At 42.0% G+C, this 126,092-nt stretch overlaps 2 protein-coding genes across 16 annotated transcripts; one reads left to right on the forward strand and one right to left on the reverse strand.

The window, feature by feature from the left end:
• Positions 1-552: 552 nt before the first annotated feature.
• GCNT1 (glucosaminyl (N-acetyl) transferase 1) lies at positions 553-111,786 on the reverse strand. Of its 15 annotated transcripts, none has more exons than XM_063636980.1 (6): positions 111,263-111,370; positions 75,096-75,550; positions 20,207-20,327; positions 11,021-11,127; positions 6,845-6,990; positions 553-5,719 (listed from the first exon to the last, which is right to left on the reverse strand). In XM_063636980.1, exon 6 carries the CDS (start codon positions 5,574-5,576, stop codon positions 4,290-4,292), a length of 1,287 nt encoding a protein of 428 aa, XP_063493050.1. In that variant the 5' UTR covers positions 5,577-5,719; positions 6,845-6,990; positions 11,021-11,127; positions 20,207-20,327; positions 75,096-75,550; positions 111,263-111,370; the 3' UTR covers positions 553-4,289. The 15 variants fall into 15 exon arrangements, with proteins under 15 accessions (XP_063493050.1, XP_063493053.1, XP_063493052.1 ...); XM_063636983.1 differs by lacking the exons at positions 20,207-20,327; positions 75,096-75,550; positions 111,263-111,370 and adding exons at positions 46,611-46,771; positions 57,384-57,501; positions 58,241-58,388; XM_063636982.1 differs by lacking the exon at positions 11,021-11,127 and having other exon boundaries at positions 111,263-111,786.
• Positions 111,138-120,154, forward strand: RFK (riboflavin kinase). The gene is made up of 4 exons (XM_055272223.2): positions 111,138-111,593; positions 113,137-113,288; positions 117,027-117,129; positions 118,156-120,154. Exons 1-4 carry the CDS (start codon positions 111,491-111,493, stop codon positions 118,284-118,286), a joined length of 489 nt encoding a protein of 162 aa, XP_055128198.1. The 5' UTR covers positions 111,138-111,490; the 3' UTR covers positions 118,287-120,154.
• The last annotated feature ends 5,938 nt before the right edge of the window (positions 120,155-126,092 follow it).

Genomic DNA, 126,092 nt, shown 5'->3' on the forward strand with positions numbered 1-126,092 from the left:
AAGCAGGCTTATAAAGGATATGTAAAGCTCTCAAGCTTTAGAGAAAAATCTGAAATTCATGAATTTTGCCACTTTCTAGAATGTTTCATCAAATTTAGGGCTAAAGAGCACCCCGAAGTGTTTAATAGATCCGGTGTGACAATATCTGGAGAAGGCACTCAATATTGGGGGCATGGGGTCCCTTTTCCCTCAGCTGTGCCCATCACATTCAAACCAACAGCAGGTGATAGCTCCTATTAACATTTGCTACTAACTGGAAAACTGTTCTTTCTTCAGTAGACACAGTTGAAGTGTCTAATGTCCTAGAATGCAATACTGGCCATTCAATTGCATACTTCTAAAGCCTCCCAGTAATCTTTTTGCATACTCTGTGTTAGTTTGTTTTTGACATACTCTTTCCCCCTCTGACATTTGTGCCTTGAGGATGAATCTTATTTTTAATCACTACTTGCACACACTCATTTGTTACAAAGTACATCAACTACCAAATTTTAATGTTCGAGTGCTGGTTGCTAACAGAAAAAGGAATAAAAAATTTGTGCAGACAAGGCCTTGGTTTCTGAATGGATGATTTTAATGGTGATATGAACTGATTCTAACTGCATTCCGTCGCACCCTCATTCAAAAGAGTAAAACTTACAATGACCATGTTTATCATAAACAGTATTGCATTTATTTTAAACTGACGGTCCCCAACTTACTTAAAAATCATAAGAGGCTTAACGGTTTTTCAACTTTACAACAGTGCACAAGTGATATGCATTCAGTAGAAATTATACTTTGAGTACCCATACAATCATTGTTTTTCACTTTCAGAACAGTATTCAGTATATAACATGAGCTATTCAACACTTCATTATAAAATAGGCTTTGTGTTAAATGGTTTTGCCCAACTGCAGGCTAAATGTTCTGAGAACATTTAAGGTAGGATAGGCTAAGTTATGATTTCAGGTAAGAGATATTAAATGCATTTTCAATATGATATTTTCAAATTATAATGGGTTTACTGGGACCTACCCACATCATAAGTTGAGGAGCATCTGTATTTAATATGAGAAATTATTTTTTTCTCAACAACTGAAAAGTTCCGATTCAATCGACCCTACAGAGGAAACGAACTGAAACATGGCCTCTTCCTACCCAAATCACTACAAGAGAAAATCTACTTATGTTATTTAAGTGAACTGTACTTAATAAATGACATAAATATATGTTTAGAAACAACAACGCTCCATTTTCAAGGCTGAGTGGCTGTTTACTGAGATCCGGGAAGAGCCTCAGTAACTGCCTGTAAAATAAAGAACAATTTTTATTAACTCTTGTCCTTAGTAAGAAAGATGTAAATCTTGATGCAATACTCATTAACTAGAATCCTTCCATCACAAAATTTTTGTTCACATGTTTAAGGACTGTTTGTGTTTTTGGAGATACAAGTTTCACTCTGTCACCCAGGTGGGATCTCAGCTCACTGCAACCTCTGCCTCCTGGGCTCAAGAGATTCTCCTGCCTCAGCCTCCCAGGTAACTGGGATTACAGGTGCAAGCCTGGCTAATTTTTTTTTCTATTTTCAGTAGAGATGGGGTTTCATCATGTTGGCTAGGCTGGTCTTGAAATCCTGAAGATTACAGGTGTGAGCCACTGCGCCTGGCCATGTTTGACTTCTAATTTGTGAATGCGATTTCTCAGATTTCTCTATAAAACACCTTCATTGACAGTATAAAAATTAGTGTTTAATAATTACTATAAAGTAATTTAAATAATTTCTATATTTCTCACAAATCAGTTGGGTTTTGCTTCTCCTGCATGTATCATAGGTTTCCTTTTCAAACCATTGTTTTGATTCTTTAAATTTCTTGTCACAGCATCATAAATTTCATTTGCTGTAAATTGTCCTTAAAAGTCGAAAAGATACTTTGAGCCCCAATGAATGGATCATATATAATCTATGCCGCAGGCATTAGGGATAGTGTTTGAACACTTTTTAACAAGTGCCATTTTAGAAAGATGAGATATCACAGCTACATAGAAGATGGTAGGTTTACAGTTTTAATGTGGAGCTTGGGGAAATAGACTCTAAAATCCTATTTTTACATTTATGATGAAGAAAAAAATCCCTCAAAACCTGCCAATTTAAATATAAATCAGATGCAGTCACACATAATAAATGTGCTAAGATAAATAACTTTGTATATTTGTAAGTTTTAAAAATTTGAATTTCCAATTTTGCCAAGTTCAAAAATACATAAAACTTAAAGCAAATAGGGCACAATGTTAACACCAGGTGAGGGTTACATGGTGTTCACTCTAGTACTGTTTTACTTTTGCTGTTGATTTGCAATTTTTCAAACTAAAAGATGAAAAAATGTTTATAAGACAAAGTCTATGTCACTGAGTATCACTAGTTTTAGAGTTAAAAGGTGCCCTGTCTTATAGGTAAAAACTTTCTGCTAAGAGAAGCATGGGAGAAATATTTGACATGCATTAAAGGAAAAAACTGGTTTAGAAGCCAATAAAGAGAGAACACACTGCATGTACCGCCCTCATCATCTCTTGAGTTTTCAAAACAAACATTTTCCTCTTGCTCCAACAGACTCCCATGCTAATCATGCAAAAACACAGCAATCCACCAACTTCCACATTTACAAATGATGATAAAAGTTTAAAAACATATCTCTCAATAAGATGAAAATGTTTTCTGACTTTGACGAATAAAAAAGGTTTTCTCAGTTGAATGCCTTAAAACTGTCTAATACTCTGAATTTCTCATGTACTATTTAATTTGGCTATGTTTTAAAAATACAGCACATGATTTTAATTCTTGTTTAAAGTCTAATGCTAAATGACAAAGCCTCACAGTTCCTGATAGCTTGTTTGCTGAAACAGTATCAACACGGCAAAATTACAAGAATTTCTTTTTAAGATTTGAATGTACTTTGGGATGTGAGACAGCATTATAGTAACCCCAAATTATCTGTCTTATGGTGAAAATGGAGAGAGTAAAAATCGTATGCTGTGAATGGTACCAAAAACAAAAAAAAATCTGTCCCAAACCTAAAGTTCCCTTCCCAGGCCTTCCAACAGGCCATGTGGAATGACTGCACACTTCTTTCCTCCTCATGTAAGGATGAGAAAGGAGGAAACTTACAACCCAGGGGCAGGTAACGGGAAGACCCAAGAACAGGGCCAAGTCCTTTCAAATGAATATACAGGTGACATTAGGATAAAACAATCCTGGGAGGTTGGACACAAGTGGATTCAATGAGCGACAGCCTTAATTTTGGGGACGGTGTCAGTGCTGGTTTGTAAACTCATCATAGGCATCAGAAATTGTTTAAATACGTTCCTTTTCTCCCCCGTCCCACTCCCCAGCCCCTCAAACCTATATCATCCTTTCTGTCTTAGTTTTCTGCACTAATTACTGGCAGTCAGATCGCAGAGACAATAATTTAGGGTCCAGTGAAAGTAAATTTTTACACAGCTTGATAGCAGTCTGGGGAGACTAACGAAAGGAAGATAGAGGCAAATCTCTAGAAAAATTGAGTGTTTCTCTTGGTAGAAGCTATAATTTTTTTAAAAAAGAAGATGTCTTAACCTTGCTAATAACCTAAGATGATTTGTAGAAATTAACTAAACTAGAAATTGTCATTTTTTGGTTTTTGAAAATGTGTGCATTGTTTCAAGCAAAAATAACACAAAAACAATGTTAAACCAAGCCCATTTTAAGCTCCCTGAGATGACATACAGAGACACACTACACAGTACAGTATTAGAGCAGAATATAAATTATTTACAAAAATCATTTAGAGTAAAATCAAATTTCTATTTCAACAAATATAATATCAGATTAATTGTATCTTTGATTATTTGTTGCTGTAAGTTTATTCATACCAGAAAAATGGTCACATTTAAAATTCTCAAAATAGTTTCGGCACAGGTCACATCTTCTCATTTTGCTAAGTCCCTGAGCACTTTGAACAGGCTGACTTTATGCATCGGCTTCTTCCCCAGCCACCCTGGTCCCCTTTCCACAATGCCTTGCTACCTGCCCTGGCCTCAAGGCTACCTTTACTCCTCCCACTATTAACTCTAGATGAACATTTAATGCTATCACCTTTCTAGCTAACTGTGCTCTGCAGAAACCATGCAGCTTCTCTGACAAGAAGATCTAGAGTCCCTGCCCCAAAGAGGACCTCATACCATCTTTCCGACGCTTACTGACAAGGAAGGGGAAACAGATAAGGGTACGTTTTGTGTATCCTTCTTCTTATTCATAAAATTGCCTGTAATGGTCAGTGTTTTAATGTCTCCAAAGCTTTGTGTCTCAAATGCTCATCCAAACACTGGATGGCAAAGAGGTCAACATCCACGTCAAACTTATTGGCAAACAAATGGTGTTTGCGCAGCATCCAGTTCAAGTCACCAGCTCCGAAAATGCACACTGAGCGCACATGGACTCCATCGCAGGGTGGGTAGGGAGCACCCTTGGAAACATCACCCTCAAAGTACTGCCACTTGACAAACCTGGCAACTGCTTGCATGTCAGACAAATCATACTTATGGCTGGCAGAGAGTGAGCCCGGGACTTCAGGAATCCTTTGGATGGTGGCCCAGAGATACTCATCAGGGCTGTATGTGTCTTGCGCCCACTCCATAAACTTTTGGATTTTTTCATTCTGTAGTACGTACCCCACATACTCCCTACTGACCACGAAGTAGGCACTGCCAGAAAAAAGAGGTGTTTCAAGCGGAGGAAGCATTTTGACAGTCCCTGTGTTTGTCAGCTTTCCATTAACGACCTCATACCGCTTTTTCCACCTTTCTTCTTTATGGGATGGCATCCTCTCCGTTTCCAGGTTGTTTTCTCCCATTAACAACTTGAGCTTCCTGACAATTTCTAGGTTGGTTTTAATAGGAAAATCCATACCACAAAGATTTATCAAGTACTTCCAGTTTGCATTCATTGCATAGAGGTCCTTCATGCAGTTGAGGTCAGCCTGAACGCGGCTCCACGATGCATAAACCACACTCTCCAATCGGCTGGCCACAAAGACATTACTAAAACAGGAAGCGATGCCCATCACTGCAGCTAAATAGGAATCCTCGGATTTTGTGTCCACGTGAATGCAATAGAAATTCTGAGGCATATAGATGGCCCTCAGCAGCCTGTCAAGCATTTCAATCTTGTGATGAACCACTATAGAATATGCTATTGGAAACTCCGCCTCTTCTTTACTAAGGGGTTCTACAATATATTTGCGTCTGTTGATGAAAGAAGTACAGTCACTGGTCATGTTTATATAGTCATCAGGTGTCCACCGAGGGCGCTTTTTAAATTTCACTGTTAGGATCTCAAGCTTTACCTTTTGGATTTCATTTACATCACCCTGTAAAACTTTGGTGCAATTAATATCACTACTAGGATTCTCCCCAGCAAGCTCCAAGTGTCTGACACTTACAAATTCCGGCTTTTGATGAATCCTTAAAATGGAGAAGGTGATTAGGGATAAAACAAGAACCACAAAGTAGTATTTAGTGGGATAAGAAAAAAGTCTCCTTCGCAGCAACGTCCTCAGCATTTCAAACAATAATCAGGGATTTCCTTTGTGAAGGGCAGTCTTCTATGCTCCAAGCACCAATGATTTTCCCTCCGTTGTGGCCTTGAAGGTTGTCAGTTTGCATTTATTAGAGCTGCAACAGCATCTTGAAATGAAGAGCAGCACTGAAATAAAAGAAGCAATTATAAATATATCTATATATAGAGAGAGAGAGAGAGAAAGAGAGAGAGAGAGAGATAGTCTTTCACAATAAATCTTCTCAGGCTCAAAAACTGTCCTCTTTGCTATGAGGTTAGGTTTAAAACAAAAAACAAAGTGACTGAATCAGAGGATAAGTGGTAGTAGTACAGGAAGCCCACAGTCTCTAGTATTTATACCACAGATTGAAAAAGAAAACAAAAGAAAAAACAAACCCCAAATCCCAGTACATGGATGCACTAGAATATCTAACAACAAGCATTTTACCTCTTTGGTATGTTGAGGTGCAAAACCATAGTTGGAGGCCTAGGCAATAATGATTGAACAGTCTATAGTTGATGAGTTTCTGACACTGTGCCAGAATTAGCACCCCTTGTCTTGAAATCGTTAGTAATTTAAGTTCCTCCTGACATCTTTTAATGTCCATTAGCTGGTGTCAGCAGCCCTAAAAGAGATCAGACCCATTCTGCTTTTTGCTGATTTAGGATTTGGGGCATTCTTAGCGAGAAGTTTGGAAATGGTTGTGACTTCAAATTGGATTGAAAAGCCTCAGATGAAACCAAGCCCAGTTTGGGACTGTGTTGGGTTGGTCCCACAATGAGTTTAGTTCCATGCCAGACACTACAAGAAAACAAAATATTCATAATCCAAAAGAGAGATACAGCTTGCATTTTCTGTATTAGTTATAACAGACAGTAATAACTAAGTCTTGCAGAAAACAATAGTGTATACAAATTGTAATTTATGACAGACCTTCATCTACATTCAAATTCCAGGAACACAACCCACTTTTACTATATAAAATGCTTACAAACATTAAATAGCTTTGTTTTCAAAAATCAATTTTATAACTTGGCACTTGGTTCTACGCTGATAAGCACTGCTGTTCTAAAAAAAGAAAGTCAAATACTATCAATTTGACTGTTATAAATCTGTTCATAACAAGATTTCTAGAGATTTGACACTAGTTTTTAATGCCAGAAACTTAACTACTAGGAAATGAGTTGTGAATAGTAATAATACAAATAAAAATGAATAACTGACCATCATTAATATAAAATAATATTAAGAAAAGTATTTAGACTTTTTACCATTTAAGAGTAAGGAAAGTCTGAATCACTTAGCGCTGATTCCAGGTGACATCCTGCCCCATTCTGAGCACTTCACATGCTGTCAGGTGTATTAAATGTCCGGGCATCCAGCGATAATGATGTGTTGCATGAGGCTTTAAGGAAATCTTTGAAATTAAAAAACAATGTGAGAAGGGATATACGGACACACAGTATTCACACACTCAGAAAATATGTTGGTGAACTAATCCTACATATGGGTGGTTAACTTTTCTCTTTTAAAATTTCCTTCTCTCTAGTCTTACTTATTTTTCTAATTCTATGTTTGTGGATTGCTAAAAATTTGAAAACATCCTGAAATTTAGGTTAAGTTCTTTGAAGGAAAACTCAGCAGCATTTCCCTTAATGTATACCAAGGAACAGTTTAACGGTCCAGTATGATTAGAAAATCCAACATATCCTTTCCCCCACTGTGAAGATTCCCAATGCTCACTGGCAAATTAATGACAATCCTAAAGCTGAATTTGTTGCTTATCTCATTTTCTTCTAACAATCTTGATCACCACCCCACTCCACACCTCTATTAGAAAGTGACCACAGGGAGCTTCTGTAACAAAACATAAAAATTTCAACCACTAAAATATCAAAACACTACAAATAATATGCCTTTAAGTAATTCCTGCCCCTTACTGGTTCAAGGCACATAAGGAAATCTCTATGGAATCATTAGCAGACCACTAACTAACTGAGAGAGACTTGAGTGGGTCTCAAATAACAAAGAATATAAACTTTAGACAACTGGTCCAGGAAAGCCACTAAACAAATAACAAAAACAACAAACCCTGGTCAGGGTGGGGGTAGAGGTCTTATTTCCATGGTTGACACATTATAAACTATCCAGTTTCAACAACAAAAAAAAATTACAAGGCATGCAAAGAAACACAAAAGTCTGGTCCACATACAGGGGGTGGAACAAAAAAAGCAGTCAATAAAAATGTCCCCAAGGAAGCCCAGGCATTGGATTTAATAAATACTTGAAATCAGCTCTTATAAATATGTTCAAAGAACTAAATAACTGAAAGAAAGCATGAGAATGGTATCTAACCAAATTGAAAAAATTTCAATAAAGAAATAGAATGTACAACACAAAGAGTGAACCCTTAATAATAATGTATATAACAAGTTTGGGGAGGTAGAAAATTAGTTGAAAAAAATGTATCGATAATTAATAATAATGTATAAATACTGGCTTAATTGTAAAAAATGTACCACACAAATGTAAGATATTAATAACAGCAGAAACAGTGAGGGAGTAAATGGAAACTCTCTGTACTTTCTGTGTAATTTTTCTGTAAACATAAAACTGCTCTAAAAATAGTCTATTAATAATGAAACAAAAATTAATCTGCACATCCAAGAAGTTCAATGAGCTCCAAAGAGGATAAACTCAGATATCCTTACCTAGACATTTCATAATCAAACTATTGAAAGACAAGGACAAAGGATTTTGAAAATGGTAAAGAAAAGTGATTATACAACAAATCCTGAAAATGATTAACAACTTCAAATAAACAACAATGGAGACCAGAAGGCAGTGAGTGACATGTTCAATGTGCAGAAAGAAAGATTGTTGGCTAGGTGTGGTGGCTCATGCCTGTAATCCCAGCACTTTGGGAAGCTGAGGCAGGTGGATCACTTGAGGTCAGGAGTTTGAGATCAGCCTGGCCAACATTGTGAAACCCCATCTCTACTAAAAATACAAAATTTAGCCGGGCGTAGTGGTGCATGCCTGTAATCCCAGCTACTCAAGAGGCAGAGGCAGGAGAATCGCTTGAACTTGGGTGGTGGAAATTGCAGTGAGCCAGGATCATGCCACTGCACTTCAGCCTGGGCAATAGAGCAAGACTCCGTCTCAAAAAAAAAGGATTGTCAACCAAAAATTCTATAATGAGCAAAATCATTCAAAAACAATGAGAAACTAGGATACTCCCAGATAAATGAAAAAAAAAAAAATTATCACTAGCAGCCTTACCCTACAAGAAATACTAAATGAAGATATTCAGGCAGAAATGAAAAGATTCTGGACAGCAACTCAAATCCACATGAAAAAATAGAAAGCAGCAGTAAAGGTATATATATATATACACAAATTTATAGTATGAATGTAATTTTCTTTGTAACTCTCTTCCCATCTAATTTAAAAGACAGCTACATTAATTTATGATGATAAAACTGTGTTGACAGGCTGATAACATGTGTGTGTGTATATATATATAGATATACTTTTTTCTTTTTCTTTTTCTTTTTTTTTTTTTGAGATGAAATTTTGCTCTTATTGCCCACGCTGGAGTGCAGTGGTGCGATCTTGGCTCACTGCAACCTCTGGCTCCCGGGTTCAAGCAATTCTCCTGCTTCAGCCTCCCGAGTAGCTGGGATTACAGGCACCCGCCACCACACCTGGCTAATTTCTGTATTTTTAGTAGAGACGGGGTTTCATGATGCCGGCCAGGCCGGTCTGGAACTCCTGACCTCAAGTGATCTGCCTGCCTTGGCCTCCTAAAGTGCTGGGATTACAGGGGTGAGCCACTGTGCCTGGCCCTAATGTATTTTTTATCTCATTGAATGGATAAATTGGAACCATCATAAATTGCTGGTAGAAATGTAAATGCTTGGTGAAGCTGCTTTAGAATGTTTGGTAGGTCCACAGAAAATTAAAACTAGAGTTACCATATGACCCACCTGTTCCACTATTAGGTATATACCCAAGAGAAATGAAAACACATATTCATGCAAAAACTTGTACACAAATGTTCATGATGGCATTATTAATAGCTAAAATAGTGAAAGCAAGCCAAATGACAGTGAACTGAAGAATGGATAAACAAAATGTGGTATATCCATAAAATGGGATATTATATGGGTATAATAAGATATGAAGGTCTCACACAAGCTCCATACAATGTAGATAAAGAACCTAGAAAACATTAGTCTAGCAGTCATTTATTATATAATTCTGTTTATATTAAATGTCCAGAAAAAGCAAATCCATATAGACAAAAAGTAGATGAGTGTCTGCCAGGGACTGGGGACATGGGGGAATGGCAATGACTGCTGGTAGGTACAAAGGTTTCCTTTGAAAGTTCTCTAAGTAGATAGTGGAGATTGATGTTAGAACTTTGTGAACATATTGTTTACTTTAAAAGGGTAAACATTATGGTATGTGAATATTCAATAAAGCTATTATTAGAATAATAACAATAAAGTTCACCAAAGTAAACAGATTTTAAGTTACAAATTGTGACACCACTGAGTCTCGGGTTTTTTTGTTTGTTTGTTTTAAACAGGAGAAGTAGAATTATCTTAAACAGGATTTTACGGAATGTGGGTACATGAAAGGGTCACCTCAAAATCCAAATAGAAAATACAAAGTTCAAAACCAAACACTTGGATCTCACCTCAAAAAAGGCATAGGTCTTTACCACTGTCGTCTACATCCTAAACGGCCAACATGCTTTGAAAAATGCATTCTACAACGTAAAATCACTAGTTTTGGGTTTTAACAAGATGGGTAAGTGTCTATAAAGGAGGTAAATATGTGAGAAAACAGTAAGTGTCTATAAAGGAGGTAAATATGTGAGAAAGCATTATTTTGTCAATAATGCTTTTGATTTTGTCTATTTATCATCAGGTTGAATCAGAAGTCAAATCATTAGAAGGAATTGTAACTAACCAACCTAATTTCAAAACTTAGAACGTTTTCTTAAGTAAAACTTGGCTAAGAATCAGAAGGGTGAAAGGAAAATGAGATTTCATAGCCAAAGAGATTTCCAAGAAGAAGAGAAGTGTAAAGGGAAGTAAAAATGTGCACATGCTATACTATTTTAATGCAACTTTACCAAAAATTACTTAGTTTAAGCACACCCACACAAGGAATAAATAACAAAATAATTAAATAACAAAAATGTGGCCATGGGTAGTTAATACTGCTCAGCCCAATGTTCCTTCACCTTTGTATTTCACTCAGGAAGTATACTCACTGAAGAATATCTGTGAGATTTGCCAGTGAGGACAACTACAGAAGAGTAAGAAACATTCTAAATGACAAAAGCTCATGAATTCTGAGAAAGCAAGAAAAATGCAAGTCCCAAACCACACTAAGCCTCACTCGCCCAAGGCCTACATAATCCAACAACTGACCTGGGGCATGTCCTGAAGAAGGTCCCTCACTGGACACTGGTCCTTTCCTGGAAGAGAAGACTTCCTTGTGGACACCACTCTATATAATTTTAAGTAGAACACATAACCTAAGAAGAAACGAGAAATGAAATAATTCCACCCTGAGTTGGAACAGAGGAAAGCCAGTACGTGAAAGCAATGGTTCTTGGTACGTGACTTTTAAGACCAAGAAATACAAGAACACTAAATTCTAAGAATACTGAAAATAAATACTTATCTTTTATACAGTCAGTAAGAAGGAAAGCTAGTCAAGGAAGGGAACAAGAAGATAGGTATCAGGTGCCCCTAAGGTGACGATATGGTCACTAGAAGTGTTCCAACATAAAGAGAGTCAGCACCGCCAGATAGAAAGGGTGCCGCTGAGTGCTTAATGGAGTGGGAAGACGGACAAAATGACCTCAGGGAAAGGGAGACAGGAGGCAGCAATCAAACTGGAAAAGCAGATGGACAAGAGGAAACTGAAAAAGCAGACACACAAATCCCAGACTGACAGGCGGGAAAGACCAGCTCTATTTACACTGCAGGATCTTCAAAGGGTGCAGGAACTGGTGCTGGTTGCACAGATCCCTCTGAAGGGGGGCTGCAGAGAATGATGGAGGAGTGGTGTTGCTTTGTTTTTTGTTTTGTTTAAAGTATCCACTAGTAGCTGTTTACAAAGCAGCTGGGCTTCTACCTCAAACTTGGCAAAGACTCACCCAAGATGTAGTCTCTGCAGAGGCTCTCCCTTCCAGGGCACACCAGGCCTAATGGAAAGCAGTTCCCATCCAGAAAACAGTGGGACCCAGGCACAGTGAATAGCCTTCTCCATTTCCAGCTTGCTTATCCCTATTAGTTCCCAGAACTTTGAATGGCAGCCCACGGCAGGAGTTTTTTTACTGGGGTATCCAACCATGCCAAGGGAAATAAGGCTTAAATATCTTGCTTAAACTGGGAGTTTCCCAAACAGTCAAATAAAACAGACTGTACAGGGAGAGGAAAACTACTACTAACATCCTCAGGATATAGAAAACTACCACTAACATCCTCAGGATATAAAGTTAAAAATATGTTAAAAAAATATTAATGAGGCACAATATATTTTCTGAAGACAGCCAGGCCAACATTTTCACCCAACATTTTCTTCTGCTATATGACCTTGCCACTCCCCAACCAAGAAATAGTCAAATTCCCTCCCTCTTGAATTTGAGCGGCCTTATTGAGAGGTGAAGCCAGCAGGACTTCCTGGGTCGAGGATTGTAAATGCACCAATCAGTGCTCAGTGTCAAGCTAGAGGATTGTAAATGCACCAATCAGGATTCTGTAAAAATGGACCAATCAGCACTGTGTAAAATGGACCAATCAGCATTCTGTAAAATGGACCGATTAGCAGGACATAGGCAGGGCCAAATAAGGGAACAAAAGCTGGCCACCCAAGCTAGCAGTGGCAACCTGCTCTGGTCCCCTTCCATGCTGTGGAAGCTTTGTTCTTTCGCTCTTCACAATAAATCTTGCTGTTGCTCACTCTTTGGGTCCGCACCACCTTTAAGAGCTGTAACACTCACCACGAAGGTCCGTGGCTTCATTCATGAAGTCAGTGAGACCACAAACTCACTGGAAAGAAGAAACTCCAGACACATCTGAAGGAACAAACTCTGGACACACCATCTTTAAGAGCTGTAACACTCACTGAGAAGGTCTGTGGCTTTATTCTTGGTCAGCGAGACCAAGAATCCACCTGAAGGGACCATCACCAAGCAGTGAGTACCATCAGACCCCTTTTGCTTGCTATTCTGTCCTATTTTTCCTTAGAATTCGGGGGCTAAATACCAGGCACCCGTCGGCCAGTTAAAAGCGACTAGTGCAGTTGCCGGACTAAAGATACGGGTGTCAAGTTTTCTGGGAAAGGGCTACCTAACAACTCCCGACTCTTCAGAGTTGGGAGCGTTGGTTTGCCTGGAAACAGCTTCTGCTTTTCCTGTACTTCCAGGCTGAGCCCAGGGTCAACAGAGAGGGAAGCCATTCAGCTCCGGGGTCCCGACAGAAAGTTGGTTGGCCCTGTAGCCATGAGCGGAACTCTCCAAGTCACATCACCCAAGTGAGACTTGCCCATCTATCCTGACCCTTGCCTCCTGGGTCCTAACGCCTGTCAGACAAACTTCTTCTCGCCTCTCTTTTCCGAGGCTAGTCCCTCTTATAAAAACCATTCCCTGTCTCTGGTGCTTTTCTAGTTTCTCCTATAAGAATGATTTCTAGTATAAACTTCAGGACTCTGTTCCCTTCTTTAGGCACCCGGGCTCACCAATCAGAAAGAAATAATGTTCGCCAAAAGCCCCATGTGGGGGGTGGGGAGGGGAGACTATCTGGAATTTTAGGATCCCTCCTCAGACTAGCAGGCCTAACAAAAGCTACCCTTAAGCTAGGATATGGGGAGCCTCAGAAATTATATCCTTCCTATTCATATGATGAGAAGTGAGAACAAAAGGTGTCACTCTTCCAACCCTGGAGATCCCTTCCCTCCCTCAGGGTATGGCCCTCCACTTCATTTTGGGGGCATAACATCTTTATGGGACAGGGGTAAGGTCCCAATACTAACAGGAGAATGCTTAGGACTCTAACAGGTTTCCAAGAATGTGTTGGTAAGGGTCACTAAATCCGATTTTTCTCGGTCCTCTTTGTGGTCTAGGAGAACAGGCAAGGGTGCAGGTTTTCGAGAATGTGTTGGTAAGGGCCACTAAATCTGACCTTCCTCGGTCCTCCTTGCAGTCTAGCAGGAAAACTAGTGTTTCTGCTGCTGCGTCAGTGAGCGCAACTATTCCGACCAGCAGGGTCCGGGGACTGTTGTGGGTTCTTGGCAGGGGGCAGGGAACAAACCAAAACCGCAGGTGTTTTTTTCTTTCAGATGGGAAACACTCAGGCATCAACAGGCTCACCCTTGAAATGCATCCTAAGCCACTGGGACAATCTGACCTACAAACCATGAAAAAGAAGTGGCTTATTTTTTTCTGCACCATGGCCTGGCCCCAATATTCTCTCTCTGATGGGGAAAAATGGCCACCTGAGGGAAGTATAAATTACAATACTATCCTGCAGCTTGACCTTTTCTGTAAGAGGGAAGGCAAATGGAGTGAAATACCTTATGTCCAAGCTTTCTTTTCATTGAAGGAGAATCCACAACTATGCAAAGCTTGCAATTTACATCCCACAGGACGACCTCTCAGCTTATCTCCATATCCTAGCCTCCCTATAGCCTCCCTTCCTATTAATGATGAGCCTCCTCTAATCTCCCCTGCCCAGAAGGAAACAAGCAAAGAAATCTCCAAAGGACCACAAAAACCCCCGGGCTATCGGTTATGCCCCCTTCAAGCTGTAGAGGGAGGGGAATTTGGCCCAACTCGGGTACATGTCCCCTTCTCCCTCTCTGATTTAAACCAGATCAAGGCAGGAGACCTGGGGAAGTTTTCAGATGATCCTGACAGGTATATAGATGTCCTACATGGTCCAGGGCAAACCTTTGATCTCACTTGGAGAGATGTCATGCTATTGTTAGATCAAACCCTGGCCATTAATGAAAAGAATGCAGCTTTAGCTGCAGCCTGAGAGTTTGGAGACAGCTGGTATCTTAGTCAAGTAAATGATAGAATGACAGATGAAGAAAGGGACAAATTCCCTACTGGTCAGCAAGATGTCCCCAATATGGATCCCCACTGGGACCTCAACTCAGATCATGGGGACTGGAGTTGTAAACATCTGCTGACCTGTGTTCTAGATGGATTAAGGAGAATTAGGAAAAAGCCCATGAATTATTCAGTGATGTCCATCATAACTCAGGGAAAGGAAGAAAATCCTTCTGCCTCAAGCAGCTACGGGAGGCCTTAAGAAAATATACTTCCCTGTCACCCAACTCCCTCGAGGATCAATTGATCCTAAAAGCTAAGTTTATTACCCAATCAGCTGCAGACATCAGGAGAAAGCTCCAAAAGCGAGTCGTGGGCCCTGAATAAAACCTGAGGCATTATTAAACCTGGCAACCTCAGTGTTCTATAATAGGGACCAAGAGGAACAGACCCAAAAGGAAAAGTGAGATCCGAGAAAGGCTGCAGCCTTAGTCATGGCCCTTCAGACAAACAAACCTTGGTGGTTCAGAGAGGACAGAAAATGGAACAGGCCAGTTACCCGGTAGGGCTTGTTATGAGTGTAGTTTGCAAGGATACTTTAAAAAAGATTGTCCAATGAGAAACAAGCTGCCCCCTGGCCCATGTCCACTATGCCGAGGAAATCACTGGAAGGTGCAAAGCTTCTCTGGGCCAGAAGACCCCAACCGGATAATCCAACAAAATGACTGAGGGTGCCCGGGGCAAGCATCAGCTCATGTCATCACCCTCACTGAGCCCCGCGTACATTTAATCACTGAGGGCCAGGAAATTGACTTCCTCCTGGACACTGGTGTGGCTTTCTCAGTGTTAATCTCCTGTCCCGGACAGCTGTCCTCAAGGTCCATTACCATCTGAGGAATCCTGGGACAGCCTGTAACCAGGTATTTCTCCCACCTCCTCAGTTGTAATTGGGAGACTTTGCTCTTTCCACATGCCTTTCTTGTTATGCCTGAAAGTCCCATACCTTTATTAGGGAGGGACATATTATCCATAGCTGGAGCTATTATCTACATGAATATGGGGAACAAGTTACCCATTTGTTGTCCCCTGCTTGAGGAGGGAATCAATCCTGAAGTCTGGGTATTGGAAGGAACAAACTCAAGCTCCAGCCTTAAGCCTTCCCACAGGACAAAATTTCTTTTTATACATCACAGAGAGAGCAGGAATAGCTCTTGGGGTCCTTACTCAGACTCATGGGACAACCCCACAACCAGTGGCATACCTAAGTAAGGAAATTGATATAGTAGCAAAAGGCTGGCCTCACTGTTTACGGATAGTTGCGGCAGCAGCCGTCTTAGTGTCAGAGGCTATCAAAATAATACAAGGAAAGGATCTCACTGTCTGGACTACTCATGATATAAATGGCATACTAGGTGCCAAAGGAAGTTTATGGCTATCAGACAACTGCCTGCTTAGATACCAGGCACTACTCCTTGAGGGACTGGTGCTTCAAATACACACGTGTGCAGCCCTCAACCCTGCCACTTTTCTCCCAGAGGATGGGGAACCAGTCGAGCATGACTGACAACAAATTACAGCCCAGACTTACGCTGCCTGAGATGATCTCTTAGAAGTCCCCTTAGCTAATCTTGACCTTAACCTATATATCGATGGATGTTCATTTGTGGAGAAAGGGATATGAAGGGCAGGTTATGCCACAGTTAGTGATGTAACAGTACTTGAAAGTAAGCCTCTTCCCCCAGGGACCAGCAACCAGTTAGCAGAACCAGTGGCACTTACCCGAGCCTTAGAACTGGGAAAGGGAAAAACAACAAATGTGTATACAGATAGCAAGTATGCTTATCTAATCCTACATGCCCATGCTGCAATATGGAAAGAAAGGGAGTTGCTAACCTCTGGGGGAACACCCATTAAACACCACAAGGAAATCATGGAGTTATTGCACGCAGTGCAAAAACCCAGAGGTGGCAGTCTTACACTGCCGAAGCCATCAAAAAGGGGAAGGAGAGGACAACAGCAGCATAAGCAGCTGGCAGAGGCAGGGAAAGACCAGCAGTAAGGAAAGAGACAAAGAGAAAGTCAGAGAGAGAGACAGGAAGAAACAGAGACAAAGAGGGAGTCAGAGAGAGAAAGAGAGAGACAGAAAGTCAAAGAGAGAGGAAGAGACAGACAAAGAGGGAGTCGGAAAGAGAGAAAGAGACAAAAAGAAGTCAAAGAGAAAGAAAGAGAGATGGAAGTAGTAAAGAAAAAACAGTGTAATCTATTCCTTTAAAAGCCAGGGTAAATTAAAAACCTATAATTGATAATTGAAGATCTTCTCTGTAACCCTATAACACTCCAATACCACCTTGTTGTCAGTATAAACAAGGGTGTAGCCCAAAAGCACTGAGGACACTGACAACTCACAGCCTTCCAGTCAAAAATCCTTAACCCAGCAGGTTTCCTTACAGGGGATCCAAATCTTAACTAATTATCATACAAAGGTTTGACCAGACCTAGGAGGAACTCCCTTCAGGACAGGAGGATAGATCGTTCCTCCCAGGTGATTAAGGAAAAAAGACACAATGGGTATTCAGTAAGTGATAAGGAAACTCTTGCAGAAGCAGAGTTAGGAAAATTGCCTAATAATTGGTCTGCTCAAATGAGTGAGTTCTTTTCACTCAGCCAAACCTTAAAGTACTTACAGAATCAGAAAGGAGCCATCTATACCAATTCTAAGTTAATATGGACTGAACAAGGTTTTATTAATAGCAAAGAAAAATTAAAATCCCAAACTTACAAGATTTTCAACAAAAGTAAAGTTTGCTAAACGTTAACAGTGTAACATGTATTATCCTAACTTCTAATCTTATGGAAATCAGACCTTGTCAGTACCCCTCAAAGCTCAAGTCTGTCAGCGCAGGGCCATACAATACCCCTACTTACAGGGTTAGAGATGGTCACTGCTACAGGAACCACAATATCAGGTTTATCTACTTCATTACTACTACACACTCTCAAGGAATTTCTCAGATAGTTTGCAAGAAATAAAAAATTTATCCAGTAAGGACAGTAACTACAATTCCAAATAGACTCTTTGGCAGCAGTGACTCTCCAAAACCGCTGAGGCCTAGACCTCCTCATTGCTGAGAAAGGAGGACTTTGCACTTTCTTAGGGAAAGAGTGTTGCTTTTACACTAACCAGTCAGGGATAGTACGAGATGCTCCCCGGCATTTACAGGAAAAGGCTTTTGAAATCAGACAATGCCTTTCAAACTCTTATACCAACCTCTGGAGTTGGGGAACATGACTTCTCCTCTTTCTAGGTCCCATGACAGCCATCTTGCTATTACTCGCCTTCGGGCCTTGTATTTTTAACCTCCTTGTCAAATTTGTTTCCTCTAGGGTTGAGGCCATCAAGCTACAGATGGTCTTACAAATGGAACCCCAAATGAGCTCAACTAACAACTTCTACTGAGGACCCCTGGACTGACCCGCTGGCCCTTTGACTGGCCTAAAGAGTTCCCCTCTGGAGGACACTACAACTGCAGGGCCCCTTCTTCACTCGTATCTGGCAGGAATTAGCTACAGTGGTCATCGCCCAATTCCCAATAGCAGTTGGGGTGTCCTGTTTAGAGGGGGGATTGAGAGATGAAGCCAGCTGGACTTCCTGGGTCAAGTGGGGACTTGGAGAACTTTTCTGTCTAGCTAGAGGATTGTAAAAACACCAATCAGCGCTCTGTCTAGCTAGAGTATTGTAAATGCACCAATCAGCATTCTGTAAAAATGGACCAATCAGCACTGTGTAAAATGGACCAATCAGGATTCTGTAAAATGGACCAATCAGCAGGACATGGGTGGGTCCAAATAAAGGAATAAAAGCTGGACACCTGAGCCACCAGTGGCAACCCGCTCGGGTCTCCTTCCACGCTGTGGAAACTTTGTTCTTTTGCTCTTCACAATAAATCTTGCTGCTGCTCACTCTTTGGGTCCGCACCACCTTTAAGAGCTATTAACATTCACTGCAAAGGTCTGCAGCTTCATTCTTGAAGTCAGCGAGACCAAGAACCCTCCAGAAGGAACCAACTTCAGACATGTTATGATTATGGTTTGACCAATAGAGTTTAGCAGAAGAAATACTATGTCACCATCAAGGCAAGGTCATGTAAAACCATGCAGCTTCCACCCAGTTGTCTTGAAAAATGTGCTCTCTAGAGAGAAGCTCCCTTTTAGAACCAGCTTCCATGCTGTAAGAAGCCACATGGAGAGACCAGATATAGGTACCCTAGTCAACTGTTCCAGCTGAGCCCTGTTTTCAAGTCATCCCAGCCCAGATGTAAGACATGTGAGTGAAGAAGCCATCAGATGACTACAGCCCCTAGTCACTCCAGTCTTCACTGAATTCTTGACCAACAGAATGTGTGAGCAAAAAAATACAATGATATTGTTGTATCCTACTACATTTGAAGTGGTTTGCCTCACAGCAATAGATGACTAGAACAAACAGGAAACCACATAAACAGAACAATTAGCAAATAAAAAGAGCCCTTGAAAATTATTAACATGATAGCAAAAATGAAAAACTCGGCCAGGTGTGGTGGCTCAAGCTGGGCACAGTGGCTCAAGCCTGTAATCCCAGAACTCTGGGAGGACAAGGCGGACAGATCACCTAAGGCAGGAGTTTGGGACCAGCGTGGCCAACATGATGAAATCCTGTTTCTACTAAAAGTACAAAAATTAACTGGGTATGGTGGTGTGTACCTGTAATCCCAGCTACCTGGGAGGCTGAGACAGGACAATCGCTTGAACCCAGGAGGAGGAGGTTGTAGTGAGCTGAGATTGTGCCATTGCACTCCACCCTGAGCAACAGAACAAGACTCCAGCTCAAAAAATAGAGAAACTCAATAGAAGGGTTGGAAGATAAACTGAGAAACACTCTCAGGGAGTTAAGCAAATAGACAAACTGAGGGATGAGAAAATAAGACAAAACGTACAGTAATTTAGAGAACTAGATCAGGAGACCTACCATATGAATAACAAGAGCTCCAGAAAAAGAAAAGAGGAAGGAAGTCGTCAACTAAATAATTCAAGAGTATTTCCCAAAATGAAAGAATGGTTTCTACATTGCAAAATCTCCTAGGGTATCAGCACAGTGGATGACAGTAGACCCACACCAAGATGTATTCATTAATCATGCAATGTCAGAACAATGGGAGGAAGAATACTGCCTATACTTTCAGGGGAGTGGGGAAACTAAGCCACACAAAATGGATTCAGAAGCAAAGTATCTTCACCCTTCACAAAAACCACCCACAGAAACCAGGAGACAATGGAGCAATGCCTTAAAAGTGCTAAAGAAAACAATCCCAGCTGAGAGTTCTTATAATCAGATGAACTAATCAAAGCAAGGGTAAGGCTGGGTGCAGTGGCTAATGCCTGTAAATCCCAGCATTTTGGGAGGCCGAGGCGGGTGGATTACTTGAGGTCAGGAGTTCAAGACCAGCCTGGCCAAGATGGTGAAACCCCATTTCTACTAAAAATACAAAAAGAATTAGCCGAGCATGATGGCACACACCTGTAATCCCAGTACTTGGGAAGCTGAGGCAGGAGAATCACTTGAACCTGGGAGGCAGAGGTTGCAATGAGCCAAGATTGTGCCACTGTACTCCAGCCTAAGGGACACAGCGAGACTCCATCTCAAAAAAAAAAAAAAAAAAAAAAGTAAGGGTAAATAAACACATATTAAGACAGGCAAGGTATCAAAATATTAACTTTTATGTACCTTTCCTTAGAAAGCTACTGGAGAATGAGTTATATTCAATAATTATTAGCCAGGTGCCATGGCTCATGCCTCTGATCCTAGCACTTTGGGAGATGGAGGCAGGTGGATCGCCTGAGCCCAGGAATTCAAGACCAGCCTAGGCAACATGGAGAGACCCTGTCTCTACAAAAAATATGAAATTATCTGCGTGTGGTGGTGTGCACCTGTAGTCCCAGCTACTCAGGGGGCTGAGGTGGGAGAATCACCTGAGCCCAGGAGGTCAAGGCTGCAGTAAGCCATGATCGCACCACTGCACTCCAGCCTAGGCAACAGGAGTGAGACCCTGTCTCAAATATATGTATGCATTATTAACGAAGAAAGGGGAGGACATAAGAATCAGAAAGGAGATCCAACCAAAGAAGAAAGAAAAGGGAAGATATCTAAAAGCATCTAGGCCATATAACAAGCCAACAGACAACCACAGCAGACTGAAACCGGTCAGAAGGCCCTGGGAGAGACATCTTCAAGAAGACAAAACTGGCTGGGCATGGTGGCTCATGCCTACATATGCATGTAAACATAGGCACACATCTATGCATAAACAAACCGCTGATGGATAAACCTGGGTCTCCAACCTATGGCCCTTCGGCAGCAGGAAGCATAGTCTAAGTTCAGTTGGCTTCTAGTCCCAGTGAATACTTATCAATTTCACTGACTCTCCAAGGACTACTGTTCTGTGTCCCAGAGGCTGCTGTAACTGGAGTAAAATACCAACTACTGTGTTTGATGTCAAAGCCATGCCAGTATCTCGGAGGACTGTGACCCAAGTGAGGGAGCCCAAACGCCACCCAAGGTAGGTCAAGGGAAGGAGCAAGAAACAGGTAAGATCACAAGGCAAAGACCTTGCCATTCAGGGTGGAGTTCTTTCTGGCCAGTTGTACTTTCATAGCCTCATCTCATCTCAGGGTATTTGGTCTCTGTCTCCACCACAACCTTGCCCTGCTTGGAGGGTAGTCTCTGATACCTGTCTGTGACTGCCTGCAGTGAGCTGCTTAGCTCCTCTGTGGTCTCACACTGAACAAACTGCTGAGACCCTAACTGTGGCTGGCCATAAGGAACCAGCCAAGTTCTTCTGCTAAAAATTTAGATCTAGTTTTTTTTTAATTTTATTTTTATTTTTAGTAGAGATGAGGGTCTCACCACTGTGGCCAGGCTGGTCTCGAACTCCTGACCTCAAGTGATCCACCCACCTCTGCCTCCCAAAGTGCTAGGATTGTAGGCATGAGCCACTGCACCCAGCCCTATTCTTTCTTCTCTTTTGACTGCCAGAGAAGAGTTCTGTTTCTAGTTCCCCACACTTGCAGGGACTGAAGATATCTAAAAGCGTACTCTGTTTAAGACAAAATGATAATAAGCAATTTTTCAAAAAACGCTAAGTCCCTCAAACACAAAGAATATAACTGAAGTAGTAGCATCAAAAATTTGAAAGTTAGAGGTAGTGATTGATAACTGACTTGGAGATCTCAGAAAGCTGAATCCTAAAGCAGGCTATGGGGAAAGCTGAGACCATGCAATTTACAGTCCACCTTCTGCTGAAAGGTAGACTAAAATAGAGCAATGCTTTCCAAATTCTGCAGGAAAACTATTTTCAACTTGGAATTCTAAATAACCAGCCAATCTATTGGTCAAATGTGATGTAACAGAAAGGCATTTTTATACCAGCAAAGTCACATGCACCTTTCTCAGCAGGTTACTATGAGAAGTATGCCGCTAAAAGATGAAATTCACCAGCAACTGTAAGAGCATTAACAACATCACTAACCTGGAGTGCTTAATATGCTCTGAAACTCTTCTAAATGGCTTACCCATATTAACACAGAATCTTCAGGAGAATGCTACATAGAAAGTATTATTTTCCAGATGAGGAAACTGAGGCATAAAGAGGTTAAATAGCTCTTCCAACGTCACATGGCTAGTAAGCAGAAGAGCTAGGCTTCAAACCCACATAATCTGGCCCCCAAGTTTGTGCTCTACTACCCATTAAGAAAAAGACAAGATCTGACCGGGCACAGTGGCTCACGCCTATAATCCCAGCACTTTGGGAGGCCGAGGCAGGCAGATCACTTGAAGTCTGGAGTTCAGGCCAGCCTGGCCAACATGGAGAAACCTCATCTCTACTGAAAATACAAAAATTAACCGGATGTGGTGGCGCGCACCTGTAATCCCAGCTACTTGGGAGGCTGAGGCAGGAGAATCACTTGAACCTGGGAGGCAGAGGTTGCAGTGAGTGAGATTGAGCCACTGCACTTCAGCCTGGGTGACAGCAGAGTGAGACTTTGTCTCAAAAAAAAAAGGAAGAGACAGGATCCAGTAATCAAGGGACCCAATATAAATGAGAGGCAACAGAAATCCTAGGATTACAAAGAGAGATCCCAAGATGATGATTGTGTGGGAGTACTAGGAAGAAACCAGTCCTTAATTAAAGCAAGTAAATAGCTCCAGAAAATACTCGAGATGAAACCGAGAACGCCTGCTGTAAATTAATGGATTTAGAAGAGATTTTGATAACTAAGGTAGAGTTCAGAATTAAATAAGTAAAATGCAGGCCAGGTGCAGTAGCTCACACCTGTAATCCCAGCACTTTGGGAGGCCGAGGCAAGCTGATCACTTGAGGTCAGGAGTTCAAGACCAGGCTGGCCAACACGGCAAAACTCTGTCTCTACTAAAAACACAAAAAATTAGCCGGGTGTGGTGGCACGTGCCTATAATCCCAGGTGCTTGGGAAGCTAAGACAGGATAATCACTTGAACCTGGGAGGTGGAGGTTGCAGTGAGCCGAGATAGCACCACTGCACTCCAGCCTGGGTGATGGAGTGAGACTCCATCTCCAAAAAACATAAAAGTACATATAAACAAACAATATGAAAAAATGCCATTAAGTGAGTACAAGTGAGTAAAATATGCCAACAAGTACGTACAATAAAAGAAATCATGGTTGGGCGCGGTGGCTCACGCCAGTAATCCCAGCACTTTGGGAGGCCAAGGTGGGCGGATCATGAGGTCAGGAGTTTGAGACCAGCCTGGCCAACATGGTGAAACCCCGTCTTTACTAAAAATACAAAAATTAGCCAGGTATGGTGGCACGTGCCTGTAGTCCCAGCTACTCAGGAGGCTGAGGCAGGAGAATCACTTAAATCTGGGAGGTGGAGGTTGCAGTGAGCCAAAATGGTGCCACTGCACTCCAGCCTGGGTAACAGAGTGAGACTCCATCTCACAAAAAAAAAAAAAAAAAAAAAAAAGCAATCATGGTATGCTATGCTCAGTTTATACATAGTTATAGCAATATAAACATTGAGTTGTGGTCAAACAAAAAACATGACAATATACAGAGGGTCTCAAAACTATTTTCATAATAATACTAGGCCATTCTGCACCCTTTTCATTCCCTCTATGTTATATACAACACAGTTTTCCAGGGTCTACATGATGTGTTTGTTTTCAACAGAATAAGTGCGGAAGTATCAGAATTCAGGTATTTTCTATTAAGTCAAACAGTAAAAGAGATGTGCAAAAATAGAAAAACACTGTTATTCTTCTAATTTTTCTGAAAACATTTTCACAAGAAATTACTTATGTTAAAATAAAGGGCTTATCATTGTTATTTTCACAGAAATAATACTGAAGTTTTTTGCTTTCTCTTTTTTTTTTTTAAGACAGGGTCTCACTCCGTCACCCAGTCTGTAGTACAGTGTCATGATCTTGGCTCACTGCAGCCTCAAACTCCTGGGTTCAGGTGATCCTTCCACCTTAGCCTCTCAAGTAGCTGCAACCACAGGTGCACCCAGCTGTTTTTTTTTTTTTGTAGAGATAGGGTCACACTGTGATGCCCAAGCTGGACTCAAACTTGGTCTTAAATTCCTGGCCTCAAGAAATCCTCCTGCCTTGGTGTCCCAAAGTGCTAGGATTATAGTCATGAACCAGCATGTCCAGCCTCAGTTTTACTTTCTGATAGAATATATACCAATAGATACAACCCACATAAACAAAAGCTCTTTGTGATCCTCAGTGATTTTTTTAGAGTATAAATAGTGCTGAAATAAAAACGTTTTCAGGCCAGGCATGGTAGCACACACTTATGATCCCAGCTACTCGAAGGTTGAGGCGGGAAGAACACTTGAGCCCAGGAGTTCCAGATCAGCCCGGAACAACCTGAATCAACATAGCAAGACCCCAACTTATATTTAAAAATACACACACATGACAAAAAGTTTTTCAGAATCGTTGACTTTGGGGATGAGAGACAGCCAGGAAATAAGTGCAAGTGTGGTGGAGGGTTTTGGTTGAAAGGGAATTAAACCCTCCTTAATGGTCAGGTGTGGTGGCTTGTGCCTGTTATACTAGCACTTTGGGAGGCCAAGGTTGGAGGATCGCTTGAGCCCAAGAGTTTGAGACTAGCCTAAGTAAAATGGTGAGATACCATCTCCACAAAAACAAGAAAAATTTAAAGATTAGCTGGGTGTGGTGGTGCATGCCTGTAGACCCAGCTACTCAGGAGGCTGAGATGGGAGGATCACTTGAGCCCAGGAGTTCGAGGCTGCAGTGAGCTATGATTGCACCACTGCACTCTAGACTGGGTGACAGAGAAAGACCCTGTCTCTATTAAAAAAAAACAAAAACAAAAAAACCCCTCCTTAATAGTAGAAAGAACTTAAAGCTGAATAATTTAGAAACCATATAAACATTATTATTTAGAGATATAAAAATATACACCTAAAGAAATCTGTAAAAAGTTGAAAATGGTTAACTTCAGGGCTATGCAGTAGATAATGTTAGCCAGTAGTCACATGCAACTACTGAGCACTTGAAATGAGGCTAGTCTCAACAAATAATTTTTTTAATTTTAATTATTTACATTTTAAAACTTGAAGCAGTATAAAATATCTTTCCCTTAAACACATTACTGTTTTGGTAGGACTATATTTCACTTTAATGACCACATCATGTAAGATACTATTATTACATTGTGATACAAATATTAGACACATGTATCATTTCAATATTTCACTAATAACTTTTTTATATTGTTTACATATTAACATTATAAAATTTTGATATACTAAAGATAATAAACTGTTAATTTGGCTGGATGCAGTGGCTCACACCTATAATCCCAGCACCTTGGGAAGCTAAGGCAGGAGGATCACTTGAGTCCAGGAGTTCGAGACCAGCCTGGGCAACACAGTGAGACTCCCATCTCTACCAAAAAAAAAAAAAAAAAATTAGCCCGGTGTGGTGGCACATGCCTGTAGTTTCAGCTACCCAGGAGGCTGAGGTGGGAGGATCACCTGAACCCAGGAGATCGAGGCTGCAAGGAGCCACGATCACACCACTGCACTCCAGCCTGGGTAAGAGAGCAAGACACTGTCTCAAAAGGAAAAAAAAAAACATTTTACTGGTACTTTTTTTTGTTTTTGAGACAGAGTCTCCCTCTGTCGCCCAGGCTAGAGTGCAGTGGCGCAATCTTGGCTCACTGCAAGCTCCGCCTCCCGGGTTCACGCCATTCTCCTGCCTCAGCCTCCCGAGTAGCTGGGACTACAGGCGCCCGCCACCACACCTAATTTTTTTTTTTTTTTGTATTTTTAGTAGAGAGGGGGTTTCACCATGTTAGCCAGGATGGTCTCAATCTCCTGACCTCGTGATCCGCCCGCCTTGGCCTCCCAAAGTGCTGGGATTACAGGCATGAGCCACCACGCCCAGCCCTGATTCTTTTTTTTAATGCTGCTATTAGAAAATTTTATTTCTCACATTATATTTCTAATGGACAACGGAGTTTTAGGGAGTAGGAAATTTGGGGGGCCATTGGGAGAAGCATGCTGTTTTTCGTAAGTACAACTCTTTGTTGGGAGGCAATTCGCCATGGGTGCCTTGCATTTCTATACATCTTGCAAGTGAGGCACTGTCTTTTTGTTCCAGATAATTTTTTCAAGGCTATTTTTATAGCAAACAGCCTAGAAAGACAGATGGTGTTTCCCTCCCTAGCAAAGGGCAAACCTTCTTACTGACAATATAATAAAGACAATGTTACCTGGGGCAAAGCACAGCATGCTTACTGCCCACTATAAAAGATTTGGCTTCTCTAAGCTCAGGGTTTCTTTCCCATAATGCAACCTACTGTTTGTAGTTATCGCTTGGCCCTCTTCATACTGCCCTATGGGAATTAAAGCTCTAGCAACCTATAAGAAAAATGCTGATCTTCTGCTACTGCTTAATATAAGTCATAAATGGCACTTCACCTCTGGTCCAGGAGTCTGTGTCTTTTGCCAGGATCCATGAAAATTGCTAACAGGCTTGTTAACTTTCAAGTAGGGTAAAATCTCAGACCCTTCATAGTTCTTGACACACTTGTGGAAATATCTTCTTTTTTAAATCACGTGCATTTATAACTGATTAAAATAAGAACTACATTTTTAAAAAGCCCTACAGGTAGTGATAAAATTAAGACCTATAGAGATGGCTAATCAGTTTTTATATATAACTGATACAAATCAATATTCTAAAGCAGGGGTGTCCAATCTTTTGGATTCCCTGGGCCTTATTCCCTGGAAAAAGAAGAAGTATTTTTGGCCACACATAAAATTCACTAACACTAACAATAGCTGATTAGCTTAAAAAAAAAATCACAAAAAAAATCTCATGTTTTAAGAAAGTTTACAAATGTATATCAGGCAGAATTCAAAGCCATCCCGGGCTGTGAGTTGGACAAGCTTATCCTAAAGTCTTGATTAAGCAGAATGGGTACAGGAATTTCCTTTTCTCCATTCCTATTTTCTTTTTACAATTCCACTCACCATTTAATCCCATACATATATATGTATTTATTTATTTTGAGACGGAGTCTTGCTCTGTCGCCCAGGCTGGAGTGCAGTCACACAATCTCGGCTTACTGCAACCTCAGCCTCCTGAGTAGCTGGGATTACAGGCACACGCCACCAATCTGGCAAAGTTTTGTATTTTTAGTAGAGACGGGGTTTCACCATGTTGGCCAGGCTGGTTTCGAACTCCTGGCCTCAAGCAATCCTCCCACTTTGGCCTCCCAAAGTGCTGGGATTACAAGTGTGAGACACCACGCCCAGCCTTTTTTTTTTTTTTCTGAGTAATCCTATATTAAAACATATTTTATAATTATATAAAAATTTTAAAATACATAATGAAATTTGATGTCTTCTTTCTAATTTTAAGTTAGATGAAATTAAATAAAATTAGGTTTCATCTGTGTAGTTTACATACAGAAGAAAAAGTATCAGTTCTCCATGCCTGAATTAATGACATGAAAAGTTCTATAGAATTCTTTTCTTGTAATCATTATACTACTTTGAGACAAAATGTCATTTAAACAACCCTTGCATTTCACTCATTAATGAAAATAGTATTTATTAGCACGTTAACAGAAGAAAAAGCATCCTCTCTTTCCCCATGCTCTCTCTCCCAAAGGCACACCAGGGACACACCAGCTGACAGCCTGGGGGAAGAACTGCCACCTACCCTTTCTGCCTATTGACTTTGCAGGAAAGATGAAACACACCCTCAGTCTATGCCACAAAGTGGAAAACTGTAAATTCGTCAAGAGAAAAGGAAAGGATCCAAAAAGGCTTCCTCAATTACAATTGACCTGAATCTTGAAAATGGGTAAGATTTAGATATTAGAAAATAGGAGAGAAATGCATTTCCGACTTCTTTGGCTTGCTCAGTTAGGGGAAACCTGAAGCAAAGGAAGCCTGCGAGAAGAGGAGATTGTGATATGCAATGAAAAGCAGTTTTAAAAACAAGAGGAAGGTGAGTAAGAGATAACAGCTGTTTGCCACTTAGGTTCCGAAACCACAAGGATGTCCTTCCCCACTCTATTATGACACGAAATCTGTTTCTCAATACGATGAGCCACGATGACTAAATTTGTAAGCACGTCTGTGCAAACAAGGGCAAGTTTCAGTAAAGAAATGAAAAGAATAATGATAAACAGGGTCACTTTCAGTCATACACGCAAACAAAATGATTTAAATGATCTCACAGAAATGAGCCCACCTGAGAAGTAGGTTGCAGAAAAGTTCTGCAAAGGAGGAGCCACAGCAGTGTGGCTCCAGGGCCAGCTCTACCCTCCCCTGCGACGATCCCTCTTGTGTATAATGAGGTTTGCCTGGTAATTGTGGAAAGGCTAAAACTGTCCCCCAAAAGTAAGGAAATGGGGAAGAAACAAGACATTCTGTAAATTTTTTTTGTGAACAGTAAGTACACATACACACATACACACACACACACACACACACACACACACACGCACATGAGACTAAAGGCCAAAACTGTTCTCATCTGATCTCTCTTTAAACACAAAATGCGCTGGGCAAAATGGCTCACACTTGTAATCCTAACGTTTTGGGAGGCCGAGGTGCTGCAGATCACTTCAGCTCAGGAGTTTGAGACCAGACTAGGCAACATGGTGAAACCCCATCTCTACCAAAAATACAAAAATTAGCCAGGCATGGTGCACACCTGTGGTCCCAGCTACTTGGGAGTCTGAGGTGGAAGGATCACTGGAGCCTGGGAAGTCGAGGCTGCAGTGAGCTGTGATTGCACCACTGCACCCCAGGATGGGTGACAGAGCGAGAGGCTGTCTCAAAAAAATAAAAATAAACACAAAATGATATCTTGAAAGGATGAAAGAACACCCAATAACTGGCCTGGGCTAATCCTTTCCCCAAGAACCTGCAGACGATACATTAATGGAAACAAAAAAGAAAAGAAGGGGAAGGATGAAATGAGGGCACCAGCAGGGCAGACCTGATACACAAGAATGATCCTGCTGCGGGCTCCTCCTTCCCAGGCCCATCTCTTTTCTCCATGATGTTTGGCCACCATAGCGGGGCTCATGGCAAATCAGCAGGGCTTGCAGATTCTAGCTGCAGTTCAGTACCAAAGCAAGAATGAAAGTAAGAAAATGTAGCGATTCAAAAAGGATTCTACAATCATGCGCTCTCAAGACATTAATATTTGTGTTTTCAACAGCAAAAAAGTCACACTAATACCTCTGCTGTTAGTTGCAGTACTTTCTCAATACCAATATCGTTCCAACTTCTCTTTAAATTTAAAATGTATTGCTAGAGTAATCCAGCATATAAACAGAACCAATGACAAAAACCACATGATTATCTCAATAGATGCAGAAAAAGCCTTTGACAAAATTCAACAGCCCTTCATGCTAAAAAACTCTCAATAAATTAGGTATTAATGGGACGTATCTGAAAATAATAAGAGCTATTTATGACAAACCCACAGCCAATATCATACTGAATGGGCAAAAACTGGAAGCATTCCCTTTGAAAACGGGCACAAGACAGGGATGCCCTCTCTCACCACTCTTATTCAACATAGTGTTGGAAGTTCTGGCCAGGGCAATCAGGCAGGAGAAAGAAATAAAGGGTATTCAATTAGGAAAAGAGGAAGTCAAACTGTCCCTGTTTGCAGATGACATGATTGTATATCTAGAAAACCCCACTGTCTCAGCCCAAAATCTCCTTAAGCTGATAAGCAACTTCAGCAAAGTCTCAGGATACAAAACCAAGTGCAAAAATCATAAGCATTCCTATATACCAATAACAGACAGACAGGCAAATCATGAGTGAACTCCCATTCACAATTGCTTCAAAGAGAATAAAATACCTAGGAATCCAACTTACAAGGGATGTGAAGGGCCTCTTCAAGGAGAACAACAAACCACTGCTCAACGAAATAAAAGAGGATACAAACAAATGGAAGAACATTCCATGCTCATGGATAGGAAGAATCAATATCGTGAAAATGGCCATACTGCCCAAGGTAATTTATAGATTCAATGCCATCCCCATCAAGCTACCAATGACTTTTTTTTCACAGAATTGGAAAAAACTACTTTAAAGTTCATATGGAACCAAAAAAGAGCCTGCATTGCCAAGTCAATCCTAAGCCAAAAGAACAAAGCTGGAGGCATCACGCTATCTGACTTCAAACTATACTACAAGGCTACAGTAACCAAAACAGCATGGTACTGGTACCAAAACAGAGATATAAACCAATGGAACAGAACAGAGTCCTCAGAAATACTACTACACATCTACAACTATCTTGTCTTTGACAAACCTGACAAAAACAAGAAATGGGGAAAGGATTCCCTATTTAACAAATGGTGCTGGGAAAACTGGCTAGCCATATGTAGAAAGCTGAAACTGGATCCCTTCCTTACACCCTATACAAAAATTAATTCAAGATGGATTAAAGACTTAAATGTTAGACCTAAAACCATAAAAACCCTAGAAGAAAACCTAGGCAATACCATTCAGGACATAGGCATGGGCAAGGACTTCATGTCTAAAACACCAAAAGCAATGGCAACAAAAGCCAAAATTGACAAATGGGATCTAATTAAACTCAAGAGCTTCTGCACAGCAAAAGAAACTACCATCAGAGTGAACAGGCAACCTACAGAATGGGAGAAAATTTTTGCAACCTACTCATCTGACAAAGGGCTAATATCCAGAATCTAACTCAAACAAATTTACAAGAAAAAAACAAACAACCCCATCAACAAGTGGGCAAAGGATATGAACAGACACTTCTCAAAAGAAGACATTTATGCAGCCAACAGACACATGAAAAAATGCTCATCATCACTGGCCATCAAGAGAAATGCAAATCGAAACCACAATGAGATACCATCTCACACCAGTTAGAATGGTGATCATTAAAAAGTCAGGAAACAACAGGTGCTGGAGAGGATGTGGAGAAATAGGAACACTTTTACACTGTTGGTGGGACTATAAACTGGTTCAACCACTGTGGAAGACAGTGTGGCAATTCCTCAGGGATCTAGAACTAGAAATACCATTTGACCCAGCCATCTCATTACTGGGTATATACCCAAAGGATTATAAATCATGCTACTATAAAGACACATGCACACGTATGTCTACTGTGGCACTATTCACAATAGCAAAGACTTGGAACCAATACAAATGTTCAACAATGATAGACTGGATTAAGAAATGTGGCACAAATACACCATGGAATACTATGTAGCCATAAAAAAGGATGAGTTCATGCCCTTTGTAGGGACATGGATGAAACTGGAAACCATCATTCTCAGCAAACTATTGCAAGGACAAAAAAACTAAACATTGCATGTTCTCACTCATAGGTGAGAACTGAACAATGAGAACACTTGGACCCAGGAATGGTGACATCACACACCATGGCCTGTTGTGGGGTGGGGGGAAGGGGGATGGATAGCATTAGGAGATATACCTAATGTAAATGACGAGTTAATGGGTGCAGCACACCAACATGGCACATGTCTATATATGTAATAAACCTGCACGTTGTGCACATGTACCCTAGAACTTAAAGTACAATAAAAATAAATAAAAAAATAAAATGTATTGCTAGAAATACATATATGGTTTTACCCATACAAATTTCATTAATTCCCTTGAAAGCCAAAGGAATGTCCGTGATTGCATTGTATCTAAATGAAGACTATCCTAATGGTTAAGAAAAGCATGTGATAAGATGTGGTATATCCATAAAACGGATCAGTATTTGGTCTTAAAAAGTAAAGAAATTCTGGCTTAGGGTACAACATGAATGAATCCTGGAGGCATTATGCTAACTCAAATAAGTCAGACACAATAGAACAGATATGCTATTGTGCCCGAAATTTATTCCTTCTGGCGGGTTCTGGGTCTCACTGACCAAGAATGAAGCCACGGACCCTCACGGTGAGTGTTACAGCTCTTAAAGATGGTGTGTCTGGAGTTTGTTCCTTCAGACGTTCATACGTGTGCTGAGTTTCCTCCTTCTGGTGGGTTCGTGGTCTCCCTGACCTCAGGAATGAAGCTGCAGACCTTTGCATTGAGTGTTACAGCTCTTAAAGATGGCACGGCAGGAGTTCTTTGTTCCTCTCAGTGGCTTTGTTGTCTCGCTGACTTCATGAATGAAGCCGCAGACCCTCTCAGCGCATAAAGATAGTGCGGACCCAAAGAGTGACCAACAGCAAGATTTATTGTGAAGAGCAAAAGAACCAAGCTTCCACTGTGTGGAAGGGTACCTGAGTGGGTTGCTGCTACTGGCTGGGAGGGCCAGCTTTTATTCCTTTATTTGTCCCCACCCACATCCTGCTGATTGGTCCATTTTACAGAGTACTGATTGGTCCATTTTACAGAGCATTGACTGGTCCCTTTTACAGAGTGCTGATTGGTCCATTTTAGAGTGCTGATTGGTCCATTTTACAAAGTGCTGATTGGTGCGTTTTTACAGAGTGTTGATTGGTGCGTTTACAATCTTTGAGCTAGACACAGAGTGCTGATTGGTGCATTTACAACCCTTTAACTAGACACAAAAGTTCTCCAAGTCCCCACCCAACCCAGAAGCCCAGCTGGCTTCACCTCTCACTATGATTCCACTTACAGAGGTACCCAGAGTAGTCAAATGCACAAAGGTAGAAAGTAGCATGGTGGTTTCCAGGGCTGGGGAGAGGGAAGAATGGGGAGCTACTATTTTCATGAGTAGAGTTTCTGTTTGGGATAATGAAAAGTTCTAGGAATGGATAGTGTGAGATGGTTGCACAACAGTGCGAATATGCATAATGCACTGAATTTCCTCAGATTTAACCTCGGGAGTTTTCAGCCTCTTTGTTATGATTTTAAAGGATGCAGCTGGCTTACTACGTGACTAGATGCACCTTCAGAGCAGGTAAGTGAGTGAGATGAAGAATGTTACATGGAAAAGGCTTTTTTTTTTTTTTTTTTTTTTGGAGACAGAGTCTCAGTCTGTCACCCAGGCTAAAGTGCAGTGGCGTTATCTAGGCTCACTGCAACCTCCGCCTCCCAGGTTCAAGCAATTCTCTTGCCTCAGCCTCCTGAGTAGCTGGGACTATAGGCACGCACCACCATGCCTAGCTAGTTTTTGTATTTTTAATAGAGACGGGGTTTCACCATGTTGGCCAGGCTGGTCTCAAACTCCTGACCTCGTGATCCGCCCGCCTTGGCCTCCCAAAGTGCTGGGATTACAGGCGTGAGCCACCGCTCCCGGCCCCAGAAGAGGCTTTTTTTTTTTTTTTTTTTTTTGAGACAGAGTCTTGCTCTTTCGCCCAGGCCAGAGTGCAGTGGCGCGATCTCGGCTCACTGCAAGCTCCGCCTCCCGGGTTCACGCCATTCTCCTGCCTCGGCCTACCGAGTAGCTGGGACTACAGGCGCCCGCCACTGCGCCCAGCTAATTTTTTGTATTTTTAGTAGAGACGGGGTTTCACCGTGTTAGCCAGGATGGTCTCAATCTCCTGACCTCATGATCCGCCTGCCTCAGCCTCCCAAAGTGCTGGGATTACAGGCGTGAGCCACCCTGCCCGGCCCTAGAAGAGGCTTTTAAAAATTAATTTAAGAGGCTGGGCGCAGTGGCTCATGCCTGTAATCCCAGCACTTTGGAAGGCCAAGGCGGGCAGATCACATGAGGCAAGGATTTTGAGACCAGCCCGGCCAACATGGCGAAACCCCGTCTCTACTAAAAATACAAAAATTAGCCAGGCGTGGTGGTGCACACCTGCAATCTCAGCTACTCGGGATGCTGAGGCATGAGACTCGCTTGAGCCTGGGAGGCAGAGGTTTCAGTGAGCCAAGATTACACCACTACACTGCAGCCTGGTGACAGAGTAAGACTCTGTCTCAATAAATAAATAAATAAATAAATAAATAAATAAATAAAATTAATTTAAGAGAAGACAGTGAAGAAAAATATATTAGAATATAAGTAGGTATGACCTCAGGTTGTCTGAAAAATAACCTGAGTTTAGTGTCATGAAAGTTTAGAGATAAAAGAACAAAGGTTGTCCAACTTTCTCCAAAAGGCCAGTGTGTTTCCGACGGCCTGTGCACCTTTGCTGTTACCCAATTTGCTTAAAGTATAAGTAAAACAGAAGTGTGAAGTCAAACAGAAGTGAAGACATAGCCTGTGTTACTTCCTAAATGCATGGTTTCCACAAGTTGCTTAACCTCTCTGAGCCTTAGTTTCCTCATCTGAAAAATGGAGATATCGTAATGACTCCTCTCATTTGTTCAGTGATGATTAAGTAACCTGTAAAGTACCAAGCACAGTGACTGGTACACACAGCAGATGCTCAATAAACAGGAATTATCGTCCTCTCTCACTTCAGCACTGAATCCCACATCACTCTGTCTCTGTGAAGCTATCCGTGTGGGTGCTTTGGAGAGCTCTTAGTGGCCTCGGTCGAGTCTTCTTAGGCTTGTCTCCCACCCCTTTACCCACACTACTTACTCTTTAGGTCTATTCAATTAGCACGAACTCAAAAAATAAAAATAAAAAACATCAAATGTCCAAATATTACAAAATCCACTTCCTTTCTCCTAAAAAATGTAGGGCAGCATCTTGAATGCTTTGTGTTAAGTGTGCCTTATAGCTCATAGTCTTTTCCAGAGAAGGAAATGAAAGTGCAGTACTTACAGGTTCTAAATTATTGTCTGGGAGCCTAACATGATTTTAGATACTCTAGAATGTGTATCGAAAAAGAAACCCAGGCCCAGCGCGGTGGCTCACGCCTGTAATCCCAGCATTTTGTGAGGCTGAGGCAGAAGCATCACCTGAGGTCAGGAGCTGGAGACTAGCCTGGCCAACATGGCGAAACCTCGTCTCTACTAAAAAGACAAAAATTAGCCAGGCATGGTGGCTCGTACCTGTAGTCCTAGCTACATGGGAGGCTGAGGCGGAAGAATCGCTTGAACCTGAGAGGCAGAGGTTGCAGTGAGCAAAGATCACGCCATTGCACTCCAGCCTGGGAGGCAGAGCAAGACTCTGTCTCAAAACAAACAAACAAAGCCATAAAAAAAAACCCCAGAAAACAACCTGTCTCAAACTGTACTGGTTGGTACTTCCATCCCGTCTTGGGGATTGACCTTAACCTTTCTGGACGTTGGTCTCCTTACCTGCACAAAGGAGCAACTGGATTAATTTAGGGGGTCCCCAATTCCTAAGTGATAAAGCACTTTGCTGTTCCTTAGCAGATGTGTGATGTGGGGGAGGGGGGCACTGTAAGGCAAAATACTAATATGTACTGTATTTCCCCGAGTCTGAGAACATTTTTTCCCTTATACTGACATTTTTTGAAATTGATACCCACTGACACCAAGTATGTTCATTACTGTGGTGGTGGTGGTTTTTTTTTTTTTAAACTTCCTTTAGAGATGATTATCGAATGGATGGTGCTTTTACAAAGTTATCTCAGAATTTAGGAAACTGTTAATATTAATAATAAGCAAATACTTTGCCAAGCATTTTACATACCTTTTCTTACTTAATTCTCACAACCACCCTGTAAGTAGCTATTTTTATTCTCACTTACCAGGTAAAGAAACCCAGGCTTTCACTGCTCTGAATATGGTTATTTACTCCAGTTTACCAGGATTAAGAGGTGAGACAAGGGCTCAGCCCAGGGCTGACTCCCCAGGGAACAAAGAGAACAAAGCATAATCTTTCTGGCCAAGAACAACACTGGGTCCAGTTATTAACAGCTTCTAATTACACCTTGCCCTGCCTCCTAACCTTTCAAGGAGCTCTGGAATCTCCCAAATCTTCCTGCGGATATGAATGTTACAAATTCTCTTTTTGAAGGCTTCAGTGCTAAGACACATCAGAGCAACCTCTTCAACCCTCAGGGACTGATTTGTGATCTAAGCTGTGAATGTGCCCTTTAAACAGCTTCATAAACCTAAGTGGCAATCTTTATTCTCCATTTCCACATCATCTAAATTATATTTTGGTATAATTATTGAATTTGAAATTAGTACTAAAGCCAAGAACGAAGTAATTCTCATTGTAACGACATGAAAAGAGGTATGTGAGATGATGTATTCAAAGATGAGCTGCACCTCAATATGTTCAGAGAAAGCTGGGCATGGTGGCGGGCCCCTGTAATCCCAGCTACTCAAGAGGCTGAGGCAGGAGAATCGCTTGAACCGAGATCATGCCACTGCACTCCAGCCTAGGCAACAGAGCCAGACTCCATCTCAAAACAAACAAATGAAAAAAACCAGCCTCCAGGTAAATATATTATAAACACGCACTGGAAAAACTGTGAGAAGCACACACCCAAAATTATTCAGTGAGGATCTTCTTTTTTGAAGAGGGGATGTTTATTCAAACACTTCTGAAATGTTTGCATTTTTTATGTTCACTTCAGTAATTTTCTTTTTTTTTTTTTTTGTGGAAAAGAAAGATAAATATAATGAAGAAATTTAAAAAATTCCCATATAACAAATTATATTCCCATCCAATATTTTCTTTTTATGCAAGCAAATATATATTTAAATAGTTATAGTAGTCTATACAATTTTATCTTCTGTATAAACTGTTTTTTTGTTTTATTTATTTATTTATTTATTTATTATTATTATACTTTAGGTTTTAGGGTACATGTGCACAATGTGCAGGTTTGTTACATATGTATCCATATGCCATGTTGCTTTGCTGCGCCCATTAACTCGTCATTTAGCATTAGGTATATCTCCTAATGCTGTCCCTCCCCCTCCCCCCACCCCACAACAGTCCCCGGAGTGTGATGTTCCCCTTCCTGTGTCCATGACTTCTCATTGTTCAATTCTCAACTATGAGGGAGAACATGCGGTGTTTGGTTTTTTGTCCTTGCGATAGTTTACTGAGAATGATGTTTTCCAGTTTCATCCATGTCCCTACAAAGGATATGAACTCATCATTTTTTATGGCTGCATAGTATTCCATGGTGTATATATGCCACATTTTCTTAATCCAGTCTATCGTTGTTGGACATTTGGGTTGGTTCCAATTCTTTGCTATTGTGAATAGTGCCGCAATAAACATACATGTGCATGTGTCTTTATAGCAGCATGACTTATAGTCCTTTGGGTATATACCGAGTAATGGGATGGCTGGGTCAAATGGTATTTCTAGTTCTAGATCCCAGAGGAATCGCCACACTGACTTCCACAATGGTTGAACTAGTTTACAGTCCCACCAACAGTGTAAAAGTGTTCCTATTTCTCCACATCCTCTCCAGCACCTGTTGTTTCCTGACTTTTGAATGATGGCCATTCTAACTGGTGTGAGATGGTATCTCATTGTGGCTTTGATTTGCATTTCTCTGATGGCCAGTGATGATGAGCATTTTTTCATGTGTTTTTTGGCTGCATAAATGTCTCCTTTTGAGAAGTGTCTGTTCATGTCCTTCGCTCAGTTTTTGATGGAGTTGTTTTTTTCTTGTAATTTTGTTTGAGTTCATTGTAGATTCTGGATATTAGCCCCTTGTCAGATGAGTAGGTTGCAAAAATTTTCTCCCATTCTGTAGGTTGCCTGTTCACTCTGATGGTAGTTTCTTTTGCTGTGCAGAAGCTCTTGAGTTTAATTAGATCCCATTTGTCAATTTTGGCTTTTGTTGCCATTGCTTTTGGTGTTTTAGACATGAAGTCCTTGCCCATGCCTATGTCCTGAATGGTATTGCCTAGGTTTTCTTGTAGGATTTTAATGGCTTTAGGTCTAACATTTAAGTCTTTAATCCATCTTGAATTAATTTTTGTATAAGGTGTAAGGAAGGGATCCAGTTTCAGCTTTCTACATATGGCTAGCCAGTTTTCCCAGCACCATTTATTAAATAGGGAATCCTTTCCCCATTTCTTGTTTTTGTCAGGTTTGTCAAAGATCAGATAGTTGTAGATATGCGGCATCATTTCTGAGGGCTCTGTTCTGTTCCATTGATCAATGTCTCTGTTGTGGTACCAGTACCATGCTGTTTTGGTTACTGTAGCCTTGTAGTATAGTTTGAAGTCAGATAGCGTGATGCCTCCAGCTTTGTTCTTTTGGCTTAGGATTGACTTGGTGATGCGGGCTCTTTATTGGTTCCATATGAACTTTAAAGTAGTTTTTTCCAATTCTGTGAAGAAAGTCATTGGTAGCTTGATGGGGATGGCATTGAATCTGTAAATTACCTTGGGCAGTATGGCCATTTTCACGATATTGATTCTTCCAACCCATGAGCATGGAATGTTCTTCCATTTGTTTGTATCCTCTTTTATTTCATTGAGCAGTGGTTTGTAGTTCTCCTTGAAGAGGTCCTTCACATCCCTTGTAAGTTTGGATTCCTAGGTATTTTATTCTCTTTGAAGCAATTGTGAATGGAAGTTCACTCATGATTTGGCTCTCTGTTTGTCTGTGATTGGTGTACAAGAATGCTTGTGATTTTTGTACATTGATTTTATATCCTGAGACTTTGCTGTAGTTGCTAATCAGCTTAAGGAGATTTTGGGCTGAGATGATGGGGTTTTCTAGATATACAATCATGTCATCTGCAAACAGGGACAATTTGACTTCCTCTTTTCCTAATTGAATACCCTTTATTTCCTTCTCCTACCTGATTGCTCTGGCCAGAACTTCCAGCACTATGTTGAATAGGAGTGGTGAGAGAGGGCATCCCTGTCTTGTGCCAGTTTTCAAAGGGAATGCTTCCAGGTTTTGCCCATTCAGTATGATATTGGCTGTGGGTTTGTCATAGACAGCTCTTATTATTTTGAGATACGTCCCATCAATACCTAATTTATTGAGAGTTTTTAGCATGAAGGGTTGTTGAATTTTGTCAAAGGCCTTTTCTGCATCTATTGAGATAATCATGTGGTTTTTGTCTTTGGTTCCGTTTATATGCTGGATTACATGTATTGATTTGCATATGTTGAACCAGCCTTGCATCCCAGGGATGAAGCCCACTTGATCATGGTGTATAAGCTTTTTGATGTGCTGCTGGATTTGATTTGCCAGTATTTTATTGAGGATTTTTGCATCAATGTTCATCAAGGATATTGGTCTGAAATTCTCTTTTTTGGTTATGTCTCTGCCAGGCTTTGGTATCAGGATGATGCTGGCTTCATAAAATGTGTTAGGGAGGATTCCCTCTTTTTCTATCGATTGGAATAGTTTCAGAAGGAATGGTACCAGTTCCTCCTTGTACCTCTGGTAGAATTCGGCTGTGAATCCATCAGGTCCTGGACTCTTTTTGGTTGGTAAGCTATTGATTATTGCCACAATTTCAGAACCTGTTATTGGTCTATTCAGAGATTCAACTTCTTCCTGGTTTAGTCTTGGGAGGGTGTATTTGTCGAGGAATTTATCCATTTCTTCTAGATTTTCTAGTTTATTTGCATAGAGGTGTTTGTAGTATTCTCTGATGGTAGATTGTATTTCTGTGGGATCCGTGGTGATATCCTCTTTTTCATTTTTTATTGCATCTATTTGATTCTTCTCTTTTTTCTTCTTTATTAATCTTGCTAGCGGTCTATCAATTTTGTTGATCTTTTCAAAAAACCAGCTCCTGGATTCATTAATTTTTTGAAGGGTTTTTTGTGTCTCTATTTCCTTCAGTTCTGCTCTGATTTTAGTTATTTCTAGCCTTCTGCTAGCTTTTGAATGTGTTTGCTCTTGCTTTTCTAGTTCTTTTAATTGTGATGTTAGGGTGTCAATTTTGGATCTTTCCTGCTTTCTCTTGTGGGCATTTAGTGCTATAAATTTCCCTCTACACACTGCTTTGAATGTGTCCCAGAGATTCTGGTATGTTGTGTCTTTGTTCTCGTTGGTTTCAAAGAACATCTTTATTTCTGCCTTCATTTCATTATGTACCCAATAGTCATTCAGGAGCAGGTTGTTCAGTTTCCATGTAGTTGAGCAGTTTTGAGTGAGTTTCTGAATCCTGAGTTCTAGTTTGATTGCACTGTGGTCTGAGAGACAGTTTGTTATAATTTCTGTTCTTTTACATTTGCTGAGGAGAGCTTTACTTCCAACTATATGGTCAATTTTGGAAAGGTGTGGTGTGGTCCTCAAAAAAATGTATATTCTGTTGATTTGGGGTGGAGAGTTCTGTAGATGTCTATTAGGTCCACTTTATGTAGAGCTGAGTTCAATTCCTGGATATCCTTGTTAACTTTCTGTCTCGTTGATCTGTCTAATGCTGACAGTGGGGTGTTAAAATCTCCCATTATTATTGTGTGGGAGTTTAAGTCCCTTTGTAGGTCACTAAGGACTTGCTTTATGAATCTGGGTGTTCCTGTGTTGGGTGCATATATATTTAGGATAGTTAGCTCTTCTTGTTGAATTGATCCCTTTACCATTATGTAATGGCCTTCTTTGTCTCTTTTGATCTTTGTTGGTTTAAAGTCTATTTTATCAGAGACTAGGATTGCAACCCCTGCCTTTTTTTGTTTTCCATTTGCTTGATAGATCTTCCTCCATCCCTTTATTTTGAGTCTATGTGTGTCTCTGCACGTGAGATGAGTTTCCTGAATACAGCACACTGATGGGTCCTGACTCCTTATCCAGTTTGCCAGTCTGTGTCTTTTAATTGGAGCATTTAGCCCATTTACATTTAAAGTTAATATTGTTATGTGTGGATCTGATCCTGTCATTATGATGTTAGTTGGTTATTTTGCTCGTTAGTTGATGCAGTTTCTTCCTAGCTTCGATGATCTTTACAATTTGGCATGTTTTTGCAGGGGCAGATACCGTTTGTTCCTTTCCATGTTTAGTGCTTCCTTCAGGAGCTCTTTTAGGGCAGGCCTGATGGTGACAAAATCACTCAGCGTTTGCTTGTCTGTGAAGTATTTTATTTCTCCTTCACTTATGAAGCTTAGTTTGGCTGGATATGAAATTCTGGGTTGAAGGTTCTTTTCTTTAAGAATGTTGAATATCGGCCCCCACTCTCTTCTGGCTTGTAGAGTTTCTGACGAGAGATCAGCTCTTAGTCTGATGGGCTTCCCTTTGTGGGTAACCCGACCTTTCTCTCTGGCTGCCCTTAACATTTTTTCCTTCATTTCAACTTTGGTGAATCTGACAATTATGTGTCTTGGAGTTGCTCTTCTCGAGGAGTATCTTTGTGGCATTCTCTGTATTTCCTGAATCTGAATGTTGGCCTGCCTTGCTAGATTGGTGAAGTTCTCTTGGATAATATCTTGCAGAGTGTTTTCCAACTTGGTTCCATTCTCCCCGTCATTTTCAGGTACACCAATCAGACGTAGGTTTGGTCTTTTCACATAGTCCAAAATTTCTTGGAGGCTTTGTTCATTTCTTTTTATTCTTTTTTCTCTAAACTTCCCTTCTCACTTCATTTCATTCATTTCATCTTCCATCAGCGATACCCTTTCTTCCAGTTGATCGCATCTGCTACCGAGGCTTCTGCAATCTTCGCGTAGTTCTTGATACTTGGCTTTCAGCTCCATCAGCTCCTTTACGCCCTTCTCTCCATTGGTTATTCTAGTTATCCATTCTTCTAATTTTTTTTCGAAGTTTTTAACTTCTTTGCTATTGTTTTGAATTTCCTCCCGTAGCTCGGAGTAGTTTGATCGTCTGAAGCCTTCTTCTCTCAACTCGTCAAAGTCATCCTCCATCCAGCTTTGTTCCATTGCTGGTGAGGAACTGCGTTCCTTTGGAGGAGGAGAGGTGCTCTGCTTTTTAGAGTTTCCAGTTTTTCTGCTCTGTTTTTTCCCCCATCTTTGTGGTTTTATCTACTTTTGGTCTTTGATGATGGTGATGTACAGATGGGTTTTTGGTGTGGATGTCCTTTCTGTTTGTTAGTTTTCCTTCTACCAGACAGGACCCTCAGCTGCAGGTCTGTTGGAGTTTACTAGAGGTCCACTCCAGACCCTGTTTGGCTGGGTGTCAGCAGCGGTGGCTGCAGAACAGTGTATTTTCATGAGACCACAAATTCAGCTGATAGTTCCTCTGGAAGTTTTGTCTCTGAGGAGTACCCGGCCGAGTGAGGTGTCAGTCTGTCCCTACTGGGGGGTGCCTCCCAGTTAGGCTGCTCGGGGGTGAGGGACCCACTTTAGGAGGCAGTCTGTCCGTTCTCAGATCTCCAGCTGCGTGCTGGGAGAACCACTACTCTCTTCAAAGCTGTCAGTCAGACAGGGACATTTAAGTCTGCAGAGATTCCTGCTGAATTTTTGTTTGTCTGTGCCCTGCCCCCAGAGGTGGAGCCTATAGAGGCAGGCAGGCCTCCTTGAGCTGTGGTGGGCTCCACCCAGTTCGAGCTTCCTGGCTGCTTTGTTTACCTAAGCGAGCCTCGGCAATGGCGGGCGCCCCTCCCCCAGCCTCGCTGGGGCCTTGCTGTTTGATCTCAGACTGCTGTGCTAGCAATCAGCGAGACTCCGTGGGCATAGGACCCTCTGAGCCAGGTGCGGGACACAATCTCCTAGTGTGCCATTTTCCAGGCCCGTTGGAAAAGCGCAGTATTAGGGTGGGACTGACCCAATTTTCCAGGTGCCTTCTGTTACCCCTTTCTTTGACTAGGAAAGGGAACTCCCTGACCCCTTGCGCTTCCCGAGTGAGGCAATGCCTCGCCCTGCTTTGGCTCGCGCACAGTGCGCTTCACCGACTGTCCTGCACCCACTGTTTGGCACTCCCTAGTGAGATGAAACCGGTACCTCAAACAGAAATGCAGAAATCACCCGTCTTCTGTGTCGCTCAGGCTGGGAGCTGGAGACCGGAGCTGTTCCTATTCGGCCATCTTCGCATGCTCCCTATCTTCTGTATCTTCAGTAATTTTCTTTAAAAATTGCCAACTGGGATAAAATGGTGACAGTTCTCCAAAATAAGCTCCAATTAAATATATTTGCAGAGCATATAATTTTCCAAAAACAAAAATCCATTGACAATCTCACTTCACTTACACATCCTCTGCGTTCACGTTCCATGTTCTTTTCTGGTACTTAAGTTTGCACAATACACTTATATTTTTGCTTAGATGTAAAAGCAGCAGGGATTTCATTTTCTATTCTTTTTTGATTTACTGGCTATCAAAGTATCTTCATTTGTTTTTGTCACAATTAGTTCATCTTATGGTTGGATATTAAAGGTATTTCCAAATTAAACTGTTATAAATATGAACTATGAATAGCTTCGTATATCATAGCTTTTGTTTTCACTTTGCTTTTAAAGGATTTCCTTGGAATTCCCAGGAGTAAGGATTTTAGGTCACTACTTGTAAGTTTCTATGCCTCTTCTCTGCCTTCCAAATAAACGATACTTATACTGTCCCCAGTAACATCTGGATATCATTTGCTCTACATTTACTATACATTTTAATTATATATAATGTTAAATGACTGTATATGAATATACTGTATAATTATTTTTGCCGATATTGCAACTGTAAAATGGTACATCATCAAGGTTTCATTTTGTGATTTCTTTGATTACTAGTGGCTGAATCTTTTCTTTTCTTTCTTTTTCTGAGACAGGGTATCGCTCTATTACCCAGGCTAGAGTGCAGTGGCGTAACCAAAGCTTACTACAGCCTCTACTTCCCAGGTTCAAAGCGATCCTTCTACGTCAGCCTCCTGGGTAGCTAGGAGTACAGGCAGATGCCACCATGCCTGGCTAATTTTTATATTTTTTGTAGAGGCAAGCTCTTGCACTGTTGCCCAGGCTGGTCTTGAACTCCTGGGCTCAAGTGATCCACCTGGGCCTCCTAAAGTGCTGGGATGATAGGTGTGAGTCACTGTGCCCAGTCCTGAATATTTTCTCTTGGGTTTGTTTACATCTGAGACACAGAAGAGTACAGTGGCAATGATTTCAGCTCTCCAGCCGGACTGCCCCAGCAGGAGACCTGGGAGTCATCATTCCCCAACCCAAACTTCAGCAAATTCTTAGCCTCTCCTAGCTTCGGCGTTTTCATTGTTTTTTAAAAAAACCAATTAACTTTAAACAATTTCATTGGGGAAATGATCATATATACCTTAGAGTTTTTATAAAGAGTAAGTGAGCTAACTTGTAACACGTATATACTGTATTTGACAAATAATGAGCCCTTAATGTATTATTATTATTTTCCCTTTTTTCCCTGAGCTCATGTCTAAGGGTAACTTTTTCAGACTTCAAAAATAAAAATCCATATTTCAAGTTTACTAACAAATACTTCAATATACTCAACTCAATTCCATACTGAGAATCTATTATACAAAATAGATTCCTAGGCTCTGGGGAGAAAAATACAAACATAAATAATACATACTCCCTGCTCTCCAGGAATTCACATAGTGGTTATTTGCTGAGGTTTCTGGGGGAAATTATAGGCTTGGTCAATATAGTTAGAAACTATTTTTAGAACAACGCATCCATTGTAGAGCTGAAAGAAACTTTAGGAAGCATCTAGTGTTGCTGGAAACAGCAGCTCTGGGAGCAATTACTAGGTCTTCAGGATAGAGATGGAGTCTGTGGTCCCATAAATTACAAGAAACAAAGACATAAAGACAGACAAGTGTGGCATGGCACAGTGGCTCACACCTGTAATCCCAGCACTTTAGGAGGCCGAGGTGGGCAAATCATCTGAGGTCAGGAATTCTATACCACCCTGGCCAACGTGGTGAAACCCCGTCTCTACTAAAAACACAAAAATTAGCCAGCCATGGTGGCAGGCACCTGTAATCGTAGCTACTCCGGAAGGAAGCAGGGGAATTACTTGAATCCCGGAGGTGGAAGTTGCAGTGAGCTGAGATCACGCCATTGCACTCCAGCCTGGGCGACAGAGCGAGATTCCATCACAAAAAAAAAAAAAAAGAAAAGAAAGGAAAAGAAAAAAGAAGAGAAAAGAAAAGAAAGACAAGATTCTCTGTTGCTGGTTTGGCTCCTTATTTCTTAGCCCTTAAGACAGTCATGTCTACTGTAAATATTTAAAGACAGAGACGTGGTATTCAGCATTTCTCAAACTTACATGACAAAGAAAACTTATAAGAGCATATTGTAAGTTCATAACAAAAAAGTCCATCTTGCCCCAAGTTGCACCCTCCTCTGTAACTCAAGAAAAAGCTGAAGTCCTGGGGCATAAGGGTCAAGATCTAGTGGAAAGCTGCCTTTAACCAGAGTGTGCAGCTTCACCCTTGTGGGTATGTGTTCTTTCACACTCTACTGCATTCCCTTCACTCAATTCTACTTTTTTGGGAGGGAGGGCCACCCACAGAACCCCAAAAGAGACATCTGACATTTCTTTGTGGTGTCAGTCACACATTCTCTTTTCTCATTTCCTTTTTTTCTTTGAGACAAAGTCTTGCTCTGTTGCCCAGGCTGAAGTACAGAGGTGCGATCTTGACTCACTGCATCCTCTGTCTCCCAGGTTTGAGTTCAAGTGATTCTCCCACTTCAGCCTCCTGAGTAGCTGGGATTACAGGTGAGCGCCACCACACCCGGCTATTTTTTTAAATTTATTTTTAGCAGGGACGAGGTTTCATCATGTTGGCCAGGCTGGTCTCGAACTCCTGACCTCAAGTGATCCACCAGCCTCAGCCTGCCAAAGTGCTGGCATTACAGGCTGAGCCACTGTGCCCAGCCCCTAGTCCATTTTTAAAAAATATTTACGGGAGGTTGATGTGGGAGAACCAGTTGAGCTGACTGGGGAGAGACAGCCGTGAGCCGTGATCGTGCCACTGCACTCCAGCTTGGGCAACAAAGCGAGACTGGTCTCAAAAAAAAAAAAATTTACATCTTATTTTGACCCAAAATAATATTACTGAGCATGACCAATCTACCTCATAATGCTGACTTCTGACATGCTGCAAAATCACATCTACCATCAAAAACTGGTGTCTTTCCTAATGGGAGAATACAGCACAGAGGACATGCCTCGAAATGGTCAGAAGTGTCTTTGGAAAACACTTACGTTAAAGGTACTAATTTCCACTTATACATGTTTTTTTAAATCCCGTATTTTTATAGCCATGCCTCTTATTTTCAGGGAACTCATAAGTTTTCTGACACAAGTAATCAACAACAAAATTGGTGAGCTATTTCTGACTTGAAAAACACTTCCGCATAGCAGTGAGACATACATGTACGGGTTTTTATCTATACCCTGGGGTTTGTGGAAGTTAAGCGCCCCAGGCAGGAGCACATTCCTGGGATGGCCACACTCCAGCAGCAGATATAGCATGTGCTTCAGGATTTTTAATTGCAAACAGGAGGTTTTGTTAATTAGCATAAGTAGAGTGAGAACCAGATCCTCCTAGGTGAATGCAAGGACTGTGTTGGTTAGCATAACAGATATGAGAAACGTGTAGAGACAATGGATGAGATCGGGGGCTGCACCTATATGAAAGGATTAGGGATATTTCAGAAGCAACTTCTGCATTTACATGAAGAGGACAAACAAGCCTGGCTGGCCCCAAAGTCTGGGATGGTGTCCTAAGCGCATTCCTGGATCCAGCTGCTGATTTCAGGAAATTCTTGATCACCTGACCCCCGCTGAATCTTGCACTAACCAGAAGACTTCTGCAAACGGCACATTAAGTGGCTTCTTAAAAAAAAAAAAAAGAAAAAAAATTTAATTCTTAATTGACAAATAATAATTGTGTATATTTATGGGGTATAATGTGATGTTTTGATATATGTGTACATTATGGAATGATAAAATGTAGACATTTCAAGAGAAACAAGACATGTATGCAATGTATTTATCACTCTTTGGTTTGACCACTTTTTTTTTTTTTTTTTTGAGACAGGGTCTCGCTCTGTCACCCAGGCTTGAATGTAGTGGCCCAATCACGGTTCACCACAGCCTCGACTCCTAGGCTCAAGCAATCCTTCCACCTCAGCCTCCTGAGTAGCTGGGACTACAGATGCACACCACCACACCCAGCTAATGTCTGTATTTTTATGTAGAGATGGTGTTTTACCATATTGCCCAGGCTGGTCTCAAACTCCTGGGCTCAAGCGATCTGCCTGCCTCGGCCTCCCAAAGTGCTGAAATTACAGGCATGAGCTACCACACCCAGCCTAAGCACTTATTTTTAATCTAGCAGTAATTTTCTTTTCCACTGGATAAACTGGAGGGGTATATCATGAGAAAGAGGCTGTTTTAAAGTTCACCAGCAAGCAAGTTCTCAGACTGCCTTATTTATAAATAAATATATTATATATTTTATTTACATTATATACATGGCATATCTATACAGTTATGTTTACACTTGACTTAGAGTCAAAGTCATATACACACACACACAGGACTTTGACTCAAAGTTTTTAATGACAAGCACGCAAAATTTCTTAGCGTAGACCCTAAGAGTACCCTTAATGTAAGTATGTTTATTTAAAAATTGTATGTATATACTACTGTTACCAGGGGGTCCTTGCTCCCAGAGCTCCCAAGATGGTGGTGGGCTGCTTCCAAAATGGTGGCAAGCCTCGTGTTCACTGACCTGGGGTTCTTGGCCTCACGGATTCCAAGGAGTGGAATCTTGGGCCATGCGGTGAGTGTTATTCTCTATTAGAAGCCATGGGTCACGGAAGAGAACTGTGGAACCCAGTGACTAATGTTCAGCTTGATTAGGATGAACCCGGGCACTTAGCCATGCAGGAACAATGGCAAGCCTTTAGCCCGATCGGGAGTGGCAACGGGCACCTCGCTGGATCAGGAGCACAGCAGACACCCTGCCAGATCTGGAGGGATGGAAGTCAATGGCGGGTCTGCGACAGTGGCAAACAACAATGGTGGACAATGAGTGAAAACTCAGCTCAAGCCGTAACAAACACAGACCAGAAGAGAGTGCAGTTGCAAGATTTAATAGAGTGGAAACAGAGCTCCCATACAAAGGGAGGGGACCCGAAGAGGGTAGCCGTTGCTGGCTGGATGCCTGGGTTTATATCCTGATCACTGGCCCTCCCACTGTGCTCTCAGGCGATAGATGATTGGCTATGTCTTTACCTCCTGTTTTTGCCTAATTAGCATTTTAGTGAGCTCTCTGTACTACCTGATTGGTCGGGTGTGAGCTAAGTTGCAAGCCCTGTGTTTAAAGGTGGACGCGGTCACCTTCCCAGCTAGGCTTAGGGATTCTTAGTGGGCCTAGGAAATCCAGCTAGTCCTGTCTCTCACTACTGTCCTAATAAATTACATGTATCATAATACAAAAACTTGGAGGATGCAATAAAACCTATTACTTCAATTGTAGTGCACTCTTGGCTCTGCTACCTAAATCTTGACACTTAGTTTCCTCTATCCACCAATCACATAGTTTTTTGGCGAAATTCGCCCGGTGGGTTTTAATCAATTGTAAAGACTAATCAAAATAGTCTGCAGGTGCCCCATAAAGTTAACAAATGGATTAAAAACTCATTGATATTTTTCAATTAAAGTAGTTAGACAATTCTGTTTCCTAGTTTTTAATTTTTTTTCCTTTGAGAGCTTTGATAACTCACAAATGTACAATATTTTTTGGCAATATGTTCACATTACAATGAAAACATCTCCACAGAGCCACTTCCCAAATGCCCCTTGGTAGCAGAAATTTCTTTTGAAAAGTAATTCACTGTAAGAACCTCACATTTACCTTGGATTTTTCCCTTCTCCCCAAAATATCTGACTACTGATAGGCATAGCAAAATTGTAAAGAGGCAACACATTTGAAACCCCATCTTTCTGCTAAAGAGAGATGCAGACACCTGTAAACTGAACCACTCTTACGTATCTGGCAACAAAAGAACTAGGAATGCTCTGATGGATGCAAAGGACGGTCCTGCTCCCTCCCCAGGGCATGGCAAAGGATGACAAAGCTTCTACAGACTAAAGCAGTGATTCTTTCTCATGCCATGACATATATACCAAAAGGTAACCATTGAACATCAGCTTCAGCTCTCTTGGCTTAAGGGAGAGGGCTGAGAGAAATGCAGTATCTCAGTACACGTATCACCTGCTCAGGGACAAGTCTAGGTTGAGAGATGCTCTAATTTAAAGCCTTTGTGTTTCTAAAGTTAAACAACTCGATGAAACCCTATAGCTCCTAACTTGCAACATCTCACAGTATGCTTGATGGCCAGGTGAGCAGGGCTCCAGCTAGGCAAGGAATCCCTGCCTCCTCATCCACCTTAGAAACCACATTCACCGTACAAGACACAGGACTGAAGGAGGGTCCATGCACGGTGACTCACGCCCGTAATCCCAGCACTTCGGGAGGCCCAGGCAGGCGGATCACCTGAGGTAAGGAGTTCGAGACCAGCCTGGTCAACATGGTGAGACCCTGTCTCTACTAATTAGCCAGGCATGGTGGCATGCACCTGTAATCCCAGTTACTCAGGAGGCTGAGGCAGGACAATCGCTTGAACCTGGGAGGTGGAGGTTGCAGTGACCTCAGATTGTGCCACTGCACTCCAGCCTGGGTGACAGAGCAAGACTGCCTAAAAAAACAAAAAAAACAGAAAAAAACGCACAACACTGAAGGAGGGACCACTGGCACTCTTGACCTCAAATGCTTATAAAACTATAAACAGAAGTTCTTACACTTCCTTTCAACACCCCCAAAGGACTGTCCTTTGCTTCCTGCTTTGGATAACAATATGATCTCAACCTCATTTTCTGTCCTACACAATTGGTCTCAGCCTTATTTTCTGTCCCACACAACTGACAAATGCAGTAAACTCCAGGCAGCAGGGGCTGGAGCTCAACACAGAGGAGTAGCTTTAACTGGACTCAGGGCCACTCAACAGGCAAGCAGCTCTCAATCTGGTTTGTACACTGGAAGCACCAGGGAGCTTTCAAAAAGGACCAATAACTGAGTCCCCCTACCAGAGATTTGATGGAATTGGTATAGAGTTTGACCTGGGTGTCAGATTTTTTTTTAAAGCTCCACAGGTGTTACTAATGCATAGCCAACACTGAGAACCATGACGTGGGACATGAACCTGCATGATGTGGAAGGGGCTTGAAAAGGTCCTTCCTCTCCAGGACTGTCACCCCTAGTGGCTTTGATGCCCATCAAAAGATCAGCTGAGGCTCGGCGCGGTGGCTCACGCCTGTAATCCCAGCACTTTGGGAGGCCAAGGCGGGTGGATCACGAGGTCAGGAGATCGAGACCATCCGGGCTAACACGGTGAAAACGCCATCTCTACTAAAAATACAAAAAATTAGCTGGGCGCAGTGGCGGGCACCTGTAGTCCCAGCTACTTGGGAGGCTGAGGCAGGAGAATCGCTTGAACCTGGGAGGCAGAGGTTGCAGTGAGCAGAGATCGTGCCACTGCACTCCAGCCTGGGCAACAGAGCAAGACTCCATCTCAAAGAAAAAAAAAAAGATCAGCTGAGCATTTACTGCCTTTAGTTAACAAGCGTGTAAGGCCAAAGGTAGGAAGCAATTTGTAGAAAAAGTGGTGCGAGGCTATTTCAGGTGTACAGGGCCAAGCTTCAAGGCAATCATCATTCATAATACTTTCCAGGGAGCCAAACAAAAGCTTGGCACTAGAAAATGCTTACTAAATGCTGGTTGAAGAAATATCTGACTGCACACACAGACATACCCCAAACTCAGCCAATGGTTTTGCCACTTTCTTCAGAAAAAGTCCTCACGATTCCGGTCCCAAAATCTAAAGCATCTTTATCCATCTTCTGCCTCCCTCCTTCCACCAAAGACCAATTTCTGCACTATGTTCTCACTCTCTGAAAACTGGTCCTATCATTTATTTCACCCTCCTGCATCTTTAGGCTCTTCCTCTCTACCAGAAAATTCCCAGTAGCGGCCAGACACAGTGTCTCATGCCTATAATCCCACACTTTGGGAAGCCAAGGTAGGCAGATTGCTTCAGCTCAGGAATTTGAGACCAGCCTGGACAACAGAGATGGTGAGACCCGTCTCTAGAAAAAGAATACAAAAATTAGCCAGGCGTAGTGCTGTACACCCTTGGTGCTACTTGAAGGCTGAGGTGGGAGGATGGCATGAGCCCCAGCGGGTGGAGGTTGCAGTGAGCTAAGATTGTGCCACTGCACTCCAGCCTGGGCAATGGAGAGAGATCCTGTCAAAAACAAAACAAACAAACAAAATCCCAGTAGCATTAGAGCATGTTTAAATTTCTCCCATTTCAATCTGAAACAAAACAAAACATCATAGACCCCTCATTTCCTCCCTGCCCTGCATGAATATCACACTTCTCAGTACCCTTAACAGGCCTCTCTTCCTCTACCAAATACAGTGATCAAACTCTATGGGTCCAGCCCTTTTCTTTTCTCATTCTACACCCTCTTTGGATGAGTGCTTTTTATGCAGTAATACTTATATGCAACAGCTCCCAAACATGTATCTCCACCCCGGATCTCTTCCAGGAGTAGCAACTGTCTACTCCTCATCTTTACTTGGATGTCTCACAAACAAAACACACATCCAAAAAGGCATTATCTTCCCTCCCACACCTCGTGCCAACCTGCTCCTCCTCCTGTGTTCTCAATTACCATAATGGTTCCACCATCCCACCCTACTCAGTTGTTTATGCCAGAAACTTTTGAAACATCTTTGCTACCTCCATCAACCATATCCAAATAATCACCACCTTCTTGCTGATTTTAACTACAAACCCAATCTCACTCAATCTCAATCCTTACCTGTCATTAAGCTTTATCCAGTGCTGCTACACCACCCCTGGGTGACTGCAAAAGCACTGTTTGTTCACATCCACCCTCCTCCTCCCCAGGGTGGCCACATGATTGTACAGGCTGTGCCTGCGCAACAAGTCTGGCTCAGGGGGCTGAAGCCTTTTGACCTGGCCTAGCTGGGACACAGTGGTGCATTTTTTCTAATTGGTCCACACAGAATAGAAGCCTTTTTTGGGTTTGCACAAAGACACCGTACATGCCAGCAGGACCTACCTCTCTAAATTATTCTCTACACAGCAACAGCGATCATTTTACAAACTCAAATTAGGCCAGGCGCGGTGGCTCACACCTGTAATCCTAGGACTTTGGGAGGCCAAGGTGAGAGGATCACTTGAGGTCAGGAGTTCAAGACCATCCTGGCCAATATGCTGAAACCCTGTCTCTACTAAAAATACAAAAATTATCTGGGTGTGGTGACGCGCATCTAATTCCAGCTACTTGGGGCAGAGGTTGCAGTGAGCCGAGATTGCACCATTGCACTCCAGTCTGGGTGACAGAGCAAGACTCCGTCTAAAAAAAAAAACTCAAATCAGAGTCAGGCACAGCAGTGCCTATGCAGTCGCAGCTACAAGGGAGGCTGAGGCAGGAGGATCACTTGAGCCCAGGAGTTTGATGGCAGTGTGCTATGATTGCTCCTGTGAATAGCCACTGCACTCCAGCCCAAGCAACATAGCAAGACTGTCTCAAAAACAAAAAAATCTCATTGGAAACTGGAGAAAATGAACTGGAGGAATGTGGGCAACACTACTGCCTGCCCTAACAAGGAAAATTGAGAGGATATTTCACCATATCAGGGATCTTCCTAAGAACATTTCTGAGAAGAATGTAGGAATTGCTACCTGGCCCAGTATCTGCCTTTGAGAAAATGTGAGAGAGATGAACTAAAGAAGTATATTCAATTTTTAGGTAGAATTTAGAGAAAACATAAAGGACTCGGGACTTGCTGGGTTCAAAATAAAACTACTTCTAGTCAGATATGGTAGCCCATGCCTATAGTCTCAACTACTTGAGAGGCTGAAGTGGGAGGATCACTTGAGCCTAGGAGTTCAACTGAAGTGTGCTATGATCTCACCTGTGAATAGCCACTGCACTTCATCCTGGACAACAAAGTGAGACACTGTCTTCAACAAACAAAACAACCTCAAATCAAAAACCCTTTAGTGGTCAGGGGTGGTGGCTTACACCTGTAATTCCCAGCACTCTGGGAGGCCAACGTGGGCAGATCGCTTGAACCCAGGAGTTTGAGACCAGCCTGGGCAACATGGCAAAACCCCATCTCCACTAAAAATACAAAAATTACCCAGGCATGGTGGCGTGTGCCTGTAGTCCCAGCTACTCAGGAGGCTGAGGTGGGAGGATCACCTGAGCCTGGGAGGTGGAGGTTGCAGTGAGCCAAGATGGTGCCACTGCATTCCAACCTGGGCAACAGAGTGAGACCCTGTCTGGAACAAACAAACAAAAAGTGGGTTTCCACTATGCTGACATTAAAGTCCAAAATCCTAAAAATGACCCAAGACATATTTTACTCTTGATCTCAGCTCTTTCAGCCTGTAAGTTTATCCCCTAATGTACTGCACTAACTCCTACTAATCTTTTGGCCTTTTTTTTAATTATTATTTTTACAAAAAAAAAAAAAAAGAGAGATGGGAGTCTCGCTATGTTGACCTGGCTGGTCTCAAAGTCCTGGCCTCAAGCGATTCTCCCATCTTAGCCTCCCAAAGTGCTAGGATTACAGGTGTGAGCCACTGTACCTGCCCCCAGGCCTTATTTTAAATATCATTTTTTAAGCAGGACTTCCCTGAACAGTCCCTCTCCCCTAAACCAGGTTAGGTCTCAAGGTCACATGCTCCCCTAACACCCTGTGCTTTCCTAAGTACCACTTAGGATTGTGATAGCCTGAGCCGGTGTGACTATGCGTTTGGCTCATAAGCTCATAAGTTCATAAAGGCAGGGACCCTCCATCTTGTTCACAGCTGTGGCCCTGGAGCGAGCAATGCCGGGCATCTAACAGATGCTCAGTAAATAGTTGTTCAATGAATGCCTGAATAAATAGGTTGCTCCAGTACCCATGACTCTAATGAACAAAAATTTGGCTACCTCTTTACCAAAGGAAAAATCAATCATAGGAGGATTTCTTAGTAACATTATTGCATTGATGACCAAATACATGCAGACTCCTCACTGGAAACAGAAGAACAATAAAGGAAGCAAAAACTCCAGGTGCCTAGTGGCAGCAGTAACATTTCACGGTTTAGATTTGCATTTGTGACCACAACCTTACTCTTAGCTATGAATAAAGAGTTTCACCAGGGCCAGCTCATGGGTGGGCAACCAACGCAGTCACACTGGGCCCTGTGCTTGGCTTAATGTTCTGTGGTCACCATGCTCAAATTCTTAATTTTTTTTAACAAGGGGCCCCACAAATTACGTAGCCAGTCCTGAGTTTTACAAATTAGTTTGATTTCTGGAAGGGAACAGTGGATAGCTAATCCCCAGCTAAGGAGCCATCCTCCATAATCAAGGCTGTTTTCAACCTCCCTGAGCACATGTTAAGTCCTAATAAAGAGGGCTACATTTCCAGGACATGTTTTCTTCTGATATAAATTATATCATACATTATGTAGCGCTCCCTTTGAGAAAGTTGAGATTTTTCAGATTACAGAAATACACAGCAGTCTTCGTTTTATTGCTGTTAGCTAAAAAGAGGTTTATTTTTCTTAAAACTAAATTCTACTTAAAACTACCGTAGAATTCCTTTTTCATTTCCAACTTTTTAAACTTTATGAAATTTAACAAATGCACTGAACACTTGAAATTTCTTTGGAGACAGAAACTGGCAGGACATGCTTCTCAGAATAGGAAAAAGAAAAAAAAAGAAAAGAAACTGGCAGGACACATTGGCCATTCACAAAGAACACTGGTTTAGTTATCTTTATGATAAAGGTGTTTCAAAGCGTCAGATGTTTAAATTTACAAATAGCTTCTCTAGTTGTGAAGAGTTTGAAGTTAATTGTTAAGCTTATAAATGTTTAGGCCATCTCAGAAACGTTTAGACCATCTTAAATATAGGTTCATTTTGTTCCTCAACCAAAGATGACTTTGTTCTCTGGGGAACATTTGCCTATGTCTGGAGACATTTGGGGTCGTTTAACTGCAGGGAGGGTGCACTAGCATTTAGTAGGTAGAGGCCAGAGATGCTGCTAAACATCCTGCAATGCACAGGACAGTCCCCACAACAAAATTTAACTGGCCAAAAATGTCAAAAGTGCCACAATTGAGAAAGGCTGGTCTAAACATACATGGCATTTGCCTCAAATAGGAAACGTGATAGCACTAAGCCACAAATCCAGTGACAAAGCCAAGAATACAGACAGTCTCCGCAAGAAACACATACGGTTATATGAACAGTCATTTGGGAACTCCCTTTTTAAGACAGGGAGTTAGACATTTGACATACTGACCTGGAACCATGAATACATTTCTCATTAGAATAAATAAAAATAGTGACAAGAGTCCTTGGTTGGCTCTATTAAAAAAAAAATACAGTATAGCTGAAATACCACACACTTCATAGAAAACAGAATTTGACAGTCAGAAGAGATCATTTCCAGTAGTAATTTCTGTTTTCTACCACTTCACTTCATGAAAAATGTACAATATCTACATCACAGTTCAGAATTTTCCATTCATCAGAGAATATAATCACCGTGTACATTAGCAGTTTTTAAGGCAGAGCTTTGCAAACAGATGATGCACGAAACAAATTTGATTTTATTCTTTGTGGGATTTTTGTTTTGAGATGGAGCTTCACTCTGTTGTCCAGGCTTGAGTGCAGTGGCATGATCCCTGCTCATCCCAACCTCCGCCTCCCGGGTTCAAGCAATTATCCTGCCTCAGCCTCCTGAGTAGCTAGGATTACAGGTGCCCACCACCACACCTGGCTAATTTTTGAACATTTTTGTAGAGATGGGGTTTTGCCATGTTGGTCAGGCTGGTCCTGAACTCCTGACATAAGTGATCCACCTGCCTCGGCCTCTCAAAATGTTGGGATTATAGGTGTGAGCCACCATGCCCAGGCTCTTTGTTTTTGTTTTTTTTTTGAGACAGGCTCTTTGCTCTGTCACCCAGGCTGGAGTGCAGTGGTCAATCTTGGCTCAGTGCAACCTCTGCCTCCCGGGTTCAAGCAATTCTCTGTCTCAGCCTCCCAAGTAGCTGGGATTAGAGGCACCCGGCCACCACGCCCAGCTAATTTTTGAATTTTTAGTAGAGACACCATCTTGACCAGGCTGGTCTTGAACTCCTGATCTGGTGATCCACCCGCCTCGGCCTCCCAAAGTGCCGGGATTACAGGTGTGAGCCACTGCACCCGGCCCTCTTTGTGTTCTAAAAAGGAAAAAATATGAGCCAATATTTAAAATCAGGCTTTACATTTTTTATTTTTAAGTAAAAGTTCTCAGGTATTCGTGGAAAAAAAAAAAAAAAAAAAGCTGCCTACACTGTATGGCTGCATGGGAATTCCTGCATGGATACTGGGTGGAAACGGCCAATATCCACCCAGACTTAGCAGGTTCCTCTGCAGTCACCTGGGCCCAACCAAGCACTCTCGTGCATTACCTGTTTAGTCCATGTGGATAAAGTGGATTTTGTGATCCCAGTTTTAGGGAAAAACGTTTTTCTTACTGTTAAGCAATTCAATTACAAATGGAAAAGGAGTAACTCCTTAAAAAGTGAGTGGAAGCATTGCTATCATTAATCAAGAATGAACTATAATTAATGAAGGACAGAATCTAGTACAAACTTGGGGCCAAGGCTAAGGAGGTCCTTTACAGGGCAAAGTTGAAGGACGGGCAGAGGAGGTGGCAGTGACCGTCAAACCCTCATGAAATGGAAAAAATATCAACCTCTCGGCCAGTAAAACTTTTTAAAAGTAAATTCATAGTTTGGTATATTGTGTTTAAAAATAAAGGAGTTTGCCATTTCTAAGAAATCAGTTTCCCAAAACTACCATTTTAAGGGCCTGAAAAAAATTCCTTTAAGAAAAAGCAGGTATCTACACAGTCTGAGTTTTACTCCCTGCTAGAGCTGAAATCTGTTACCAAAGCCTCCAGCAGGGGGGCCTGCCTGGAATTGCCTAAGCTCCTAGCAGGTAATTTACACTGATCTTTAAAAACTATTAACCCCTCCTCCTCCCCTCTGTAAAACAAACCGGCCTTTCAGAACAGCTCTGGAAGGGGGGCAGAATGCCAGACGAAGAGACAACTTCCAGACCACGTCTCTCACCTCCCACCCATCAAATTCAGCCCACAAAAAGCTGTGGCCGCATTCTCATCTCAAGGCACCATGGCTTTCTTTGAACACCATATATCTTCCCAATTGGCCTCTTGCCCCATTATGTGTAAAAAAACGACTCTCTTTTCTGCAGAAAGAAGTAACAAGGCAAAGGGTGTACAGGGCAACGTTTATATGCATCTACAGCATGCCAGGTGCCTACAGAACCTACCTCGGCCTAGGCGGCCCGTGCCCTAGCCGGGATCTGCAGGCGCCCTCATCCACGTTGGGAGACGGGAAGAGGAGAGGGAGGCGTGACAGGCGAGGGTGCCTGTGCTGCGCAGAAAGCGCTGCCAGGAGAAAAGAAGCAGTGAGCAAGGGCTTCTTCCATTTCAAAAACCTAATAACCAAAACTTGGAGGAATCTGCCTGAGATACTTAAAAAAAAGAAGAAAGAGAAACCTAGGAGGGGGTAAAATGCTTTTACGACGAATCACTTGTTTTCGTAATAGACCCTGCGCGCGAGTTTCCTAGACTGCCGCGAGAAGAAGGAAAGCGAGGGAGCAGGAAAGGAGAGGCTTCGGAGCCCCTAAACTAACGTCTCTTTTCTTATTAGTAATAGTTTGCTCCAGGGTGAGTCATTTACCTCTTTATCAGTAAAGTAGGGGTGAAAATGCATCTTAGCCGGGCTGGGGTTAGGATTCAATGAAGTTAAATGAAGTTAAGCCCCTGGCATCCAAGGGATGGCAGCGAGTCTGTTCGTTTCCTGCCTATCCACGCCCGCAGCCAACCCCTCCGACGTCTAAGCTACACGGACCAGGGGCAAGAGGCCAGAAAGTGACTTTCAGGGGACACGGGGCACCGGCGTCCCAGCCCCACTGAGCGGACGGAAAATGAAGGTGGAAGGAAGAGGCGCCGCTCCATCCCGGTCCCGGGTGCACCCCGGTTCTGCTTCCTCCTCCGCGGGGGAGCCCAGCCCGCCCGGGGTCACGGGGCACTGGCTGAGAGCCGGCTCCCTCCCACCCATCCTTCTCAGCCTTCCCCCGCCGCCGGGCGGCCGAGCCGGGGAGCACGAGGGAGAACCTGTTACCTGGAGTGGGCGTCTGGCCCCGGAGTCTCAGGAGGATGCCCAGCCGCTCCTGCTCCACCAAGCTCCCGCCCCGCGCCGCGCTCTAGGCGCTCCGGAGCTGCGCCTGCAGCCCTCGCACCAGCGGGGCCTGCCCCGGGGCCGCCCCCAGAGGCCCCGCCTTTCTAGGCCCCGCCCACCACGTCCCCGCCTCGCCCACCTGCGCGAGCGCGGGGCTTGGAGACTTGTTGCAGACTCGCGGTTCCCGCCTACAGGGGAGGGCGCCCTCTGGGCACTGACGTGGTCTGGGAGTAGCGCTGCGATCCTAGTGCTTCCTCGCTCCTCTTCCTCACTGTGCCCTGATTCTTAGAGGTGTGTGTGTGTGCGGCGTCTTTTTAAACATTTTATGCTTCCCTTCCTCGAAAGCAGGAAACTCGAGAATTGCTGCCTTTTCTGATTTTAAACATGAAAATATGTTATAGAACAACAATAAAATTAAATTCCAAGGTTCTTGATATGTAAAGTTTAGAGATAACCATGCAGGTGTTTTTTTCTTTCCCCTAACGAACCTTGCTTCCTAAATTTAGCATTTAAGAACTCATTACATTCATGTGTATTTCCACATAAAACTTAAGAACAAATTAAACTGTGGAACAATCCACAGTGCTGTGGAAAGTAGGAAAAAACCTTCCCCGCCTTTATAGCACAGATCTTTGTGTCAGTTATAAAAGTTGACACAGTTATCTTTGTAACAAGAGGAATATTGTGTCTGTGTCTTCTTTCGTTGGATTTTTAGCTCCTAGAAAACAGAACGAGGTCTTATTTGTTTCCATGTTGTTTAAAAAAAATTCTGGCCAGGCGCAGTGGCTCACGCCTGTAATCCCAGCACTTTGGGAGGCCGAGGCGGACGGATCACGAGGTCAGGAGATCGAGACCATCCTGGCTAACATGGTGAAACCGCGTCTCTACTAAATATACAAAAAATTAGCCGGGCTTGGTGGCGGGCGCCTGTAGTCCCAGCTACTCGGGAGACTGAGGCAGGAGAATGGCGTGAAACCAGGAGGCGGAGCTTGCAGTGAGCCGAGATCGCGTCACTGCACTCCAGCCTGGGCAACAGGGCGAGACTCTATCTCAAAAAAAAAAAAAAATTCTAACTCGGAGGCCATTAGACTGTGATATGTTTGATACTTGCCTGATTTGTCAACAAAAATTAACATAAGATGATGGTGTAGAGGAAGAAAGACTTCCCCTCTACTCTCTGAGGCTTGGATAACTAAGTCTATGAAATAAATTGACCGCAGGTAGATTAACAAGAGAAAAAGTACACAGATTTCGTGTAGGGGGTATCACAGAAAAGAAAAATTAATATTCCCTCTGCCTCCCCCAACAAAAACTGAGATTTTAGGAGCTTGTGTACCCTCTTCATTGGAGAGGGACAATTTAGGGGAGAGGAAATGATTTTGGGAAAAACTCCTGAACTCCTTCAATGGCTAGCTTTGTTTAATATTTCATGAAATTTTTCATGAGCAATTCAAGCATAATTGTTAAGAGCAAGTGGATTAGGTAAATGTAAATGGAATAAAAGTTTATAAATAAACTTTTAAAAATATGTTTTATAAAATTTGTCTATTTAAAAATAGTTTTAAAAATCTTTTTTGATGACTTGAAATTTCGAACATATTAAATTAAGTAATAGATATTCATTAAATGTCTGAGTCATTTGTAAGTTAAAATACTGACATATTAATTGCTAAACATAAGTTTAAAGTGTAGCCGGGGCCGGGCACAGTGGCTCATGCCTGTAATTCCAGCACTTTGGGAGGCCGAGGTGGGTGGATCACCTGAAGTCAGGAGTTTGAGACCAGCCTGGCCAACATACCAAAACCCCATCTCTACTAAAAATACAAAAATTAGCCAGCTGCAGTGGCGTTGTGCCTGTAGTCCCAGCTACTCGGGAGGCTGAGGCATGAGAATTGCTTGAACCCGGGAGGTGGAGGTTGCAGTGAGCCGAGATTGTGCCACTGCACTCTGGCCTGGGTGACAAAGCAAGGCTCCATCTCAAAAATAAATAAATTAATTAATTAAAAATAAAGTATAGCTGGCTGTTTGCAATGGCTCACGCTTGTAATTCCAACACTTTAGGAAGCTGAGGTGCAAGTATCACTTGAGCCTAGGAGTTTGAGATCAGCCTAGGCAGCATAGCCAGACCTCACCTCTACAAAATAAAAATAGATAAATTAGCCAGGGGTGGTGGCCAAGCAATAGATTTATGAATTAACTTTTGGAATATATCTTGTTTGTCAGTTGGATACTGCCTATATACCATAAGTGTAATCCATTTTGTGTGTGTGTGTGTGACAGGGTCTCACTCTGTTACTCAGGCTGGAGCACAGTGGCGCAATCACAGCTCACTGCAGCCTCAACTCACCCCTGCTCAGGTGATTCTTCCACCTCAACCTCCCAAGTAGCTGGGACTACAGGTGTGTGCCACCATGCCCAGTAATTTTTTGGTATTTTTTGTAGAGACAGGGTTTCACCATGGTGCTCAGGCTGGTTTCGAACTCCCACGCTCAAGCAATCCACCCACCTCATTCTCCCAAAATGCTGGGATTACAGGTGTGAGCCACCTTGCCCAGCCCACTTATTTTTAATGCCTGCAATGACATACACCCATAAATCTATACAAGTAGTTTAGAAGGTATTTCTGGAATGCTTAAGGGTGTATCAGTCAGGGCCCAGTCAGAAAACAGAAATCACAGCAATTATTTTTACAGAGAATTTAAGGTCATGAAGATGGCAAGGCAAAAACATTGTAGTAACAGAGAGGGAGTAACTGCAGGAAGCAGCTGCCATGCACAGAGCTGGGGAGAGGGGAAGTGTTGGAGTTATCAGAACCTAAGAGCCAGGAGAGGGCCCCTGGTTGGCTGGGAGTCAGACCTCAAGGGAGGGGGTGGTACCCAGCTGGTGTTTTATCTCTGAAGGTAAACACTGAGGCTGGATGGGAGAGGGTGGATTAAAACAAACAAACAAATCTAAGAAACTGGAACCAGCTGCTGCTGCAGCCAGGTTGAAGAGCCATTGCTTGGTAACACGGACAGGAACAGTAAGCAGCTATAAAGTAGCAAGTCCCTCTCCTCAAACACCCCTTATAAGCAAAACCTTATAGGAAATGTGATTTGCTAAGTCCCAGTCCTGGCTCACAAAGCAGAGGATAGAAGCTTGAGTTTGAACTCTAAGACATACTTCAATAAGCAGCACAAGGAGCAAACTCATGATCACAAATACCCAACTCTTCTAATATTATAGATGTGGGAGAGTGTCTGATAAACACAGCTGTCATAGTAATGATTAATACAATAGCAATATATTCTTAAAATGTCATAATAAAACTATAGTTACAAGTACAATCAAATAATGGGAGAGAGGCCGGGCATGGTGGCTCATGCCTGTAATCCCAGCACTTAGGGAGGCCGAGGTGGGCAGATCACTTGAGGTAAGGAGTTCAAGACTAGCCTGGCCAACGTGGCGAAACCCCGTCTCTACTAAAAATATAAAAATTAGCTGGGTGCGGTGGCACACGCCTGTAATCCTAGCTACTGGGGAGGCTGAGGCACGAGAATCGGTTGAATCCGGGAGGCAGAGGTTCCAGTGAGCCAAGATCATGCCAGTGCACTCCAGCCTGGGTGACAGAGCAAGATTCCATCTCAAAAATAAATAAATAAGAATAAATTAAAAAAAATAAGGGGATGGTGTTGCTTGACCTATACTTTGTGTTACTAGAGAACAGTGAAGATCCTCTCCCGGCTGTATTTTCGGAGAAACCACTAACTACACAGAACCACCTTTCCCCAGATGACTTAGGTAAGCATCATGGATAACATCCTTTCACACCTACGACAAGGCCATAGACATGCCCTCCACATTTCCATTCTCATTAATGGTTAGCTGAACCATTTGCCCCTACTGATCAATCTGGGCAAACACCTTACTTGATCAAACTTCAGTCAGGCTTTTCTCCTTCCATCAGGTCTTTGCCCTTTAATCTAGTCTCAGCCTAAACCAGCATTGGAACTTGGAATAAGCCCCTTAACATCCTGTATTAGTCTGCTTTCACATTGCTATAAAGACATTTCTGAGACTGGATAATTTATAAAGAAAAGAGGTTTAAAGCCTGGGTGCGGTGGCTCATGCCTGTAATCTCAGCACTCTGGGAGGCCAAGGTGGGCGGATCACAAGGTTAGGAGTTCGAGACCAGCCTGACCAACATGGTGAAACTCTGTCTCTACTAAAAATACAAAAATCAGCTGGGCGTGGTGGTGCACACCTGTAATCCCAGCTACTCAGGAGGCTGAGGCAGGAGAGTCGCTTGAACCCAGGAGGTGGAGGTTGCAGTGAGCTGAGATCATGCCACTGCACTCCAGCCTGGCGACAGAGTGAGACTCTGTCTAACCAAAAAAAAAAAAAAAAAAGAAAAGAAAAGAGGTTTAATTGACTCACAGTTTTGCATGGCTGGGGGGCCTCAGGAAAGTTATAATCATGGCAGAAGGGGAAGACGCACATCTTACTTGGCGGCAGGTGAGAGAGAGCAAGCAAGAGCAGGGAAAACAGCCTTATAAGACCATCAGATCTCCTGAGAACTCACTCACTATCACAAAAACAACACGGGAGAAACTGCCCCCACGATCCAATCACCTCCACCGAGCCCCTTCCTCGCCACGTGGGGATTATGGGGATTACAATTCAAGATGAGATTTGGGTGGGGTTTAGGTGGGAACACAGCCAAACCATATCACATCCCCTCCCAAGAAGCCCCTTCCCAGCTGACCACAAAGAAACTCTGTCCTGATCAATTGCCTGATCGGGCCACCTGCTCATCCCACTCCCTGATACTGGTCCTTTTTTTTTTTTCTTTTCTGAGACAGAGTTTTGCTCTTGTTGCCCAGGCTGGAGTGCAATGGTGGTGCAATCTCAGCTCACTGCAACCTCTGCCTCCTGGGTTCAAGTGATTCTTCTGCCTCAGCCTCGCAAGTAGCTGGGATTACAGGCATGTGCCAACCATGCCCAGCTAATTTTGTATTTTTAGACGAGTTTTCACCATGTTGGTCAGGCTGGTCTCAAACTCCTGACCTCAGGTGATCCTCCCACCTCCGCCTCTCAGAATGCTGGGATTACAGGCGTTAGCCACCGCACCCAGCCGATACTGGTTCTTTTTAACATTGTTTACTACTCCCAATAAAAGAAAAGCCCTTTTCTGCCTGACCTTTCAAAAGCTTGCAGATCTTATGGTTGAAGCATTCTATTAGAATGCCGTCCCTCCCCTATTGCGACATTCTCTTTGTCTATTGCATTAATCCTTCTAAATAAAGTCTCTCCTTACCTAGATCTGGATTTGGTTTTTATTTGACAGTTCTCTTTGCTGTGATCCAGCTCAAGACTGGAACTCACCTAGGGACCTCCTCCAGCCCCACCCAGGTAAAGGTGCCATGTTCAGGACTTGAGGACTCTTGGGTGAGTTCAAGTCTTGAACCAGTGCTCTGGCCATCTTGTCTGTTGAACAGTAAGAGGTTACTTTGGTTGTTTTAGGCAAAGAGATGCTTTGGCCCTCCTGTGAGACTTCTGTGTTTTCTCAGCTCCTCAACCTGGGGATTGTTCAAGGGAATTAATCAAGTGGGACTTTTTCTTGGCTCCTTTAAAGATTTTTTTCTTTGGGATGACTATCCACGAATGCCATGGGTAACTCTCACTCTATCAGATGCCCTCCTCTTCCCCCACTGAGTACATGCTATTATGGCACTAATTCAGTTTAATAGCCTCAAAAATGGCACAATTTACTAAAGGTAACCTAGAACCTCAAAGGCCTCTTTGGGAAACATGAGCTCTCCTTAAACCAGCTCATCTAAGACTTCTCCCTTCCCATCATCCTCATCCTTCCTTTTTACCACTTTAAACCTTCTCTTTTGTTGCCTTGAATTATTTAATCTGTCTACCTCCTTCACCCCTCTACCCATTCCTACAGACTTTTTCCTACCCACTCCAGCTCCTCAACTCATGGTTACTCAAGATTTAGACCTCCCTTCTTTTCTGACCACCTTCTCTTCACACCACTGGTGAAGCAGGGATCTCCTGCACTAAACAGGAGATGGCTGAACAGATGACACCCAGTACTGGACAGATGAGATTGGCTATAGTTTTTTCAGTTACATACTCACAGCCTAAGGGGTTATTGCATGCCAGGCAGAGCCACATGGGAATTGCATTTGAAAGCAGACTGAAGCAGCAGGGGCTGTGTGAGGCAGGCTTTGTAGTAATGGCACCACAGTGAGGTAACCTTTTATTCCATGGGAGGATGTAATTGGCTTGTTCAAATAGTTCTGTGGGCTGGCAGGGAGGTAAAGCTCCTTAGATTGAAGATTAAGTAGGGTACAGCTGGTCTGGCTGAAGGGGAAACTAGCTGGGTAGGGAGCCCTTCCCACTTCGGGGGTGATATGGTTTCGATCAGTGTCCCTGCCCAAATCTCATATCAAATTGTAGTCCCCAGTGTTGGAAGTGGGGCCTGATGGAGTGTGATTGAACCATGGAGGTGGTTTCTAATGGTTTAGCACCATCCCCTTGGTGCTGTCTTGTCATGGAGTTCTCATGAGATCTGGTTGTTTAAAAGTATGTGGCACCTCCTCCCTGCCTCTCCTCCCCCTGCTCCGGCCATGTAAGACGTACCGGCTTCCCCTTCAACTTGCATCATGATTGTAAGTTTCCTGAGGCCCCCCCAAGCCATGCTTTCTGTACAGCATACAGAACTGTGAGCCAATTAAACCTCTTTTCTTTTAAATTACCCAGACTCAGGTAGTTCTTTATAGCAATACAAGAATGGTCTAATATAAATACCTAGATCATTTTTAAGTAAGATAGGATAGTGGAGCATAATTTAAAACTTACATACGTTTTTTTTTTTAGTACAGAGAGGCTAAATATATTTTGGTCTGCTAATGATGTGTTCATTCTTGCCACACTGAAAAGTTGTATAGGCCAGGCACAGTGGCTCACACCTGTAATCCCAGCACTTTAGGAGGCCAAGGTGGGTGGATCACCTGAGGTCAGGAGTTTGAGACCAGCCTGACCAACATGGTGAAACCCCATCTCTACTAAAAATACAAAAATTAGCTGGATGTGGTGGCAGGGGCCTGTAATCCCAGTTACTTGGGAGGCTGAGGCAGGAGAATCACTTGAACCCAGGAGGTAGAGGTTGCAGTGAGCTGAGATCACACCATTGCACTCCAGCCTGGGTGACAGAGTGAGACTCCATCTCAAAACAACAACAACAACAACAAAAAGAAAGAAGAAAGAAAGAAAGAAGAAAGAAAGAAAGAAAGAAAGAAAGAAAGAAAGAAAGAAAGAAAGAAAGAAAGAGAAAAGTTGTACTATAAGGAAGTGTATGGCTATAAAAAAGTCACAAGATATATGACCTTAAGCTTGACTAGTCTGCTACAATATGCTGGTATATGACAGACAGCTTATTATCTACTTCATAGTTTTCTCTGTAGGTATATCACTTTGCTAGATCTGTCAACAAAGTACCATCGACTGGTACTTTAAACAACAGAATTTTGTTTTCTCACAATTCTGGAGGCTGGAAGTCCAAAATTGAGTGTCAGCAGAGTTGGTTTTTTTCTGAGGCCTCTCTCCTTGGCTTGTAGATGCCAAGATTAATATTTCTTTGGCCTTTAATATTAAACCTTTTAATTAACATTTCTCTTTTTAACGGTAGGCATTCCTCATTTTAAGATACCTAGCCTTTAAACAACTAATCTTTGCCACCACCTTTCAACAGATGCTTCAACTGGTTTGTGGGAACACCAACCAGAGTCCCCAGGAGACTGTTTCTTAGTCCCTGACTCACCCCATGCAGGAGGCTTAGGATTGCATCTGAATTGCTCAGTGGTGAATAATATTCATTTATCATCAACAAAAGGGAGGTCAACAGTGTTGATCTTTGCCAGAGCCTTGTTTTCCTGAAAAATAGCACTGGCTAAAGAGCTCTCCTCATCCTTTTATGATAGCCACCCAACCTGTTCTTGCAATAATCATTTTGAATAAAGTCTCCCCTTGCCTAAATCCAGATTTGTTTATTTTGACAAATGCTACAAATTAGTTTTGAATTGTTTTAGAAATTTAATCAAATTACATTGAAAGGAACACGAGGAAGACATAAAAGAGTAAGGTACTACCTTCAAAGCATGAAGATGGAGAAAGCAAATTCAATCATAAATGTACTGTCCAGGAAAAAAAGAAAGTGTAGCTCCTGAGCATGCAAATTCCAGGTAGAGTAAAGCCTGAAATATGTTAAATGCATGCATAACAAAATATATCATAAACAAAGTTAAAAGTCAAACAAACTAGAAAATATATGCAATAGTATGTAAGCAAAAATTAATTTTTCAAATAAAGGGGATTTTACATAAAAATATGCACCAGGCGAAAAATGGGCAAAGGGCATGATAAGATACTTCACTAAAGAAGAAATCCACATAAAAAGATGCTCAATTTCAATAGGAATTGAAGAAATGCAAATTAAAACTACAAATCACTTTTTACCTATCAGATTGGTAAAGTTGAAAAAGATTGATAAACACAATATAGATGAAGGTATAGGAATACAGACTCCTATACTGCTGTCTGTTGTAGAGATTTCTGCAAACTTTCTAGAAGGCATTTGGACAACGCGGATACTTATTGACAACTATTCATCTAGGAATTTATCCTATGTAGGAAATTTTACAAATACACAAAGGTTTTGGAATCGAAACATTGTAAACAATGTAAGGGTTGTTAAAAAATAATTTTCAGAAAAAGATAAAATCATGACTCATGCAAATATAAAAGTGCACATCTGTTAAGGAATTTATGCATATGATATGAGGGAATCAGGTGTATGTTATAACCATTTCAAAGGAAAAGTCAAAAAGCACAGATTTATCCAGAGTAAAGGAATGTTAAGATGAATTGCAAATGGAAAGAAAACTGGTATTTTCATAGGGTAGGGATGGTGGGAACCAATTAAATTATTGCCAGACAGGACAGAATTTACACACCATCAGTTACATATAATTTATAAAAAGAGGTGAATAGGGCCGGGCGCAGTGGCTCACACCTGTAATCCCAGCGCTTTGGGAGGCTGAGGCTGGCGGATCACTTGAGGTCAGGAGTTTAAGACCAGCCTGGCCAAAATGGCGAAAACCTGTCTGTACAAAAAATACAAAAAATTAGCTGGGCATGGTGGTTTGCGTCTGTAATTCTAGCTACTTGGGAGGCTGAGGCATGAGAATCACTTGAGCCCAGGAGGCAGAGGTTGCAGTGAGCCGAGATCACACCATTGCACTCCAGCCTGGGTGACAGAGTGAGACTCCGTCTCAAAAACAAAACAAAACAAACAAACAAAAACAAAAAGGTTTATTTTGTTTGCATATGTAAGCTTCACAGAAAAAAGTGAAAATCCCAAAGAGGTGCTTAGACCCAGGAGCTTATACACCATTTTAACAGAGGGTGATAAAGTGTGGGAAGCTACTAGACAAGGGAAATGGGGAGCGGCTGGGCTTCTCTGGTGGGGGTAAATTGTGGGAAGGTAATTGGGAAAGGCATGGTAATTAAGGCTTGTTTAGTGAGGTGTGTTATGCAGATGAATTGTTCACCTTATTCTGGTATGGGAGAGGGCATCACCTTTGCAAAGGGAAATTAGGCTCTGTTTGTAGGTAGAAAGAGAGAGGGCAAAGAGTTTTGCTTGTGTCTGCTGTTTCTCATTTGCCTTTAGCTCAAAATAATCCTTATGCCAATATGGCATGTTTTGAGGTGGCACATTCTTTTTTACTTTTACTATTATCATTTTATTTGTTTGGTTTTTTGTTGTTTTTTATAGAGACAGGGTCTTGCTTGTTGTTGCCCAGGCTGGAGTGTAGTAGTGTGATCATACCTCACTGTCATCTTGAGCCAGGTAGGTAGGATTACAGGTACACACTACCCTGCCCTGCTAATTTATTTTATTTTGTTTTTGGTAGAGACAGGGTCTTGCTTTATTGCCTAGGCTGGTCTCAAACTCCTGGCCTCAAGGGATCTTCTCACTTCAGCCTCCTAAAGTGCTGGGATTACAGACCCTGCCACCACATCCAGCCTGGGGTGGCATATTCTGATCACTTTCCCATTGTTTCAGAAAGATGTTTCCATTTTGGAAAAACACAAAATAAATGAACAAATAATAGTAAATTTAGCATTTCTGTCCAAAAGAAAATAACATGTACAGTGAGCAGATGCCCATCAGGGTGTTTACCAGAAAAAACAAGTTAAAAGAAGTACCTGTCTGAATGGATCAACAAATTGCAGCATATCATATTAATACAATGGAATGACATTTAGGAAAGCAAAATTGATTCACGCTTCAACATGGGTGAATCTGCAGACCTTATGTGGAGATAAAGATGCCAAACACGAAAGAGTACAGACCGTTAGATTCATGTTTATGTATTTAAAATTCTGGAAGAGGCAAATCTAATCTATAGTGACAGAAAGGAGAGCAGTTGTTGCTGGGGCTGAGTGTGGGGAGAAGAGGGCATTCACTTTTTGGGGTGATAGAAATGTTCTTTATCTTGATTGTGGTAATAATTGCCTGGGTGAGTAGGTTGGTCAGAACTCATGGAACTATACACCTAAACAGCTATATTTTATTAAACCATGCCTCAATAAGATTGTTTTTGCTGTTGTTGTTGTTTTGAGATGGGGTCGTACTCTGCAACCCAGGCTGGAGTGCAGTGGCATGATCACAGCTCACTGTAGCCTCAGTCTTCTGGGCTCAAGCCATCCTCCCACCTCAGCCTCCCAAGTACCTGGGACTACAGGCACGTGCCACCACACCTGGCTAATTTTTGTATTTTTTGTAGAGATAGGGTTTCACCATGTTGCCCAGGCTGGTCTCAAACTCCTGGGCTTAAGTAATCCGCCTGTCTCGGGCTCCCAGAGTGCTCGGATTACAGGCGCGAGCCACTGTGCCTGGCTGTGTGTGTGTATATATATATATATATTTAAAGTGTCTGTTAGTAAAGACTAGAGGGGTAAACAGAAAGCAGACAGCATGTGTTGAGCAAAATCTGGACTCGCTGAGTTTGCAGTGATGATAAGCTTTCAAAGAGTAGAGGCTCTCCAGGCTTCTCAAAGTATTCCTGGACTCAGTGATTCCTATTTGGAAGCCATCTGGACAAAGACGGCTGGCGCAGCCATGCCACTAAATGCACTGTTTTGAGGGTGAGAGTGCATAGAAGTTGTGAGGCATTTTCACAGTTTCAGGAATCCAGCACAGCAAAGGAAGATGACAAGGTCAGGGCGTACTGGACACAGGGATCGTGGACTGACATGCTAAAGAAGATGGATGAGCCAAGGGGCTCACAGAGCGTTTTTTAAGCTGAGCACCAAAATGCCTATGCTAAATGAACAAGAATGTTCTAGATATAAAAATTATTTAATAAACATCCTGTATACTGACTTGTAAATATTCCGTGAAGTGTGGCAGAGGCCCCCTCTGGTGGTAGCATGCAAAATCACATGCATAACTATAAAATAGTTAAGAAACGGGGTGAAAATCAGCCCTAGTGTTTACATACATTAGATGTTAGAGGTATATACTAAAGAGGCAGTTTAGGCTGGGCACGGTGGCTCATGCCTATAATCCCAGCACTTTGGGAGGCTAAGGCAGGTCGATCGCTTAAGCCCAGGAGTTTAAGACCAGCCTGGGCAACATTGTGAAACCTATCTCTACAAAAAAATAAAAATAAAAATAAAAATTAGCTGGGGCGTGGTGGCGCACACCTATGGTCGCAGCTATTTAGGAGGCTGAAGTGGAAGGACCGCATGAGCCCGGGAGGTTGACACTGCAGTGAGCAGTGATCAAGCCACTGCACTCCAGCCTGGGTGAGAGTGAGATCTGTCTCCAAAAAAGAAAACGAAGAAAAAGAAAAAAACAAAAGGAAGAAGCAATTTAGCAATACCCACATACCATCCATATCTGTTCTTTTTTTTTTTTTTTTTCGACACAGAGTTTCACTCTGCCCAGGCTGGAGTGCAGTGGCACGCTCCCAGCTCACTGCAGCCTCAATCTTCTGGGCTCAGACAATCCTCCTACCTCAGCCTCCCAAGTAGTCGGGATTACAGGTGGACGCTACCATGCCTAGTTAATTTTTGTATTTTTTGTAGAGATGAGGTATCACCATGTTGGCCACGTTGGCCTCAAACTCCTGGACTCAAGTGATCTGCCCGTCTCAGCCTCCCAAAGTGCTGGGATTACAGGCATGAGCCACTGTGCCCAGCCTAAACTGCCTCTTCAGCATATATCTCTAACATCTAATGTAAGTAAACACCAAGCCACTATGCTTGGCCCATATATGTTCTTTACTTTGCTTCTTCCCACTTAACACATTTGGAAAATCATTCCATATTAGTTTATACAAAGCCTCTTTGTTCTTTTCAGTGTCTATCCAGTATAGGGGCTATGCCATGATATTCAAATAGTTCCCTAATGGGCATTCCAGTTGTTTCCAGTTTTTTGCTATTATAAACAATGCTACAGTGAATATCTTCACACATATAGAAAACATATGTGTAGTATTAATTGCCATAAGTGGTATTGCTTGGTCAAAATGTATGTGCACTTAAAAAGTTGATAGGTCTTATCCTCTGTGGGGGGGAAGATAATTGGCAATAGATACCATCAGACACAGGCAAAAGAAACAAGTTCCTTAGACCTTGATAAAGGACAGGAGAATTTAAACTCTAAGAAGATTGCATGGAGCTGGAGTTTTGGCAGCCATCTTTTCCACAAGGGCAAACTTCCCTGGGTGCTGTGTGCTGGCTCCCATCAGCTTCTGCAAAAACTCTCCTTCTCTTATACCCTCTATGTGTTCTGGAGACCCCAGCTATGTGACCAGAGAAGGGCACTGGAGTCACTCCAGTTCATTCCTGCATAATCTCTGCAAGGGGGACTTGAAGGTCAGTTTCCCAGGGTAAATTTTCTAGATAGATGATCCCCCTAGGAACTCCCAGGCCTTAAGCTTCCTGATGACTCTTCATGTCTTCCACAGAGAAATTGTACCAATTTACATTCTCACCAGCAATGTGTGACTTCCTGTTTCCCCCACACACTCACCAACAGAACAAATTATCACAGGTTTTAAAAATAGTATTTATTGATTTATTTATGAAATGGGGTCTCACTCTGTTGCCCAGGCTGGAGTCCAGTGGTGTCATTGACCATAGCTCACTGCAGCCTCAAACTTCTAGGCTTAAGAGATCCTCCCTCCTCAGCCTCCTGAGTAGCTGGAACAACAGGCACACACCACCATGTCTGGCTAATTTTTGTATTTTCTATTTTTTATAGAGACAGGAGTCTCACCAAGTTGTCCAGGCTGGTCTCGAACTCCTGACCCCAAGCATTCCTTCCACCTTGGCCTCCCAGATTGCTGGGATTACAGGTGTGAGCCACCCCACCTAGCCACAGTTTTTATCTTTCCCAATTCTAATAAGTAAAAACTGAGGGAGGCCAAGGCGGGTGGATCGCTTGAGCTTGGGAGTTCGAGACCAGCCTGGCCAACATGTTGAAACCCCATCTGTACTAAAAAAGAAATACAAAAATTAGCTGGGCTTGGTGGTACATAACTGTAATCCCAGCTACTTGGGAGGCTGAGGGACAAGAATTGCTTGAGCCCAAGAGGTGGAGGTTGCAGTGAGCCGAGACTGAGCCACTGCACACTCCAGCCTGGGTGAAACAGTGAGACTGTCAAAAAAAAAAAAAAAAAAAAAAGGAAAAGGAAAGGAAAACCTGAAACAAAGAGTTTAAACTTTACATTTCTCTCATGTGTAAGGTACCACATCTTTTCATACAGTGATAATGAAAGACATATGTGTCTATATTCCTAGTAAAGCCAACCCTTCCACTGGGGCACCTGATCCTCATTCCAGGCATAACATCCTCTGATGTTATACTTGAGAATATCATCCCAGCAATTCTTTCTTCTACAACTTCAACTTTTTTGTCTCCACAGAATCGTTCCTATCAGCATACAAAAATGTTATTTCTCCTTTTGACAACCCTTTCTTGAACCCCTTCCTCCTTAGCTACTGCCCTAATTCTCTATTTATAGCAGAGCTTTCCTTTTCTGGAAAGGGCCAGATAGTAAATATTTGAAGCATGGTGGGCTATTTATTCTCTCACAACCGCTTACCTGTGTCCCTCTAGTGTGACAGCAGCCACAGACAGCATGTAAATGAACAGGTGTGATCATAGTTTGCTGCAGTTTACTGACTCCTGCTTCATAGAAAACTGACCTTCATTCCCCCTTGCTGTGGTCAGGGAAGAAGGTGCTGCGGTTGTCGCCTGTTCCTTGCCCTCAGCAGGCTGACAGCTGAGGTCTCCAGAACAACACAGAGGGCCCAAGAGGGCATCAGCCTCCTTGTGAAAACAGCAAAGGGAATTTCTGGAAGAACCTGATTGTTTTGTGTCAAAAGAATTGCCTGTATCTGGTGTCTCCAAATTATATTAAACCCTCTCTAATCAGGTGCTAGTCCCGTGCCTCGGGAAGCTGCCCCTGTCCATTTCAGCTCCACGGTTCTAAATCCAGCAGGCACTTACCTAAACTTGTTTTACCTGTACTCTCAGCAGCATTTCAGACAAATCATCACTCCTTGACCTTGAAACCCTTTTTCCTCACCCAGACTCTTAATCCTCGTGGTTTTGTTCTCGTCACTCTTTGTCAGCCTTCAGTTTCCTCCTCTCCCCCCAGGACTCTTAACCCTGCAGAGCTTCACGACTCTGGCCTCAGATCTCTTCTTTTTTCTCTACAGCCCTTCTGTATGGCCTCAACCAACCTCGTTCTGTTAAGTACATCTGGATTTAACCTTGACATCGCTCTGATTTCTATCTCTAGTCTGGACCTGTCCCCAGAACTCCAGACTCATGTTTCCAACTGCTTAGTTAACATCTCCCCTTAGAGGTAAAATTGGCATTTCAAACAAACATGTCCAATACGCAGCTCCTTATCTTCTTCTCCTGGAGCCTGCTTCTCCCACTCTTCTCCCGGACTTATCATTGACAACTCCATCTAGTTGCTCAGGCCAAAAACTCCTAGAGTCATCTGTCTTGCCTCTCTTTCTCACACAGTACACACCCAATTCAACAAATGCTTTTGACCCTTCCTTCCTTCCTTCCTTCCTTCCTTCCTTCCTTCCTTCCTTCCTTCCTTCCTTCCTCTTTCTTTCTCTCTCTCTTTCTCTCTCTTTCTTTCTCTCTTTCTCTTTCTTGACAGAGTCTCACTCTGTTGCCCAGGCTGGAGTGCAGTGGCTCACTGAAACCTCCGCCTCCCAGGTTCAAGCGATTCTCCTGCTTCAGCCTCCCAAGTAGCTGGGACTATAGGCATGCACCACCACACCTGGCTAGTTTTTGTATCTTTAGTAGAGACGGATGTTGGGAACAAGTCCCCCCAAATCTGGCCATAAACTGGCCCCAAAACTGGCCATAAACAAAATCTCTGCAGCACTGTGACATGTTCATGATGGCCATAACATCCACGCTGGAAGGTTGTGGGTTTACCGGAATGAGGGCAAGGAACACCTGGCCCACCCAGGGTGGAAAACCGCTTAAAGGCATTCATAAGCCACAAGCAACAGCATGAGCGATCTGTGCCTTAAGGACGTGCTCCTGCTGCAGTTAACTAGCCCAACCTATTCCTTTAATTCAGCCCATCCCTTCGTTTCCCATAAGGGATACTTCTAGTTAATTTAATATCTATAGAAACAATGCTAATGACTGGCTTGCTGTTAATAAATATGTGGGTAAATCTCTGTTCAGGCTCTCAGCTCTGAAGGCTGTGAGACCCCTGATTTCCCATTCCATACCTCTATATTTCTGTGTGTGTGTCTTTAATTCCTCTAGCACTGCTGGGTTAGGGTCTCCCCAACCGAGCTGGTCTTAACAGACGGGGTTTCACCATGTTGGCCAGGCTGGTCTCGAACTCCTGAGCTCAAGTGGTCCGCCTGCCTTGGCCCCCCAAAGTGCTGGGGTTACAGGCATGAGCCATTGAACCCAGCCTCTATTTGAAAATATATCCAGATTAGGATCCCTTTTACCCACCTCCATTGCTACCACCTTCAGCCATGCTACTGCTGTATCTCACCTGACGTCTCCTGCTTCCTCTCATGCCCCACATATAGCCTGGGATTACAGGCATGAGCCACTGAGCCTGGCCAGTGTTTGTTTTGTTTTAAATCCATTTTGGCTTTAGTATATTCCCAACATCTATAAAAGTGCTTGGCTCGAAGTAGGAGGAGCTCAATAATATTTGATGAATAAATAAGGGAATAAATGAATGAATACTTTATCTTCATATGGCACTTTGTAACTTAAGAACCATTTTCACATTTCTCTTACTACTTCTGATAATCAGATAATCAGATAAAACCACTGTGTTAGTTTCTTTCTTTTTTTTTTTGAGATGGAGTCTCACTCTGTCGCCTAGGCTGGAGTGCAGTGGCATGATCTTGGCTCACTGCAATCCCCGCCTCCCAGGTTCAAGCGGTTCTCCCGCCTCAGCCTCCCAAGTAGCTGGGGTTACGGGCGCCTACCACCAAGCCCAGCTAATTTTTGTATTTTTAGTAGAGACAGGGTTTTGCCATGTTGGCCAGGCTGGTCTTGAACTCTTGACCTCAAGTGATCTGCCCACCTCAGCCTCCCAAAGTGCTGGGATTACAGGCATGAGCCATGGTGCCTGGTCACAACTGTGTTAGTTTCTTATTGCTGCTGTAACAAACTACCACACACAGAATAGCTATAAGCAACACAAATTTATTTTCTTACCGTTCTGTAGGTCAGAAGTCTGAAGCAGGTCTCACTGGCCTAAAATCAAGGTGTCAGCAGAACCGTGTTTCTTTCTGGGAGCTTTAGAGGAGAATCTATTTCCTTGACATTTCTAGCTTCTCGAAGCCACTCTCATTCATTGACTGTGGGCCTTCTTCCATCTTCAAAACCAGCAATGGTCAGTTAAGTCCTTCTAAGATGAAGTCACTGTGACCTCTGCTTCCACCTTCACATCCCCTGAGCCAGAGCTGGTGAAGAGAGGTGTCTCTGAGTCACACTGTGCGAATTGCCATGGAAGAGAGTTAAGCTGTTTTCACATTGATCCGTATCACAAGTGAGTGTTTTCCCCAGCTCTGAGTCACTCTTTCTTTTTAAATCCAAAACCATATTATTAAGTTTTTAAAAAATCATGATTGCTTTACTTCTTCAGGTTTCAGTTTTTTCAGATGTAAAACCTTAAAAGAGAAATGAATACCTGATGATTGCATTCCAGTTGTCTGCATTACCCATTAAGAGTCTCTGACCTTTTTCTGGTCCCAGGAAACCTCAAAGAATAACACTGCATTTTCCATTTCATAGGCCTTAATGGGAGCAGGACTGTGGAAGGTGACACTGGGGCTTCTCCCTCCTCAACAGTTCACCTGTGGTCTGTCTAGTATGACTCACACTTTCTTTGTGTCTCAAATTTCCCACATGTGAAACAGATAGTATGATGAAAATATAGCCCATTTAATTATGTGAAGTGTTTTGAACAAAATTATTATAACGTCTTAGCATAATGTGGACTTTTTGTACATCATCTAGTCTGATGGTTCTCACCATTGCTGCCCGTTGGAATTACTTATGGAAACTTAACAAATCTTGATGCTGGCTGAGCGCAGTGGTGGCTCATGCCTATAATCCCAGCACTTTGAGAGGCCGAGGAGGGCAGATCACCTGAAGTCAGGAGTTCGAGACCAGCCTGCCCAACATGGTAAAACCCTGTCTCTACTAAAAATAAAAAAATTAGCCAGGCATGGTCGTGGGCACCTGTAGTCTCAGTTACTCTGGAGGCTGAGGCAGGAGAATTGCTTGAGCCCAGGAGGTGGAGGTTGCAGTGAGCTGAGATCGCGCCACTGCACTCCAGCCTGGGTGACAGAGCAAGACTTCGTCTCAAACAACAACAAAAATCCTGATGCCTAGGTCCTGCACCAAGGATTCTGATGTGATTGCTCTGGAATGTGGCCTAGGCATAGGCATTTTTTTTTTTTTTTTTTGAGATGGAGTCTCTCTTTGTTGCCCAGGCTGGAGTGCAGTGGTGTGATCTTGGCTCACTGCAACCTCTGCCTCCTGGGTTCAAGCAATTTTTCCTGCCTCAGCCTCTTCAGTAGCTGGGATTACAGGCATGCACCACCATGCCCAGCTAATTTTTGTATTTTTAGTAGAGATGGGGTTTCACCATGCTGGTCAGGCTGGTCTTGATCTCCTGACCTTGTGATCCACCCGCCTCGACCTCCCAAAGTGCTGGGATTACAGGCATGAGTCACTGCACCTGGCCAGCATAGGCATTTTTAAAAGCTCCCCAGCTGATTCTAATGTGCAACCAAGTCTGGGACCAGGGAAGACTCCTCTTAGGTAGCTCTAAACAAGCTCTTATGGATGTGCCACTTTCTGGACGCAGTCCCCAAGTCATCCCCTGTGAGTACAGCTCATTCTCCCCTCTGGGTTTTGATCCTAGCAACCACCAGGAAGGAGACAAGACAGGTGGGTGCAGGACCTCAGCCCCACGCAGGGCAGGGGGACATGCAGGTTGCAACATCATAATGAAAAGGACTGGAAGCTGATGTGGACACACTGGAAACATGGTACCACTGTAACCCAGGTTTCCTCCTCGCCTGTAAGCAAACATGAATCAGGGAAATGTAAATTGATATCACCTTCATTCATCACAGCTTTAGTGAAACCTGGGAACTGGGGAATTTTTTGTTCACAAGGCAAACAAAGTCTTCAATTTAATTCCTTTAATTTCTTTGAAGATTATATTAACTAGTAGGTGAGGTTAAGACTTTTGAAAGTCGTGTGGGTATTGAACTGAACTGCTCTTAGAAGAAAATTCAAAGAGAAGGTGATGTGGGTCAGGAGCAGGAAGAGAGGCTGAGCCAAGAAGAGAGATTTGGGAGATGAGATACCTCAAAAGGTTATTTATTTATTTATTTATTTATTTACTTATTTTTTATTTTTGAGATGGAGTTTCACTCTTCTTGCCCAGGCTGGAGTACAACGGTGGGATCTTGGCTCACTGCAACCTCCGCCTCCTGGGTTCAAGTGATTCTCCTGCCTCAGCCTCCCAAGTAGCTGGGATAACAGGTGCCCGCCACCAAGCCTGGCTAATTTTTTGTATTTTTAGTAGAGACAGGGTTTCACCAGGTTGGCCAGGATGGTCTCGATCTCCTGACCTCAGGTGATCTGCCCACCTCAGCCTCCCAAAGTACCGGGATTACAAGCATGAGCCAATGTGCCCAGCCTTGTTTATTTTTAAGTGCAATCTTGATATCATGCTGTACAACTTCTCTCTTCTAGCTTCCTTCTAAAATCTTGAATAAATTTTATATTCCTCACTAATGCATTCATATTAGTGCAAGGAGTGTACTGTTTTCAAAGAATTCAAAGAGGAGAGAGTCATAAGAATATGAGTCACAATCTGAAGAAAGAGGCACACAGCTTTTACCAACAACCGATTTACCTCCATCTTTACTAAGGAAATGCAGACAAAATTTTTTTTTTCATTTTTTCTTTTCGTTTTTAAAAACACAAATGAGGCCAGGCACGGTGGCTCACGCCTGTAATCCCAGCACTTTGGGAGGCCAAGGTGGGCGGATCACCTGAGGTTAGGAGTTTGAGACCAGCCTGGCCAACATGGCGAAGCCCCATCTCTACTAGAAATACCAAAATAAGCCTGGCGCGGTGCCATGCACCTGTAATCCCAGCTACAAGGGAGGCTGAGGTGGGGGGATCACTTGAACCTGGGAGGCAGAGGTTGCAGTGAGCTGGGATCACACCACTGCACTCCAGCCTGAGAGACAGAGTGAGACTCTGTCTCAAAAAAAAAAAAAAAAAGAAAACACAGATTGCTGACTGCACATCAGAGTTTCTGATTTAGTAGGTGAGGGATTCTAACAAGTTCCTAGGTGATACTGAAGCTACTGGTCTGGGAACCACCCTTTCAGAACCACTGGCTTACAACATTCTCATAGAAATTATTTCCTACTTTCATGTTTTATCATGGTCTGTTCTTTGAAATGTTAATAAGTCTGACGAGAAAAGAAGAGTGTTGTGGTCAAATGTGTAAGGGAAGTTAAGATTCTTTAGAGAAATCAAAACTTACTGCCCACACATACATGGCTTACTATCTATCAAGCTTGTCCAACCCAAGGCCCACAGTCTGCATGCAGCCCAGGAGGGCTTTCAATGAGGCCCAACACAAATCCATAAACTTTCTTAAAACATTATGAGATTTTTTTTTAAATTTTTTTTTCTCATTGGCTATCATTAATGTTAGTGTATTTTATGTGTGGCCCAAGACAATTCTTCTTCCAGTGTGGCCCAGGGAAGCCAAAAGATTGGAAACCCCTGGTACATTTACCTGACTTTCTTATTTCAGGAAATGTTTACCCAGAAGGATGAAATGGCTGTAAACAAAAAATTAAATTCTAAGCTCCCCTAATCATCTGAATGAACCCCTCCTCTCAGTCAGGGGCATTCCAGAGTTAACCTGAAAAACTAATTCAAGTCATGATGGAAGAGAGGCTCACATATGCCTCATTATACCCCTTCAGCATTAACATCAACACAGACCTTAAGTCTGATAAGAAACATTTACAGTCTAGTCTCTCCAAAGCCTGCTACTGAGAAGCTTCAACTGCCTGATAAGGGCTTAGTCTCCACAACACCTTATTATAACCCAGACATTCGTGTCTCTTTTCTACTGATAACTCTTTCAATCAGTTACCAATCAGAAAAATTTTAAATCTACCTATGACCTGGAAGCCACACACAACACCTCCCTTTGAGTTGTCCTGCCTTTCCAGATCAAACCCACGTAAATATTACATGTATTGATTGATGCATTATGTCTCCCTAAAATGTATAAAAGCAAGATGTACCCCAACCACCTTGGACACATGTCATCAGGACCTCCTGAGGCTGTGTGACAGGCATGTCCTTAACCTGTCAAAATAAAGTCAAACTTTATTTTGACTTTAAAACTTGGCAAACTTGTTTTGCCAAACTTGGCAAAATAAAGTCTCTAAGTTGCTTGAGACCTGTCTCAGATACTTTTGGGTTCAAATGGACAAAAATTTTATTTGTTCTAGGAACTTTCTGAAAATCCATTAGTCCTAACACTAGACTACTCAATTTATCCTCATTAAAGTAAGTACTACTTTCCAAGGAAAATAGATATAATCAAAAGATCATTTACTCTTTAAGACATGCTTGGGAACTCTCACCTTGCTGTGTCCACCAATGCTAAACCATCGTGTCACATACTTGTCTAATCCTAATCAACCTCTATATCAAAATAGCCACCTTACTCCAGATTCCAAAACCTAATAAATATTCTGCTTTGCCCTCACCCTTCCAAGAAGCCAGTGAGACTCTTGTTATGAAAATGATCTTGTTACCAGAAAGGGGTCCTGATCCACACCCCAAGAGAGGGTTCTCACTCTCCTGACCTCGTGATCCACCCAACTTGGCCTCCCAAAGTGCTGGGATTACAGGCAGGTGTGAGCCACCACTCCCGGCCTCGATGTCCTTTTTTATTGAAAGTTCTAGACCAAGTACATTTGTGTTGATTTTAGTTACAAGATGGCTAATTTCATTTTTACTCTTTTCTGAGGTGCGGTGAATGAATCACCTTTGTCTTAACACCAATATGCAACTTTTGACCTTTCCATTTTGAATAGTGCACAAAAAGAGATTTAGTTATCTATCATCCCGTTTTATATTACTCAGAGTACTCTGTGAAACAGAAAGACTTTTAAGGCCCAGGTCTTGTTTATCTAGTTTTTTCTTTTTTTGAGATGAAAAAAGAGTTTCTTTATTATAAACTTTTTGGGCTACTCCAAGATCCAGCCTTACCTGAAGTCCGACACCAGTCCACATTAATTGTTGTGCTATTATCCATGTATTGCCTTTCAGTTCCAAATTCATTCATTACCTACTCTGTGAAAATGGACCTAGGTCTTTTAAATATTGTTCCTTTGCCTGTTGGCATAATGTTAAGCTGTGTCAGTCGTGGAAGCTGGAAAGGCACTACAGGTAGAAGCAACTTTTTCCCCCTAGTTCAAATGTGCACCCGAGGCAGGCTCCTGCTGCACAGACTGCTTCCCCAGGACCCAGGCCTTGATTCCAGGTTCTGCTTAGCTTTTGAAAAATGCAAGGACTTTTAAAGTGTTGAAATACTAGATACTTTTTGTAAGATTAAACAAAATATTACAGTCTGATTTTTGCCTGTCTGTGAGGATGGATATTCATTTCACTCTTCAATTCTTCCCCCACTCCTGCTGGCTTCTTAGCAACATCACAGTTCAGAAAATGTTTACACAGCCAATTGCTACACCTTTGATTCCAAGGCAAACCATTCTTTGTAATCTCTAGCATCTAGTGCTGAATGCAAGGTAGAAAGTAATATGTCAACAAATAGTTCTGATGTGGTAAATTTTACTGTGAACCAGCTCTGTCAGGTTCAAGGAAAAGCAAGCCTTTGATTTAACAAATTATTTCAGATTGTATTTAGAAACACCAACAACAAAAAGGATACTATCTCAATAAATTCCTTGCCATTCTACAGTGGAAATTTTATGATGACATCAAATCAATTCACTTCTATGGATTTCATCAAACTATGTCATAGCTTATATTATTCCTAGAAGAGTTGTTGAATCCCCATCTCATGGAAGCTTGAGAAAAAAAGTGTAACATCATCTGTCCTTTCTCACTGCAGATCTGCTGGAAACATGCCATTTTGCAGTAAAAATTAAGTGATCCTTTTGTTCATTAAAATCTTGCCAAAACTGGTAACTGTGATGACTGACCTCTGTTTTAGTCTGTTTTGTGCTGTTATAACAGAATCCATGAGACTGGATAATTTATAATAAACAGAAATTTATTGGCTTACAGTTTTGAAGACTAGGAAGTTCAAGGTCATGGGGCCAGCATCTTGCAAGGGCCTTCTTGCTGCATCATCCCATGGCGGAAAGGCAAAGGGAGGGTGCAAGAGAGCAGGAGAATGAGCTCACAGTGTCAGCCTTTTTATAATTGTCATTAGTTCATTCATTGAGGTTGGAACTCTCATGACCAAAACACCTCCAATTAGGCCCCACTTCCCAACAGCATTGCATCATTAGGGATTAAGTTTCCAACACATGAACTTTGGGGGACACATTTAAACCACAGCACCCTCCAAGGAGGAAAACATGATGCCTAATGGCAAGGGTGATGGCAATGGTGGTGGTGATCGTGGACAACTAAGTTAGAAAAGTATAGATGTTTCTCAATTTACAATGGGGTTATGTCCTGCTAAACCCATCATAAATTGAAAATACCTTAAGTCAAAAATACATTTAATATGCCTAACCTGCTGAGGATCATAGTTTAGCCTAGCCTAACTTAAATGTGCTCAGAACACTTATTACATTAGTCTACAATTGGGCAAAATCATTGAAGACAAAGGTTATTTTATAATAGTGTTGAATATCTCATGTAATTTATTGAATATTGTACCGAAAGTGAAAAAAATAATGGTTGGGCCAGGCAGTGACTAATGCCTATGATCCCAGCAATCTGGGAGGCTGAGGCAGGCAGACTGCTTGAGCCCAGGAGTTTGAGACCAGCCTGGGCAACACGGAGAAACCTAGTCTCTACAAAAAATACAAAAATTAGCTGGGCATGGTGGCATGCACCTGTAGTTCCAGCTACTCTGGAGGCTGAGGTGGGAGGATCACTTGAGCCTAGGAGGTCAAGGCTGCAGTGAGTGCAGTGAGCCATAATCACACCACTGCACTCAAGCTTGGGTGATAGAACAAAACCCTGTCTCAAAAAAACCAAAACAAAATGAAAACAAAAAACACCAGAATAGTTGTATGGGTACTCAAAGTATGGTTTCTACTGAATGCATATCATTGTTCCACCATAATAAAGCCAAAAAATTATAAATAAAATTAACATAAATCAAGAACTATCTATCTGCATAGTGAATGGATGAAAGCTACCGTAGATTAAGATGCTACTGCTGAGTGCCGTGGTTCACACCTGTAATCCTGGCGCTTTGGGAGGGCAAGGCAGGTGGATCTCTTGAGCTCAGGAGTTCGAGACCATCTTGGGCAACATGGCTGATATGGTTTGGCTGTGTTCCCACTCAAATTTCATCTTGAATATTAATTCCCATAACCTCCATGTGTCGTGAGAGGGACCCGGTGGGAGGTATTAATAATTGAATCATGGGGGTGGTTTTTCCCATGCTGTTCTCATGATAGTGAGTGAGTTCTCATGAAATCTGATGGTTTTATAAGCATCTGGTGTTTCCGCTTCTTGCACTCATTCTCTCTCCTGCTGCCCTGTGAAGAGGTGTCATCCACCATGATTGTAAGTTTCCTGAGGCCTCCCTAGCCATACAGAACTGTGAGTCAATTAAACCTCTTTTCTTTATAAATTACCCAGTCCTCGGTATTTCTTCATAGCAGCGTAAGAATGAACTAACATAATGGCAAAACCCTGGCTCTACAAAAAACACAAAAATTAGTCGGGTGTGGTGGCTTGCATGTGTAGTCCCAGCTACTCGGGAGGCTGAGGCAGGAGAATTGTTTGAGCCCAGGAGGTGGAGGTTGCAGATAGCTGTGATTGAGCCATTGCACTCCACCCTGGATGACAGAGTGAGACCATTTCCAGAAAAAAAAAAAAAAAAAAAAAAAACTACAAACAAATTGAGTTGCCATCAATAAGACATTAAATTGTGTGGGTTGTCTTTTGTTGTATTTTTTTTTTTTTTTTTTTTTTTGAGACAGGTTCTTGCTCTCTCATCCAGGCTGGAGTGCAATGGCTCCATCTCTGCTCACTCAGCCTCCCTCCTGGGTTCAAGCAATTATCGTGCCTCAGCCTCCCTAGTAGCTGGGACTACAGGCACACACCACCATGGTCAGCTAATTTTTGTATTTTTTTTAAGTAGAGATGGGGTTTTACAATGTTGGCCAGGCTGGTCTTAAACTCCTGACTTCGTGTGATCTGCCCGACTTGGCCTCCGAAAATGCTAGGATTACAGGCGTGAGCCACTGTGCCCAGCCAACATTTACTTATTTGTAAAAATCCAAATGCTGGCATTGTCCAGGAAAATCTAACAAGTTTATTTATTTATTTATTTATTTTTTATTTTTTTGAGATGGAGTCTCACTCTGTCGCCCAGGCTGGAGTGCAGTGGCGCAATCTTGGCTCACTGCAAGCTCCGCCTCCCGGGTTCACGCCATTCTCCTGCCTCAGCCTCCTGAGTAGCTGGGACTACAGGCGCCCACCACCACACCCGGCTAATTTTTTGTATTTTTAGTAGAGACGGGGTTTCACTGTGTTAGCCAGGATGGTCTCGATCTCCTGACCTCATGATCCGCCCACCTCGGCCTCCCAAAGTGCTGGGATTACAGGCGTGAGCCACCGCGCCCGGCCACAAGTTTATTTATAATCGTTATAAAGGTGAATTGCTGACACTTGTTTAATAAAACATTTTGATTTGCCTCAGTGCTTTATATTTCCACATTCATATTAACAATTCGCACACAAGTTAAAATGGTAAAACTGTCAATATCTGATTTCTATCCCCAATTTTTCCACTTGCAATTATATACTTAGGTACTTTTTGACCCCATGAGGGAAAAGTATCAAACATTCAGAACCACTACTAACAGGAAGATGAGAGGATTTTTCATTTGTTCATTTTGAGAATGAAATGTTTCCTTTCATAGTGGATTCTTTTTTTTTTTTCTTCCTTTCGAGATAGGGTCTTGCCCTGTCACCCAGGCTGGACTGCAGTGGTGTGATTTTAAGCTCACTGCAATCTTGATCTTCTGGCCTCAAGCCATCCTCCTGCCTCAGCCTCCCGAGTACCTGGGACCACAGCTCCATGCCACCAAGCCTGGCTATTTTTTTTTTTAAATTATTTTTAGTAGAGAAGAGGTCTTGCTATGTTGCTCAGGCTGGTCTTAAACTCCTGAGCTCAATTGATTCTCCTGGCTCAGCCTCCCAAAGTGCTGGGATTACAGGTGTGAGCCACCACACCCAGCCATAGTGGATTCTTAAACACATTCTCAATCTATGTAGCATGCTAGCTGGATGTCTTTAGTCATAACTGTTATACTTTGGGCTGGGTGTGGTGGCTTGTGCCTGCAATCCCAGCTAAATGGGAGGCTGAGCCTGGAGAATTGCTTGAGCCCAGGAGTTCAAGACCAGAATGGGCAACATAGCAAGACCTCTCTCTCTAAATAATTTATTTTAATTAGCCAGGCCTGGTAGTGTGTGTCTGTAATCCCGGCTTCTCGGGAGGCTAAGGGAGGAGGATTACTTGGCCCAGGAGTTCAAGGCTGCAGTGACCTATGATCATGCCACTTCACTCCAGCTTAGGTGACAGAGCAAAACCTTGTCTCTAAAAATATAAATAGAAATGAAATATAAAAACAAACAAAAAAACACTGTTACACATTTGATACAGAGAGCACCCAGGGTGGAAGTCCCTCATGATAGACCGTACTTGCTTCCTACAATAGACCTCACTTGCTTCCAATAGCTGTGCTCTGGCAACACAAATCTGTTTTGAAGTCGTAAGCAATTTCTAATATCAGGTACTGGAATGAAAGTTTGCAAATCAGAAATTTGGTGGACTTTTGATAACATCTAATTTCATGGAGTGCCACAGTATCAAGCCTGTACTGCTAAGGTTTCTTCATTTCTCCAGTAGAGGGCGCACTCTTGGGAAAGGCATTTGTAGCCAGATGTTTTCTGGGTGCCAGCTTTGTAGGAGCCATGGTAAGTAGGAGACACCTCCTTACTTACCTTCCTTCTTTGGCTGGAGCTCAGCAAGATAGAGGTGCTGGTGTTAGAGAGTGGCAACCGTGTGGTGGCTGCTCAACTTATTTAGTAAATGTTATTTTTAGACAGTACATTTTATGTCAGGATTCAATTCTGTTATGTCACAATGTAGCAGAATGATCTGTACCACTGCTCCAGATGGAAACATCTTCCCCTTTCCCTTTCTCTTTCTTATTTTTTTGAGACAGGGTCTCAATTTGTCCCCCAGGCTGGAGCGTAGTGGCATGATATTGGCTCACTACAGCCTAGACATCTTGGGGTCAAGGAACCTCCCACCTCAACCTCCTGAGTAGCTAGGACTACAGCCACACCCCATGCCTGGCTAATTTTCGTAGAGACGGGGGTCTCGCCATGGTGCTTAGGCAGTCTTGAACCACTGGGGTCAGGCGATCTTCCTGCCTTGGCCTCCCAAAGTGCTGGAATTACAAACATGACCCACTATGCCCAGCTTACACTTTAAACTAGTTATTTTCCATTTATTTTATCAACCAATATGTATTTAGTAACAACCCTGTGCCAGACATGGTATTAGCTGTGGTGACACAGTAATGAAGATGGACAAAGTCTGCTGTCATGGAGTGTATATTCTGGAAGGGGGATTGTGACAGCCAATAATCATGTAAATAAGATGGTGACCATTGGGATGGGGGCTATAAGGGATTAAGCACGGAGAATCAAAAGAGAGAATGACTGTTGATGTTATACAGATTATGCAGCAGTAGAGAAGGCAATGTTGGGGCTCAGAAAAATGATACCCCAAAATATGGTGTTTTGGTATGCTGAACTAAAAGAAGCAGCCTCAAGGTCTCTCTGATACCCCCCTCCAGCCTCCACCAACACTTTTTCTCTCCCAAGGCACAGGAGGAGGCTCTTCTCTGATATTCCTTTATCACCTTTAAGACTGGACCCACAAAGAAGACACAATTGCCTTCCATCCCCTCTCTGAAATCTTATTACCTATCACAGAAAAGAAGACTGAGTAATGTAACCACACCTGGATGAATTTTTTTGCAAAACAATGTCTGCCTTTCAGCCTCATTCAAATTCTAAAGAGAATAATTTACAGATTAATTCCTGTCTCCCAGGTTCATTCATTTCCCCTAAAAATCATTTACTGCCCCTCAAAATTGTTACACCCTCAGCTCCCCTTCCCCTGTGAACAAGAGTATGTAAGCAACTGGACCTCATTTGGGTTATGGGGCAATCCTCCCCCTCCAATTCCCTCATGTTTATCCATGTTAAATAAATTTTGTATGCCTTTTTCTGCTGTTTGATCTGCCTTTTGTCAGTTCATTTTGTAAACCACAAATAAAATTCTAAGGCCCCCCAAACCAACCATCTGAATAGACCTCCTCCTCTCAGTCAGGGCACTCCAACGTTAACCTGAAAACCTGATTCAAACCATGACAGCGCCAGGCGTGGTGGCTCACCCTTGTAATCCCAGCACTTTGGGAGGCCGAGGCGGGCGGATCACAAGGTCAGGAGATCGAGACCACGGTGAAACCCTGTCTCTACTAAAAATACAAAAAATTAGCCGGGCGTGATGGCGGGCACCTGTAGTTGCAGCTACTGGGGAGGCTGAGGCAGGAGAATGGCATGAACCTGGGAGGCGGAGCTTGCAGTGAGCCGAGATGGCGCCACTGCACTCCAGCCTGGGTGACAGAGCGAGACTCCATCTCAAAAACAAACAAACAAACAAAAAAAACCCAAAAAACCATCACAGGAAGAGAGGGTGGGACATTGGGACATGCCTCATTATACCCTCCTCCCTTTTGGAATTCAGAAAAAGTTGACCAGCATGTACAATCAACACAGACTTTAAGTCAATAAGAAATGCTTACAATCTATTCTCTCCAAAGTCTGCTACCTGGAGGCTTTCTCAGCATGATAAAACTTTGGTTTCCACAACCTCTTATTGTAACCCAAATGTTCCTTTCTATTGATAGTAGTTCTTTCAACCAATTGCCAATCTAAAATATTTTAAATGTACCTATAACCTGGAACCCCCTCCTCCCCTCTCTGCCCACTTGGAGTTGTCCCACGTTTCTGGACTGAACCAATGTATACCTTACGTGTATTTGATTGATGTCTCATGTCTCCCTAAAATGTATAAAACTAGGCTGTACCCCGACCACCTTGGGCACATGTTCTCAGGGGCTCCTGAGGGCTGTGTTACGGACTGTGGTCACTTCTATTTGGCTCAGAATAAATCTCTTAAATATTTTACAAAGTTTCACTCTTTTCATCAACAATTTTCAACAAACCCTTAACAGGATGACGGACGCTTTCCCTTGGCCCCTCTACAATCATATAGGTGGGTGATGTGTGAGCTTTGCCATGATCTTACTGGGGTGCTATGAGTTGCTGAGAAATTACTGAAGAAATTAATAGCCTACAAAAGTGATATGAAAATTATTTTAAACTGAAAATGCCTGTACAACCAGCAGCTACAGAAATAAACATTATCCAAACTTAAGCAGGGCCTCCCGAAAATACAGATGCCTTTGGCTCCCCCACCCACCAAAGGAGTTTCCTGTTTGGGAGAATACTGAAGTGTGAATTCAGCCAACTATTAACATCAGAAAAGCCAACAGTACCTTTCATTCTTCCCTTTTGAAGTTTTAACCCCTCCCTGTTTTGTTCAGTTGACATAAAAACATTTACCTCTGGCTACTTACCTGGTTACTCCTTACTGAGTAATGAGTGCATGTATAAATAATTCTTGTTCTGTTCATCTATCTATTGTCAGTTAATCTTCAGGCCCCCAAGCAATTGAAACTAGTCGGTAGAGGAAAATTTTCCTTCCAACATTACACTGTGATACATAACCAGGTGGGTAAAAAAAGGACTAGGGCACATTTTGTTGAATATTTGTCATACTTCATCTACTGCAGAGATGGCATTTTTATGTCCATAACCTCTGAATTATAATTTTGAAGAAGGCACTGAGGTAGGATTACATTTATTTCACCCATAGTTATTAAAGCAAATAATTTCATGAGCTTCATAAATAACTATAAATTATTTCAAAGAAAACATTTCTTAACTCATTGTTTAGATTTAAGGCAGATAAGTGACACATTTTTTATTGTATCTTCTTTTTTTCTGAGACAGAGCCTGGCTCTGTCACCCAGGCTGGAGCGTGGCACAATCTTGGCTCACTGCAACCTCCATCTCCCAGGTTCAAGTGATTCTCCTGCCTCAGCCTCCCAAGTAGCTGAGATTACAGGTGCCCACCACACCCAGCTAATTTTTTGTATTTTTAGTAGAGACAGGGTTTCACCATGTTGGCCAGGCTGGTCTTGAACTCCTGACTTCAAGTGATCCACCTGCCTCAGCCTCTCAAAGTGCTGGGATGACAGGCGTGAGCCACTGCACCCAGCCAGATCATATCTTCTTAATTCCTAAGTATCACAAAAAAGCTTTTTCATCTTATTCAAAACTTAAAATTAAAAGAAGAATTTATGCCATAGTGTTAGTTAAATACACAGTGAGACTGGAGAGTTCCCTGGATCCCTTCATGGGACTTGTAACAGGGGTGTGGCTTGCTTACGCAGCCCCCCCCACTCAAACCCCTTGCAGGAGGGGGAGCATGCAGGCAAGCAGGTGCCAAGGCTGGGGCAAGCGCTTTTGGGCTCTGGCCCTATGGCAGCATCTAGGGGTGTGTTACAATTAATGCTCTTTTAGCAGTTGCCATTCATGGATGGCTAAGTGTTAACTGGCTCAGAGGAGAGTCAGCATGACAGCATTTTACTCCCTGCCCTCTTGGTATCCAGGTCCTTGTCTGGCATCCAGGAAGAATCAGGTCACATGGACTTGAAGGATGGTGAATGCAGAGGTTTTATTGAGTGAAGGAGGTGGCTTTTAGTGGGATGGGGAGCTGGAAAGGGGATGGAGTGGGAAGATAATCTTCCCCTGGAGTTCGGCCGTCCCTGGCTAAACTCATCTCGACATTCAGATGCTTCTTCTCTTCTTTCCTTCCCTGCCATGCCACTCTGCTTGTCTGTAAGTGGAATTTGAGGTTTTTATGGGTACGGGATGGGGGGTATGATGGGCCAGGGCAGTTATGGAAAAAGCAACATTGGAGTGGGAAAACAGGGATGTGAAGTTCTCATTTAGGGCTGTGGGCCCAGGCTTGTGGGTAGGGCCTTTGCCAGGGAACTGCCCTCTTCTATTCAGTATTTCCCTGCCTCCTGTCCATATCAATAATAGTTGGCTGCTGCTTCAGCCCCTGTGATTACCAGGAAGCATGAGCGCAATCTTGGCAGTGGAACAAAAAAACATTGAATAATGATTTGTGGGCACACTATACAAAATCGAAATGGAAAGACAAACAGGAAGTCTCAGAGTTTTGGGTTTTTCTTGTGTTTTCTGGGGGTGGAGGGGGCTCAAGTGTTGTGTAATTAGTTGTCAATAACTTCCTTTGTGAATTCTACATGTGGAAGATCTGTTTCACATGTGCTTTTGCATTGAATAGTTGTTTTGTTGATGCTTTGTTAAAACAAAGATAGAATCCCATTTTATATCTGGTTATGTAAATAGAAAACTGTACACACTGCCCTACTCTTGCTTTTCATGGGAGGGAAAATGGCTTCCCTCTACCCTTCTAGGTTCTTTGGCTAGGTCATGAATTAAATTGGCAGATGATAAATTAACAAGAGAAAAATCATCTTAATTACATATGTATGCATAGGACTGTGACAAATATGTGAGACTTAATTCCAGCTCCCACTAGCCATCCTGTCCCACCTAAGGTGGGGGAAAAACATCCAAGAGGCAGAGACAGTTTGTGAAGTTCACCCTCAAGGTCAGGTGTGGTGACTCATACCTGTAATCCCAATACTTAGCAAGACTGAGACAAGTGGATTGCTTGAGCCCAGGAATTCAAGACCAGCCTGAGCAACATGGTGAAACTCTGTCTCCACAAGAAATACAAAAATTAGCCAGGTATGTGGTGTGTGCCTGTAGCCCCAGCTACACAGGAGGCTGAGGTGGAAGTATCACCTGAGCCTAGGAAATCAAGGCTGCAGTAAGTCATGATCGTGCCACTGCACTCCAGCCTGGGCAACAGAATAAGACTCTGTCTCAGGGGGAAAAAAAGTTCACAGCTAAAGGGCCCATAAAGGCTTACTAAATGACTAAGACCTAATTATAGTGTCAGAGGCATTTAAAGGAGAGCAACTCCACCTTGAATAGGGGCTACGTAAAGCTTAGACCTGCTTGGCTGCCATCCCAGGAGGTTAGGCATTCTTATTCACAGGATAAGACTGGAGGTCAACAGGACTGGTATCACAAGTCAGAGGTTGTAAAGACCCTACTGATGAAACAGGATGTGGTAAAGAAGCCAGCCAAAACTCACCAAAACCAAGATGGAGATGAAAGTGACCTCTGGTTGTCCTCACTTCTCATTATACACTAGTTATAATGCATTAGCATGCTAAAAGACACTCCCACTAGCACCATGACAGTTTACAAATGCCATGGCAACTTCTGGAAATCACCCTACATATTCTAAAAAGGGGAGGGACCCTCAGTTTTTGGAACTCTTCATCCTTTTTCTGGAAAACTCATGAGTAATCTACCCCTTGTTTATCATATAATCAAGAAATAACCATAAAAATAGTCAACCAGCAGCCCTCTGGTTGTTCTGCCTATGGAATAGCCATTCTTTTGTTTCATTACTTCTCTATAAACTTGCTTTTTACTTTACTCTGTGGACTCACCCTGAATTCTTTCTTGCATGACATCTGAGAACCCTCTCTTGGGGTCTGGAGTGGGACGCTTTCTGGTAACAATAGGACCATAGAATGCTTCCCCTCCCCGCAAACCTTACCAGCACATCACTAAAGGTGTACCTTTTGTTGTTTTGTTGAAAGGTGTCATTCAACAAAAAATGACAAGGCACACTAAAAGCCAAAACGCAATTTAAAGAGACTGAGGATGCATCAGAATCAGACTAGATATGGCAGGGATGTTGATATTACCAGACTATGAATTTAAAACAACTATGATTAACATAGTAAAGTCTCTAACTGAGAAAGTAGGCAGAATTCAAGAACAGATGGTCAATATAAGTAGAAAGATGGAAATTCTAAGTAAGAATCAAAGACAAATGCTAGAAATCAAAAACATTGTAACAGGACTGAAGAATGCCTTTAATGGGCTTATTAGTAGATTGCAAATGGCTGAGGAAAAAAATTACTGATCTTGAGAATGTGTCAATAGAACCTTCCAAAACTGAAAAGCAAAGAGAAACAAAAAAGACTGGACAAAGAAAGAACAGAATATCCAAGAACTGTGAGACAAGTACAAAAGGTGTAGCATACATGTTATGGGAATTCCAGAAGGAAAAGAAAGACAGAAAAGTATAGAAGAAATATTTTAAGCAATAAAGACTGAGACTTTCCACAAATTAATGTCAGACATCAAACTACATATGCTGGAAGCTCAGAATACATCCGGCAGGATAAATGCCAAAAAAAAAAAAAAAAACACCTAGGCATATCATATGCAAATTGCCAAAAATCAAAGACAAAGAAATATCTTGAAAGAAGCCACAGGAAAAAACACTTTACCTATAGAGGAGAAACATAAAATTTACAACCAACTTCTCCTCAGAAACCACACAAGCAAGAAGAGTGTTCTATTTTTCTGTAATTTCATCTTAAGGTCTCTTTCTGGAGAATGGCAGTAAACTCCTGTCCTCTCTCACATGGCTCCAGGAGATTTAGTTGTGAATGTTTACAATATGTCTTTCATGAGATACTTCTTTAGCCTGACAAACAGCTGGATGTCTAAGTGTCTGACCTGTGACCAGGTGTCCCACTCACAGGAAACTTGTTTATAGTGGCAGATGTCCTTATGGCTCTTGTCTGACCTGTGTCAAGTTTATTTCTACCAAGATAGCCATTCTTTAGAAGAGCCCTGGCCAGGAAAGAAGTTAGGTTAAGATGTGTCATCCAGCTGAGACACAAAGAAAGTTATTCAAACAAAACATGAAATAACACAAGCAGTATATTACTTTCAGATCCCAGAGAGAAGACAGCAGCATGCCCCATGGGGCCAACAGGAAGTAGGGAGCTATCTGGGACATGTACACTCAATCAGCAGGCAAGGAGCAAGAGGGAGAATGAGGAACCCATGGGCTGAAGCCTTTATTGGGGTCTAGGGCATTATCCAGGCAGGTTTCCCTTGGGAAGTTCTAATTAGTGGGTTTAGAGGAAGTAGATACGAGTTCATGAAATCATGCTGTGACTGAGAAGTGGTCACTGTGGCATATCTGCACAGTCAGTGCAGTATGGGGTTCAGCAACGTGAGTCAAGTAGGTTGTATCTAGCTGTCTGATAGGGAGGTGGTCACCAGGAGGCAGTGGTATAAAGCAGATATCTGGATCAACCCCACTGAGGAACTGGGATGAAGTAGAGAACCAGAACCTGTGTCAAGGGTGACAAAGCCCTGCTTCCAATATGAGAAAATTAAACCTATGTTCAAAATGGATGCTGAGGCAACGTCAAATTGTAAGAAATCACTACAAAGAGAGTGAAGTGAAATATTTAAAGTGGTGAGAGAAAAAAACTACCAAATAGAATTGTGATCCTGTGAAATTATTCTTCAAAAGTGAAATAGAAATAAAGACTTTCTGAGACCTAGAAACACTAAGGAAATTTGTGGCTAGTAGATCTGCCTTGTAAGAAATATTAAGGAAATTCTTCACATAGAAGAAAAATAATATAGGTCAGAAATGTGGATCTACATAGAGAAAGATACAGTATCAGAGAGGAATAAGTTAAGGTAAATAAAAACTTAAAAAATTTTTAATTGGTCTAACATAACATTTTGTTTCAAATAATAATGGCAAAATGTATTTGATTGGGTGTATATGCATACACTTATACTTATGTATGCTTCTGTTCACTAAGAAAATATCAGCATTCATTAAGTGAAATGAACTACACAATAATACCAGGGACAGGAGGGAAGACTAAAAATATTTTGTTATTATAAAGTACTTGCATTACCTATAAAGCAGTATAGTGTTAATTGAAAGTGGACTTCGGTTAGTTGTAAATGTGTATTGCAAACTGTATAGCAACCAAAAAGTTATTTTTTAAAAGAAGCATAATTGGCCAGGCATGGTGGCTCATGCCTGTAATCCCAGCACTTTGGGAGGTCAAAGCGGGCAGATCACTGGAGGCCAGGAGTTTGAGAACAGCCTGGCCAACATGGTGAAACCTTGTCTCTACTAAAAATACAAAAATTAGCTGGGTGTGGAGACATATGCCTGTAGTCCCAGCTACTCAGGAAGCTGAGGTAGGAGAATCGCTTGAACCCAGGAGGTGGAGGTTGCAGTGAGCCAAGATCATGCCACTGCACTCCAGCCTGGGCCACAGAGCAAGACTCTGTTAAAAAAAAAAAAAAAAAAAGTAGACTTGATGTGTTAAAAAAGGAGAGAAAATGAAATAATATAAAATGCTCAATTAAAATCACAAATGGGCTGAGTGCATTGGCTCACACTTATAATCCCAGCACTTTGGGAGGCTGAGGCAGGTGGATGGCTTGAGCCCAGGATTTCAAGACCAGCCTGGGCAACATAGTGAGATACTATCTCTACAAAAAATACAAAAATTAGTCAGGCATGGTGGCATACATGTGTAGTTTCAGCTATGTGGAAGGCTGAGGCAGGAGGATCACTTGAGCTCAGGAGGAGAAGGCTGCAGTGAGCCATGATCATGCCACTGCACTCCAGCCTGGCCAACAGAGTGTGACCCTGTCTCAAAAAATAATAATAAAAAATTTAAAAAACAAACAAACAAACAAAAAACCCAAAATGGCAGGGAAAAAGTGGAAGTCAAAAACAGGAACAAGGAATAAAGACAATGAATAGAAAAGAGTAACAAATATTATAAATATTCATCCATTTATATCAATAATCACTTTAATATCAACGGTCTAAATACACCAATTAAAATACAGAGATTGTCAGAGTGGATTAAAAAACAAGACTCAACTATATGCTGTCTATCTAGAAACCCACATTAAATGTAAAGACATATATAGATTAAAAGTAAAGGGATGGAGAAAGATATTCCATGCTAACACTAATCAAAAGGGAGTCGGAGCAGCTATATTAATTTCAAACAGAGCAGACATCAGAGTAAGGAAAATTATCAGGGATAAAGCATGGCATTATATAATGGATAAAGGGCTCGATTTTCAAGAAGACATAACAATCCATAGTGTATATGTGCCTAACAACAAAGTTTTAAAATATGTGAGGCAAAAACTGATAGGAATACAATGAGAAACAGATGAATCCACTGTCATACTTGGAGACTACAGTATCTCTCTAACAGAACTCAACAGCACCACCGATGGGGTATAATTGACATTTCTAGACTGCTTTACCCAACAACAGCAGAATACACATTCTTCTCAGACTCAAATGGAACAAGACAGATAACATTCTGGGTCCTAAAACACACCTTAAAAAATGTTATTAGTTGTTTATTTTTTAAAACTTTATTATTTAAAAATAGAGACGAGGTCTTGCTATGTTGCCCAGGCTAGTCTTGAACTCCTGGGCTCAAATAATCTGCCTGCCTCGGCCTCCCACAGTGCTGGGATGACAGGCATGAGCCACCGCACCCAGCCTTAACAAATTTTATTTTAATTAATTGATTAATGTTTTTGAGGGAGTTTTGTTCTTGTCACCCAGACTGGAATGTAATGGCACAATCTCAGCTGACTGCAACCTCCGCCTCCTGGGTTCAAGCGATTCTCCTGCCTCAGCCTCCAGAGTACCTGGGATTACAGGTGCCTGCCACCACGACAAGCTAATTTTAGTATTTTTAGTAGAGACAGGGTTTCATCATGTTGGCCAGGCTGGTCTCCAACTCCTGACCTCTGGTGATCCACCCATCTCGGCCTTCCAAAGTGCTGAGATTACAGGCATGAGCCACTGCACCCAGCCCAAATTTTAAATATTATAAATCATCCAATATATTATTTCAGGTCACAATGGAATTAAACTAGAAACCAGTAACAGAAAGATAGCTAGAAAATCCCAAAATACTTGGAAATTAAACCACACACATTGGTCAAAGAAGAAATCTCAAGAAAAAATTTAAAATATTTTGAAGTAAATTAAAATAAAACCACAACTTATCAAAATTTGTGGATCAGTGAAAATAGTACTTAGAGGGAAATTTAGGGCATTGAATGCATATATTGGATAGGAAAAAATATCTAAAATCAGTCATCTAAGCTTCTACTTTAAGAAACTAGAGGTCGGGCGCGATGGCTCATGCTTGTAATCCCAGCACTTTGGGACGCCGAGGCGGGCGGATCACGGGGTCAGGAGATCGAGACCACGGTGAAACCCCGTCTCTACTAAAAATACAAAAAATTAGCCGGGCGTGGTGGGGGGCACCTGTAGTCCCAGCTACTCGGAGAGGCTGAGGCAGGAGAATGGCATGAACCCGGGAGGCGGAGATTGCAGTGAGCCGAGATCGCGCCACTGCACTCCAGCCTGGATGACGGAGCAAGACTCCGTCTCAAAAAAAAAAAAAAAAAAAGAAACTAGAAAAAAAAAAGGGCAAATTAAATCCCAAGCAAGCAAAAGAAAAGAAATAATAAAAATTAGACCGGAAATCAATAAAAATCAGCCAGGTGCGGTGGCTCATGCCTGCAATCCCAGCACTTTGGGAGGTCAAGGCAGGTGGATCACCTGAGGTCAGCAGTTTGAGACCAGCCTAGGCAACGTGGTGAAACTCCGTCTCTACTAAAAACACAAAAATTAGCAGGGCATGGTGGCGCCTGCCTGTAATCCCAGCTACTCAGGAGGCTGAGGCACGAGAATCACCTGAACCCAGGAGACAGAGTTTGCAGTGAGCCGAGATTGCACCACCACACTCTGGCCTGGGTGATACAGCAACACTCTGTTCACCTCCCCACAGTCCCAAAAAAGAAATCAATAAAAATAAAAACAGAAAACCAATAGAGAAAATAAATGAAACCAGATGCAGTTTCTTTGATAAAATCAATAAGCCTCTAGCCAGGCTAACCAAGAAAAAAAGAGAGACACACAAGTTAATAACATCAGAGATGAGAGAGGGGACATCACTACAAATCCTGTGAGCACTACAAAGATCATAAAGAAATATGAAACTCTCTCTGTCTACAAATCTTATAATTTAAGTAAAATAGACTAATTCCTTAAAGACACATTTGCCAAAACTCACACAGAAGAAATATACATTCTGAATAAGTCTGTATTTATTAAAGAAATTGAATCAATTATAACCTTCGAAAACAAAAAAACACCAGGCCCAGATAAATTCACCAGTGAATTCTTCTAAATATTTAAGAAAGAAATTGTACTAATTTTCTACAATCTCTTTCAGAAAATAGAAGTAAAGAGGCCAGGCATGGTGGCCCACACCTGTAATCTCAGCACTTTTGGAGGCTGAGGTGTGTGGATCACTTCAGGTCAGGAGTTTAAGACCAGCCTGGCCAACATGGTGAAACTCCATCTCTACTAAAAATTACAAAAATTAGCTGGGTGTCATGGCACACTCCTGTAATCCCAGCTACTTGGGAGGCTGAGGCAGGAGAATTGCTTGAACCTGGGAGGCAGAGGCTGCAGTGAGCCGAGATTGTGCCACTCTACACTATAGCCTGGGTGACAGAGCGAGACTCCATCTAAAAAAAAAAAAAAAGAAGAAGAAGAAAAGAAAATAGAAGCAGAGGAAATTGTTTCTAACTCATTCTATGAGGCCAGCATTATCCTAATACCAAAACTAAAGATATTTCAAGAAAACTACGGACCAGTATCTCATGAATATAGACGCAAAAATTCTCAACAAAATATTAGCAAGTTAAATCCAACAACGTGCAAAAAGATCCTTTGAACTGAGGCTGCAAGAAAAAAAATTATATACATGACCAAGGAAATTTATTCCAGGTATGTAAGCCTGGTTCAATGTTTGAAAATTAATGATTAATAATTCATCATTTCAACAGACTAAAAAAGAAAAAAACACGATCATATTAATAGATGCAGAACAATTATTTGACAAAACCAATACCCATTCATGAAAAAAACTCAGCAAATTAGGAATAAAAGGGAACTTCTTCAGTAGAATAAAGAACATTTACAAAAACACCCCACAGCTAATGATGAAAAATTAGAAGCTTTCCCAGAGCAGGAGCAGGTCAAAGATTTCCCCTCTTACCACTCCCTTTCAAAATCATACTTTGAAGTTGTAACTTATGCAGTAAGGAAAGAAATGGAAATAAAAGGTATGCAGATTGAGAAGGAAGAAATAAAGCTGTCTTTGTTTGCAGATGATCTGAACATTTATATAGAAAATCCATAAGAATAAACCACCACAACAAACGATTCCTGGAACTAATAAATAAGTATAGCAAGGTTGCAGGATACAAGATTAATACACAAAATTTGATTCCTTTCTGGTATATCAGCAATTAACCAGTGGAATTAGAAACTTGAAACATAATATTAATACCATTTATATTAACACCCCAAAATATGGAATACTTAGGTATGAATCTAACAAAATATGTACAAGATCTATATGAGAAAAACTACAAAACTCTGATGAAATAAACCAAAGAAGAACTAAATAAATGAAGAAGTATTCCATGTTCAAGGATTGGCAGATTCAATATTGTTAAGATGTCCGTTCTTCTCAATGCGATCTATAGATTCAACAGGATACCAACCAAATTCCCAGCAAGTTATTTTGTGATATTGACAAACTGATTCTAAAGTTTATATGGAGACACAAAAGACCCAGAATAGCCAAAATAATCATGCATGAGTGTTAGTCAGAGGACTGACACTACCTGACTTCACGATTTACTATAAAGCTACAGGATTTACTAAAAGTAATCAAGACATAGTAGTGTTGATGAAAAAGAGGACAAATAGATCCACAGAACAGAACAGAAAGGCAGATATAGAGCCAAATAAATATAGTGAATTTATCTTTCACAAAGGAGCAAAGGAGAAAACGGACAAGAGTGTTCAAGAAATGCTGCTGGAACAACTGGACATCTACATGCAGGAAAAAAAAAAGAATCTAGACATAGACCTTATACTCATGCCCAAAATTAGTTCGAAATGAGAAAAATAACTCTATTATAATATATAAATCCTATTTTAGAAATTTGAAATGTAAATGCAGTGCAGTAGTGTGGCAATAGAGAACACTGACCTAGAAGCTAAAAAAAAAAATTAACTCAAAATGGATCATTTTGTAAAATGCAAAACTATAAAATTCCTAGAAGATAACATAGGAGAAAATCTAGATGACCTTGTGTATGGGGATGACTTTTTATTTTATTTTTTGAGATGGTATCTTGCTCTGCCACCCAGGCTGAAGTGCAATGGCACAATCTCAGCTCGCTGCAACCTCTGCCTCTGGGGTTCAAATGATTCTGGTACCTCAGCCTTCTGAGTAGCTGGAATTACAGGCATGAGCCACCATGCCCGGCTAATTATTGTATTTTTAATAGAAACTAGATTTTGCCATGTTGGTCAGGCTGGTCTCTAACTCCTGGCTTCAAGTGATTCACCTGGCTCAGCCTCCCAGAGTGCTGGGGTTACAGTCATGAGCCACTGTGCCTGGCCAGAACTCGTAAAACTCAACAAGAAGAAAGTGAACAACCTGATAATTTTTTCCTTTTTTGAGATGGAGTCTCGCTCTGTTGCCCAGGCTGGAGTGCAGTGGCACAATCTCGACTCACTGCAACTTTCGCCTCCTGGGTTCAAGCAATTCTCCTGCCTCAGCCTCCTGAGTATCTGGGACTACAGGTGCACACCACCACACCTGGCTAATTTTTGTATTTTTAGTAGAGACGGGGTTTCACCATATTGGCCAGGCTGGTCTTGAACTCCTGACCTTGTAATCCTCCCTCCTTGGCCTTCCAAAGTGCTGGGATTACAGCTGTGAGCCACCACGCCTGGCCGATTTTTCTTTTTTCTTTCTTTCTTTTTTTTTTTTTTTTTTGAGACAGGGTCTTGCTCTGTTGCTTAGGCTGGAGTGCAGTGGCACAATCATGGCTCACTGTAGCCTTGATCTCCTAGCCTCAAGTGATCTTTCTACCTCAGCCTCCCAAGTAGCTGGAACTACAGGCACGTATCACCCATGCCCAGCTAATTTTTAAAATATTTTTTGTAGATATAGGGTCTCACTATGTTGCCCAGGCTGTCTTGAACTCCTGGGCTCAAGCAATCCTCCCACCTTGGCCTCCCAAAGTGCTGAGATGAGCCACTGCACCCAGTCTGATATTTTTAAACGAGCAAAAGACCTGAACAGACACTTCACCAAAGATAATATACGGATGGCAAATAAGCATATGAAAAGATGTTTCACATCATATGTCACCAGAGAAATGCAAATTACCACTCCAGGCCTATTGGAAGGGCCCAAATCCAGAACACTGACCACACCAAATGCTGGCAAGGATGTGCAGCAACAGGAGCTCTCCTTCATTGCTGGTGGGAATGCAAAATGGTATAGTCATTTTGTTACACACTTTGGCAGTTTCCTATAAAACTAAACATACTCTTTCCATATGATCCAGCAATTGTATTATTTGGTATTTATCCAAATTAATTGAAAGCCTATATTCACACAGAAACCTGCGGATTGATGTTTAGAGCAACTTTATTCAGAATTGCCAAAACTTGGAAGCAATCAAGAAGTCTTTCAATAGGTGAATAGGAAAATAAACTATGATACATACAGACAATGGAATATTATTCTATGCTAAAAATAAATGAGCCATCAAGCCATGAAGACGTGGAGGAACCTTAACTGCATATTTTTAAGTGAAAGAAGCCAGTCTGAAAATGCTACATCCTTTATAATTCCAACTATGTGTCACTGTGGAAGAGGCAAAACTATGAAGACAGTTAAAAGATCAGTGGTTGTCAAGGATTGGGGGGTGAGGGAGGGATGAATAAGCAAAGCACAGAGGATTTTTATGGCGGTGAAAATACTCTGTATGATATGATAATGGTGGATACAAGTCAGTATTCCTTTGTCTAAGCCCATAGAATGTATAACTCCAAGAGTGAACTCTCATGTAAATTACAGACTTGGGGTGATAATGCGTCAATGTATGTATATCAGTTGTAACATGTACATTCTAGTGCCTAGTGCAGGATGTCTATAGTGAGGGAGGCTGTGTGTGTGTGTGTGTGTGTGTTGAAGGTCAGGGAGTATATGGGAACTTTCTGTACTTCTCAATTTTTCTGTGAACCTAAAACTGCTTTTTAAAAAAAGTCTACTTAAAGGAAAAAAGTATTGACAAAACAGAGCTCACTAGCTGGTTTGGCTATTTTTGTAGAACAAACTACCTCAAAATTTGATGACTTGGGTTGGGTCTGGTGGCTCATGCCTGTAATCCCAGCACTTTGGGAGGCTGAGGCGGGCAGATCATCTGAGGCCAGGAGTTCGAGACCAGCCTGGTCAACATGGCAAAACCCCGTCTCTAGAAAAAGATACAAAAATTAGCCAGGCGTGGTGGTGTGTGCCTGTGATCCCAGCTACTCGGGAGGCTGAGGCAGGAGAATCTTGAACCTGGAACATGCAGATTGCAGTGAGCTGAGGTCACGCCACTGCTCTTCAGCCTGGGCCACAGAGCAAGACTCTGTTTAAAAACAAACAAACAAACAAAAAATGATGACTTAAAATAATCTATTATTTCAAATTATTTTCTGGGTTGCTTGGGGCTCACCTGAGCGGTATTTCTTCCGGGAGCTCATTTGAGACTGAAATGTCCAGGATACTTCAGGCCTCTCTTCATATATCTCTTTCTCTAGAAGGGCAGCTGGACTTATATCATGCCCAGCTTCTAACAGAGAGCATTCAAAGCCTGTCACAGAGTTGCTACAGTTCTCTACAAGCACACCTTTGAAGTTACACGATATCACTTCTGCCAAATTTTATTGGTCAAATTTCACAACCAGGTCAGTTTTAGTGGGGAGAGGAAATGGGCCTCCCCTCTCAATAAAAGGAGTGAAAAATATTTGGGAGCATTTTTAATTTAGCCTACTATTTTTTATTCAGCTGGTAATAATTTTTCCAATCTATACCACCACCCCACGACACACTTTTATTTTTCGTCTTCTAAATATATAGTCCACGCTGACACATCAGCAGATTAGACCAATTTTCTAAGTAGCTGTATTATTTTATCTATTGGACAGAAAAAAAAATTCTAAAATCAAAAAAATTCCTAAAATGTTATATCATCATTGTGAGAAAAAAGGAGGGAAACACCAGTAATTTTGAAGACAAACTGAAATAATTTTATATGTAATTACTGTTGGTAACACCTATATTTTTGCCATCGCGGTCACATGCCAAAGGTGTCATGAATTTGAGAGAACACAGCTGTCATGGACACTAAAGAATGGTTAATTTCACAATCAGTAAATCCTGCCTTAGAAGGGGAATTATTCTGAACAGAGGGAAAGTTCATCTCCAGAATCTCAGATGTATGTACTCATTATTCTGAAAAGAGTCCAGTGTCCTAGAAAGTTTTTCTTCTTTCTCATTCCAGAAATTTTTAGCATCTTTATCTCCTATACCATCATAGCACCAAATGTATAATTAAAAACAATTTTTTAATGGAAAAGAAGTCTGAATTCTTCTGCCTATAATTGTAGGTGCTCTTCTCCTCCTTTTTCTCTTTTTCCATTTTCTTCTTCTATAGTGAAATATATATTCAAAGGAAGCACCAAAAAGCATTAACTTTCCAAATTAAGACAGTCTTTTTATCTTTTGTGATTGAGGAAGAAGATAGAATGCAGTAGCCATGCTTCACCAAAGAACCAAACCCAAGCACATGAAGCAATGAGCAGGCCAAACATTTCTGAGTACAGAATCCTCCCGTGTCTAGCACAGGGCCTGATGAACCTCATTCCCTAACTTTCATTTGCCATTTGCAGTTCTTATTTCATGTGTCACCGCAGTTCTAGGTTCATGTCAGTAAAAAGCAAAATTGTAATATGCCACCTTGTGGATGCATGAGGAATGAAATTCTTGTAGTGCTTTTGGTTTTGGTGGTGAGAATTTAACATTGTATTTGCATAGTTTTTCCCCTGTAATGCAAGCAATTTGTGCTCAATGCAAAAACAAAAAAACAAAAATCAAAAAGCCATACGGGAAATACACAAGGAACAGTAGATACTCAAATATTTGTGGAGTACAAATTTTTAAAAATTAGTAATCATCACACCCTTGATTTGGAGTAGACCCTATTAAAGCAGCCAGTGAATGAATGGATGAAGGAAGGAATAACTTTTTCTAAAACATTTGATATTGTAGGTAAGCTCTTGGTTTTCAGGCCTGACCTGACATTAGAATCTAATTTTCTAGAGATATTTTTAATGTCTCACGTGGGTAGAAGTTGACAAAAGTTTGTTTACATTCCATACAGGTATAAGAATTATTTATTAGTACTATTGAAAACCTTCCATTTCCATATGTGCGGTGTATTTATTAAACAATCAGGGCTGGGCACGGTGGCTCACGCCTGTAATCCCAGCACTCTGGGAGTCTGAGGCGGGCAGATCACAAGGTCAGGAGTTTGAGACCAACCTGGTCAACAGGGTGAAACCCCGTCTCTACTAAAAATACAAAAATCAGCCAGGTGTGGTGGTGCATGCCTGTAATGCCAGCTACTCAGGAGGCTGAGGCAGGAGAATCACATGAACCCAGGAGGTGGAGGTTGTAGTGAGCTGAGATCATGCCATTGTACTCCAGCCTGGGCAACAGAGTGAGACTCTGTCTCAAAAAACAAACAAACAAAAAATCAGCCAAATAAACATTTCATTGTGGGTTATTATGAGGAAGCTGCATATAGCAGACAGACCTGGAGATCACTTAACTCTTCCAGAAAATGTGATCTTAGGTCCATTATCAAAGGGATGGACAGGAAAATTCTCAGCATTTTGTAGACTCTGTTTTCTTTTGGGTTTAGTAGGTCGTAGGCTCTCGGTCTGCTTTTTTTTGGTGCAAAATAACAATGTTAGACCAGATGAGTAATTTACAATCTGTGTGCTTCAACAGGTTCTAAATATTCAAAGCACATTTCATTTAAAAATGTCTTTTATGAATTTAGTTTTCAAAATGTTATTTTAAAATATGTTTTCTGAATTTAATATGATACAACAGTACAAACAGTGACAGGAAGCAAATTTGGACGTAGTTGAGAGTGTTGAAGGAAAACCAGATGTGTTAACCAAAAAATATGCCTCTTTGACAAAAAAAATTTTAAGCTAAGAGCAAGTGGGAGGAAGCAGATACAGGAAAGCTCTCTGCCCTTCCTCTGTTTACCTAGTGGCAGGACACAGATTTACAAAGACAAAGGTGCCCTTCTTCCCTCTCTACCTGGAAGGACAAAAGTTAACCACTGAAGACAACTTTAGCCCTCATCTGGCTGGAGATGGCACAAGAGGAATCTACATTAATAAGCTTTGCTAAGTGGACTTCATCTACCATTATTTTGCCTTCCCATAATTTGCCACCTCTAGAGATTCAAAGTTCTTTTCCTCTGTCTTGTCCTTTCTTTAGAAATGTAATGTGTTTTTTGTTTGTTTGTTTGAGACAGCATCTTGCTCTGTCACCCAGGCTGGAGTGCAGTGGCATGGTCATGGCTCACTGCAGCCTCGACCTCCTGGGCTCAAGAGATCCTCTGGCCTCAGCCTCCCAAAGTGCTGGGATTATAGCAGTGAGTCACTGTGCTGGTCCTTAATGTTCTTTATTGAAGTTTATATAAGCTAGAGGTCTGAGTCACCTCTTTGAGAATTATTCATTCCCTGGGCATCTCCCATATATGTATAAAATATACATGATAATAAACATGTGTTTGCTCTTGCTTTGATAATCTGTTTTTTTTGTTACAGGGGGTCCCTTCTAAGAACGCATTAGGGGTGAGGGAAAAAAATTAGTTTTCTTTCTTTACACTGTAACCTTCGTTAATGTGTTCTTATTGAGTAAATTTGTACTACATGAAGTAAATTTTGTGAGTTTGAATCACAAATACATTTGTGGTTATAAAATAACACTTGTTTTTATGGTATGGTGGTGTACACCTGTAGTTCCAGTTATGCAGGAGGCTGAGGTAGGCAGATGGCTTAATTTCAGGATTTCGAGGCTGTAGTGTGCTATGAGCTTGCCTGTGAATAGCCACTGAATTCTAGCCTGGGCAACATAGTGAGATCCCATCTCTAAAATAAATATGTAAATATATAAATAAATAAAACATTATTTATTTTCTATATTGGGCTTTAATGTAGAATTTTACATGTCTGTTTTCCAAGGTAGAATTCTGAAGACACTTACGCTCAGCCAGCTTATTTGGACTGTAGTCCGATTATAATGAATTTTCTATAACAGATCAACAGGTAGTCATCATCATAACAGCCAATACAGAAGGCTTACTACATATTACACAGTAATTTAGTTACTTCACATGCATTAAGTCTTAAATCTTTCAAATGCTTTATGAGGTGCTATGGTGATTATTCCTTTCTCACAGACAGGAAACTGATGTAAGAGCCAGAGTCCCTCTTACCCACTACTAAGCTCTATCACCTCTCAGTAGAGCTTAGTAGTTCTGGCTTATTTATTGCACATCCCTTTCTTGGAAATGTGATCACAGGAACTCTCCCTAACTAGACATTTTTCTTTCCTCTTCTCTGTTTAGTCAATTCACACATGCCCCAAGGCTCTAACTCAAGTCCCACCTCTCTGGAAGGCATTGTCAAGCATACCTGACTCACAGGGTTCCCTTGCTCTCTGGCTTACTGGTAGCATTGTCTCATGCTGGGAAGCCTGTTTATACGAAGTCCATGCTGGGAAGCCTGTTTATACGAAGTCCAAAGAGTGAGAGGAATTGGTAAAGTTCCCTAGGGCTTCTGGGTAGAGAATGTAGAGGCAGGAGCTGAGGAGTGTGATAGGGAGAATCTGTGAACAATGGTTTAGTTTAGACTGATCCTAAGACGGGGGAAGCACAACATGACTTTTAGTGTGATTTGATCAGATTGGCATTTGAAAGGTTATTGCAGCACGAAAAAGCGGTAGAGAGAGACTAGTGTCAAATCTAAGGCTGGGAGAATAGAGAGTTGGCTACAGCTGTGCAGGTAAGGGGTCATGGCTTGCATTCAGTGGGAGGAGGGGTAAAAATGGATTGGGAGAGACTTGGTAACTATTTAGGTGTGGAAGGTGTGAACCTTGATGTCAGACTCCAAGTCAGAAATTTTTAGATTAATTATTCAAAAACTAATAGACTCTACCTTTTAGAGCAGTTTTAGGTTGGCAGCTGCTGTTGCTGTATAGTTCTATGGGTTTTGATACATGCATAATGTCATATATTCATGAGGACAGTATCATACAGAATAGTTTCACTGCCCTAAAAATCCCCTGTGCTTCACATTCATCCCTCCCTCCGACCTCCAACTTCCCCAAACCCTGGTAACCACTGATCTGTTTACTGTCTCCATAGTTTTATCCAGAATGTAATATAATTGGACTCATGCGTTCTGTAGCCTTTTTGGACTGGCTTCTTTCATTTAGTAATATGCAGTTAAGTTTCCTCTAGGTCTTTTTGTGGCTTGATAGCTCATTTCTTTCTAGGTCTTTTTATGGCATTATATGGATATACAACAGCTTGTTTATCCATTCACCTATTGAAGGACATCACAGTTGCTTCCACGTTTTGGCAATTCTGAATAAAGCTGCTATAAACATCCATGTGAAACAAAATAAAAGTAAAATAAAACAGAAATAAAACATCCATTCATCCATTCAATTTGCATTCAGTGGGAGTAGGGGTAAAAATGGATTGGGGTAAAAACAAATAGGTTTTTGTGTGGACAAAAGTTTTCACCTCATTTGATTAAATATAAGTGAGCACAATTTCTGGATAATATACTAAAAGTATGTTTAGTTTTATAAGAAACTGCCATATTGTCTTCCAAGGGGCTGTACCATTTTGTATTCCCACCAACAATGAATGAAAGTTCCTGTTGCTCTACATTGTTGCCAGCATTTGGTGTTGTCAGTGTTCTGAATTTTGGCCATTCTAGTTGATATATAGTAGTATCTCATTGTTGTTTTAATTTGTATTTCCCTCATGGTATATGATGTTGAACATCTTTTCACATGCTTATTCAGATCTTTTGCTCATTTTTTAATTCAGTTGCTTATTTTCTTATTGCTGAATTTTAAGAATTCTTCAGATTCATTTTCTATTGCTTACTTAGAGTAGGCCTTCTTTTCCTTCACAAGTTGCCAGTTCTACTTTCTCTTTAGTCTTATTTGTGATCCTTCTTTCTACAGAGACAACTTAAACCACAGAAGAGGACTCTTTCCCTACAGGCGGATGAAAGGATGTGCAAGTGCAGTTCAGAGGGGGAAATAAAAAGCATGTTTTAGAACACTTCCTTGGTTAAAAGCAGTAAGTTTGGCAAAGACACATAGACTCTCAACTCTAGATTTACTGAGAATGCTAGGTAGCATATTTTTGGAGTCAAATTAGTAAGAAAAATGATAAATCCTATAGCCTACAGACTAATTATTTGAATTATTTGAAGCATATTCTTTGGCCTCTGAAGCAAGGTGGAGGGGTTTGCTTTGATCAACAGATTGAGTACTTGATGGGAGTTCTTAGAAGTACAACTCTTGGAAGGTTTATTCTTCAGTCAGAGGGGAGGAGCCATTGAACACTATTGAGCAGTGGTGGACAATGATCAGAATTCTTCCTTCTTGGGAAGCCGAGGAAGGCGGATCACTTGAAGCCAGGAGTCCTAGAACAGCCTAGCCAACATGATGAAACCCTGTCTCTACTAAAAATGCAAAAATTAGCCGGGCGTTGTGGCATACACCTGTAGTCCCAGCTACTCGGGAGGCTGAGGCAGGAGAATCACTTGAGCCCGGTAGGTGGAGGTTGCAGTGAGCCGAGATCGCGCCACTGCACTCCAGCCTGGGTGACAGAGTGAGACTCTGGTTCAAAAAAAAATTCTTTCTTCTATATCCTATGCTGATTACACAGTAATTACCCATATGACTTGACATGTAAATGGTAGTTTTAAAGATTGGGGCCTGACTGCTCCATCTTAAACCTTCTACAGGACTCTCCTGAAGGGGTGGCCTGCCCCTCCACACCTGTGGGTATTTCTAGTCGGGTGGGATGAGAGACTGAGAAAAGAAATAAGACACAGAGACAAAGTACAGAGAAACAACAGTGGGCCCAGCGGACCGGCACTCAGCATACCAAGGACCTGCACCGGCACTGGCCTCTGAGTTCCCTCCGTTTTTACTGATTATTATTTTCATTATTTCAGCAAAAAAGAATGTAGTAGGAGAGCAGGGTGATAATAAGAAGGTCAACAAAGAACATGTGAACAAAAGAATCTATATCATAATTAAGTTCAAGGGAATGTACTATGCCTGGACGTGCACGTAGGCAGATTTACGTTTCTTTCTACCCAAACATCTCAGCGGAGTAAAGAATAACAATGCAGCATTACTGCAAACATGTCTCGCCTTCCTCCACAGGGCAGCTTTTCTCCTATCTCAGAGTTAAACAAATGTACAATCGGGTTTTACACCGAGGCATTCAGTTCCCAGGGGCAAGCAGGAGACAGTGGCCTTCCTCCATCTCGACTGCAAGAGGCTTTCCTCTTTCACTAATCCACCTCAGCACAGACCCTTTACGGGTGTCGGGCTGGGGGCAGTCAGGTCTTTCTCATCCCACGAGGCAATATTTCAGACCATCACATGGGGAGAAACCTTGGACAATACCCCGCTTCCAAGGGCAGAGGTCCCTGCGGCTTTCCACAGTGCATTGTGCCCCTGGTTTACTGAGACTAGAGGATGGCAATGACTTTTACCAAGTATACTGCTTGTAAACATTTTGTTAACAAGGCATGTCCTGCACTGCCCTAGATCCCTTAAACCTTGATTTTATAGAACACGTGCTTTTGTGAGCTCCAGGTTGGGTCAAAGTGGCTGGGGCAAAGTGGCTAGGGCAAAGCTACAAATTAACATCTCAACAAAGCAATTATTTAAAGTACAGGTCTTTTTCAAAATGGAGTCTCTTATGTCTTCCCTTTCTACATAGACACAGTGACAGTCTGATCTCTCTTTCTTTTCCCTACATCTCTTTTTTTTTTAAATCTATCTATTTATTTATGTATTATTTATTGAGAAGGAATCTTGCTCTATCACTCAGGCTGGAGTACAATACAGCAATCTTGGCTCACAGCAACCTCCGCCTCCTGGGTTCAAGTGATTCTTCCGCCCCAGCCTGCCGAGCAGCTGGGATTACAGGCGTTCACTGCCATGCCCGGCTAATTTTTGTATTTTTAGCAGAGACGGGGTTTTGCCATGTTGTCCAGGCTGGTATTGAACTCCTGGCCTCAGGTGATCCACCTGCCTTGGTCTCCCAAAGTGCTGGGATTACACGTAAGAGCCACTGCGCCGGGCCTATTTGTTTTTTAGTGACCGTGTCTCGCTTTGTCATTAGGCTGGAGTGCAGTGGTTCAATTACAGCTCACTGCTGCCTCAAATTCTGGGGCTCAGGCGATCCTCACTCCTCAGTTTCCCAAGTGGCTGGGGCTAAAGGCACAAGCCACCACCACCTGGCTGAGACAGAGTCTCCCTCTGTTGCCTAGGATGGAGTGCAGTGGCGTGATCTCCAGCTCACTGCAACTGCCGCCAGGTTCAAGCGACTCTCGTGCCTCACCCTCCGGGGTTTCTAGGACCACAGGCGAGCGCCACCACGCCCGGCTAATTTTTGTATTTTTTGTAGAGACGGGGATTCACCATGTTGCCCAGGCTGGTCTCCAACTCCTGAGCTCAAGTGATCCACCGGCCTCAGCCTCCCAAAGTGCTGCGATTACAGGCATGAGCCACTGTGCCAGGCCTTGGCTGATTTAAAAAATTTTTTTTCTTACTTTCTCCTCTTTTCTTTCCCCTTTCTTTTCTTTTTCTTGTTTCTTTTCTTTTCTTTTTTCTCATTTTTATTTTAAAATTTTTTGTATAGACGGAAGTCTCCCTATTTTGCCCAGGTTGGTCTTGAACTCCTCGGCTCAAGGGATCCGCTTGCCTCCGTCTCCCAAAGTGCTGGGATTACAGGCGTGAGCCACCATGCCCCGCCCATTTTTATACGTTTAGGTGAATGCTTTCCAACAAAGCTGATGATAGCATTACATGAGACAGTGTGAAAAATACTTAGCATTTTCTCTATTCTTAAAACCACCCCTCCTCATTTACCTCCTATGATTCATTTAATTATTTTATCTCATTTAATTCTCATACCTTCTTGCAACCTAGGGCTTAGTGGAGTAAGACCCAGGGATGATTTATCAAGTTCTCACCTCCAGGCTTTTCTTATTAGGTGTATCACTGCTGAAGTTAAAAATATACCATTCTTGCATATTGACTATTTTGAATTAAAAGCACTTGAAAAACAATAGATACAAAAAAAATCATTCTGACCTCTTTTCTGTTTCTTAGAAGCAGATGAAATTACCATATGAGAGACATCCTCCCTATATTAGAAGGAATGCAGCATTCTTATTAAGGACGGGAGTCAAGAGTGAGAGAATCCTGTACACACCTTGCTAAAATAACTCTTAAGCCTCTCCAGATAATTTAATTGCTTTTCACAACTTGCTATTACTACTGTTACTACCTGTATTACTATTATGGTTATTCTCACTATTCTTTGTTTAATTCCGTATAGATAAGTTACTGACCATAATTGCTTCTTTGGGTCCTTCTCTCCCTTCCCTTCCCTTTCACTTTCCCTTCCCCTTTCCTCCCTTCCTTCCTCTTCTCTAGTTCTTTTAAGGGGTGGGGGTGTCTCACTGTGTCGCCCAGTCTGGAGTGCAGTGGCGTGATCATAGCTCACTGCAGCCTCGACCTCCTGGGCTCAATCAATCCTCCCGCGTCGGCCTCTCAAACTACTGGGAATACAGGCGTGAGCTACTGAGCCTGGCCTAGAATGTAAATTTAGTATCAGGTAAATATTATCAGAGATGCATACATGTAAGGTAGAAAGAGACTACACGGTCTGCACAGAATTTTATACAAATATATAGAGCAAAAAAGAAAAAATTAAACTTCTTCTCTGGATTCCATTGATTAAAAATAAAATAAAAAAAACTTCTTTGTCTTTCAGACGTAAGAGGATGCACCTTATTATAAACTTGCACCCTGCATATCCTGTGAGCCCAGAGCTACTTCCCTAGGAGCGTGCGTGTTTACAGTTCCGAGGGTACGAAGGCCTCTATTTGCGTTGCAGTAGAGGGACTGCCTGTTATCGGGCTTGTGAAGTTGTCAAGAAGACAGCCTAGAGGGGACAGTCACCGCCCATCTCGGTAACCTTCCACTAGTCACTGAGGTTAACAGCGTCACAGACAGGGACTGCTTCCCTGGAGCTTACATTCGAATATATTAGTAACTCCAGAACGTGGTCAGTGGTCCGGCAGGAGGACGACCGCTTCCGGTAGGGCGGCCAGGAAAAGCCTCTGTGAAGAGCCGATCTTTGGGCTGAATTTAGGAGCTTTAATAAATATTTAAAGAACGAACGGAACGAGCGATGCCTGACGTTCAATCCAGCGGTTGCCAATGAGCTAAAGAGCGTCTCGCTTTGGCTTCCGGATTATTACGAACAGGAGGAAGGAAAAAAAAAAAAACAGAATTGTTCGAGAATTGTGCTTTCTCGGCTCTCAGGTTGAAAACCGGGTTTCCACATTAGTTCCCATCGCCAGGGGCTGAAACGAAGCCCGCGATCCAGACATTAGGTGCCTCAGGCGGGAGCCTGCGACGGGAGCTTGCGCCGGAAGCTGGGCGAGGCAGCGGCGGGGCGGGGCTATGATGGGGGCGGGGCTACGGAATCCGAGCGGGCTCGAGGCGTTGGGCTGAAGAAGCGAGCGCACGCCGGCGGGGCGGAGGCCGGCTTTGGGCTTCGGGCCGCCCCTTCCCCCCACCCCGCCCACACCCGGCACTTACTTCGGCTGTCTCCGCTGCCCTTCAGCGGAGACGCAGCTCCTGAGGCGCTAGGCGGCATTTGTTGGGTCGGCGGCGTCAGCGTTCAGCCGTGGCGTGTGGTCGGTGCCGTGCGGCCCCTGGTGCGCCCCCGCGGCAGGCAGAGCTCACGCTCCTCCCCCCCGGTTGGTCCGGGGTCTGGGCACCGCGTCGACGGCGGCTCCGGAGGACGCGCAGACCGGGCCGCAGCCCATGCCCCGAGCGGACTGTATTATGAGGCACCTGCCTTACTTCTGTCGGGGCCAAGTGGTGCGGGGCTTCGGCCGCGGCTCCAAGCAGCTGGGCATCCCCACAGGTGAGAGCAGGGCGGCCAGAGTCCTCCGGGCCGGGTCACGTGGGGAGCGGGGAGAAACGGCAGCCGGGGACTCGGGACCGGGCCGTGGGGCCTCCGGACCGCGGGCAGAGGGACACCCTTCCTCCTCCCGCATCCCCTTGTCTGTGGCGGAGGACCGTTGGCTAGGTTGAGGGAGCTGGTCCCTGCTTCTGGCTCCGAGCTCCGCGGGAACGGGGTTAAGGGGTGGTGAGGGCCGGAAGCCCGAGATGAATCGCAGGATCCCCCGTTCACGCCTCCCTGGCCAGCCAAGGTACAGTTGGTCAGGCATGGCGCTTGTCTTGCCCATTAGAGACGTAACGTGGGCCAGGTCGGCTGAACTCGTAAGCCGGCTCTAAGGTGGTTTTGTTTTTAATTTGTAGTTATGTAGTGTCCAAATGATAACATAGGTAGTTGAATGAGAGTCAGCAAACCTTATTAGTCTGTCCACATTAATTTCCATAATCGAGACCTGACTGTAATTCATCCTTAGAAATACATGCCAGGGCTGCGTCTTGACTTATTAAGTAAGCCTTGAACTTGTGTATTTCAAAAATAAGAAACTTTGGCCAGGCGTGGTGGCTCACGCCTGTAATCCCAGCACTTTGGGAGGCCGAGGCGGGCGGATCATCTGAGGTCAGGAGTTCGAGATCAGCCTGGCCAACATGGTAAAACCCCGTCTCTACTAAAAATACAAAAATTAGCCGGGCATGGTGGCGCGTGCCTGTCATCCCAGCTACTCGGGAGCCTGAGGCAGGAGAATCGCTTGAACCCAGGAGACGGAGGCTGCAGTGAGGTGAGATCGTGCCACTGCCCTCCAGCCTGGGAGACAGAGTGAGACACCGTCTCAAAAAAAAAAAAAAAAAAAAAAGAAAAAAGAAACTTTTCAAGTGATTCAGTACCTGGTTAGGAAAGAACAGATCTGAAAAAATCCATCTACTCTGGTACTTGTTTTTTGCCTCCTACTCAAAGAGTATAGATTTTTTTGGACAGCTTTATATACTTACCTGGTACTTTATTCATAACCTATTCACATGAATAGGAGAGGGATATCTGAGCTGGAAAATGGAAGGATGAGATTGATACTTACAGGCAAAGTTGTAGAAGTCTTGTGAATGTAATGATTTACATTAGCCTTGCATGTGATTTTTACAAATGTTTGTTTATTATTATTATTATTTTGAGACAGAATCTGGCTCTGCCACTCAGGCTGGAGTGCAGTGGTAGTGCGATCATAGCTTACTGCAGCCTCCATCTGCTGGGCTCAACTGACCCTCCTGCCTCAGCCTCTCTGGTAGCTTAGACTATAGGTGCAGGCCACCATCCTCAGCTAATTTTTTAATTTTTTAATAGAGATAAGATCTCGCTATGTTACCCAGGCCGGTCTCAAACCCCAGAGCTCACTCAACACGAGTCTCCTGCCTTGGCCTCTCAAAGTCCTAGAATTACAGGCATGAGCCACTGCACTCGGCTACAGACATTTAATACGAAATTTGTAAGACTCAAAATATTTTCTTCTGTTGTTTAGCTAATTTTCCTGAGCAAGTGGTAGACAATCTTCCAGCTGATATATCCACTGGCATTTACTATGGTTGGGCCAGTGTTGGAAGTGGAGATGTCCATAAGATGGTGGTGAGCATAGGATGGAACCCATATTACAAGAATACGAAGAAGTCTATGGTAAGCATTATATTTTGCTCTGTAACTGAAAACGGTATGATGACTTAGAATAATAATTACAGTATTCGTTGCAGAAATAGCTTATCAATGGTAATCACAATATAGTTCAAATACTGGAATTTTGGGCAATCTCTGCCTTTTAATTGGAGAGTTTAATTCATTTACATTTAAAGTAATTTCTGATAAGGAGGGACATCTACTGTTTTGCTATTTGTTTTTTATATGCATTATAACTTTTATGTCCCTCATTTCCTCTATTACTGCGTTTTGTGGTAGTGTGCTTTTTGTTTTGTTTTGTAGTGACATTTTAATTCCTTTCTCATTGCTTTCTGTGTATTTCTATAGATACTGTCTTTGTGGTTACCATGGGGTTTATATTTAACATCCTGAAATTCTAAAAGTTTAATTTGAGTTTATATCAACTTAATTTCAATAGCATACAGAACTCACAAATTGCATCTTTTTTTTTTTTTTTTTTTTTTAATGATGGGGACTCACTATGTTGCCCAGACTGAAGTGCTGTGGCTCTTCACAGGCCAGGTTGTAGCACACTGTAGCTTCAAACTCATAGGCTCAAGTAATCCTCCTCCTTCAGCCTCCAGAGAGCTGGGGCTATAGGTGCATGCCACTGCCTGCGTCCAGCTCAGATTACATCCTTATACATTGTGGTACCCAATAACAAAGATTAATAATTGTTTTTTTATGCATTTATTTTTTAAATTATGTAGAAAATAGAGTGGAGTTACAAACCAAAATTACAATACTGACTTGGATAATTGCTGTCTATGAAAGACTCACTTGACCAAAGATGATAATGATTTAAAAGCCTGTTTCATAAAATTGAGCTTGCCACAATTAATGCACTTCATTCACCATTTACTTCATGCATCAATTACTTGGTCACCCTCTTGAGATAAAAAGAGATTACTACATGGATGGTGGACGGAGGATGGTGCTTATTGACGGAGTCCCACATTGGTACTTTTCTCTTTCCTTTTTAAACCACCTGAGGGTATACTTCTCTGCCCTACTCTTTTTACAGGACCCCACAACTTCAGTGTTTATCTGTTAGATTTGGCTGAATCTTTTGTCAGCTCAAATGTGTGGCAAAAACAAATTACAGTTAAGCTAAATTTTGTTCTGTGTGGAGTTAATACAAGTTAAGTGTGTCACTGCTGGAAAACTACAGAGCTAAATGCTGGCATAAGCAATAGTAATGACCCAGAAGTACTTAACATTTTGCTCAGTATTTCAGTTATTTTTGAGTATTAATGATTTGAAAATTATTTTTTGGAGACAAGAAAAACAATCGAAAGATCACAAAATACCATTCTGTTGAATGAGGAAGGAAAAGAAGGGGAGGGGACAATAGCCCATAACTAATTTGTCTTTAGCTACTCAGATAACAAAAATGTTATTATACAGCCAGTTAAGGAATGCCTTTTGAGTGTTAGGAAAAATTGAATTTGAAACATAGGCGTATCTTACCAGTGGAAAATTGAACTTTTGCTTGCCTTTGCCAGTAACACACATCTGTGAAGTGCCTGTGCCAGACCTTTGCCCTTTAAAAAAAAAAAAAAAAAGCGTTACCTTACTGACCTTAAGTTCTTAGTAACACATCTAGATCCACCTCCTTTGTTGGAACTGTGTATTGTCTTACAAATTTCTTTCATTTGTGTGTGTGTGTGTGTGTGTGTTTTAACTCAATGGTGTGTTGAAGAAGAGTTTTGTTTTGTTTTGTTTTTTCAGATAGGGTCTTGCTCTGTCACCCAGGCTGCAGTGAAGTGGTGCAATCTCAGCTCACTGCAGCCTCAATTTTCTGGGCTGAAGTGATCCTCCCATCACAGCCTCCCGAGTAGCTAGGACCACAGGCATGTGCCACCATGCTTGGCTATTTTCAAATTTTTTTTATAGAGGTGAAGTTTCAGCATGTTACCCAGACTGGTCTCAAACTTTTGGGCTCAAGCAATCTTCCTGCCTCAGCCTCCCAAAGTGCAAGGATTACAGGCATGAGCATGGCACCCAGCCCCGAGGTTCTTAATTTTAATACGATCCAGTTCAATTTTTTTTTATGGTTAGTGCTTTATATAATCTGTTTCAGAAATCTTTGATTACTCCAAAGTCATGAAGATACTTGTCTGTGGTTTTTTTCTGGAAGTTTAATTGACTGACATATCTTAAAATTGACTTTTTTAGTATGGTATCTGGTAGGGATTTAAATTAATATTTTTTCCCATATGGATGTAGAATTGACCCAGCCTATTCATTGAAAATACCATCCTTTCACAACAGTGCTGCAGTGTCACCTAAGGACATAAATCAAGTGACCTTATATGTGTGTGAGTCCAAAAATTCAAATACATGCTTGGTTAGCTTTTCTTATATAGGTCTTGATACCTAGTTGTATAAGCTTTCTAGTTTTGTTCTCAAGATTTTCTTGGATAATTTTGGCTTTTCCATATAAATTTTAGAGTCACTTGTCAGTTTCTCCTATTTTAAAAAAACCCGCTAGGATTTTGATTGGGGCAGCATTGAATTCGTAGATTACTTTGGAAGTTTGCCATTTCTCTCAATAATGTCTTATAATTGTCAGTGTCAGGGTCTTACATATTTTTTTAAATTATTTTTTAATTTTCTTTTTGAGATGGAGTCTCGCTCTGTCGCCAAGGCTAGAGTGCTGGAGTGCAGTGGTGTGATCTTGGCTTACTGCAACCTCCGCCACCTGGGTTGGAGCAATTCTCCTGCCTCAGCCTCCTGAGTAGCTGGGACTATAGGCATGCGCCACCATGCCCAGCTAATTTTTGTGTTTTTAGTAAAGAACGGGGTTTCACCATGTTGGCCAAGCTGATATTGAACTCTTGACCTCAAGTGATCCTCCCGGCTCCACCTCCCAAAGTGCTGGGATTACAGGCATGAGCTACTACACCCAACTGGTCTTACATATCTTAGTTTCTTTTTTATTATTCAAATGTTTACTGAAAAGAAAGAATATATTGGTTCATAGCCCCAAAGCCATGGGGCACTTAATGTATCTTCTAACTTAAGCCACCCCCCGCCCATTACAGACGAGAAAACTGAGCCCCGCGGAAGCTAGTTATACAGTTAACCAAGTGTGGGAACCCAGACTTTTGACTCTAAGTCAGTGCTCTTAACCACGGTACTGCCCAGATGATTTAGCTGAACTAGATTCTGAGGCACTTTCTACCTCATGCAGCATTTTGCTTTAACGTGCCATGTACCCTTTTGCCACTTCACTCCCTGATCAGGAAGCTGCATGGCTCTCCTGCCCCTTCAGTCCTCAGCTCTGCCAGACTCTGAAGTTTCCATACACGTTGTGTGTCAGAGGTGTGCAAATGCTGACTGATCTTACAACTAGTTGTTTAGTAGTAACATCTTTTAATACTTTGCTCATTCTCTCTTTGGTATCCTGTTTTCTCACCTTGATAAGATACTTACTTCCTTGGATACGTGTTGGTTTTTTTGTTATTGTTTGTTTGTTTTTAAGTAACATCAAACCATGCCAGACACTGCCACCTCACTCAGTTATGTTTATAAGATCGGCGCACAAACAGGAGTGCTGGGAAAATTTAGGAAAAATTGCACTTAGATTTTAACCTAAATCTTTAAAAGTTTAAGGAGTGTTTCATTTAAATTAACTCAGCATAAAGATGAAGATATATTTCAGATTTCAGTACACTGTAGTCTGATAGCACTCTTTGTAACATTTCTTGACTATAGGAAACACATATCATGCATACCTTCAAAGAGGACTTCTATGGGGAAATCCTCAGTGTGGCCATTGTTGGCTACCTGAGACCAGAAAAGAACTTTGATTCTTTAGGTAAGTTCTTATTTTGATCTTCTTAAATATTACTGCTGCTACCACAGGTAACCTCTACCACTACTACCAGTAATAATGATGGCAGGACAGATAATATTTGAGCATTTAATATATGCCAGGCACCGTTTTAATTGCTTTACGTGAATTTATCTTCTTTCACCTGTGAGGGATTATTTTGCCTATTTCTCAGATGAGAAAATGGCACAGAGAGATTAAGTAACATTCTCAAAGTCACATAGTAAATAAGAGTCTAGCTTTGAACCTAGCAGGCTGGCTGCTTCTCTCCAGCAGTATGAAGTTGATGAAATCTTTCAAAATGCGTGAAAGTTTGAGATATAGTAAATCAGAGAACGTTTGAAACAAATGTTATCAGGTATGTATTAGTGTAGTGTGATAGTTTTAACTCTGTTATAAAGTTTCTTTTACAAATGTAAATACCAACCAAAAAGAATAGTGAATGCTTTTTTCCTCCCTTTGATATTTGCAGTGTACGTTTATGCCTATGCCTTTCTCTTAAATTATAAGATTAGGGACATACCTTTTTTTGTTTGTTTGTTTGAGACGGAGTTTTGCTCTTTGTTACCCGGGCTGGAGTGCAATGACGCCCCCTCTTACTGCAACCTCCACCTCCCAGGTTCAAGCGATTCTCCTGCCTCAGCCTCCCAAGTAGCTGGGATTACAGGCACCCACCATCACACCCCACTAATTTTTGTAGTTTTAGTAGAGTCAGGTTTCACCATGCTGGCTAGGCTGGTCTCGAACTCCGGCCTTCAGGTAATCTGCCCGCCTCAGCCTCGCAAAGTGCTGGGATTACAAGCGTGAGCCACTGCGCCCGGCCTAGGGACATATCTTTTGTGTACCATTGACTTAGGCCTGGAAGGAGTGATGGAACAAACATTTATTGGGTATCTACCCTGTGCAGAGATACTGCCATCCTGTGAGTTCTTAGGATTGGCTAAACAGAGGAGTAGTAAAAAGTATGTTAATCGTTTTTCATCATTTTTACCTGGTATATTCTCTCTGCAGAGTCACTTATTTCAGCAATTCAAGGTGATATTGAAGAAGCTAAGAAACAACTAGAGTTACCAGAACATTTGAAAATCAAAGAAGACAATTTCTTCCAGGTTTCCAAAAGCAAAATAATGAATGGCCACTGATGAAAAATTGTATTATTTATTCATTCCCTGTTTTCTAGTGTTTCTGTGTTTATTACTGTCCAGATCATCTTGGTTATACACTAAAAATCAAACACTTTACTACAGTTGTGAATTAGTTTAAACAGTACAATGTTGTTATCATATCATGCTTCCACTGTTAAATTAAGCCCATCATGTCATAGCACTAAAAAGATTGAGTTAAAAATCAAGATTTAAAAAATATATATTGATTAAAATGTACCACTAGAAAGGTATTACATGTGTATAAGTGTGGGTAAAAAGACAAGTCACTGGTTTGTGATGAAAACTAAAATTTTCATGGTAAAATGCCAGCATGTATGTACTTGTGTAATGTGTACTTCTAAACAGAGAAGGCTTATAAAAGTAAATGCATTAAGGCCAAGTGCAGTGGTTCACACCGGTAATCCCAGCACTTTGGGAGGCCGAGGTGGGAGGATTGCTTGAGCTCATGAGTTCAAGACCAGTCTGGGCAACATAGCGAGACCCCATCTCAATAAAAAAAAAGGAAATGCATTAAATAGAAGGTTGATAGTTTATCATAAACCTGCGGGGAAGAAACTCAGACTTTCTATTTTTGATATTTTGTGCATTAATACATTACAAACATGAAGATGTTTGTAAAATTTTGTTTTAGTCATCTTCTTTGCAGTCACATCATTTTACTACCTTCATTATTGTACAGAGCTGCTTCAATTCTGAGTCCTCTGGACTTCCCCTGCCTATCTGTTTTTTGTTGTTGTTGAAGACAGTAAAATAAGTGTTTTCAAATCTGTATGTCTCCTTTTTGTTGGATAATGTTTCTTCATTTTAACAGTAAATATTCTTGTTCTTCAACATTTTTCTTTGGTTCTTTTTTCCTTTTTTAGGAAAAACGAAACAACAGACTTCATCCTTAGGTTTTCTCAAAATTTAAGTGAACACATTTACACGTATCAATTTCTTAACACAAAATGTTTCCCCCCTAGCAAAACTATTTAAGAGCCAATTAAACTATGAAATAGTTATAAAATTATTTTTAATATTTAAGGCCTTGAAATTATATTCCAAGGCAAATCTAAACGGGTGTAGTTGTATATGCACGATGTAATTTAATGCTAAAGAGTACTTACAGCTTGAGGGAAAAGCATGAAGTTTTAGTTAAATAGCCTTCATACTGTGGATTTTTCCTCCTACTAACTAATATGTGGGAAATTAAGATTACAGATTGCTTTGGGCCCCCTCAAACAGTACATTGCATCATTGTTCACTATAGCAACAGATTTGGTGGTGATGGGGGGATAGAGGTAGAAGCAGATAGAAGGTAATTTTAAAGTTAATTTATTATGAATCATTTTCCCCTAATCTGCATAAGTGAATTAGAACTGATCTTAATAAAAATATTTTGTATAAAAAGTACTCAGAAAAACATCTAAAGCTGTTGGAGAAGAGGGACTCATAAATACAGTTGGATTGTGTTTTGCTTTTTATTTCTTTATAAAAATATGTCAAAAACAGTTTTTACTTTTAGAACTCTTATACTTGAAAGAAGCCTCAATTATCAGTGGCTTTATGAAGTAAAGTTAAAAACAATCATAAGAAATGTGAAAATATTTGTGTTTGTTTTGTCTGACTAGCTTGCTGCTAAATGCTCTCTTTAGGTGTGTGAAAGTTCTTTGATATGTTATTGTCCCTTTACATCTTGTTAAATAGCCATTGCTTTTGAGAATCAGATAGTGTGTTGTTTAGGGGTTAATTGTGTCTTTATTTTTCAAAAACTTTTATATTATGTATTATAAGAAGTTACAGTAGTACCATTTTGATTAGTCTGAATGTTTTCAGGCCTTGAAATAAATTTTGACTAAGTGATATTTTTTCTTTCCCTGTGTCAGCTTGAATCTTACTTTATGTATTTCGAATTTGTTGGCTGATTGCTACTCTAAGTGTGTTAAGTTGCCTGAAGAGCAAGATATAGGTGGCAGCTGTAGTTCTACAACAAAGGGACTTGCCTTCAGGATCCCCTGTGTTTTATGCCTGCAACACAGTGACTGAGGTTTATTTGGAGAGCATTCACAGGGGATCACTACTAAAGTCCACTTCCTGAGAGTAAGGGTTCCTGTTACATTTTGGAGTTAGAAGAGCCAGAAGAGTATAGATAGGTCTGGGTTCCCTTGCATAACTCCTGCCCCAAAACAGAGTTCTGTAACCTTCTTGTCTTTTGCCACCAACCCCATAAGCAGCAGCTTAGAACTCGTTTGCCTTTCTCTGTTGCATGCTGGTACTCTGAACACTCATCCCCAGAACTCTCATCTTCCTCAACTATGGAGGCTTACAAGCCTGCAGTTAGAGCTTACCGTGAAACATGATTCTGATTGGGAGATGGAAGTGGAAGTCTGGTCTTCAGAGATGGAGCCAAGAAACAAATCTATTCTGCCAAAAAAGATGCCATCATAAACAAAAGTTAGCAGAAACAAGTTGTAAAATAAGCTCTACAGAGATGGCAGATCCAGGGTTATCAGATATAGAATTTGAAATGACTGTTTAATATGTGTAATGAAGTAAAAGAGTAACAAAAATGGTAAAATGGCAAGGTGTTGTATAAAAATGGAGCAGCTGGGTGCTGTGGCATGTGCCTGTAATCCTAGTTACTTGGGAGGCTGAAGCAGGAGGATTACTTGAGGCCAGAAATTCAAGGGTATAGTGTGCTGTTATGGGCATTTGTGACTAGCCACTGCACCCCAGCCTGGGCACCATAGTAAGATCCTGTCTCTATTAACATTTAAAGTAAAGTAAAAATTGGGCAGATAATTGAGAATTGTCCAAAATATATAGTTATAAAGAAAAATTGAAATTAAGAATTCAATGGATGGGTTAAATACATATTAAACAACAAGAGAATTGGTGAACTATGAGACTTAAGTCTGTGACCGTGCTGTCAGCTCCAAATTCACCATTGATACTCTGATGTCGCTGTGACTCTACATTTCTTTGACAATTGGCTTCCTTTTAGGTCAGGTCATAAATGGAATTTGAACCCCAGCTTGTCATTTCTCAGGCAGCTCAGTAAGTCCCTGGACCTACCCTGTGCTTATTTTTTGTTCCCACGTGTATATTTGAGATAGACATACCTGACTATTGACAGAATTTCCACTTAGCTTCCCTGACCATTACAAGTGCCAAGCAGAAGCCAAGATAGTAAACCACAACAATGCTACATCTCCAGGAAAATTGGAGAGGTCATCATCAAAAATCCTGAAAGATTAGCTGGGCGTGGTGTTGTGGGCCTATGGTTCCAGCTATTCGGTAAACTGAGGTGGGAGAATAGCTTGAGCTCTGGAGTTCAAGACTGCAGTATGCTCTATGCCCATGAATAGCCACTGCACTCCAGTTTGGACCACAAAGGGAGACCCTGTCTCAAAAAAAAAAAAAAAAAAAAAAAAAGCTGAAAGTTTGAGGATAGAGGCTGCTATTATATCTGTTTAACCTGCACAGAAATTTGCTAAATCTTGGAGAATGACTGTTATCAGCTAATCAAGTGATGATTTCAGCTGCAGCTATTGTCTATGATATATAAAAGTATCAGCAAATGTCTAAGGACTGCTATAAAGAACATACTGAACTCAATGCAATGGAGAAAGAAATTAGGCATAAAAATACAAAAATGTCACAATTTAAAGCTATTTTGTAATGAATGATAATATGTGACAAACATTTGCAGAATGCAGCTAACACTTAAAATATTTATAGTTTTAAATACTATTAGACAAAGAAGATTGAAGATGAGTCACAATCTAAGCTTCCATCTCAAAAAGCTAGAAAAAGAACAGTAAAAGAAACCAGATGCCTCGCAAAAACACGCATGTGTAAAAATTTCAAGAACAGGCAAAAGTCATCTACAGCTGGGGTCCCCAACCCCAGACCGTGGATTGGTACCATGGCCACGGATTAGTACATTAGGAACTGGGCCATATAGCAGGAGGTAAGCCGCTGGCAAGTGAGCATTACCACCTGATCTGGTTAGGCTTTGTGTCCCCGCCCAAATCTCATCTTGAATTGTAATCCCTGTAATCCCCACGTGTCAAGGAAGAGACCCGGTGGAGGTGATTGAATCATGGGGGAAGCCACCAGCCATGTGGAACTGAGTCAATTAAACCTCTTTCCTTTATAAATTTCCCAGTCTCGGGCAGTTCTTCATAGCAGTGTGAGAACGGATTAATACACCACCTGAGCTCCGCCTCCTGTCACAACAGCGGGGCATTAGATTCCCAGGAGCGCGAAGCGTATCGTGAACTATGCATGTGAGGGATCTAGGTTGCTCACTCCTTATAATAATCCCATGAATTGGAAGAGTTTCATCTGGAAACCATCCTCACGACCCGTCCATGAAAAAATTGTCTTCCGGGAAACTGGTCCCTGTTGCCAAAAAGTTTGGGGACCACTGATCTACAGCAATAAAGGTCAGGTTGATTCTTTAGGACAGGGTTGACAGGAGGATCATAAGGGTGCTGGGAGCTTCTGTTTTACTCTCCTATTTCTAGATTGGGGCAATGGTTGCCTAGTGTGCTCACTTTGAAAATTCATCAAGCTTTATCCCTGTGTGCAAATAACAATGTTCTGTATAGGCCGGGCACTGTGGCTTACATCTGTAATCCTAGCACTTTGGGAGGCTGAGGTGGGTGGATCACTTGAGGTCAGGAGTTCAACACCAGCCTGGCCAACATGGTGAAACTCTGTCTCTACTAAAAATACAAAAATTAGCCAGGCGCAGTGGCTCACGCCTGCAATCCCAGCATTTTGGGAGGCCGAGGTGGGCAGATCATGAGGTCAAGAGATCGAGACCATCCTGGCTAACATGGTGAAACCCTGTCTCTACTAAAAATAAAAAAAATAAAAAAATTAAAAAAAATTAGCTGGGCGTGGTGGCGGGCGCCTGCAGTCCCAACTACTCGGGAGGCTGAGGAGGGAGAATGGCATGAACCCAGGAGGCGGAGCTTGCAGTGAGCCAAGATCGCACCACTGCACTCCAGCCTGGGTGACAGAGCAAGACTCCCTCTCAAAAATAAAAAATAAATAAAGAAATAAATAAATAAAATAAAAATTAGCCGAGTGTGGTGGCGGGCGTCTGTAATCCCAGCAACTCAAGAGGCTAAAGCAGGGGAATTGAACCTGGCTGAGATGGTGCCACTGCACTCCAGCCTGGGTGACAGAGTGAGAGTCCATCTCAAAAAAAAAAAAAAGTTCTGTATAGCTCAGGTATGACTATCATTTACATGGTCATAGAATTATAGCACTGAATTTTTATGTAACAAAATGTTATGTATATTAACTGGAGGAGGAGGAAATGGGAAGTATGCAGGGGTGGCAACAGAAGGGAGGGATCTGGAGAAGAACTGCTCATCTTGCGTTAGTGGGAATGAGTAGATAGATGCATAGCCTGGAAACAAGCAGCAATCTAAGCATCTCACAGTTAAGAAGATAGATCTTAAATAGCTAAAAGGTTGACGTCGGTTGCTTTTAAGAAATGAGAAATGCGATGTGATGTTAATGACAGGTTAATGTTTCTTTTTCTTAATACAACTTGTAGAACAATTTGATTCTTCAAACTACATGCAGGTTTATCTTGATGAAAAGAAAAATTAGCCTTTAAAAAGTTAATTATGGACCAGACATAGTGGCTCACACATCTGTAATCCTAGTACTTTGGGAGGCCGAGGCAGTGGATCACTTGAGGCCAGGAGTTCCAGACCAGCTTGGCCAGCATGGCGAAACCACTGCCTCCACTAAAAATACAAAAATTAGCCAGGAATGGTGGTGCATGCCTGTAATTCCAGTTACTTAGGAGGCTGAGGCGTGAGAATCGCTTGAATCTGGGAGGTGGAGGTTGCAGTGAGGCAAGATCGTGCTACTGCACTCCAGCCTAGGTGACAGAGTCTCAAAAAAAAAAAAAAAAAGTTAATTATGTATTTCGAGAGTGTTCAGAAAGTTGGGAAACATGGGATGAACTTTTTTCTTTACATCTTCCATATTGTATATTCTTTTACTTAGTAGCAAAAGATCGAATGCTTTTTTAACCTCATTTATTTGTGGGCAGAACACTTAAAATCTACTCTCTTAGCAACCAGGGTGAACTTTTTTTTTATTAAGACGGAGTCCCGCTGTGTTGCCCAGGCTGGAATGCAATGGCGCAATCTCGGCTCACTGCAACCTCTGCCTCCCGGGTTCAAGCAATTCTCCTGCCTCAGCTTCCTGAATAGATGGGATTACAGGCACCTGCCACCACACCTGTCTAATTTTTGTATTTTTAGTAGAGACGGGGTTTCACCATGCCAGCCAGGCTGGTCTCAAACTCCCGACCTCAGGGGATCCACCTGCCTCGGCCTCCAAAAGTGTTGGGATTACAGGCGTGAGCCACCGTGCTCGGCCAACTTATTTTTAAACAGGATATTGTATTTGCAGATTTCATGCCCAGTATGTTTTCATTAGGTTTTTAGACATCTTTTTAGGTAAAGTACTTCTAAATTTAATGAGTCCAACTATTAATGTGGAAAAAACCCACACACATACTCTATAGAGCATTTCTTTACTTGCATCAGTAAATATTTATAGAGCATTTCATCAATAAATACTGTAAATGCCACATGTGTCTAGTGGCCACTGTATTAGACAATACAATTATGAGGGCCTAAAAGTCTGGAAACAGAGGAGATACTAAATTGTACTTTTTTTTTCAGATTAACAATTGGATTCACTGCTTTAATTTGGAGCAGCTTCATCTGAAAATGTATTGAGCATTTTACCTGAAAATATAACTACATTCTGACTAAACTTTTTTTTTTTTTTAATCTAAAGAAGAGAAATGCAGTACATAGTGTTTCTCTATCTTGATTGTAGGAAGCTTAGGGCTAAATTAGTTCAGTCACAGTAACTATAATTACTTAGAACCATGATTTTCAAAACGTTCTCCAAAGAGCCCTGGGGCCTCACAGAAGTGTCTTGGTGATGAGCAAGCAAAGGGATCTCTGCCCCTTCCCAACCTTAAGACAGCAATATTTTTCATTTGTTCGTTTAAGTTTTTTTAGAGATGGGATCTCGCTCTGTTGCCCATACTGGTGTGCAGTGGCGTGATCATAGCTCACTGCAGCCTAGAACTACTGGGCTCAAGGGATCCTCCCGCCTTAGCCTTGCCAGTAGCTGGGACGACACATACGTGCCACTGTGCTCAGCATTTTTTGTTGTTTTTTAAGAGTCAGGGTTTTGCTCTGTCACCCAGGCTGGAGTGCAGTGACATGATCATAGCTCATTGCAGCCTCAAATTCCTGGCATCAAGTGATCCTCCCGCCTCAGTCTCCCAAGGAGCTGAAATCACAGGCCTGGATCATTGTGCCTGGCTTGTGCAGCACTCTTAATTGTTTTATTTTTATTCATTTACTTATTCTCACCCATGGACTCAGGTCACACAAACTGTTTTATATATGGGTTCCTTAGAAGACTTCATTGCGTCAAAAGGCCTCCAATGCTAAGAAATACTAGGTAACTTCTGCTTCGTTTGATTATTTACACTTCCTTCCTCCTCCCTCACGGTTCACATTCTCTATTTTCACATCAACAACATACACATAATAGGCAGCGCCTCAAGCACTTTTCTGGAAGCAGTGCATGTCAATCCTGGGAGTCACCACCTCTAGGGCACTGAGCGGATTCCCAGGTGCGTGTTCTGCTTGACTCCAAGTAAACATATACCAGCTGCTAACCACAAGTCAGTCATGGGAATTTCAGGCTCATTTCAGAGTCCCTTTAGGTCTTTCTGAG

Source organism: Symphalangus syndactylus, chromosome 3, assembly GCF_028878055.3.
Source record: "Symphalangus syndactylus isolate Jambi chromosome 3, NHGRI_mSymSyn1-v2.1_pri, whole genome shotgun sequence".
NCBI classification, from domain to species: Eukaryota; Metazoa; Chordata; class Mammalia; order Primates; family Hylobatidae; genus Symphalangus; species Symphalangus syndactylus.

Bases quoted from the DNA above. Each gene is read 5' to 3' on its own strand.
- GCNT1 (XM_055272216.2), bottom strand. From the start codon at position 5,576: ATGCTGAGGACGTTGCTGCGAAGGAGACTTTTTTCTTATCCCACTAAA.
- RFK (XM_055272223.2), top strand. From the start codon at position 111,491: ATGCCCCGAGCGGACTGTATTATGAGGCACCTGCCTTACTTCTGTCGG. The intron at 111,594-113,136 runs GTGAGAGCAGGG...TCTGTTGTTTAG, and splicing joins GCAGCTGGGCATCCCCACAG to CTAATTTTCCTGAGCAAGTG. The intron at 113,289-117,026 runs GTAAGCATTATA...TCTTGACTATAG, and splicing joins AGAATACGAAGAAGTCTATG to GAAACACATATCATGCATAC.